Source organism: Pipistrellus kuhlii, unplaced genomic scaffold, assembly GCF_014108245.1.
Source record: "Pipistrellus kuhlii isolate mPipKuh1 unplaced genomic scaffold, mPipKuh1.p scaffold_m20_p_6, whole genome shotgun sequence".
NCBI lineage: Eukaryota > Metazoa > Chordata > Mammalia > Chiroptera > Vespertilionidae > Pipistrellus > Pipistrellus kuhlii.
The window spans coordinates 21,431,179-21,573,788 of NW_023425562.1; the positions used below are offsets into that span (position 1 = coordinate 21,431,179).

General features: G+C 47.6%; 4 protein-coding genes across 9 annotated transcripts in view; 3 read left to right on the plus strand and 1 right to left on the minus strand.

The window, feature by feature from the left end:
* Positions 1-15,426: 15,426 nt before the first annotated feature.
* On the plus strand, positions 15,427-21,128 carry KCNK15 (potassium two pore domain channel subfamily K member 15). The gene is made up of 2 exons (XM_036418959.2): positions 15,427-15,860; positions 18,635-21,128. Exons 1-2 carry the CDS (start codon positions 15,578-15,580, stop codon positions 19,351-19,353), a joined length of 1,002 nt encoding a protein of 333 aa, XP_036274852.1. The 5' UTR covers positions 15,427-15,577; the 3' UTR covers positions 19,354-21,128.
* Positions 21,129-23,401: 2,273 nt separating this feature from the next.
* Positions 23,402-69,822, minus strand: RIMS4 (regulating synaptic membrane exocytosis 4). The gene is made up of 6 exons (XM_036418960.2): positions 69,549-69,822; positions 37,056-37,194; positions 27,233-27,345; positions 26,906-27,007; positions 26,110-26,249; positions 23,402-24,628 (listed from the first exon to the last, which is right to left on the minus strand). The coding sequence occupies exons 1-6, from the start codon at positions 69,643-69,645 to the stop codon at positions 24,410-24,412; spliced, it is 810 nt and encodes a 269-aa protein (XP_036274853.1). The 5' UTR covers positions 69,646-69,822; the 3' UTR covers positions 23,402-24,409.
* A 36,721-nt stretch (positions 69,823-106,543) lies between these two features.
* On the plus strand, positions 106,544-130,007 carry YWHAB (tyrosine 3-monooxygenase/tryptophan 5-monooxygenase activation protein beta). 3 transcript variants are annotated; one of them, XM_036418035.2, is made up of 6 exons: positions 106,544-106,685; positions 123,285-123,587; positions 125,446-125,569; positions 126,865-127,028; positions 127,711-127,907; positions 128,101-130,007. In XM_036418035.2, the coding sequence occupies exons 2-5, from the start codon at positions 123,288-123,290 to the stop codon at positions 127,867-127,869; spliced, it is 747 nt and encodes a 248-aa protein (XP_036273928.1). In that variant the 5' UTR covers positions 106,544-106,685; positions 123,285-123,287; the 3' UTR covers positions 127,870-127,907; positions 128,101-130,007. The 3 variants fall into 3 exon arrangements, with proteins under 3 accessions (XP_036273928.1, XP_036273929.1, XP_045430855.1); XM_036418036.2 differs by having other exon boundaries at positions 127,711-127,806; XM_045574899.1 differs by lacking the exons at positions 106,544-106,685; positions 127,711-127,907 and adding an exon at positions 113,304-113,455.
* A 1,346-nt stretch (positions 130,008-131,353) lies between these two features.
* Positions 131,354-142,610, plus strand: part of PABPC1L (poly(A) binding protein cytoplasmic 1 like) — a 19,747-nt gene continuing 8,490 nt past the window's right edge. The window contains exons 1-8 of one of the 4 annotated variants that reach the window (XR_004984457.2): positions 131,354-131,604; positions 133,568-133,761; positions 134,259-134,374; positions 136,183-136,322; positions 136,486-136,580; positions 139,029-139,175; positions 139,414-139,509; positions 142,136-142,595. Coding sequence is in view for 2 of the 4 variants with exons in the window: in XM_036419005.2 (XP_036274898.2) it covers positions 131,412-131,604; positions 133,568-133,761; positions 134,259-134,374; positions 136,183-136,322; positions 136,486-136,580; positions 139,029-139,175; positions 139,414-139,509; positions 142,136-142,405 (1,251 nt within the window). In the remaining 2 variants the exon portion in view is untranslated. Of the gene's footprint in view, positions 131,605-133,567; positions 133,762-134,258; positions 134,375-136,182; positions 136,323-136,485; positions 136,581-139,028; positions 139,176-139,413; positions 139,510-142,135; positions 142,596-142,610 lie in introns of those variants that run through there. The other 3 variants (XM_036419005.2, XM_036419007.2, XR_004984458.2) reach the window with 3 other exon arrangements.

Below are 142,610 nucleotides of genomic sequence, written 5' to 3' on the forward strand. Positions count from 1 at the left end.
CTTTTTAAAAGAGGACCTAATGGTGCATTAAAAAGTAAACATGTCGTTGACAAATGGGAGTGGCTGCCCACTTCACAGCGATCTCTCAGTGTCATGTCGGCGTGGGTCAGCGCTAACCCGGCCCCAATCATCAACCTCGGTGTTTCTGAGTGGGGTACCCAGGCCAGAAGTAGCAGCATCACCTGGCACCTGGTGAGAAATGCAAACATCTTGTGGCCCGTTCCAGGCTCACAGACTGCGGGGGTGGGGTTCATAAATGGGTGTTTTAATAAACCCTCCACCTCGTTAAAATCTAGGTCACCTTACACTGTGACTCCAGACAAGAATCCGAAGAAAACGGTGCTGTGCTGCTGCCCCCTGGTGGCATTCTGGTGCACGAACTTCGGAGAAGCGGCCAGCCTGGAGGAGCCTCACAGACTGGGTCCAGCTGCCTCCTGTTTCCCAGGTGGAGAAACTGAGTCTTGGTAAAGAGAGGCACGGTGCCCCAGGTCTCCGAGGGGGGCGGTGATAGATCTATTAGGTCTAGTAATAATTAATGTTAATGTCGTTTTCTAATACTTTTTTAAATCGAATTTATTTAAACAATACAACAAAATTTAATCAACAATATAGTTGCCGTTGTTTTCTACTACTTGTGCCCAACGCTCAGGAAGCATTTTAATCCCTCTGTTGTAAAATTCTTGTGATTTTGATGCAAAAAATTCGGTCAATGCAATTTTGAGGCATTCTTCATTATTAAATTTTTTTCCAAAAAGAAAGTTTTGCAAAGAACGAAACAAATGGTAATCGGAAGGGGCAATATCAGGAGAATATGCAGGTTGAGGGAGAACTTCCCATTCCAACTGGCGCAGTTTTTCAGCAGTGATTCTTGCAGTATGCGGTCGTGCTTTATCGTGGTGAAGAATTACGCCCTTCCGATTAATCAGCGCGGGTTCTTTTTCTCTTAAAGCTTGGGCTAACCTTTCCAATTGGGCACTATACACTGCACTTGTAATGGTTTGGTTAGATGGTAAAAGTTCATAATGAAGAATTCCTTTAAAATTCCACCAAACACACAACATCACTTTTTTCACATGCAAGTCAGGTTTTGGCGTGGGCTGCGGAGCCTCATTTTTGTCCAACCATTGAGGCTGCCTTTTCAAATTAACATACAGCACCCATTCTTCATCTCCGGTAACAATTTGCTCTAAAAACGGCAAACGGTTTTGACGAGAGAGGAGCAAACTGCATCTTGACCAAGAGCACTACAGATGTTTTTTGCAGCCTCACTTGCTTTTCTTCCTAATTGGAACTCGTAAAGCATGCAGTGCCGAATATGCTCTTCATCCGCCATCTTCTTAGCCCTAGTTTTGCAACAAAAACCAAACCAAACACAAACTTTTTCAAGCAAAACTTGTTAATTGCACTTCACACGTTCTGTAGATACCACGTGTTTGAAGGTTATGTCAATACAAGTCAACGCCAAGCAAGATTTTAAACGAATGTTGGAAAACGACATTAATTATTACTAGACCCGATAGGTGTAGGATTCTTTCCTATTTGTGACCAATGCAGAAGTTTCCTTTTCTCAAAATATTTAAACAGACGCCGGAAGGGCCCCTGCAGGGCCCTGACCCAGGGCGCCTCCATCTGTCCCCTGGCTGACTCCCTGGTCCCTCTGCCCACAGTCCAGCTCTCTCCTCCCATCGGCCCTGCCGCCCAGCCAGAAAGATCTTTCTAGAGCACAATTATGGTTATGTCACTCTGCCTGAACCCCGCTGAGGCGCGGCACTGCCCTCTGGGCTCCGTCCAGACTCCTTCCGTGACTCACCGCCTGCTGGGTCTCCCAGACTCTTCTGTGCGCCAGCCACCCCGGGCAGCTCAGAGGCCGCCCTCCGCCCAGGCCTTTCCCAGGCGGCACCCTCCTCCTGGGGCACTCTTTCCCCACCACCCACAGGACCCCTGATTATTCCTCATTGGCCACAGTTCCCACATTGACCGAGGCCCAGTGCCCTGCCCGCTGGAGAGCTGTGTGAGGGCCAGATGAGCCCGCCTGTGAACGCACTTGGCACATGCGAAGTTCCGCCTGCATTCTAATTATGTTTTCAGGAATGTACATTGTGTGCTCATTTTCCTGGGTCCCCCAACAGCCTCTGGGTCCTGGGGGCACAGAGCAGGCGGCCTGCTGAAACCGCAGGAAGACACGAGAAGAGCAGCTTTTACTCCCCCAGCACCGCCTCCACGGACACCAGCCTCGTAGCTGCAGACAAAGGAGCGAGACGGGCCCTGGTGCCCAGCACCTGCCACCCACACCCTCCTGCCAGAACTCAGGGAGCCAAGAGGTCCAGTGTCTCCTTAAATGTGAGTCATTGCAAGGGGGATGCTAATGGGGCAGGGGCTGGCTGACGGCTCTCTAAACCGTCTCCCTTTTCCTTCTGGGCACCTGGGGAGAGACATCATCTCGCAGCCAGGTGACTGAGGTCTGGCCAGGGCATGTGACTCTGACAGGGCAGGGCGGGGCGAGGATAAAACTCCTGACTCCACTGTGGGGCAGGGCGGAGTTGTCCTCCATTAACTGGACCCTAGCCCAATCAGGGTCAGCCATAGCAGTGACATCACCACCGGAGTAAAACCCCAGGACTGGGAAAAATTCGCTCTCCTCCGCCATGCTGCCGGCGTGGGTGGGAGGAGCCCGTGCTGGCATGGAAGAGGCTCTTTTGTTTATCGCATCGGACTGGCTCCCTGGTGGTCCTTGGGGATCACGAAGTCTGGGCGTAACAACCCTCAACCCCCCTCACACCCTCTCGGCTCACTCTCAGCCCTTATCCGCTGGTGCCATGGGGGATTCCAAGGTTCAACATGGCTCTTAACTTTTCTTTTAAAAATATTTATAGATTTTAGAGAGAGAGGAAGGAAGGGGAGGGGGAGATGAGAGAGAGAGAGAGAGAGAGAAAGAGAAATATTGATGAGAGAATCATTGATCAGCTGCCTCCTGCATGCCCCTCACTGGGGATGGAGCCCGCAGCCTGGGCATGTGCCCGGACTGGGAATCGAACCAGTGACCTCTCAAGCACTGAGCCACTCTGGCTTGTGCTAGACTTTTTTTTTTTTTTTTTTTTTTTTTTTAGCCCAGAACTCCTCGGGCAGTTGATAAAGTCTATAATCTCCTTCTCAGTCTGGTAGTATTAAAAATAATAATTTAATTTAAAAAAAATAAAAATAAAACAAAAACACAATAAAATGTTTTTAAAATTTTTTTAAAAAATTAAAAAATAAATATAATGCATGGTATTACAAAGGAAGCAAATTACTGGAATATGGTAACCATAACGGTCATTATCTGTGCTTCTTTATTTGGGAGTGTACCCCCACGTCTCACGTGGTTCAGGGTTCAGGCTCTGGAGGAGGCCGCACGCAAACGAAAGAGACGAGACAAGAAAATACTAACTTGGGAATTGGGGACCGGGAGGAAGCCCAAGAGAGGACTTTGCCATCCTTTTATTCAGGTCTGGGATACACCCATAGCCCTCAGGCAGGAAATTCCAGTAACAGGCAAACTACCTTATCAGTAAGGATCTACAAGAGACTAAAAGGTGGAAGTCGCTTCAGCTACCATTGTCTCAACTAGACAGTGGGTGTGTGGCTCTGACCTTTGCCAGAGCTCAAGGTCTCCAGCCTTCCGGGTTCCTTGTCCACACCTCTCTGCTGGTTAAAATATTAAACAGGTCTAGTCTAATTACCACAGTTTTAATGTGGTGATACTATAACTGCCACGTGATATGGAAATACCCGTGATTCCTTTTGGCAGCAATAGGTTTGTGAACACTACTCTGTTGTCTATATTCATACCTGAAGTGTCAGCTGGAGGTCAGTGTAAAGGTACTTATTTTTCCTTCCAAATTCAGGAATCCCTGAGATCCACCCACAGATCCGCTCTGGGACAAGGACTGCTGTTTTAGGGCCTGACAAAGCCACAAAAAGGAGGCACAGAACAGAGGCCCCGCCAAACCGGATGAAAAGATTAAATAGGTGCTCACCTAACGTCGTAATAGGTTCTTAACTGTGACTTTAAGGGAGACGACAAAACCACAAGCTGATTCAGAGAAACATGCTTGAGTTCCCGCCCGCGGCTTATTTCTGGTCACAAAAGCATCACCAAACTTCCAAACAAAGACCCCAGCGCTTCTAATATTAAACACGGAAATAGGTGTGCGCCACACACCCCGTTAAGAAAGATGAGTGAAAACAAGAAACGCCAGGATGCCCCAGCCTGCTTGTTCCAGTTGAGGGTCACAGTGGCGGGAGCCTGTCCCTGCAGCTCAGGGTGCAAGGTGGGAACTCCCCCCCCTCCCCCCTGCACAGGACGCCTCCCACTGCAGGGCCCACACGCACCCCGTGCCCTCTGAGTGGGACGATGGAGACACACTAACTAACGCACCTCTTTGGAGGGAGGGAGAACGTCTTTGGGGGGTGGGAGGACACTGGCGGACCTGGAGGAAACCCACACAGGCACCGGGAGAGCCTGCAAACTCCACGCAGACAGTGGCCCCAGCAGGGTGTCTTTTTTTTTCTTTTCTTTTTTTCCTTCTTAATCATCAACGTTAAAATGAACCCACGCGGAACAAAACCATGTTGTTCGAGGACTGCTGTATTGTTTTCTAGGAACATCCAGACTCTGGGGCCGGCCTGACTTACTGTTCCAGGTGGGCGACCCTGAGTGGGTCATCCAATCTCTAAACCTCAGCATCCTCATATAGAAAATGTAGACACCGATTCTGTCTCTTGGGGCAGCCCTGAGGGTTAAAGGGGATCACAGCTCTGAATGTTTGCAAACGCTACGGTCATTTCCAGCTGCGGCCTTCAGGCCCCTGCCAGGGAGCCGGCGCTAAGGAATAAGGGCAACTCATCAAGGCAAATGTGTTCCATCTGCAGAGCTGGCCTTCGAGGGGAACTCCGCACCTTCCCCATGTGAGGGGCGATGCAACTCATTCTTTCCTGAAAAGGGGGTGATTACAAATAGTGCTTGTGGGTTTCCCCCGTTGGCCATCTTATTTGAATTCGCAAGTATTTTATGGGACATGGTGGTTTTACAACATGTATAAGAATCGCTGTTTTATACCGCCACAAAAATAGTGGGATGGAATCAGTCAGTGTCTTATGACCACTCCAAACGAATACAGCTTAGAGAGGATTTGATTCCTGACCTGGCATGAGTTGGAAAAATAATAATAATACTTAACATTCATTGTTTCGCTGTGTCCCAAACGGATCTGAACACTTCATGAATGTGTAACTGGTTTACTGAATAATCTGAATTTGGTGAAGGAGACTTCAAACATGTCCGCTGAGCACAATCAAATCTCTCCTTTGCCCCTTGCCTCTCAGCCCAGTTTGAACATCCACTCATAATCTGTTGGACACTTCCTCTAAATCCAACTCGACCCTTCACCTCGAGAATGCATTATTTAATTTAATAAGCTGTTAAATAGCCTAACTAGGTGAACCTTACACTGCTGTACATCTTACAGATACGAAGGCCCAGAGAGGTGAGGTAACTTGTCCAAGGTCACACAGCAAGTAAGGTTTCAAACCCAGGCTGTCTGGGTCCAGAAACTTGCCTGTAATCTCTGCATTGCAGTCCTCAGTAGGGCTGAGAGCAGTGTGAGGGTCCTTCTAAGTTCTAGTTTTTCCAGAAGGAGCAGCAGAGGTCAGGGGACAAAAATCTAGCTGGTGGTTTTTGTTTTTTTTCAAGTCCTCTTAGGAAGATGGACTCCTTCTGGGCCGCCAGTGCCCAAAGGCTGGCACTCCCGGACACATGAGTAGCTTGTGGAGGGCTCCCTGTATTGGTCTCCTGACTGTTGAAGGAGGTTTGGGATCCCCTGACCTTTCTTGGGTCCTATCCCCAGAAGTATGCTTCACAGCCTCTTTCTGCCAGGGTCCTCTTTCCTGGAAAGAAAAATGGTCATCCCTTTTGGGCAGGGGACTGGCCAGACAGCCTGGCACCCACTGGGCTCAGGAAAAGCTCACCCATTGTTATGCAGCCAAATTGGGGTGGGTTGGGGGGGGGGGGGCTGCCTGCTGGTGGCATTGCCCTGCCTTATCTCTCTAAGCATTTCCCCACACACAGGCACTGAGGTGTCTGAGCTGAGAATCTGCTAGCACTCACCACCTGGGGGCAGGAACCCCAACTCTCTACTAGTGGAACCTGTCAGAACAGGGGAGTTCCCTTTTCCTTCCCCCAAGACAGCAGAAAAGGTATATCACTTCTCCCTGATCTAGAAGATCATTCCAAATTCTAGTCTTCTGGTTGCGGAGGCTGAGTGGGTGGTGTAGGGTCCCCAAAGGAGGTGTGATGTCCCTAAGGAGGGGTGTCTGTGGCTTTCCCAAATATTGGGGTACTCAGTACCTCATGTCCTTGCTTTGGGGCTTTAACTGAAAATATGAAACAAAGAATAAGTCCCATTTATGAATATGCTAATGCGTGCCATCTTAACTTAATCCTCACAACAGCCCTATTAGCTGTGGTTATTAATTAGGCCAATGGGAGATGCTATAACAAGCCCCCAAATTCAGTTTCTTGACACAGTAGAAATGTATTTCTTACTCACATACTATTCCAAGGCGGGCGTTGCTGGTTGGAGGGTGGCATTCCTTCATGCAGTGAGCCAGGTGATGACATGTCACAGCTCCACCATCCTCTGGGCCTCAGAGCAATTGTCTAGATTGCAGAGGGTAAAACTCCCCTGCTTTCTAAAGGCTCCACCTGGAAGAGACAGTGACCACGCCCACTCACTTTTCATTGGTGGAGACGAGTCCTACTAGGACGCAAAGGGGGCTGGGAAATGTAGTCTCTGATTGGACAGGCATCTTCCAGATATAACTCCACATTACAGTCTTTGAGAGTGTGACAGAAAAGCTTTCTTTACCAATGAGTTTCATTAATTCACCAGGGTAACCAGTGCTCCTCATTCTGTCTGAATCCACCACTTCTGCCCCAGCCATAGGAATGCTCACCCCCTAGTGCCACTCGGTTCCTGCCCTCGTTGGTCATCCTCCCACTGAAGGGTGTCGTGGACTGAAAGCTGGAAGTCTGTACCCCTTCTATATGGATATGTTAAAACTCGAACCCCAAGGTGATGGTACAGGGGGTGGGGCTTTGGGGAGGTGGTTCGGACATGAGGGTGGAGCCCTTATGAGTGAGATTAGTGCCTTTATAGGATGAGATATGACAGAGCTTGCTTCCTCTTGTTCTCCACCACGTGAGGTGCAAAGGAGAAGCCGGCTGTCTGTAACCCAGGACGAGGGCTTTCACCAAGAACCCGACCATGCTGGCACCTCGATCTCCGACCTCCAGCCTCCAGGACTGTGAGAAATGGATGTTGTCATTGAAGCCACCAGAGTGGTGTTTTGTTACAGCAGCCCAAGCTAAGACAAATTTGCTAAGAATCTATTGGGTTTCTTCGCAAACTAGATTGTACCAGCCACACCTGTTATTATACTAAGGTAATTTTATTAGATATCCTATAAGCTGATGGAAAAAAGGAAGAGATTTGTTTTTGTGGAAACTCAATAAAGATGAATTGCTAAAAATAATAATAATAATAATAATAAGAAGAAGAAGAAGAAGAAGAAGAAGAAGAAGAAGAAGAAGAAAATACCATCCAGTTAGCCATGGAAGAAACAACTCCAGAAGACCTGGAAAAAATTACCTTGAGAATCAGGGGTCCTCAAACTTTTTAAAGTGGGGGCCAGATCACGGTCCCTCAGAGAGCTGGAGGGCCGGACTATATGAACTACTAATTCCTACTGTAATACCTCGGCTGCGCTCACTGCCCAAAAAACCTGGCGGGCCGGATCAGACTCCTCTGCGGGCCTCATATGGCCCGCAGGCCGTAGTTTGAAGACGCCTGATAGGGGTACTCTGCTCTCAAGTTGCTACACAATCCTTATTCCACTTAAAATAAACCCAAACTGGAAGTCAGGAGATGGATTCTGGGTGTAGTTTATGTTGGGAGAAGGTGAAAAGCCAATCAACCTTTCACTCAAAGAACAGAGGGGCAGCCCTAACCCATTTGGCTCAGTGGATAGAGCATCAGCTTGTGGACTGGAAGGTCCCAGGTTTGATTCCATCAAAGGCATGTACCTGGGTTGTGGGCACATCCCAATGGGGGGTGTATGGGAGGCAGCTGACCGATGTTTCTAACTCTCTATCCCTTTCCCTTCCTTTCTGTAAAAAATCAATAAAGTATATATATATATATATATATATATATATATATATATATTAAACTCAAAAAACAGAGGGGCAAACGTTTGAGGTGTGTCATTCACAATGACCTCCTGCTTCTTTTGTTAACTGATTAATCCCTGGTCCATTACAATAGACAGGTGCCCTTCTGTGGGATCATCACCTTATTTTATAGGCGAATAAACTGAGGTCCCGGATAGCAGCAGGGAAGAGGTGGAACCACAATTCAAAACCAGCCAAAGTGCACTCTTTTTAAAACATATATTTTTATTGATTTCAGAGAGGAAGAGAAACATCAATGATGAGGGAGAATCATCAATCCGCTGCCTCCAGCACACCCTCTACATACCCCCTACTGGGGATAGAGCCCACAACCCTGACTGGGAATGTGCCCTGACTGGGAATCAAACCGTGACCTTTTTGGTGTAAGAGATGATGCTCCAACCAACTGAGCCATCCGGCTAGGGTACAAAGTCTCCTCTTGATGCCAGAAATGTCCAGTTGATCTTTCCATGATGATGGAGCTGTCCTATAGCTGCCCCTAACACATGAGCACTTGAAATGTGTCTCGTGTGACTGGATACCTGCATTTTAAAACTTAATTTAACTCAAATTAATTTAAATATAAATGGCCATGAATGGCTAGTAGCTACCATATCAGCCAGCCCAGCTCTGTGCTACACTGACATTAGCACAGACCTTTCTCGGGGTCCCAGGCGCTTCCTGACTTGACCCCCTGACTTGACCCTTTGCAGCCGTGTTGTCTCCAGAAATGCAAACCGTACCCCTGCATCAAGATATTCAGACATCTCTAGAGTCCAAGGCAGAATTTGCCTGGAGAATGGGACAGGCTCTGCCAGCAGTGGCTGAGCATGGATTGCCATGTGCCGGCCACTGCTGAGCTCCGGGGGGGAGAGGGGGGCAGGGCGTGTGGCTTTAGGACCAAGAACTTGGCCGCAGGACAGGACAGCTCCCTCCCTCTGAGTGGCTTCCAGACAACCTCCACACCCCGCCGAGCCTTGGCTTCCTCCTCTGTGATATGAATTAAAAGTGCCTTGGCCCGAGAGGGTCACATCCAGTGATGCCTGCTGAGCACCTAGCTCCCTGCTCGGATCACAGGAGCTGCCCAGTGAATGTCCTTCAAGTTCACTCCAACCTCGGAGTCTCCCTCCCACTCAGACCAAAGGAGCAGCAGGGGGGAAAAAAATGGGGGTGCAATGCTAAGCCATACATAAAAGTAAAGAGAATGGTTTACTAACCACCCCCATGCTCGTATCGCTTCGGTTTTTAAATTATTAACCAGAGAAAAGGCTTCCCTGTCTCCATTAACCGTGGGAGGCAGAAGAACAAACTCCCAGGGTTCCAACTAACTCACACCAGGAATTTCCTGAGCATCCTGGCTCCGCCCAGCAGCCAGAGGCAGGGTCGTCCTCAGACAGTTGTCATTTGTCCCCCAAATACTATCCTCATCGTCCTGGAAACACTGGTGCCCTTCACACTGAGCATGGCTACGGTGCTTCCCTGAAATCAGGGTTCCATCTCGGGGCGCCCCAAACCATATGGTTTGCCTCCCAGTGCCTGGGAGATTCTGGGAGACCCCCTGTCCTACCAATAACATTAGTTAAGTTAGCACAAGGTATCTGTTAATTTCTTGCAAGCCACGCCCCTACATGATACTCAGGCTGCCGAAAGGCCACCGCTGCCATCTCAGAGGAGCTGGTACCTCTTGTCCCCCAAGGTCAAAATAACCCACTCATGCCCAGCTCGCATGGTTCAATGGTTGAGCATTGACCTATGAACCAGGAAGACACTGATTTCCAGTCAGCGCACATGCCTAGGCTGTGGGCTTGACCCCCAGTGAGGGGCATGCGGACGGCAGTTGATCAATGATTCTCATCATTGATTTTTCTCTCCTCCCTTCCTCTCTGAAATCAATAACAAAATTTGTTTTAAAAAACATTATTTTAGGAGAGAAACAAGAGAGAGATCTTATCATCGGGGAAAGCTATAATTTTCCCTCTAGCCTTTGGGAAAATGACTGAACTATGTTCAAACTTTAAAAACCATTGCTTTAAGATTCCATGAGCTCTGGCTCGTGTGGCTCAGTTGGTTGCAGCAGCATCCTGTGCAACAAAAGGTGGCAGGTTCCATCCTCGGGGTGGGTGCATGTGGGAAGCAGCTGATGGATGTTTCTTTACTCTCTCCTCCTTCTCCTCCTCTTTTTCCTCCTCCTCCTCCTCCTCCTCCTCCTCCTCCTCCTCCTCCTCCTCTTCCTTCTCCTTCTCCTTCTCCTCCTCCTCTTCCTTCTCCTTCTCCCTCTTTTCTTTCTCTTCCTCTTCCTCCTCCTCCTTCTTCCCTTGCTCCCTTCCTCTCTCTACAATCAGTTTTAAAATAGGAAAAGATTCCAATAAGCCTGGGGAATTAGTGGAAAAGGAAAAGAAGGCATACATTGGGCGGGGGCAGTGTCCTAACATTTACCGACACCCACTCGGCGCTGAGCGCTCCTTCTCACCTTCATTCAGTCCCCGCAGGAACACCACTGCGCAGGTATTTTTACCCCGTGTCACAGATGAGGAACCCGGGACTCAGAAAGTGAGACAGAACTGAGGTCTGACTCACCGGACACTCCCGTCCTCTCCGCCACTGCCCTACGTGTGCCGTCCTAGATCCTAGATGGCAGAGCTGTCTCTGAGCCCACTCCTCTCCCTGGCTGGCTGGCCATGCTTGCGGGGCTCACATGGCTCTCAGAAGGATCCAGACTCTCAGGGGATGTAAAGGGCTTTCAGTGCCAGGGCCCGATGGGGACTGGGGGCACCTGCCTCCTTGTCCTCCAAGCAGACAACCTTGAGCCACGGAAGACGATCCCGGGCCTCGTGGGGAGGCGGCGGGTGTGCCTCCGGCAGGAACAACTGCGGAAAATCACTGGGCCTCCTTCTCAGGTTCCCAAAGGAGGGAGGCGGGGGCAGGGGAGGGAGCTGCAGGGGCGCCTTCGGGTGTTGCTGTTTTTGGTGCCTGCACAGCTGATGGTTTTCCAAGCTGAGTAACACATACACACAAACTCCAGCCTCCTCTGGCTTAAAATAGAGCCGCCACACGGAAAATGCCAAGCACAGGGCAGAGTCACCTGCCTGGCGGGCCCAGACAGCTCCCCCGCGACCCCAATAGCACCCATCCCCAGCAGCACATCTGACAAAGCACCTCTCAGCTGCGTGTCACGAGGTCCTCACAATTGTGGGGGGACAACCAGCCAGCACTCATCAGTCCCATCTTAGAGACGAGGAAAGTGAGGCCCAGAGAGGCGACAGGAAGGGGATAAAGCCAGTGGCATCTGGCCTGATGGGGCTGGGCATGGGAAGGATCAGGACTGTGGTGGCCAGACAGCCTTCCCTGAGTTCAAGTCCTGGCTGGGCCACCACCTGGCTCTGAGGTCTTGCAGGCGGGGCCTCTTCTCTGTGCCTCTGCTTCCTGCTCTGGGAAGTGAGGGCTCCATCAGCATGTCTGTAAGTGTGCCGAGCAAGGACAAGTGTTCACCAGTTTTAGCTAGGCCCCTGCTGTGGAAATGAATTCCTCCTCCTCCTCCTCCACCACCATCACCACCACCACTACTACTACTATACTACTTCTTCTTCTTCTTCTTCTTCTTCTTCTTCTTCTTCTTCTTCTTCTTCCTCTTCCTCTTCCTCTTCCTCTTCCTCTTCCTCATCTTTTTTAAGAGAGAGTAGAAGGGAAGGTGAGAGACACACAGAGAGAAACATTGATGTGAGAGAGCCACATTGATTGGTTACTTCCTGCATGCAACCCGGGCCAGGGATCATGTCTGCAACCTTGACTGGAATCTAACCCGGGATCCTTCAATCTACCGGCTGATGCTCTATCCACTGGGCCAAAACAGCCAGGGATGGAAATGAATTCTTGACATCTGTAGTCAGACCGTTGTAATTGAGGGTGGGGAAAAGTGGCTACCCGCTACCAGGCACAGGGAATGTGACAAACTATATTTTATATTAGCTTCGACAAGGTCCTATGAAGCAGGCATCATTATCACCCCATTTCTCAGATGGGAAAACCAAGGCACAGAAAATCACAAGTGTTCTATCCACAGACACCTTCCTAGAAAGTGAAAGAGCTGGAATTGAACCCAGGTCTCGTTGCCTCCAGCGGTGTGTTCATGACCCCGACCTCAATAACTATCCTTGGTGTAAGCCTGATCCTAAGAACAAGCCTTCCCCACCCCCACCTGTCCCAGCAAGCTCTGCTCAGGCCCTTCTTGTGCAGTAGGTCCTCGGTGTCCTAACCACCCCAGTCTGGGACCGTAGCCCGGGTTTCTGCTCCTCTGAAATCTGGAAAAGAATCAGAAAATCAAATTTGCTGATGCCATTGCTAAAAATAAGGCCGAGGTAGCAGTGCCAGCACCCCGCTTCTAGGCCACTGGGCTGCAGTCCAGCTTCCAGGGGGTAACGGGGTGCAAGGCTCCCCCCTGCAGGCACCGGGCCTGATTCTGCTGGAGAACATCGCAGGGGCGGCTGGGTGCCGTGTCCTATGGGTCCAGGCCAGTGCTCAGCTGTGATAACGGTGATGGTGGCTAACCCTTCTAGACAGGTCTTCAGGCCGGACACAGCTCTCAGAGCACCACATCTGCTGGCCCATTCCATCCTCACAGCCACCGCAGTTGTTCCCTGTTGCTACCATGACAAATTATCACAAACTTAGCAGCTTCAACAACACACGCATGTATTGTCTTCCACTTCTGTGGTGTGGAGGGCTACACAGGGGGGTTGGGCTACAATCAACTAGGACTGCAGGCCGTTCTGGAGGCTCTAGGGAGGGGTCCGTTTTCTTGCCTTTTCCAGATTCTAGAAGTTGCCTATTCTCCTTGGCCTGTGGCCCCTCCATCAATCTTCAAAGCCAGCATCGTGAGGCAGAGTCCTTCTCATCTCGCCTCTCTCTGGTTCTCCCACTTCTGCTTCCATCTTCCAGTTACAAGGACCCTTGCGATTGATTACATTGCGTCCACACAGATAATTTAGGGCAGTGGTTGGCAAACTGCGGCTCGCGAGCCACCTGCGACTCTTTGGCCCCTTGAGTGTGGCCCTTCCACAAAATACCACGTGCGGGCGCGCACATACAGTGTGATTGAAACTTCGTGGCCATGCGCAGAAGTCAGTTTTTGGCTCTCAAAAGAAATTTCAGTCGCTGTACTGTTGATATTTGGCTCTGTTGACTAATGAGTTTGCTGACCCCTGACCTAGGGTCATCTCCCAGCTCAAGATCAGCTGTTTAGCAACCTTAATTCCATCTGCAACCCTAATTCCCTTTGCGATGTAACCTAGTATATTCACAGTACCAAGGATAGGACATGAGCATCTCTGGGAGGCCAATATTCTGCTGGCTATAGCACCTAAAGAGATAGGAACTTTTAAACCCCATTTTACTGGTGGGAAAACTGAGGCATTGATTTCAAACAGCTGGTAAACAACAGAAGTGGGATACGAACCCAGGCAGTTGAGGTGTACCGTCCACGCTCTTAGCCCCTACATGCTGTGCTGCTCCTTTTCCCACAGGTCACTGGTGTGTTTTCTGTGCCAGATCCGGGTGCTGGGGACACAGCGGTGAACAAGATACCTGTCTTCAGAAGGAACGCAGTATGGGATGCAGGAATCACAATGCAATGTGAGGGACACAAGATGGCAGGAGGCAGAGGCTGCTGGGGAGGAGTTAGGAAGAGAGATGATCAAGTAAACTGAGAGCGGGAGGATGGATAGGGCGTGAGCCGGCTGCACCTACAGCACAACCAGACCGAGATAATTAAGGGCATTAATCCTTGTAAAGTGCTTCCATCTGTGTCTGGCCCCTGGCAGGCATTCAATAAAGGCTGGCTGTTGAGTGGATGGGGAGAGGACAATTCCAAGCAGAGCAAGACTGTGCCAGGAGCTGAACATTTAGTGCAGGGGGGCTTGGGAGAGAGAGGCTGGAGCAGGGTGGGGAGCAGGTGGCACACGCCAAGGCCGGGACCAGGGGACGAAGGAGCTTCGGACAGCCGCAGGAGAGACTGCCGGGTGCTCTGCCCAGAATCTCCAAAGACCCACCCCTGCTCTGAAATGAGTGTCGTCTTGGTGCTGGGGGCCCGGAGTGGATTTCTTGGAAAGTGAGTGACGTCCATGGGAAGCTTCTCAAGCACCCTGCTGTTCAGGTCTAAGACCCAGGGGCCATCTGTGAGTGCCCCTTTGCCCTCCACACCAAGCTATCAGCAGGTCCCGCCGCTCCGTGCACGAGGGCAACACTGGCTGTGGTACCAGACTGACCCCATAACGCTGGGCCTTAATACAACAGAAGTTCAAAACAGGTGCTCCCGATGGGAGAGGGCTTTGCAACCTGTCATTCCAGCACCCAGGCTCCTTCCACCCTGTGGCTCTGTCCTCTGAAGACTGCATTCAGCCTGCGGGTGGGAAAGAGAAGTGAAGCCTGGCGTGGGAAAGGCTTGTATGGGCCTTTATGGCCCAGGTCACATTCCATTGGCTACAGCTTCGAAGTGAAGTGAGTGAGGCTGGGAAATGTGGCCAGCCCTGTGTGCCCAGTTCCACCTCCCTAACCTGTCTCAGGCCCATCAGCTTCTCCCCATCTCCAGTGCTGCTCCCCTGGTCCAGGCCACCCTCAGCACACATTGGGACTGCAGGTCTCCACTCTTAGCCATCTCCCCTTTTCCTCATGGCAGTGAGGAAAACCCTTTTTAAAAATGTCCATCAGATCATTGCTGTATTTGTTTTCCTGTTTATAGCGTTTCCGATTGTCCTGGAGAATAAATCCATATAAGGGCCTGTGTGAAGTTGCCTTTCTGTTGTCCTTCGGCTCCCCCCTCCTCCAACCCTTCCCTCTCTCCCCCCTCAGCCCCCCCTCCCTACCTCCCCACACAGCGCCCTCATTCTCCAGGCTCCAGCTTCAGTTCCTAAAGGTCCTGCACTTGCTGCCTGGATGCTCCGCAGTCACCCTCCTGGAAGGCCACCCTCCCCCCCACCCCGCCCCCTCCTTTCGCAGACCCAGGCTTTGGGCGCTTGGCTCCAGATGCCACTGTTTGCAGACACATTAGTCCCAGGGCGCCAGCGGGTAAATAAAGGCAGATGTGTGGCAGGGGCTGGGCGGCCGTAGTTGGGGCGGCCCTGCCCCCCCCCCCCCCCCCCGCTCCAACACACGCGCCCCGAGGCCCCGCCTCTGGGTGCCCCACTCCAGCCACGCGCAGCCGGAGCTCCAGCAGCGCGGGTCCGGGCGCCGGCCAGGGCGGAGCGGGCACCGGCGGCCGTCGGGGCGCATGGCCCCGGGCCGGACGCGGCTGGCTCGGCGCGGAGCGGGGCTGCCATGGAGCAGCAGAGCGTGCGCACCGCCGCGCTGGTCCTGTGCATCCTGTCCTACCTGCTGGTGGGCGCCGCCGTCTTCGACGCGCTGGAGTCGGAGGCGGAGAGCGGCCGCCAGCGGCTGCTGGCCCAGAAGCGCAGCGAGCTCCGGAGGAAGTACGGCTTCTCGGCCGAGGACTACCGCGAGCTGGAGCGCTTGGCGCTGCAGGCCGAGCCGCACCGCGCCGGCCGCCAGTGGAAGTTCGCGGGCTCCTTCTACTTCGCCATCACGGTCATCACCACCATCGGTGAGCGCTCCGGAGCCCCCATCCCAAGCCGCCTGCGGTCCCTGGGTTTGCACCTCGCCTCTGCCCCTGCCCAGGGGGTGGCTTTGGACGAGGAGTCATTTCGGCGGCTCCCCGGAGCCGCACTTGCTTCCCGGTGCCGGGAGGGCTGTCATTCCAGCAGGCTGGGCTGGGAGGAGTCAGTGGGGCCAATTTGCCAAGAGGCTGGCGCGCAGGAATGCCCAGAAAATGCTCCGGGGACTGGGAGGCAGACCAAGTGGGACCTAGGAGCCCAAGCGGCTGAAGTTGCCTCCTCGGCTGCACCGCGCTCGCTGTGAGGCCTGAGACAAGTTGGGTGCTCTCTCTGAGCCTCACTTTTCTCCTCTTTGGAGTAGGGGTGCTAGTCAGCACTCTTTCAAGCCATGGTGAAAGCATTATCACCCGGGAAAGAATATGTGCAGAAAGTTTCAGCAGGGGGCCTGGCACACAGAAAGCACTAAAAATAGAGATGGATTTCTGTGTTATAGCTGTTGTTCTGTTGCTTCCTAAGACTGGGGATCCTTGTCTGTTTCAGTCACTGCAGCAGGGCCAGAGTCTGGCACATAGTAGACACTCAATAAACACAGGTTAGAGGGATGACTGATGAACACAGCTTTGGACCTCACCCTCGGAGATCCAGAGCACTTTCTGCTTAGCATCTGGGCCGCCAGCCGTTGCCATGACCACCGCGTGGCTGGTACCTGTGGAGCCTAAGCCTGGGGAAGCAGGAAAGGAGAGAAGCAGGCTCTGCAGGGCTCCTCGCTGGGTGCCAGCCGCTCCTGGGCCCAGGCTGTGGATGTGCAGGTGCCCCCCTGGAAGCCCAGGCCGTGGAGGAAAAGTCTCTGTGACGCTCTTGCAAGTGGATGTGAGCTTGTGGGTGTGGCAGCGGCGTTAAAACCCGAGATCTGCAATGACATAGTTTCACATCTATCGCCGTCCTGCTTCTCTGAGCCCTGGTTTCCTCAACTCCAAAATGCAATTGCTCCTAGCTCACTGGGGGGGTTGCCAGGCTTAAATGAGGTCAAGCAGGTAAAATGCTTGGCACAGTGCCCGAGGCTAAGTGGGCACTGTTAATTAGTAATAATGACAATTCATTGTTTGCCAACTGTGGGCCCAACTCCCATTCAGCCCTTATGACCCCTCCTGTCAACATGGGCATCCCTGCTTCTCTACCTTGGCTCAGCCTAAGGACACCGCCTCGTGCTCCTCCCCACCCAGCCCTGCCATCACTGTGCTGGGTAGTGTGGGACCCCATCCACCTCTTCCGCTTTCCCACGCTTTCTTTGGGGGCCTCCCAGCTGTGTTTGGCCTCCTCTCCTGGTTGTTCTCCTCCCTCCCTGCCCCTCTATCCCTCCTGCCCCCCATGTATCTGAGAGCCTGGGGAAGGGACTACAAGGGGAAGCAGGAGTTTTGCCTTTTTGCCCGTTTTGGGGGCGCTGAGTGGTGCGGGCTGCATAAGGCCGCCTTGCAGACAGCTGGGACCCAGGAGCATGAGCACTGCGAGGACAGGAGAGAAGCAATGAGGACAGGGGTGAAGAGCTCAGGCTTGTGGTCTCTGGGCAGCTCCATCCCTCTCATCCTATTTCCTTCTCTGTGCGATGGGGACCGAGTCATCTCATACAGCCCAGAAAGGGTTAAATGATAACCCATGTAAAGTACCCGCATGGTCAGCTCTCTTTATTCATGTCCTTCTCTGCCAAAACCCGGGCATAGCCCCAAACAGCTGGAAACAGCCTTCCTGGCCTCTGATTCCCAGAGAGGCCCCTCTGTCTCAGACCACCTTCAGTTTGGTTTGATCGTTATTGTTAATGATTACATTTTCGTTGACCCCTTAGCTTATCTCCAGGTGCCCTACACCAGTTGAGGGGACTGAGTGGAGGATCACTCCACCAGACGAAGGAGGTGTTTAGGGAGAAGGGGCTTGGAGCAGAACTGGGAAGGAGAGTGGACTGGGGCAGGGCAGGTAGGGCATCGGTGGTGGAGGTGGTGGTGGAGGTGGTGGTGGTGGTGGTGGTGATGGAGGTGGTAGTGGTGGTGGTGGGAGCGGAGAGAGGAGAAGAGGCATGTGGTGGGGGACATGCTGGCTGGGGAAGCAACAGGGGAGTCTGCAGAGGTGAGGGGGATTGAGATCACAAAGGAGCTCAGACACCATGTGAGAACTAGTTCTTTACCCGGTTGAATATTGGGAGCCACGGAAGAGTTTGCCTTTAAAAACAAAACAAAACAATTTACATACAGTAAAACCCACCATTTCAGTGACAAATGAAGTCCAGCCAGCCGCATTCCGGACAGAACATTTCCATCCCCCTCCAAAGTCCTGCACGCCCTCCGCAGTGCACCCCTCCTCCTCCGTCTCAGTGACTGGCCACCACAGATCGGCTCTCCGTCTCAGCCGTTTTCTGCCAGCGAAACATTTAACTGGAATTACACAGTTTGTGCCTTTGGAGCTTGGCTTCCGCTTAATACATGTGAGGTTCGTCCTTTGTTGCTGCAGATAACCGCAGCCCGTTCCTTTCCATTGTATGGATGCACTTCGGGTTATGTATCCGTTTTTCCAATCAAGGGACATTTGGGTTGTTTACAGTCTGGGATGATAACGGTAAACGTGCAAGGTTTGGAAGGCAGAGAATGGCCTAGACAGGTAGAACTAGCATTTCAAGTTGCTCAGCCCGCTCTGGGGGATGGGAGGCCGAGGGTTACATACGGCCTTGTCAGATGGCACTGGGTACTCACCACCTCCCCCTCCACTCTCCCTCCAGGGTACGGCCACGCCGCCCCCGGCACAGACTCGGGCAAGGTCTTCTGCATGTTCTACGCGCTCCTGGGCATCCCCCTGACGCTGGTCACCTTCCAGAGCCTGGGCGAGCGGCTGAACGCGCTGGTGCGGCGCCTCCTGCTGGCGGCCAAGCGCTGCCTGGGCCTGCAGCGGCCGCGCGTGTCCACGGAGAACATGGTGGTGGCCGGGCTGCTGGTGTGCGCCGCCACGCTGGCGCTCGGGGCGGCCGCCTTCGCGCACTTCGAGGGCTGGAGCTTCTTCCACGCCTACTACTACTGCTTCATCACGCTCACCACCATCGGCTTCGGCGACTTCGTGGCGCTGCAGAGCGACGAGGCGCTGCAGAGGAAGCCGCCCTACGTGGCCTTCAGCTTCCTCTACATCCTCCTGGGGCTCACGGTCATCGGCGCCTTCCTCAACCTCGTGGTCCTGCGCTTCCTGGCGGCCAGCACCAGCACCGACCCGCCCGAGCGCGCTGATTGCCGCGCCAGCCCTCCCCGCCTGGGGGCGCCCGAGAGCCGCGGTGCCGCCCTGACCCGCCGCCCCGAGCGCCCCGGGGGCTCCTCCTCCGTCTCCTACCGCATCCACCAGCTGGAGATGTGGGCCCGCGACAACCTGGGCTTCTCACCCCCCGGGAGCCCTGGGGCTCTGGGTGGCCGCGGCGGGGCGGGCAGGCTCCCTGCCCGGCGGAAGTCCATCTGACAGCCCTACCCCGTTGGGGTCGAGGGTTTGGGTTAACCTGCCAGTGCCCCACTCTCCCCGGAGCCTGGGGAGGGGAGAGGGACCTCTGGGGAGGGGAGAGGGGCCTCGGCTGCAATGCCATCTTCTGCCACAACCAGGTTCGCGTTCCCTTCTGTGGCCAGCCCCTCTCTCATCTCCAAAAATATATTAAAGTCATGTCATAATAAGCACAATTACGATTCTAACGTCACCCAGGAGGTGCAAGCCCCTACAGTCCAAACTGTCTTAGGGAGGCGTGGCCACACTGCCCGGCCTCTGGAGTGGACACAGGTGGCTGTTCTGCTGCGGGAGAGGCAGGGTTTCGTGTTGCAGGGAAAATGCACGGCTTTGGAGACTGGAGTCCCGCCTGTGAGGCCAGCTGCTCACACCATGAGACGACAGGAAGGACACGGACTGATGGGAACGGACCCGTCTGCTGCCCAGCGTGGACCAGCGGGCAAATAGCTGCCGTCTAACCGATCTTGCTCTCTCGCTCAGCATGTAGAGAGGAACTGGCCCAGGTGGGACTGAAGCGCGTTCTCCCCACCCCAGCGGATGTTGTCTGTCCTGGGCCAGTCCCACTTCGGGATAAGGGGACCTTGCTGGCATTCACCACGTCACTGAGGCAGTCTGGACGCGACAAACTGCCGTGAGAGCAACTCTTTGGGAGTTGAGAGATCTGGGTTCTGCTAGCCCCCACAATGTGACTTTGGTAAATCCCATCCCCTATCGGATAGTATCCGGTCCTCTGTTAGATCTCATCTGTAAAATGACGGGGTTCACCTAGAATCCTGCTCCCTCCTATGTATCCCTGGTTCAGGATCAAGGGGGGCATCACAAAAGGCCATGGTGGGACATGAGGACATCCTGCAGCACCCAGCCCCTGCCCTTAGCTTCCCAGGCAGAACGGCCTCCACACAAAGCAGAGCAAGACCAGTTAGAAAAGCCAAAAACTTTAATCGTCAACATGAGCTACATGGTCATGAACACAATGCAACGTGACCCACTCCAACCCAGGGGCCGGAAACCCTCCCTCCCCAGAGGCCCGGGCGGCCCCTGCTCCAGGAGAGGGGATGACGGGGAGGGTGGCGGGTGGAGAGGCCTCAGCCCGAGGAGCCCGGGGCCTGCCCTCCTGCCACCTCCTCGGGAGGCAGCTGAAGAGCGAAAGGGCTCCAGAGCTGCTGTCTGAGGCCCTGGGTTCAGTTCTCCATGTTGCTCTCACAGAAGCCATGATTGAAATGGACACGATCAGCCTCCCTGCGGGGTTTGTGAGTCAGATGAGCTCATGGACATGAAAGCTTCTCATCACGGAGGTGCTGCCACACAGACACGGGGCCCTCCCTGAGGGCTGTGGGGGTCCTCACAGGGAGACGGGGGGGCGGCCCGGTCCCCAGGGCCTGGCACAACGCTGCTGCTCAATAAATAAACACAGGTGGCCTTGCCTGACGCAACAGCTGTGCTCCAAGGGGAAGGGGCTACGTGCTGTTCTGAACCGGCAGTGTGCCCTGGAGCTCCTGGTTTAAGGACCTGCCTGGCTCATCAGCTTGCAGAGTGCACAGCCACCCCCGAAACTGCTGTGCTTACCGGCGCAGGGAAAGCTCGAGCGGCTGGGAGGACCGAGTTCTGGTGTGTGCTCAGCCACTAGCTCACAGGGGGACCCTAGCAGGACGTTCCCCTTCCAGGGCCTCAGCTTCCCCCTTTAAAATGACCCCCACCTACTGCCCAGGGGATCCTCTGAGGGTAAAAGCACTTTGAAAGCAAAAACAACAGGAAGATCAGATATTACATCTGAAGGTTGTGTGAGGATCTCACCCCCGCAGCCCCCGCCAGGAAGTGAGCATCTTACCTCCCTCGAGCTAGTCCTACAGTTATGGCCCCTCAGCGGGAGCCCCTGCCCAGTCACCAAGATCTGGACCAAACCCTCAGCCAGCTGGGCCAGACCTCCAGGAAAGCTAGATATCTAAGGCAAACCCAGGCCCAGAGAGATGGAACCGAGCAGGAGTGGATGACCCAGGGCTTACAGGCCACAGCTACCTACCTGGAGCAAGGGTCTCCTGTCCCGTGAAGGAAGGAAGCACAACGGAAGGAACCCTGTTCTGATTTACTGAGGAGTCTTGGGCAAGCCACTTCCTGATCCTGGGCCTGGTTCCTCGCCTCTCAGGTGTGCTACCATTGGCCCTCACACCTTTTCAAGGCCACTGGGAGGCTCCATTGAGAAGGAAGGAGGAAAGGTGATGAGAAATGCTAGTCCCCCTCATCCTGCCCTGGCTCCACCCAGTGCAGCCTCAGGTAGGAGGCCCACTGAGCTCACAGGTGCATTGATGCACAGGCCTCGCTCTCCCGTCTGTAAAATGGAAATGGCTTTACTAATGGTCCCAGAGCCCCTTTCCCTTTCGTATGAAAACCAGGTTCTGGAGGAGACTAACTCCCACGCCACCACTGCATGTGACCTTTGGACCAAAGATTAAAAATAAACTCGGTTCCCCCAGAGACCCAGCTCCTCCCCACCCGACTCCCCCCAACGCCGCCCTCTCTGATCCTGTCCGAATGGGGGAGTTGGAGCGGCGAAGGCTCCGACAGCAGTGGGGACAGGATGCGCTTGAAGGTTCCCAAAGCTAATAATGAGCACAGTCACCCCCTCCCCAAACCCCTATCCCCAGGTGAGGACGCGGTGGTTCCCACGCTAAGTGGAGGGTCAGAGACCCTTGGAAGGGGGAATGTGCTCACAACGATGATACAAAGAAAAAGGGCTCCAGCCCCCACCCAACCCACCCCTCCAGGAGGTGAGCTGAGATTTCACAGAACAAACAAGAAAATCAGTGAGGGGGCCCTTGGGGGCAGCCCCAGGATGTTGTTATTGCTTTGGAGCTCTCTCCCTCTTCATGCATGCTGCGCAGACACCAGAGGGTGGGCTCAGGCTGGGGAGCACCAAGCCTCTCTCCCTCTGGCTGGGACAGCAGGCTCCGCCCCGTCTTTGAAAACTACCCCTGTACAACCGGGGCGTGACAGCCGCGGAGAGAGAAGGTGCTCTCCTGGCTCAAAAAATTCCAAATGGCGAGTAATAAACAGAGAAATCACACTGGTTAAAACACACACACAGTGAGGGGCTGCTTCTGGGCCTCAAGATGCGAGTCCATCCAGAGCCCAGCTGCCTCCTGACCAAGTCTTGGGGTTCCACCCCCACAAACTCCGGGAGCTCTGGAGGCCTCCTGAGTGAAGGGGCCTTTTCATCACCCCTTCCCAATGCAGTGTGAGGGCTCCATGAGGCAACTGCGCCCAACCAGACTTTAAAGGATGCCCAGGGCTCAAGCAGGCCGGGGAGGAGAGGAGGGACGAGAAGTGGGGGTGGAGGTGGGCTAAGGAATTCCAGGTGGAAGGATCACCTGGTCAATAGCCTACAGTGGAACCAGGGACAAGGTGGGACTTGGACACAGCCGGGCGTCCTCAGAGGAAAACCACCCCTCCTAATAGCGTCCAGGCCCCCTCCACCAAGGCCCACATCCTCAGCAATGCTTCATAAAGAAAACCAGTACCAAAGGATAATAAATCAGAACGTCTGAGTATAGTGGGCAGCTCCAGCTACAATCCTACAGGGGGAGGGAGGGGGAGGCAGGGGGAGGAGGGCTGGCTTCCTGAGCCCAAGGCCCAGGCCAGCAAGGAGACCGTGGCCTCCTGGAATGTACGTGTGTCTCCCCTCCACCCCGCTCCGGGACTCTGGGAGAACTACGTGCGAGCTAAGGACAGGCCCCAGGGCTTAGAACGCTAACTACCCAGCTACCCTGGACTACGCCCTACACAGCAGGGGCTGGGTCATGAGGGGCGGTGGACTGCTGGGTGCCTCCCAGGGGAGGTGGCAGAAATGTGCTTCTAGAAAGAGGGGCCGGCCCCAGTCCTCCCCAGCATGCAGAAGGGCTTCCGTGGGCCCCGGGGAGGGCTGGGCCGGGCCCTGCTCGAGAAGGAATCTCACAGTTCTTTTGACTCCTACCTCCTCTCTGTCTCTCCTTGAGCCAAGGAAACTGAGGCCAGGGCAGTGGGTTCTGCCCTTGTACACACGGTTTATTTAAAAAGACTAAAATGGGGGGATCTGTGGCCTCTCCAGGCCCCGAGCCTGGAGGCAAAGGGATAGGCAAGGTGACTTTTGACCTCGTCCAACAGGAAGGGGTGCTCCTGTGTGGGAGACCCCTCGCCTTGGCACCACCAATTCCAACCCCAGCTTCCCCTAGATTCCCTCTCCAATCCAACACCCCACGACGCAGAGACAGCGAGCCCTCAGGGCTCGGGGTGCTCAGAAGTGAAGGTCCCACAGCTCCTCCACTAAAACCCAGATGACAACGTTCCTTCTCGACCCACAGTTTCCACGGCGACCTGTTTCCATCGCACAGAGCCCGGCACCCAGGGGCCTGGGCACCTCCTTTCCTGTGGTCCCTGCTGGACCCCAATTCCGCTGGAAGAGAGGCAGGCAGGAGGGGACAGACAGATGGACTAGGACAGGCTGCGGCGAAGCTTCTTCCGCGGGCAGGCGGAGGGAGGCCGGAGCCCCTCGGAGCTGGCTCCGGATCCTTGCAAAGCTGCCCCGTCAGCTCTGGGGCAGGTGTAGCTGCCTGAACCCGGTGCCGCAGGAAAGACACTTGCTGGTAGTTGGCACCACGGAGATGGCTGCTGGGTTCTGGACTTGGCTCCGGGGAGCGAGCTTCCGAGGACGCAGAGAGGGGAGCCGTCAGACAGTGTCTGGGGCAGGAAGAGTGGTCTGCTCTGCCGCCTCAGTCTTTCCCTTCTTCAGATCGCAGCCACATCCACCAGGTCAAGAACCGGCCAAGTCAAAAGTGCAGCCAATCCCACTGGGAGAGGAGAGGTCTCAGGGGATAGGAGGCAAAGAGGGGTGAGGAGGGTCCCAAGGGGGGTAGGTCTCCCGATTCTGCTTCCCCACCGTGGGGAGAACCCCGTCCTCCTCTGTCCAAGATGCCCCTGGGCCTGGGGTCCCAGGGGGGGGCGGGGTGGTCTCCAGGCCATCTCAGGGAGCCCTTCCCCGTGCCTGGCACTAAGACTGCTCGCTGCAGGGCCCCACGGTGCTCTCGAGGGACAGCTGGGATGCCTGCCGGAGCAGGGGCCCCGTGGCCGGGTCCACCATGGAGGAGGTGGGGAAGAGCTTGTACCAGCCCACGGCCAGGGTGGTCAAGTCCAGCTCCTCCAGCAGCACGCGGGCCACACCCATGAACTGCTTCCGCTCCATCCGTCCGTAGTTCCCCCACACGATCACCTGTGGGGCAAGAGACACAGGGCTCCCATCATCCAGTCCACACACAGGTCCACCAACAGACCCTGGGGGAACCCTTATGCCCAATTCTCCTCCGAGTCCTGTGGATTCAACCACCTTACAACTGCTCAACCTTAAAATCACTCAAGTTCGACCCTATCGTCCTGACTCCATACTTCAATCGCTGTTCGCCCAGATGGCTTTCTGCCTCCAGTCTCGCCCTCTCTGTCCCATTCCATGCTCCACAGGCCCCATCTTGGGGTCCAAGTTGAGGGCTGACCCTACATCCTGACTTCCCTCCCTGCGCCCTCTGTTTCCAAAGCCCCAGAATCCTCTTTGTGAAACCAAGTTTTAAAAAGTGGCAGGCACGTGCATAGTATCTGCATGATTTTCTGCTTGTTTTAAATTGTATTTGAAGGGTTTTTGCAGACTTTGTGCCGGGTCCCAACCCAGGCTGGGAATCAAACCTGCAACCCAGGTTTGTGCCCCTGACCTGCCCTTGACCAGAAACCCAACCTGCGACCCTTCAGTGCTAGGGCTGATGCTCTAACACTGAGCTTCACCAACCAAGGCTTGGCAAACATTTTTGACAGGGATCATCCTTAGCCATCCACACATGGGCTTCACAGCTGAAAGGAGTGTCCCACGAAAGACTTACCTTGCTATAAGTGAGAAATGTTTTCTCTCCTATCCATTCCATTGAAAAACACAACACAAAACTGCTGAGACCAGCTAAATTGAGTTCACAATTCACTGATGGACCTCAACCCACAGGTTGAAAACAACTGTCACAGACAGGATCTGGGCTTCTCAGTTTAGCAAGAGTCCCACTGTCTTGGCAACTGTAACACCTTGGCCCCAGCCACATTGTCTTTGCCTGCCCAGGTGAGGATCAAGAAATTAGGTCCAAGCCACATATACCCAAAAGACAGCACCAAGAGGACAGGCTCCTGCAGGCCTCTCACCTGGGCCCTATCCAGAATGGGCAGCTATTTCTTGCTCCAGGTCTCAGTCACCACTAGTATTCTCCTGGTGGCCAGAGGGCCAAACACATATCAAGATACTCAAAAGGCTCCCGGTTTATTATCATTGTGCTTTAGGCCAAACTCTGGCTTCCAGAGGCTGATGATGATGATATATAATGATTATGATGATGGGAACCATTTGTAGAGAACTTACGATAGACCAAACTTGCAAATACTTTTCTTACACAAAGCACACATCTTACTGTTACTGTCACTATTATTAGTAGGTATTACTAATGTCCCCATTTTACAGATGAAGAACCTGAGGCTCAAAGAAACTTGTTCAAAGTTGCACAGCAAGTTGTGGAGCTCTGATCAACCACAGCACTCTACCTCCTCCAGGGGAGGCCCTCCCCAGGAGCACCTTCCTCTCCCTCTAGTACTGTGTATACACACACACACACACACACACACACACACACACACACACACGCACACGCACACACGCACTCCCCTCACCTGCAGGACTTTGCCCTGGGGACTCTCAGGGAACAGCAGCACCTGGTTATACAGCGGGTCCAATGACTTGCGAGCGACTTTGGTCTTCTTCTTGGCAATGCAGACGCCATTCTCCAGCAGGTAGGCCTTGATATAGGCCGCTGGGAACAGGGGGCAGCAGGGTGAGTTGCAGTGTGGGCCTCCAATGGTGGGCAAAGGCACAGCCCGGGGAGGCTGCCTACCACCAACGGGGATCAGGGTGCCCCCTTGGGGCCGTGGGAGGAGACAACAGGACAGAGCCAGGTGGTAGGTGTGGGTGGTAGGGTGCAGCCAGGGCTGGTGGGGCCTGTTCCACCCCCGCGGGTGGTCCCCCACCTTCCCTTGCTCACTCTGGACTCACCTGTTTTCTTTCTCTGTCACTGACTCACCCTCTCCTTCCCTGGCTTCTACATTTATCGCCACCTATTCACTGAACAAATGTTTTCGGATCTCCCACTGTGTGCCAAGCACCCTACTAGGCACCGGGGTATAATCATAAGCAGGGGAGACCTGGCTCCCGAGGCTGGTGTGAGCTCATCCTGACCAATCCTTACCTTGGTCAGTAAGGGGTGCTGACAAGGTCAGCCGAGGTCAGCTGACAATCTCAACTGAGTTCCCAGAACAAACCCTGAGTCACCAGTTCTTTGTGAATCACTAGAGTTGAGACAAAGGAGTCCTGCACAGTGGGGCTCAATATTCTCTCCTCTAGACTCATATATCCCTCTAGACATGCTCCCCAACCTCCACCCCACCTTGCAACGGGGAGGGCACACCACACCTGGCAGTGTCTTGGAGCCTGGCTTGGCCGTCAGTCCCCGCGCCTGGATGATGTCCACTTCCAGCTGACCGTTCCGCTCCTGCAATCCAATCTCCACGTCCCCTGCAAGAGGCCTCAACAGATGAGACTGGGAAATGGCTTCAATCGAGGACTCAGACCTGCCTATCTGCTTAGGGTTAAATCCCTTCCTCTGGTCCCAGCCCCAAATAACTCCCACCCCACATGCCCAGGCTCCAGCAAATGCAGTCAACACAGAGGGGAAGAAGGGGTGACGCAAGCCTTCCAATGGGGACCCTCCCACTTAGGAACAGATCTTGGGGCACTTACCCATCGGTGTGGTGGCCAGGGTCTGGCGGCCCACAAACTGCGCTGGCCCCATGCTGCCCAGGAAGTCACTGAACTGTGCATCCGATGCCAGGCAGACGCCCCCGTAGTTAAGGCTGTAAGAAGACAGGATGAGATAAAAACAGTTGTTCCCAGGGGCCAACCAAGGACTCAGATGACTCAGGTAGTCAACTCTGGAATGTCCCTCATGCCACGATGATTCTGTCCACATCCATCACCCTGTCTCAGGCAGGCACATGCCCTGCTCTCCCTCCCTTCTATCTCCGCGGCCCTAAGTTCTCCTGTACCATCTCCTTATCTCTCCTCGCCCAGCCTTAGGTTCCACCTCTATGAGATGGGTAAGGTGATACCTGCCTCTTGAGGGGGTTGCAGGCATGTCGGGAGATGGTGCTTGTGGGTGCCTGGCTCCTATGGTTTAAGGCCATAATACTCGGTGTGGTCCAGGGACCAGCATCACCTGAGAGCTCATTAGAAACTGAACTGGGCCCCTCTCCACACTGAATCAGACCCTGCCTTTTAACAGGATCCCAGAAGAGTCATTCACACCCGACAGTTTGAGATCCACGGGCTGGACCTTGGAGGTCTGCATTCATTGCTGCTGCCCAAAGTTTATCCTGTTCCTTTGGGAACAAGATCTCAAATCCCCTTTGGGGAGCCCCCTCCCCATGGTATTGATTCCCCCGGAGTGGAGCAGACCTGGCTCCAGAGGCTGGTGTGAGCTCATCCTGACCGATCCTTCCCTTGGTCAGTGACTGGCTCAGAGGCAGCTGTGTGGCCAATTCGGCCACAGGAATCTGGTTGGGAAGCTTCTTTGAACTGTAGGGAGTGAGAAGCTCTTTTCCCATCCTGAATGGGACTGGAGCCTCGGGCAGCTCTCTTGCTGCCACCTAGAGTCATCAAACTGGTGGCACTGCGTGAGCTCCTGGATCAAGTTCTGCCTGCCTGAAGCAAAAACTACTTTTTTTTTTTTTAGTTACACAAATCAATAACAACAACAACAATTTTAATAATGTCCTTTGCTTAAGCCTATTTTCGTTAATTTTCTCTGAAAGGGGAGTAATAAAATTCCCATCTCCTAGGTCTGAGCCGGGTGAATGGCCTATTCTCGCAAAGGGCCTCAAACTACTAGCAACCTAGTCCTAGCTGCTCAGCTCTTCCTCAACCATGTGAGCCACCCCAGCATCATTCTAATAAATCCGGTTTTTACTTAAGTTATCGGCAGAGTTGCTGTAGGATAATAATTTCACATTTTATCCTGTGTGCTTCTCGTTTTCATATATTTACATATGTATATATGCTTTACTGATTTTTAGAGAGAGGAAGGAAAATGGAGAGATGGAAACATCGATAGACTGCCTCCTGCAAGCCCCCTACTGTAGATCAAGCCCACAACCCAGGCATGTGCCCTGACTGGGAATTGAACCAGTGACCTCTTAGTTTCTTGGTCAATGCTTAACCACTGAGTCAAAATGACTGGGCATAATTATCATGATTTCCTACCACCCCCTGACACCCTTTCCCCATCCAGGCTGTAGCCAGGAAACAAGACAGTCAGATTCCGGGCTTGTGAGCTACAAATCCAAAAAGAAACAGACTTAGAAGGATAGGTGCAAAGCTAGGCTGCCCTGCATCCAAATAAAGAAGCAAACAAAAAACCCAGCCTGGGAGTGCAGAGGTCAGGGTGGGAGGGGAGGGCCAGGGAAGCAGGAGGGTCTTTGAGGAAGGCCTGGGTCCCCGAGCTGGGCTGGCGATCTGCAAATCTGAAAGCAGAGAGGACTGGGACAGTCCTTACTGGGTGGGGCTGAGCAAAGGGCGCAATGCTTTGCAGCAATGCCTGCTAGGTATCCTGTGACGTGAAGCTGTGAGATCCTCCGTGCCCCAGAGCGGAGCACCTGTTCCCGCTGCATCAGGAGAAGGCCAAACCGAGACAGAGGCCGAGTGGCATTTAAATCCACACAGCTGGACTCCTGAATCTCTTAGCTCAACCATTATGCAACAGCATCAGAGAGAAAGTACGGGGAAAATAACGTAAATACCTGGGGACAGAAATGAGTACCTGTTATTCTTGCAAACCCAAAGACCCTCATTAACAGCACCACAGCTGAGACCCAGGCTCTCTCACTCCACACCCGTCTCTCTCTTTCCACCCCAACCTCCTGGCCATCTGAGGAAAGGGCTGGGGGCTCCAAAGACCTGAAAAAAGTCAGTGCCGCTTAAATTCCAAGTCACCGAAGGGGCCCAGCCTCCCAAGCAGAGCCTGAAATTGAAAGTTTCCTCCAACATCGTCATTGTGGGCTCCTGGGTTCCTGGTGAGATTGTGAGCAGACAATGGGGAACTGGCAGGCCTGGTAATTAGCAGTAATTGTTTATAATATCTGGGCGGCTGCCTGATTTCCCATCCCAGGGTGCCTCGCCGGCTGCCAAGGAACCAAGCAGATGCCCCAGAAACCCTGGACGGGTTTGAACAGGATAGCACGTGCTCCATGGGGCTGGAGGAAGGAAGAATATGGTGGTGGCAGGTCCCTGCTGGCCGGAGGGCCAGCTGCACTGGAGACCCCACTCCACCTCGGGGTCTTCCAGGAGTGGGACGGGAGGCAGTGCATGCAAAGTCAGACCTGCTCCTGCTCCTCCCAGCCAACTGCTGGCAAGCTGGTGGTGTGTCTGCACTTGAATCCTCTTATCTGCAAACAAGACCACACCTACCTCATGGGCAGTGCGCAGCCATTCCATGGGTGGGTGCCGAAAATCTCTGCTCATTGGATCCATTTGCAAAGAGCGTGTTGAATTATTGCCACATACATGCTACTACATAGACTATGCCTGGTGTGCAGTAGCAATCCAATAAATTTTTCCCTGCCACACCCTTCAGCTGGTCCCAAACTGGGAAAATATAGTGGTTGAGACTGGACTTTGGCATACTATAGACCCTGAATTCCAGTGCTGTGCACCCTCTCTGAGCGGTATGAAATGGGAATAAATCGCAATTGCCTTGCTGAGTTGTTGGGGAGAGGCAGTGAGATAATGCAGGCAAGGCTTTATCTAGGACCTGGCAAATGGAATAAAGGATTGAGATACTGTGGCCTGCTACCCAGATTGGAAGAGCCTCATCTCCCTCTTTGGCATTTTCCTGGCATTTCTGATCCCAGACCTCTTAGGAAGTGCAACATCTGGATGCCTGGGCCCAAGCCCGGGCCTGGGGCGGGGGGGCGTGGGGGCTGCAGCAGGTGGGTCCTCCCGGAGGGACATGGCACACAGAGGCCTGAAACAGGACTGCGACCCATTCTCTGCCGGCGTTTTATCTTGAGTTAATGGTGAAATGAGATTGTCTGCATTTCAAATCCTGTTAGTTTTATTTGAGGAGCTGAAACCCATTTGTCTTTTATTATTAATCTTCGACCTCTGTTTGGCCCTGGATTTTCCATGCTCTCCATGGTCAGAGAGGTAATCGAGTTATTGGGGCTTTGACTCTTCCAGATAGATCATCTGTCCCAATTGCATCTGAAGTTAAAAGGCTGCACAGCCTTCCTGGTTCGGAAAGGCTTGGGCGGTTTATGAGCTCTGTCCGTCCATTCACCACCTGTCCCACACTTCCACCGTCTGTCCACCTCCCCATAGGCTTGCTGAGCCTATCATGCAGTCAGTTCCACCATAACATGAAATATATTTTTCTAAAAATGACTCTGTCTGCACAATCCTACAATAAAAATCAGAGCGCTTATGGGGGAAATGGGGTTGTGGCACAACACCCAAATACTATGTCAGTATCACAGCCAAAAAAAAAAAAAGAAAGACAGGAACATAGTAAAAATGGTCGCACAGGCTTGCACATGTTGAATGGTTAAGAAATGCAGAAATACTACGGTAAATATGGTGCTTTACTCTGAAGATGCCCTGAAGTTTGCTTGTGGAAATGAGTGTCATAAGGACTGCAGCCCGGGAGTTGGTGTGAAGGGGAAGGAGGACTATTGAAATGGACAGAAACACTGGGTGTGGATGGAAGCAGGTTATGTCTAAGGTGTTTGTGTGTGTGTGTGTGTGTGTGTGTGTGTGTGTGTTGTGTTTTCCTGCATGGAAGCAAACTTTCTGTGTTCACCTACTGTTTCTTGTGCATGAAGTTGTACCTGAGCAAAGGCAAAATGTGAGCTATGCTAAATCATTCCCTAATATTTCAATTGTGTTGGAACAAATTCACATTTTCAAAACAAGCGTTGTAGCAGAATTCATTACAGGCCAGGATACACAGCTTCACACAGTCCTGACTGCGGCTTCTCCAGCATTCAAGACAATTCCAAACCTGCCCGTCCCCCCTTCTCCCCACACCCTGCCTGCTATGAGAGTATGGCTCATGGGCACGAAGCCAGGGATTTTATTTATTTTAATTTATTAAAACTTTGTCCTGAGCCAAGCTCAGATAGTACAAGGTTAGCGACATTAATGTGTTTCACTCTCATTTAACAACTCAGTGGAAGTTAGGTACACATTACCAACATCCCTTGTACAGACGGGAAAAATCAAGTAACCCAACCAAGGGCTATGGCTAGTAAGTGGGAGACCCAAGGAGTCTGATCTAGAGTTCATCTTTTTGTTGTTGATGTTGTTATTAATCCTCACCCGAGGGTATTTTTCCATTGATTTTTAGAGAGACTGGAAGGTTTGGGGAGAGATATAGAGAGAATAAGACACCAACTGGCTGCTTCCTGCACATGCCCGATCAAGGTCGAGACTGCATCTGAGGGTATGTGCCCTTGACTGGGATTGAACTCAGGACCATTCAGTCCGAAGGTTGATGCTCTACTCACTGAGCAAAACCAGCCAGGGCTAGAGTTCATCTTCTTAACCAGTTTGCTATACTGTCACTATGTGCCCTGAGGGGACCAGAGCTTTGCCCAGAGCAGAGTACAGGTATTTGCAGTCCAAACTTTGGGGTCAGGCAGGCCTGGATTTGAATCTTGACTCCCCACTCACTAGTTAAAACACACCTCTCAGAGCCTGGGCTTCCTTTTTGGTGAAGTAGAAATAAATACTATCTCTAGAGGTTCAGGGTAATGACAGGCTGCCCCCTCAGTACTGTTGTAGATATTATTATTTTTTAAATATATTTTGTTGATTTTTTACAGAGAGGAAGGGAGAGAGATAGAGAGCCAGAAACATTGATGAGAGAGAAACATCGATCAGTTGCCTCCTGTACACCCCCCACTGGGGATGTGCCCGCAACCAAGGTATGCACACTTGACCGGAATCGAACCCGGGACCCTTCAGTCCGAAGGCTGACGCTCTATCCACTGAGCCAACCCGGTTTCGGCCGTGTTGTAGATATTAATAAGAGAAACACCTCAGGCATAGTCAAAGGCTCCTCAAACACTAGTGTTTACTAAGCCCTGCCTCCTAGCTCACAGCCACATCCAGACCCGGTTTGTCCTCGGACTCCATGACTGTGCTAACTGCAGGTGGGGAAGGGGGTTCTGGGTCTTTGGCGATTAGCAAACAGCCTTGGCAGGAATGAGCCTCTGAGCCCGGGGCCCAGGTGGCCCTGCCATCCGCTCACACTCTGCTTTCTAGAGCTGTGGGCACCGTGACCCAGACACCCAGGGAGCTGGATGCTGATGACCCAGACACCTCAGGACAACCAGAAGCAGAGGGAAGGAACAGGGGGGGTGCTGGCAGCCAGTTCGGAGAGATTGTTACAGAGAGGATGCTGAGGCCCCGATTCTGTGTGATGAAGGAGACTGGGAAGGAGTGGGGAAAGTAAAATGTGTACATGCTTCACTCATGGTACCTACCCATCATTAAACAAAATCTGCAGTATACCATCTGTGGGCCAGGCCCCCTGGTGGGTAGGCACTGAACTCAGTGTCAAGGGGGACAGACAGACACACATGTGACAATTACCACAGAGTGGTAGGTGCTGCGATGGAGGAAGAATGAACTAGAAGCTGCTGATACAGTCAGAGGAAGGGCAGACCATGCTGTTCCATTTCCCCTGCCCACGCCCAGGGCAGACATTGCTAATCAACCTCAGCACACCTGCCAAGCCTGACTGGGCTCCAGAATCCTTCTCAACACAGCACTCCAGGGAGCCACTATCAATTAACTGGAGCTGGCACATGAGATGAAACTTATGTGCCAGTTCTTAGCTGAGGTCTGAAGGAGGGTGAGTCAGAGGATACAGCGGGAATAGGGACAGGAAAGGGGATGCGAGGAGGAGGGAGCAACGAATGAAAGACCTGGAGGTGAGACAGGGAAGGGTAAGAGGTTCAGGGTGCTGGAGTGGCGGCTCAAGGCTGGGGGCTGGGAGAGGCAGGCAGAGGCCGGAGGAAGTAAGGGTTGAGAGGCAGGTGGACTTGCAGGTGTCCAGGCAGAGGTGATAGGCTCCTCCCCAGGGGAAGGGATGGGGAGAAACGGATGGAATCGAGAGATAATTAGGAGTGAAAGAATAGAGCCCAATGATGGGTTGGATCTGGAGTGTGAGAGAAGGGGAGCCCTCTAGGAGAACCGCAGGTTTCTGGCTTGGCCAGCAGGACATGGTGCTGTGCTCTCAGGTAGGGGAGCAGACCACCGACCCCCCAATGCTTCCTGGCCCTCACCACGTCACACTGACTTCTAACTGCAGCACATGCGCTGGTCTGGCCCTGAGGGCTGTCTCTGGCCTCCAGAGGCCCCAGTGTTCAGGAAGGGCACAGGGAGAACCAGAGTAGTCGTCAACTAGTAACTGATGAGTCTGAGTATGACTACTTCACGCCCGCGGCTCCTGCGGGTGCCTCTCAGGCTCATGCTCCTCACTGGCTCCGAGTCCGCCCGAGGACTGCACTTGGGTTGCCCACATGGCAGCTGGTGTCTCAAGGTGCAGTTATTACCGTCCCGTCTCTCTCATGCGATCCTCCGCCACGGTTATCTGGAATCCCCTCCGATGACCTACCGGCACTCGAACCCATGTCTCGGGTCACGAGGAACCCAGTCACCAGGGAGTATCTCAGGATTCAGGGGGGTCCAGGGAGATACTGTTCTGTGGCCCTTTTTCAGAAGGCGTGAACCCTGTCATTTGCGGGAGATGGGCCAGCTGGTGGCGGAGCTTGGCTGGTTGCTAAACCCACAGCCATTCCCTTCTCCCTTTGACATTCACAACCTCATTTTTCAATGGGGCAGAAAGAGGCTCAGAGAAAGAAAGCCCTTCCTAGCTTCAGGGATGAACCAGGATCAGTCCAACCTACTGAGGCGTACGGAAGGAATGGATGGAGGGACTCGGGGCCCTTGGTGGCATAGTTTAGCCATCAAACCACCCTGGAATCACCTATCTCTGGGAACAGATGCATCCATTACTTAAGGGAAAGAGTCCAGTGTAATGGTTAAAGGGCAGACTCCAAATACCTAGATTTGAACCCCAGCATCTGAAGCCACTTTCTGGCTGTGTGACCTTGGGCAAGTTAATTAACCTCTCTTGGCTTCCATTTTCTTGTCTGTAAAATGGGGAGAGCAACAGTTCCAGCGTCACCAGGTTGCTCTGAGAACTGGAGGAGTCGTTTTGTGTAAAGGCTCTTAGCACAGTGTCTGCCCACAGCCAGTGCTCAGTACGTGTTCTAGAGCATCACTGTTGAGCCAGTGCTGCTCCATCTTAATGTGCCCACGAACCCCCTGGGGGCCGTGTTAAATGCAGACTGACTCAGAGGGTCTGGGAGGGAGCCTGACAGGCCACATTTCCACTCGGCTTCCAGGGGACGCCAATGCTGAGGGGCCGTGTCCGGAACCGCGAGGGCCGAAGCCACTGTAACCCAGTACAGAATAATCTGGAGCCCAAGGATCTTCACTAACAGGCGGCCCAACCCACATGCACCCCTTTCCCAGCCCCAAGGCCTGGGTAGGATGCAACATTTCCCAGTTCACAGTGCCTGTCCTCTGCAAGTTCTCACCACTGCCAGTTGCTTCATCAGAAGAAGGCAATTGTCTTGTACATTGTAAGTCCCCAATCCCATTTGCTGAAATGAAAATCCACATGGGAGCACCCCTGTGCCCACCTGCAGAAATACACACGCCCGGTGACCCAGTGGCTGGGGCACACAGACCCAGAAGCGCCCAGGGCCGCAGGCTGGCAGGGCTGCTCAAGCGCCCTGGCTTCCTATAAGCCTCGGCTGGGCGGCAGGAGCTCAGGAGGAGGATGGTACACCCCCTCCTGTTTCAGAGTCTGGAATCTGGGTCCTGCCAGTGCCCAAAATACCTCCCAAAAAAGGAGGAGGCTAACCACAGCTCAAGGTCCCTACCTGTCCCTTCACCTTCCTTTCCTCGCCCAGGAGTTGAGCAGGCTGGCAGCACCTGGCAGAGCTCAGCCCCTCTCAGGCGGGCAAGACTCTGCCCTCTGCTGGACCCCACATCCTCCAACCCACCCAATCCTACGTCAACTGGGCTCAAGACATGCACCCCAAACCCCCTTTTAAAAAATACATATATTTTTATTGATTTCAGAGAGGAAGGGAGAGCAAGAGAGAAATAGAAATATTAATGATGAGAATCATTGATCGGCTGCCTCCTGCACGCCCTACACTGGGGGATCAAGCCTGCAACCCAGGCATGTGCCCTGACCGGGAATCTGAACGTGACCCCTGGTTCATAGGTCGATGCTCAACTACTGAGCCACGCCGTCTGGGAATCTAAAATCTTTTCATAATTATAAAGCCAACATTTATCCTGTGCTAAGCACTTCATAGATATGATTTGTTCAGGGTGTATCCATTAAGATGCACCTGACCTTGAGGAACAAAAGATCCAAATAACAGCAGCTACGTCGGCAACAATCATGACAACGAATGATAACCGCACTTGCTATGTGTCAGTCATTGTTCTAAGTGCTTTCACACACATTAACTCACGTAGTCCTCACAACAATTTATTACCCTCCCACGCTGCTCCGCTTGGAGACAGGTGTGTGGCACCTCCGAGCCTCCATCTCCTGTTCTATGAAATGGGCGTAGGGGTTTGGCTTCCTGCTCACGGCACCGCACTACCTTCCCGCGGCCTGGTCCTCTGACGAGGTGTTTGCTGGCCTCCTGGTGTTTCGGCAGGCCCAGGGGACATGTCCACAGCCACTTGGGTAAGTGGCAGAGCCAGGACTAGGACTCAAACCTCCTGACCCCCTGAAGCTCAGCAGGGACCCACTACTACCCAGCTGCCCAGAGTATCTTCCTCCAAGTTGTGCCGCCTTGCCAAGCTTCTCAGGTTAAAGAAAACATTTGTTCCCTTCTCCTCCTCCTCCTCTCCCTTCCGCCGGTCCTCCTCCTCTTCTCGCCCTCCGGAAAGTGTTTCTAGCGGGTGGGTGGAGCGGCAGCATCTGCCAAGGTGAGGCCATTCACAGAGGCCAGAGAGGCCCCGTTTAGGAGGGGCTGGAGGTGGAATGCTTTCAGCCAGCAGGAACCCCCAGCGGTAAGGCAGGGCCTGAAATTTCGGGGAGCCAAGGTGGAGGCTGAGCACTGTCATATTCTCTTTATAAAAACATACCCATTTAGTCTTCCTAAGGTCCCTTTAATGTCAGTATTTATCCTCATTTTTCAGATGAGGAAACTGAGGCACAGAGAGATGGCCTGACCAAGGTCACACAGCCAGTAATGGTAGAGCCAGGATTCAAATCTAGGCAGTCAGGCACCGGAGTCTGGCTGTCCTCGGTCTTCCGCAGAGCTTCCTTGCTTCGATGCCTCCCTTCTGAAGACAGGACAGCGTGGGAACCCTTGGCCAATGCCCCTCCAAGTCTGAGACCCTCCCGCCCCATGCCAGGGAAGACCGAGAGCCGAGAGGCCTGGGGGCAAGCCGGGCGCACACTCACTTGCCCTCCGAGCCGTAGCTGTTCATGCTGTCCTCGATGGACTCATGGCTGGTCTGGCGCAGCGTCCGGCTGGGCATCTCCACCGCCAGGCCTGTCTCCGTGCTCCTCTGAATGGCCCCCTTCAGTCTCCGGCTGTCCCCTTGTTGGCAGAGAGGCAGGGTGGGAGAGGACAGAGAGGCGAGACATCTGGTTAGCATTTCAGTGGCTGGTGGTGGCCAGCTTTGGACCCACCCCCAACCCATCAACCTCCTCTTACCACTGGCCTCACCTGCACCCAGCCTCCAGGGGGCAGTCTCATTCATACTCACCCCATAATCAGTGTCACATGCGTTCTTTCTCTCTTTTTTTTTAAATATATTTCTATTGATGTTTAGAGAGAAAGGGGGAGGAATGGAAACATCAATGATGAGAGAGAATCATTGATTGGCTGCCTCCACACCCCCTACTGGGGATTGAGCTCGCAACCCAGGCATGTGTCCTTGGCCGGAATCGAAACTGGGATCCTTCAGTCCGCAGGCAGACACTCTACTCACTGAGCTAAACCGGCTAGGGCACGTGTGTTCTCTTACCTAATAAATTAATTTACATGGACTGTCTCTCCCCTTTGAATTGGAAGTCATGTCTCCCCTGCAACCTTCTCCAAATCCTTTCTCCTCCTCTTCTTCTATGTATTGAGCACCTACTACGTGCCATCCTCTTGTCAATCCCAGCACAACTGGCAGTTTGGATGGGATGCTGCTTTGTCGTCGGGGATGTCCTGTGAAGTGTAAAGGTCTAACGGTAACCCTGGCCTCTACCCAGTGAATGCCAGGGGCACCTTGCAGTCCAGCGGGACAATCAGAAACGCCTCCAGACATTGCAAAGCATTCCCTGGGGGCAACAGTCACCCTCACTACAGGACCACTGATTTAGGCCACTGGCTCTGAAACCCGACTGCCCAGGTTCAAATCCTGGATCTTTCCCTCATCGGCTGTGAGGCTTTGGGCAAATTACTCAGCCTCTCTGTGCCACCATCTCCCCACCTGTAAAATGGGAGAACGACAAGGTTTTAATGAAGACAAGCCATCTCCTGCCCTGGCTATTCCCTCTCCTTGGGCGACCTCTGTCCCACAGCAGCTCAGTCCATGGCCTCCTCTACTCTGTGGTGGCATCTCACCCTAGCCGGGACCCTCCCTGACCACCCCCTGGCTTTCTCTGCCCTGTGGCAGTGCGGTGGCTTTCTTCCCTACTTTCTTCCAACATAAGGCGCATTCTTGATTGACTGGCCGGCTTTCCCCACAAAAAAGGTAAACTCCGGCCGAAACCGGTTTGGCTCAGTGGTAGAGTGTCGGTCTGTGGACTGAAAGGTCTGGCGCAGCGTCCGGCTGGGCATCTCCACCCGGGTTCGATTCTGGTCAAGGGCATGTACCTTGGTTGCGGGCACATCCCCAGTAGGGGGTGTGCAAGAGGCAGCTGATGGATGACTCTCTATCATTGATGTTTCTAGCTCTCTATCTCTCTCCCTTCCTCTCTGTAAAAAATCAATAAAATATATATTTTTTTAAAAAAGGTAAACTCCGTAAGGGCACGGAACTTTGTTTTGTCCGCTGCCGAAGCCCCCGGGCTGAGACAGGCCCGGCCTGCAGGTGCACAGTTAAAGGTGAAGGAGGGTCCGCCTGAGAGTGGTCTCTACCCACCCACCCAGCGCTCTGGCTCCCCCTGCTTCAACACCGAGGACACGCGCTCAGAGGTAAAGCCACATGCTCACATCTGTAGAGCCAGAAAGGGGGGAGCCAGGGTTTCACCGGGGAGGGTCTGTTCGCTCCGTGCTCCACAGCCTGGTGGTCCCGGGGAGCTTTCCGTCAGCCACCACCCAGCGGGACTGTGGCTTTGTCTTCCCTGGGATCTGCCCCACAGTCTGGGGTGAGCTGGCACACCTCAGGGGCTTCCCCATTGCTTGCTGACCCTCTGGGGGAAGCAGCACGCCCCAAACCCCACCATCCTGCGTGGAGAGGACAGGAGCGCTGGATCTGTGTACCCGGAGACTGGGCGGGACCAGGATGCCTGCCGCTGGCCTTCTCCAGCCTCCCTCCTCCCAGCTCAACCATGGTGCCCCTCTAACACTCTAACTCAGATACAGGAGCTCTGTGGGTGTTCTCAGAGTGTGCCCACATGTCTGTCTCCCACATGTATCTGTGTTATTCAGATATAGTGCACATATACTCAGAAAAACACAGTAACACACACGCATACGCAGGAATATACGTGCAAAGACACGGTGTGTCTGAGTGCCCCTATTTGTGTTTCCGTGGGCTTCACAGACCTATCATGCTGTTTCTGAGGCCCCCCACACACAGGTGCATACCCATATACGAGGTAGAGGCCATCCACTCAGAAAAGCACGCAGGGAAACTGCCACTGCATTTCTGCGTGTCACCCTCCGTGTTTCTGAACACTTCGGGAACCAACTCCCCTGGGTGCCAGTGCTGGGGACAGAGCGAGAGCGGTGTGGTCCCTGCCTCCGTGGAGCTCAGGGTGCGGAGAGAGGCAGACATCAAACAGATGATCACATGGATTAATCACAAGCGTGTAAGGGCTCTGAAGACAAGTACAAGATGTAACGATAACACCCATTGTGGGGGGGCCGGAAGGATAGGGGGTTACACTGATTACTTCATCCCTTGAGTAGTCACTTCAGATCCCTCCTTCTTGGGCCTCTGTGATCATGAGTTCTAGCAGGCTTCCTCCTGTCTCTGACCACTGTGACCCTCCTGTATTTAGGGCCTCACCATTCTGTCTTTGGATTCTTTCTCTCCTCTCGATCCTCCCCCGGTTGATTTCATTCCCTTCCAGAAAAACGAGGACCGTCCTAGGTGAATCCTATGCCTCAGCTAGGTGAATCTATAGTCCTCAACTCTGTCAAGAGCAACACTTCCAGCTGCACTATGGACATTCACCACCTGGATGGTGAGCAGGCTCCTTGGATGCAAGCTGGCCAAAGCCACACCCATCCCAGCTCCCACTTTCTCCATCAACTCCTTCCAATGTATGTTCCCAACCTGCCCAGTCATCTGGACTCAGGACCCCCAGGACCTCTCTGACCTTTCCCCTCTCCCATCAATACCAGGCCGAACAAAGTCTTTGCCCTTAATCTCTCTTACGTCTCTCCCATCTATCCCTTTTCACAACCAACCAGCTTCAGTACCTCAAGTCTAAACTATTTTAACAGCCTCCTAACTGATCTCCCTGCTTCCACCCACCAAACACGCCATTAACAGATTAACTAACTTAAGTTACCAACAAGCTATCCCACCCCAACTAATTCACTCTACACAAATAGTCACAAAAGTACACAAAGATGTGCACGAAGAAGTCCCCCACGGTATCATTTACACCGATGAAAATGCTGGAATTAACTGCCCACCGTCAGGGGGCCAGTTTACAAAAGGAAACACCCCACAGGAGAACACTGTGCAGCTGTTAAAAAACAAGCATGCAGATCCACGTTTACAGTAACAAAAAGACTGTCTCGACACGCTAAGCAAAAAACAAAATACGATGTGAAATGGTATGTCAGACCTAAGGCTGCTTTTGGAAAGCTACGGAATATACGTATCTTTGTGTATAGACACAGAACACCAGACTCTTGACGGGGAATAGCTGTAGGGAGAAAGGTTTTTAGAGGGGAGGTGTGGAAGGTCATTTTGAAACATTTTCATTTAAGTATAAGATGACTGAGAAAAGTGCAGAAACCTTCAGTGTGTAGCTTGATGGATGTTCACAAACTAAACGTCCTCATGTAACCAGCACCGCAGTGGAGAATCAGAGCTTTACTAGGACCCGCAAAGCCCACTGGTGTGTCTTCCAGTCTCTGTGTTGCCCCACACGGGTAGCCACTGTCCTGATCTCCAACACCAGACACTAGTTTTGCCTGGGTTTGAACTCTATATACAAAGCATGGCCTTTTTGAGGGGGAGAGGAGCGTCTTCTGCTCAATCTTTGTGGATTATGAGATCCGTCCATATTGTTGGACGTAGTTGTAGGCTTATCACCAATGCTACGCAATATTCCATGGTATGAATATGCCACAATCTAAATATGTATCTATTGTGCTGTTGATAGGCATTTGATTTTTCCCCCCCAGTTTGGGTCTATCAAGAATAATGTTGCTAGCCCTAGCTGGTTTGACTCACTGGATAGAGCATCAGACTTTCGACTGAAGGGTCCTAGGTCAGTTCCAGTCAAGGGCATATACCTCAGTTGCAGGCTCAATCCTCAGCCGTCGGGAGGCAAAGAATCAATGTATCTCTCTCACATTGATGCTTCTCTCTGACTTCTCCCCTCCATCCCACCCCCCTTCCAGTCTCTCTAAAAATCAATGGAAAAATATCCTCAGGTGAGGATTAACAAAAACAACAAAAAGAGTAATGCTGTCACCAAAACCAATTTGACTCAGTGGATAGGGTCCCAGGTTCGATTCCGATCAGGGGCATGTACCTTGGTTGCAGGCACATCCCCAGTAGGGGGTGTACAGGAGGCAGCTGATCGAAGTTTCTCTCTCATCAATGTTTCTGGCTCTCTATCCCTCTCTCTTCCTCTCTGTAAAGAATCAATAAAATATATTTTTTTTAAAAAGAGTAATGCTGTTATAATTACTTTACTGCATGATCTGGTAAACACTTGAATCCAGGTCTCTTAGAACTATATGTAGGCCCTGGACAGTTTGGCTCAGTGGATTGAGTATCGGCCTGCAGACTGAAGGGTCCCAGATTCATTTCTGGCCAAGGGCATATGACCAGATGGCAGGCTCAATCCTCAGTCGGGGGGGCATGCAGGAGGCAGCTGATCAATGATTTTCCCTCATCATTGATGTTTCTATCTCTCTCCTCCTCTCCCTTCCTCTCTGAAATCAATAGAAATATATTTTTAAAATAACTAGTATATTTAGGAGTGGAATTGCTCCTACAAAGGGCAGGCATTCATTCAGCTTTAGCAGACATTGCCAAATCATTTTCCAAAGTAATTGTACCAACCACACCCCGGGGGGACTTCCTCTTTTGTATGCTTCTATGTCTCTTGAAGTTTTAGAGGTAATGGATTAATTCTATAATGAAAATGAAGGTAAAATACAAATCCTATATAATAAAAGCCCAGTAACCGAACAATGGAAGGACCAGAATGATGGGCTGACCAGTCACTATGACGCACACTGACCACCAGGGGACAGATGCAGGAGCTGCCCCCTGGTGGTCAGTGTGCTACCTCAGTGGGAGCATCACTCCGCTGATCTGGATGAGTGGCTGCTCCTGCTGCGAACCCTGGGCTGATGGGCCCCAGGCGCCTCTTCCTCCGCACTCCTTGCTGCCTCCTCTTCCAGACCACGGCACTGCTGCAGGCTCGCAGAGCTGACCCTGGAGGCTGGGAGGCGGGTTCGTAGTAGCCACAGAACTGAGGCTTACTCTGCTGCCTCTCAATGCTATTGTCCCTGGGCCCAGCCCTGGCCAGGTCCTCTGGAGAGGCAAGCACTCTGGCTGCATGGAGGATGCCGGATCAGAGAGCAGCCACTCAGAGGGTGGGTCCACACCCGCTTGGCTGACCAGGATCAGCTGTGCTCCCACAGCGGGCCAATCCCCACAGGCTACGACCCCACCAGTGCCCAAGTCCTGTGCACCGGGCCTCTAGTTTATAAATAAGTCACACCTTCAATCAAGCTATAATCCACTTAAAGCCTTGGAATGGCTTCCCACTGCCTGTCAAATTAGGTTCAACTTTTGCATCAAAGCTTCAAGACTCTCCGTTACCTGATTCCCTCCCCATTTGCTCCTGGTCTCCCTCAGCCTCCACACCCCAGCCCAGCTAGGCACCTCATCACTCACATCAGTAACTTTCTTATCCTGGTTTTCTCTCCTTTACTTTCCTAAGTCCCTCATCTTCCCTATCAAAATTCTAACCATCCTCCAGAGCTAAGCTTTAAATAACACTTATAATTATCCGGCACTCACCAAACTCTTGGGGCTTTTGTAAGGATTAAGTATAACAATCAGATAATGTAATAATATAATTCCAGTTAATCCTCAGGACGTCCAAGGCGGGGGGTGGTGCTCAGTAAGCACTCAACAAAGGCGGCTATTATGAAATTATTAATATTTTGCCAGATGCTATGCTAAGTGTTTGACATAGGCATCATCTCATTTGGTATGTAAGACATATACTCACAGTAACTCATAAGATAACTATTACCTGATTTTGAAGGATAATAAATGAGGATCAAGAAGGTTAAGTAACTTTCCCAAGGACATACTCAGCTACAAATGGCAGAGGAATTCAAACCCAGGTATTTCTGGTTCCAATAACCATATTTTTTACTGAATCAATTCACTTGGTTCCTCCACAGACTTCAAGTTCCATCTCTTCCACGAAGACTTCCATGACCAAACTCCTTGAGCCCTAGTGGCCCTTTATCTTCACCTCTACAGGGGTCTCTATTCCCCCTTTACTTTAATTCAGCATGCGTGTGTTTTGGTGACTATTTGTGCACATTTCTTCTGGGTACATACCTATGAGTGAACTGTTAGGTCATAGGCTGTGCATTTGAAATGCTTTTTAAGCCCAAACCGGTTTGGCTCAGTGGATAGAGTGTCAGTCTGCGGACTGAAAGGTCCCAGGTTCAATTCCGGTCAAGAGCATGTACATTGGTTGCAGGCACATCCCCAATAGGGGGTGTGCAGGAGGCACCTGGTCGATGTTTCTCTCTCATCAACATTTCTAGCTCTCTATCCCTCTCCTTTCCTCTCTGTGGAAAATCAATAAAATATTTTTTTAAAAAAAGAATGTTAAAAAAAAGAAAAGAAATGCTTTTTAAATGGGTTAAGCATGATGTGGACTAAAGAGGTTAACACATTATATTATCTTTCAGCAGGAAGCAATATTCTGCAGAAATGAGGCTCAGGCCTGGAATATTTGGGGAAGAAAGATGGTGGAAAATCAGTTAACTGTCTACCTGATTCATATTTATCTTCTTCAAATGTAATATTTGTTAAATGTACAAAGGGCAGAGAGCACCCAGGACAGGAGAGAAGGAGTGAAAAAGGCCTGGCTCTGGATGGTGTGGTTTGGTTGGTTGGGCATCATCCTGTACACCAAAAAGGTTACAGGTTCAATCTCCAGTCAGAGCACGTGCAGGAGGCAACCGATCGCTGTTTCTCACATCAATGTTTCTCTCCCTCTCTTTTCCTTCCTCTCTCTAAAATTAATTTTAAAAAGGGCCTGGAACACAGTGGCATTCAATAAATGCTGACTGTTATCATTAAACTGTTCAAAGATCAATGGTCAACTGCTCACTGGTATTATCTTTCATAATTTGTCATCATTTCATTGATTCTAATACATACGTTTTTCAATATCTCTAAAATTAAGATATGAATGACAGCTAATGGCAAGTCAGAGGTAAATTCTGACATGTTTTATTTCTCTTGGTGCTACATAGAATAAAGCTATCGCTTGCGATTGAATGTGGATTAGATACTATTACATGCAATAGCCACAGAGCCAGCCAGGCACAGGGGGAACTGTCCATGGTGCTGACCATGAGCAGGAGACCAAGGCTTGCCTGGGGCAAGGGTGCAGCTCACAGGGAGGGGAGATCCCCCCCAAAAAATAAGCAACCTCATCCCGTGCTTGTTATTAAACCACAATTCCTTTCCATTGGCTTGCTGACGCCTCAAAGTTCACCATTCCATATGGACAGGCATTTCCACTTACTAAGCTCAACCAGAGCCTATGATAGGTACTCAACTGACATTACTTCATTTAATCCTCACAACCACTCCTGTCTCCATTTTCAGAAGAGAACGCTGACTCAGGGAGATCAATGAGCCTGCCCGGTAAGTAAGAGCATGATCTTGGTTCAGAGCAGATCAGAATACCATTTGCCCTTTCAGCTGCTTTACATGAGGAAGGGTGGGGACGGTGAATTCCACAGGCCTTCTTCCAAGAGGATTTGAAGGGTGAAAAGGGAGAGATCACAAAGAGGCAAAAATTAAATAGATGGGAGCAAGGGAGGCAAAGAGCCCTGGATAATGACTTAAGAACAAAAGATGGGGAGAATCTGAAGATTTTGAGAGGATCAACTGAGTAATGTATACAAATGTACTTTGTAACTCTGCCCCTGGAAAACAATGTACTCTTACAGGTCCAATAAAATAAACATCTTCTGATCTCATTCCTTATGCCACGCTTTTCTTGACATTGGGGATTTTATTAAGACACAGCCGTTTTCTTTCAGAAGCTTATTACAGGTAGGGAGGGGGGTGGGGGCGGGGAAGAATGAAACAGATAAGTAATTACCGTTCATTCAACAAACTCTAAGTGCCTATTACAGGCCTGTGCTGGGGACTTATAACAGATGGGTTAAACCCATATCTTACTGAAACCCCTGTGCGCCCTCCCTGCCCCCGTTTGTCAGGAGACAGACAAAGGGACAATTATGACAAGAGGTGTCATAATTACAACACAGGATGGTTCAAGAGCAGAGATATACACAGTATGGTAAGAGCAATAAGAAGAAATGAGCAAAAAAGCACTTCAAGTAGAGGGAGGGTGTGGATTACAAGTAGAATTATCTCAATAATGTATTAAAGTTTATTGCAAATATAATCATAATAAGATTTATTGTATAATAGATGCAGGTATTACTTCTGGAAACTTACAACCGAGAACTATAGTGATAAGTGCAAAACATCAAGAGAGAAGGCAAAAATGTGGAACCAAAATATACGCTGAGCACAAAGAGTTCTGAATGCACAGTAAATGCATTCTGGGCAGCGGGAGGTCCTACGTTCAGCAGAGATGGTCAGGGGAAAGCCGTCTGCTCTATTCCATCTAGCATGGGAAGACTTTCTGAAGAAGGGGCGACTCAGCAATGATTGGAAGGAAGACAATTTACATCCCCACAATGGCAGCCTTCCAAAAGAAAGCATTCCCACCTGCACTTGGGAAAAGCTGAGCAAGCTATGGGAGAAGTTGAGTTGTGGGCCAAAACAGAGTCTGTAAGCACAGTACTAGTAGTCAAGGCTTTCATGATCTGCCCCAAACCTATACGACAGGTCTGATGCCATGCACAAACCAAGTGTTCCATCCACACTGCGTCACTCATCACTCACCACTCACCAACCACAGCCTACATACTTCTAGCATTCACCAGAGGAAACGCACCGAAGCCGTTTTCAGCACCAAGGCTGCTGGTAAAGTTGGCCTCCAGCAGTACACACCCTTTCTGCTCCCACTCAGCTCACCCCAATCCTACGACTCCTAAAACCCACAGTCCCTTCCTGCACTGCTCTGCGGGAGGGCAGCTAAGGGTACCCATGAAGGCTTTCCAGGCAGATCCTCCCTACACAACTGCCTCACACTCCTAGGACAGAAGTTCAACCTTTATTTGCAAACAGTTGAAACAAAGACCTCCGTTGAGTTGGCCTTCGCAGAGCTGCAGAGCAGCTGAGCGCCCTTGGCTAAGGATGCTTACTTCCCACTCCCTCAGATGCAGGCAGGGAAGGAACTTGCAAAGGTGCCTGGCACTCAGCAGGTACTCCATACCCGCCCAGGAAACCAAAGCCTGCTATGCTTCCAAATCCCAGATCTGCAGCTTCTCAACCTTTAACGTGCAAATGAGGCACCCAGGGGGCTTGTTAAAATACAGATTCAGATTCAGCAGGTGCGGGTGGGCTTGAGAGTCTGAATTTCTAACAACTCCTAGGACCGAGAAGCAGCCCATGCTGCCGGTCTGGGGCCCACTTTGAGTGGCAAGACTTCGGCCCATTTCACTCCCTCTTTTTTCCCCTGATTTCTTTACCTTCCTTGGTTATGCAATGAGCCTCTTGAGACGCTGATGAAAGCTATTTTCTCTTTCCTTAGAAAACTACCTGTCAGCACATACACACCATATGTTGCATAAAATTTCGAGGCTTGCAGTCCATGAGTCAAAAGCCTTTCTTCTGGACAGTCCTCCTGAAAAAGATCATGCAGGAGAGAATGGGGGTGCGGGGTGCCTCATCAGAGAGTTGAGGCTCCCGCAAATGGTCCCAGCTTCACTATGGGCTTCCTGTGTGACATCAGACAAATTCCTGCCCCTCTCTGAGCTTTTATTTCCCCACCGTAAGGGGACAGGATGAGATGATGATGACAAATACATTTCCTTATTCTTGCCAACTCTGGTAGCTGTTACCTAAAATACTCCATGTTAGGAATTCTTAGACTGTCTAGACTTGGCAGAAGAGGGTGCAGTGATTGATTGGTGATTCCTGTCATGGTCCCAGGAAAGGGGGGCGGGGCCTAATTAATTGGTGATGTCTGCCAAGGTCCCAGGCCTGGAGGGCCCTTTGAGCAGTGACATTCCACAGCTCATTTAGAGCCATCTCTGACTGGGAGGAAGAGAAGTCGGTGCTTCTCCTCAAGGGGGCGGGACGGGATAATTCTTTAAGCTGCTGGCTTCTCAAACCTGCCACCCTGCAGCCCCCTTCGAGACCAGGTAGCAGAATCCCTGCTTCGTGGCAGAGGACAGCATGTCCTTGTGATCCCGTCCTTGGCTATTTTTAGCTCCAAGGACAGAGGCTCAGACAGAAGCTGCAATATAAGAGGGCTGCCGCATCCCCCAGCCTCCTGAGGAAGGAGAGCCACCCACCGTCCCTTTGTTCACAAGTTGCTCCATTGTTGGCCAAGTGGGAGTCAAGGCAAGCTACCAAGGGACAGGAGAAGGGAAGTGAGAATTCACCTCACTTCCCGTGGGAATTCTTCCAGGGGTCTGTCCCCAATGTCCCCAGGCTGGCAAGTGTCCCTCCTTAGTACAACCCCAGACCCTCTGCCAGCTCCTACCTCCCCTCTACTCCTGTACCTGTTCCTTCGTGCACCCAGTTCACATACACATGCCGGACTTCGTACTGGTGCTGAGGACACAGCACCCAGCAAGACTGATGAGGGTCTTTGTCCACTGAGCCCTTTTAGGCTGGGACAGAGGAAAGACGGCACAATTCTTTAGTGATTGTGAGGTCCTCACCTTCCTATCTCCAACACTGAAGACCTGACCTGGCACAGAGGAGGGTTCCAGCATATATTTGTTGATTAAAAATCACATAAGACAAATTCTGGAGTTTCAGGACACTACAGGAACCTATCTCATTCCTTCATTCCTTCCTTCATTCCTTCATTCCTTCATTCCCTCTCTCCCTCACCAAGTCTTTTTTTGATCACTTCTACAGGTTAAGTACTCTGCTAGGCACTGGAGCTAGAGCAGAAAACAAAGGAAGGGAAACAAAGTGCCCTCCTGCAGCTCCAATCTAGAAGACATCCAAACCTTACACCACACAAACAGAAAGATACAGAAGGTGCTGGAAAGTGAGTGGAAGGATGGGTGTTTCATTTTTAAACAGAGGTTAGGTAGGCCTCACTGTGATATGTGAGTAAAGACCTGAAGGAGGTAAAGGAACGAGCCAGGTAGACATGGGGGGGATGGGGGGAGAGTGCTCCCAACGTAGAGAGTGCACACTGACAGAGCCTGCGGCGGCTTTATGTCTGTATGTTTGACAAACAACAAGCCAGGGCGGCTGGAGCAGAAGAACCAAGGGGAATGGTCTGAGGGGAACTCTAAAGTGGTGTGGCAGGCAAGAAAGTACAGGCTTTGGAAGGCAGACACACCTTGCATCAAGCCGTACATATAGCAGATGAAACAAAGGTGATGAGGAGGAAGATGATGATGCAAGCAGCTAGCATTCCCTGGATATGACCACACTCCAGGTGCTTTACTACCCAACGATCGTGGATTCATTCGTGCAGTCCTCATAACAACCATGAAGTAAGTCCTGCGTAATCCCCCCTTTACAGAAAAGGAGGTGGCAGGGCTGGGACAGAAATGCTAGCAAGTCTGGACCAGCCCACTGTCTTCATTACCAGCCCTATTGCACATGCACCATGGGTACCAGTTTCTTTCCCTCCCAGAGTTGTTAAACCATTTGGATTCTTTTTTTTTTTTTTTGGGGGGGTGGGGATTGTTTTAAAGCTGTTTTTCTTCATTTAAAAAATTCTGGTTTTCTTCAGAATAAAAAACTGATGCATAATGATACAACTTGTACATAATTTCAAGAGTTTCAAGGTTATGAATTCAGGCCCTGAAAGTAATTGCTTTGTAAAGATTTGTAGCAAAAGCAAGAATTGTCACAATTGCCTGAAGTGGCAGAAGGGGAGCATGGGCTCCTATAACACCAACTAAAACTACCTCTACAGTTTGTCGAGAGCCTCCAGAGCAGTGGTCGCCAACCTTTCGGACCTCCAGCTGGTGACTGCTGCGCGAGAGAGGCATCTGTAGATTCGTTGTACCTCATTTAAACCCCCCTTTAACCTAGCAAGATGATTATTATTATTTTTTATATATATTTTATTGATTTTTTACAGAGAGGAAGGGAGATAGAGAGCTAGAAACATCGATGAGAGAGAAACATCCACCAGCTGCCTCTTGCACACCCCCTACCGGGGATGTGCCCGCAACCAAGGTACATGCCCCTGACTGGAATCGAACGCTCTACCGCTAGGCCAAACCGGTTTCGGCCAACAAGGTGATTATTATTGTGCCCTTTTACAAATGAGGAAACTGAAGCACAGAGAGGTTGTGCTGATTTGCCTATGATCACACAGCTGGTACTTGGCAGAGCTGGACTCCGCCTCAGATTTAGCTGACCTCAGACAGCAGTCTCTATTCCAGACTTCCTTCTGGATTCTCTAATTGTACCCTTTTATTTCCCCAGGGAGGGTTAGAAACTTACTCAAGATCTCATAGCTCTCAGCACATACAGAGATGGGTTCAGGACTGTGTTGCCCAACACATTAGCCACTAACCACAGGTGACCACTTAAATTAATATTTTTTTAAAATAAAGAATTCGGTTCCTCAGTTGCACAAACCACATTTCAAGAGCTGAATAATGCCCTATGGCCATCACCACAGCAGTTCTTATGGAACGGTCCTGATCTAGAACTTGTCTCGACTCTGAACTCAGGGTTCTTCCAATGTCAGAGACTCCTAGAAATCATATCTACATGAATAATGAGGTGGATGAAAGGAGAGACCGGAATAGGGCAGCTGAGAAGGGCACAAGAAAGCCAGCAAACTCAGAGAAAGGCTCATAGGAGGAAAGCCTATGTCAAAATCTTGCACAGGATAAAAGGCACGAGAGCCACGGGCTTGGGACCTACTTTGCCAGCAACGAACACGCCTGTCGGTCTGATTACAGGGACCCTCTGCTAAGACAGTTCTCGTTCTTCGTTGACGTTTGCCGTTTCTTTACTTGGGGACAGGACCTTTCAACCAGTAGAGGGAGACCAAGTTAAATGGCAGTTAGTCCCCTGGAAGAAGATAGAACTCCTGCTCTCACCTCTGGAATAGCCAGAAGACCAAGAGCAGGGGGCATTCTATAGCCAACAAATCGGTGGGGCCTGGACTCCAGGAAGCCACACCGTGGGCACTGGGCAATGACTCGGGGTGCAATGGGCTGCACCTGCAGATCTGAAGACCCAGACTATTCAGGCTGCAAACCCCACCAGAGAGAGCCGGCTGAGCAGCCGGCCCCAGGGTGCTCCTGGGAACTCCTAAATGCCTGCAGGATGTTCAAAGACATCCGCGCTGGATCTCTGCTGGACTGGTGTGGAGGGAGAGAAGAAAGGACCACAGGGCTGCCCCAAAACTGCCTGGCAGAGAAGAGACGGCTGGGGGGAGACCCTGAACCCTGTGAGTAACAGTCCCTCCCGCCCTCCCTACCTGCCTTTCTTCCTTTATATGTGAACGATCGCAAAAGGCAGTCAGAAAATGGGAGAAGAGAATTAGGTGAAGACAGATGAAATCCATTCCCATCTCTTACCAGCCGAGTGAGCTTCAGAAACCCCCTAACCCTCTGAGCTTCATCTTCCCATCAGGAAAAGGTGGGTGGTTTTACTACCTACTCCAGCAGCTCTGTACGGCTCCAATAATACTAATGCCACTGGTAACGACAACAGCCATTTAGTAAGAACTTTTTCACGATGCTCCTCATCACCCACTGTAGGGCTGGGCATTCATTCAGCACTCAATAAAAAAAACCTCTCCAATGTTGAATTTACCGTGCAAGTGCTTTATGTAACAGGAGTAATAATACTCATAAACTATTATGAAGTGAGTGTCTTACTACTGTCCTGAGCCCATATCACACACGTTACTCTGTCCACCCAGTGGCCTGAGAGGTAGGTATTATTACAATCCCCATTCAGGAGAGGAGGACTGAGAGAGACACAGGTAGGCTGTCCTTGGTTTCAGGTCATAGCTAATCGGGTGGGGCAGGAAAGGAGAAGTGGTTTAGATTCCCGTCTGTCTGATTTTAACCCATGTAGTGTCTGCCTTCTTTTTTTTTTTTTTTTTAATCTGTTTTTAAAAATATATATTTTATTGATTTTGTACAGAGAGGAAGGGAGAGAGATAGAGAGTTAGAAAAATCGATGAGAGAGAGTCATCGATCAGCTGCCTCTTGCACACTCCCTACTGGGGATCTGCCCACAACCAAGGTACATGCCCTTGACCAGAATCGAACCCGGGACCCTTCAGTCTCCAAGCCAACTCTCTATCCATTGAGCCAAATCGGTTCCGGCCTGCCTTCTAATTAAATAAGCATTTGGTAGTTAACAAAGGACTGTACAGTATCATTTGATTTGCAGTATCATCGCTGCTTTAGGATTAATGGTGAAGGTGACTTTGAGCATAAGGGGAGAAGGACTTTCTACATCAAGCTGTCTGTCAGTAGAAGGAAGAGACTGGTCTGGGGGTGAAGGCGCAGTCTCCAGATGGGAGACGGGATGAGCTCCGTGAATCCCAATTGTGTGTGAGCATCCGAATCACTGGGGGGCAGTGGTCGGCAAACTCATTAGTCAGCAGAGCCAAATATCAACAGTACAACGATAGAAATTTCTTTGGAGAGCCAAATTTTTAAAACTTAAACTTCTTCTAACAGCACTTCTTCAAAATAGACTCGCCCAGGCCATGGTATTTTGTGGAAGAGCCACACTCAAGGGGCCAAAGAGCCAGCTGCATGTGGCTCGAGAGCCGCGGTTTGCTGACCATGGACCTGGCGAACTTGTGAAGCAACAATTGTTTCCAGGTCCATCTGAGATTTTTAATTGAGTGTCTAGGTTGGAGCTCAGGATTCTGGTTCCGGATGAGAAGGGACGTGCAGAGCAGGTTGAGACTCACTGGGTGAGTGAAATGCAGAGCACCCTGCTTATCAATATCGTTGGGTTCTAGATGCCATGGGAGCCACCGAAGGACCCAGGACATGCCCACAAAAAAAGCATGTGATCACTCAGTCATTACGAAACCGTGCTCCGTGCCAAGCATCACACGCCTGTCTCCACAGACTTCTTCTGCCACACCACTTCCTCCCTGGGTTCCCTGTGCCCTTGCTCCCTGCTTCTGCTCCAGCACCCCCTCCCGCTCCCCCCAGGATCCTTTCCTGACTCCCAGACCCCTCTCCGGCTTTGCAATGACAAGCTTTTCACCTCCGGACGTCCTTGTCCACGCCTACCCCCACCACCCAGGTTGGGACGGAGCTGGCGGCTCCCTCAGGCCCAGGGTAGGTGCTCACTGAACACTTAGAGGGGTGTGCTCTGCCCCAGGAAGGATGGCAGGGGAGGCGGCGGGGAAAGCAGCCGCTGCGGAGAGGAAGTAATCCAGGTCACCAGGTTGGGAGGAAACAGAACCTACAAATTCGCCCTGCCACCGCTCAGAAGCAGCCCGGGCTATTTATAGCTCACAGGCCTTCTGCTTCTTGCATTTAAACGCGGGGCCAGGCGTGGAATAAAATCCTGGGTAAGTCTGTCAGTTTAAAAGAAATTTTTTTTTTTTACAAGAACAGGAGCAGAAAGCAGGGAGGAAAATGAAGTGTGGCTGTCAGGCCGAGCTGCCCTGTGCAGTCCCTGGCCTGCCCTGGCACGTCTGTGGCCTACAGATGGATCGTATGCCACTCCAGACCTGATCCTAGAAACCAGTGTCCCTGTGGAGACCAGCCTGTGAAGGTCCTTCTAAGGTGATTTTTAAATAGTGGCTTCAGTTTACAAAGCAGTATCACAGCATGACCCTGCCTTGGTTTAAGCTTGCATTCCTACACACACACACACACACACACACACACACATACACTCACATACACAACTGAAAAAAAAAATGGCCCCAATGGTTAAATATTCTGCTTTTGGACTACATAACTAGGGTCACTTTTAATCTGCATTTTCCCAAAAATTTCCACGTTGGATACACACAGCATAGACTGAGCAAGGACACTGGTCCTGCCAGCAGCTGGTGTTTGACCTTGGCGGATTTCCTTAATTTCCCCGTCTATAAAACAGGAACAGCAAGAGGACCATACAAGGTCACGTGCATGACATCAGCACAGCATCTGGAACACGGACATGCACAGGAAATGCCCGCTAGTGCAACCCTACAAGTGTTAGCAACTTGTGAAAGCACAATATTGTTCTAAACATTAAAACCATAGTGACTCTCCCACTCCTGTGTAGACCGAGGCCTGGGAGAGCTCAGAGCCCTGAGTTCCATATCTGACCTGGCTGAAAATGTACCAAATGACCTTCCTTCTCTCCATCTTGCTTCTCTGACTTTGGGGGGAAAATGGTGCTGGATGGTAACACAGCTCTGGTCTTCAAGAAGGGCTGAGTCCTTGGCATGGCACAAGGGCCTTTCCTAACCCAACCTCTTTCCTGGCCGCACGTCCTCCCCGTGCCCATTGGCTAATGCACCTGCCTTGTCCCCATGAGGCATAAATAAGCCGCAAGAAGCTCCTCCTTGACCACACATATCGCCCAGAAGACTAAAGCACCTTCCCCTGGTCCAGCCTGATAAGCAGCTTTTCCTCTTCAGGACTGTGCTCAGCACCCCCTGCTCAACGGGGTCACCTAGTTATTTGCTCTGCTTGTCTTTCCTCCCCGCCATCCTCTCTCACACCATACCTTCAGGACCCAGCATAGCAGAACGGCGGTCAGTAAATGTTTATTGCATAAGGAATAGTTTTAAAAATTATACAAGGCAATGGCCAGGGTAATAGACTCAATACCAGCAGGCCTCTGTTTGACCTTACTACGGAATGGCCTTGAGCCAAAGATGAACCTGTCCTCTCTGCGCCTCAGTTTCCTTGTCTGTACAATGGGTATGACGATTGTACTCTCCTCATTTTACGATGTTTCAATAGAATAATCCAGAATAAGCGCACATAGTACTTAGCATGCATAAACCCCAAAATCAACATTAGCTATCATGATGAAGTTGATTATTAAAAGTGCAGGATGTGATAGACAAATGGATAAAGAAGGTGTGATGCATATATATCATGGGACATTAGCCATAAAAAAGAATGAAATCTTGCCACTTGCAACAATATGGATGGACAAAGAGGGCATTATGCCGAGTGAAATGAGTTAGAGAAAGATAGACAAACACCATACGACTCCACTTACATGGAAAATCTAGAAAACAAAACAAAAGGAACAAAACAATTATGTCCAGATCCCAGAGTGCCCGTGTTTTCCCTCCTGGTCTTGCCTGTGGCTCCTCTCTGGTTCAGGTCGATGGGGCCTGTGAGCTATTGAATAGGCTGCTTGCTACCTGCACCAAGGTGCCCGATGGATGGTGGTCACAGGGCTGAAATCCAGCCTTTTTTCCCTTGCCACACCATGCATACCCCCATTGGCACTAGAGAAGAGGATCCTTTTTCTAATCCATCCTTCTACCATTTTTAATGTAACCACCAGGGATGGAGGTAAAGGGGAAGAAGTGTCTCCCTCTAATTCACACAAAGGGGCCATACAAACCATGTGTCTGCACAGGGCCCAGGACATGGGGCCAGGAGGGGAAGGGGCTTCCCTGCCTTGTCCTCACACTCAGTTCAAAGGATGATGCGGGGCCCAAGGCAATTGAGGCCCTCATGCTTATTCTAAATATTTAAACGTTCTAAATCAGGCTGTTAAATGAAATATGCCCTGCCCTTCCACTTTGACAAATATGCCTTCCTTATGACCTTGAAGGCCAGGACAGGTTCAAATTTAGAATCCTCAGAGTTCCACAGCTGAATAAGAAGCGAGGAGGGAGCTGGCCCCCAGCTGCAGCCTGCCCCTTCCCTCCATTATCCTCTCCCCACTCCTACACCCTTAGACCCACTGCATATCAAAGGGCCCACTCTATACATCTATGATCTATTCTCGCTTCCACAAACTGCCACTTCAGGACCACCTACCAGGACATCAGCCATGAACAACGTCCATCCTGGATGGACCTAGGGAAGTGGTCCGTGGAACAGCCCACAGAAGCTGACTCTAAGCCCTTTGGACAGGGAATTCCGGGGTCCCACGTTCCCAGAACACAGTCTGAAAAGAGGGTACAGGGTAGGCATAACCCCATTTGCCCCAGCGAGGAAAGCTGGAGAGCAACCCCGCAGTGACCCCAAATCAGGGCCTTGCTTCCCAGGCTAAAGGCAGCAATGACGCACGCAGCCCACGGTTCTACCAGCTGCCCCTCCCCGCACAGGTTGTGAGAAAACTCACAAGAGACTGACATGAGTCAATTCTTTTGGGGGTGGTGGCCCGATTTTTACCAAACCCTTTCACCAATCAACAGATGTGCCAACCACGTCGGGGTGAGGTGGGCACGAGGCCTCTCTCTCCTTTCTTCCCCAGCAAGGCCCAGAGGGAGGGGTTTACATGTCCGGGGCAGCACCAAACACCTGGAGTCCAGACCCACTCTGAGCCCCTCCTGGGGCTGGAGACACACAGACCCGACTCCCAGTCCCTGGCCAGGATTAGGGTCACAGACAACCTTGTAAACCCAACCTTTAACTAAAGAGTGGTTTTCCTTTATTTTTTTAATTTAATTTTTTTTTTTAAGACGTAGATGTTCCCCTCTGGAGAGAAATTACAGGTTTCAAAGAGTTCTTGAAAAAGAGCTCCATTCCAGACATGCAAAGCCGGCATTTTAAATTTGGTTCCTATTCACCGCCGGAGAGCATTAGAACGAAGATTACAAATTTAATAATGTAACGCGGCAGGCCCTGGCCCGGCCTCGTCTCTCCGGGAGAGTAATTTGTTCCTGCCTTCACACTGGCACTTCCCAGCCTCCCGGCACCACCAGACCAGCCTGGTGACACACTCCTGACTCTTCCGTGCCTCGTGCTCTGGCCCATGCAGCCAGTCCAGACACCAGTTCATACCATCACCGCGGTGTGTGGGTTCGGTGCTGGAATGGTCAGTCCTTTGGGAACAGTCACTATAGCCAAAGGGAGCCATCCTGGGGCCTCTTGGCTCCCTGCTTCCTGCCTGCAGCCAAGGAGGTCCAGGCAAACCCCAAATCTGAATCTGTCACTTCGCTGCTGAAAACCCAGAAGGGGCCCCACTGTCCTCAAGCTCAAGCCAAAGAACCTTGACTTGAAAGGCCTACTGTGATCCAGTCCTGTTATTTCCCCGGCCACGTCCTCTTTTCTTTGCTAGGGCTTTCCACACCCTTGTGCCCACTGCAGGCTGGCCTCTGCACCACTGGCCTTAAGAAGAACTAAATTAATAGATCACTACTATGTGCCCAGCACTGTTCTCACCCCTACCCTGTGAGGTAGGCAGGTTAGCCCAGTGGTCAGGCTCAGGCTCTGTAGTCAGACAAAAGGGTATGAGTCCTGCCTCTGACACACACTGGCTGTGTAATCTTGAGCACCCGACACAACCTCTCTGTCCTGTTTCCTCGTCTATACACAGGGAGAGTGATGGTACCTACCTCACGGAGCAGCTGTGAGGCTTGAACGAGTTAATGGAGGTGAAGCGTCAGACCGTGATGGATGCCCTATGTTAGTCATCATTATCCCCATTTTATAGCGGGAGAAACAGAATCACCGCATGATTCAACAACAATGAATCAATGGTTACGGTCACACAACAATCAGTGAGAATGTGGTCTCTAGACTCAGAAGCCCTCAACTTTAACCATAACATATCCATTGTAAAAAATTTTGAAAAATATTTTATTTTTTTAAATATATTTTATTGATTTTTTACAGAGAGGAAGGGAGAGAGATAGAGAGCTTGAAATGTCGATGAGAGAGAAACATTGACCAGCTGCTTCTTGCACATCCCCCACCGGGGATGTGCCCGCAACCAAGGTACATGCCCTTGACCGGAATTGAACCTGCAGACCGACGCTCTACCACTGAGCCAAACCGGTTTTGGCTGAAAAATATTTTAAAAAGCACAAACCAGAAAGCAAAAACTACCCATAATTCCTCCATGCAGAAGCAATTATGGTTAATACTTCATTTGTGTGAATGAGAGAGAGAGGGAAGGGAAGGGAAGGGAAGGGAAGGGAAGGGAAGGGAAGGGAAGGGAAGGGAAGAACAGGGAAACAGCCACACAGACTCAGAGAATCCGGGATTCAAACCCCACCACTCATAATTGACTCCCAAATCCATGCTCTCAACATTATGACATCTGCTCCCACTCCCTGGCCTTCACTTGGCCAACTCCACTCTCCCCTTAGCTTAGCTGTCCCTTTCCATGCTCGTTCCCCCATCCCAGACAGGTCAGTTCTCCCAGCTCCCCCCCCCCACTTTCCCCCCCCCTCCACCCCACCCCCACCCCCAAATGGCCAGACTGCGGGCAAAGACTGGGCTCACTTTAGGTCACCAGCTCCCAGAACAGGGCCAGGCCATTGGCAACTACTGGAGGATGAAAGGGGGGAATGGAGGGGGAGGAGAGTGGGAAGGAGAGGGAGATTTGGGATTCAGCTCTGCCTTTTAGCTCCAAACTGTTCCCGGTGTGAAATGCACACAGTCCCTGACCTGGAGTGGCTCACAGTGTGGCAGTGGAAAAGGGACAGGGGCCAGATTGTGCAAGCGCTGGAGAGAAAACAGCACAAAGAGCATGTGGGTGCCCAGGAGAAATGCTCACCTCCACCTGAGAGAAGAGAGGTGTACTTCCTGGAGGAGGTGGCACTGGAGTCCTGAAGGGGTGGGGGGCGGGGGAGGTAATCCCAGAGGAGGAAATCGCCCCAGCAGAGGCATGGGGGTAGAAAATGCAAGCAAGACCACCAAGAATGGAGGAGTCAATTTTGCCTGGAAATAACAAATATGAAGTTCAATAGTCTGGCCATACCCAAAATGCATTTTCCTGTTCATCCTGCCACCTTCTCTCCAGTACACTCTCCAAACAAGCCGCATGCCTGAGCTGGGGTGAGCCATGCTGTTAGTCCCCTGCCCCATGTCCCTCATCTTTACCATTTCAGTGACTGCTGGCCCTCCCTCCTGTGGCCACCACCTTAATCCTTGGCCTGAGGGCTACAGCCTGTGACAGGTTGGAAATGGTGGCATCAAATAACTCTCCAGCCCAGGCCGAGGCACCTGGTCCATTCTTGGTGTTGGGCCCGGGCAGATGAAAGATGCTTCTCCAGACATTTGCTGAGGAACTAATTAATTTCCATCACAGGCCCCAATTAGTGACCCATCCTCCCACCCACTCCCAGAGTGACTCCCGGTGGCATTTCCCAGACACTGGAAACGCAGGGTGTGGACTTGAAACCTCAGGGTCCAGCGAGAGAAAAAGGTCCAGCAGGCAGTCTAGAAGCGTGGATTCTATTCCTGGCTTGGCCAGAGACCTGCCGTGAGGCTTTGGACAAACGGTGCAATCCTTCTTTGGGCTTTGAGTGAAGAGGAGTAGGTGACCTCAGAGAAACTTTGCTGTGAAGGCACTACGATAGTAATAGCTAACACTTCTGATACACTTTGACTGTGTGTGGGCTATCTATAAAGCTCTTCACAATTATTTACTCACTAGAGGCCCAGTGCATGAAATTCGTGCACTGCAGGGGGAGAAGGGGAGGGGGAGTCTCAGCCCTGCCTGCACTCTCTCACAATCCAGGAGCCCTCGGGGGATGTCTGACTGTCTGACATCCTTAGTGATGCGGTGGAGGCAGGAGAGGCTCCAGCTACCACTGCTGTGCTCACCAGCCATGAGTCCAGCTTCTGGCTGAGCGGTGTCCCCCCATCCCTCCACTGTGGGAGCGCACTGACCACCAGGGGGCAGCTCCTGTATTGAGCGTCTTCCCCTGTTGGTCAACGCACATCATAGCGACCGGTTGTTTTGCTGTTTGGTTGATTTGCATATTAGCCTTTTATTATATAGATGTAATCCTCATGACACCCTCACACAGGGAGGGGCTATTATTAGCTCATTTTACAACTGAGGAAACTGAGGCTCAGAGAGGTTAAGTCACTTGCTCAAGACCACACAACCAACAAGCGGCAAAGCCAGGATTCAAACACAGGCCATCTTGCCGTGGAGTTCATAATGTAACCACCACCAGACCAAACTGCCTAATATAACCTGACTACTCTCAAATCCTCAGTGCCTGGCATAGGGCTGGCAACCACCACAAGTACTTAATGAGAATCTGATAACTGGAATCTAAAGAAAAAACCTGGAGCATAAAAGACCAGTGACGGTTGTGGCAGCGGGACTGGTGGCAGGTGGGAGGGAGGCTGGTGTTTTCTTGGATGTCCTTCCGCACTCTTTGGCTTTTTAACCAGGTAACATAATAGTGTTAGTAGCCACCACATACGGGTTATGAGAGCAATGTCTGTCCCAAGGAGGGGGCAGGAGAGTCAGAGGATGGAGGTGTCTGGGACACTTTTCCCAGGGTATCTTTCATGCTTTTAAAATGTTTTACCATCTGCACATACTACCTAATCCAAATCGTACTTATTCTTTTAAAATCTATTCAATGACCAATCAGCCAAGGATCAGCTAGCTAGAGAGAAACTGTGGCAGTAGGGGACGCTCTGGGGATGAAAGTGACGGTGGAGGGGTTCTAGCAGAGTGGGGGAAGACCCCCACAGGAGAAGCCAGGGGGTCTGGACAAGTGTCCTTTGGTTTCTGGAACCCCCGGGTTGTATCTAAACCAAGCCCACAGATCCTAGTTCTGCAGATAGAGATTCTGAGGCCTAAAAGACAAAGGGCAGCGGCCGGAGGAGACGCTGAGGTTCAGCAGTTGTGCAGAGACCTCTTCTCCTGGCCCCTGCTGCAGCCAGGCACACAGTAACACCAAATAGCCAGCCCAGAGTCAGGCGTCCAACCCAGGCAGTGCACTCCCGTTACCCACCCCCACCCCCACCCCCACCCCCCTGCACTGGGAAGCCCACAGAGCAGGCAAGGCAGCAGCTTCCACTCCCGGCCGCCTATCTATTCTCATTCACTCCAGAACAGTTACCTACCACAGGCAGGAGACACAGCCAGTACTGGGCAGACTCAGGCCCAGGTTTGGGGCTGCCCAAGTCCGTGCTCTTGCTACCCGAGTCATCCCTCTCAGAGAATTATTTCCCATTAATTCAGGACAAGTCTCACCTGGAAACTACTTGTCAATGTCTCTGTCTTCACACTCTGAGTTTTATGGGACTGGATAGGAATCTTATCACATCATAAGGTTTGTCCCTGCTGCCTCCAATCCGAGCCAAATCTCAACCTTCCCTAGAAAATTATCAGCGACCCCTTTCCGAAAAACATCTACATAACTGCCTCAGGAAACTCCCTGGTAGCTTTTCCCCGCATTCTGCCCCTTTTCATGAGTAATTCCTTGGTTCCTCAGATCTACTTCTTCCCAGCAGAGGCTTGTCCTCAAATGAACCTCGTGGTTTTCACACACAGCCCTGCCTTCCCCCAACGCAAAACGGGGGCCGTGTCCTGTTCCCCCCCGTAAAAAGGTGCCAGATCCGAACCCTCCCGAATCCCCAGAGCTGTCTGAGTCCTCTGTCCTGCCAAAGGATGTTATGGCCTGATGTGTAATTCATGTCTACCAATTTGTCATTCCTACCGACGAAGCCTTCCAAGAGGATTTATGAGGTCCTACACCTTCAACTCGGTGCGAAGTAAGGCAGCAGTTGAGGCTGATCTGAACTGAGACCCATGTAATAAAAACAGGACATTAAAACAATGTCCTAGCATCTAAGACACAGGTAGCCAGGAGACATACATCGAAACTTGAGAAAAACCCTTCATTTCTCTCCAGCTCTTTTCTCTAACCCAGGGGTTCTCAACACAAGGTCCCTGGGCCAGCAGCGTCAGTATCAGAATCACCGAGGAACTTGTTAGAAATGAGATTTCTAGGTCCCACTCCAAATGGATGAGACACTCTGCGGTGGGGCCCAACAATCTGTGTTTTAATGAGCCCCCTAAATTATTCTGTCCCATGAACACTGACAGCAATAACTACCATAACTGCAGCAGCTACCACTAACTGAGCATCGACTATTGAGAAAACCTTTATTATATATATATAGGTACATTTTGTGCACTGTGTCATTTATTCCTCACGGTAATCCTTTGAAGAACTTCGTATTGTCATGCTCCCATTTTACAGATGAGAAAATTGAGTCCCAGAGAGGTGAAGCCATATTTGCTCAAGGTCACATGCCTGAAAAATGGCGGAGGCAAGAAGAAAATTCAGGTCTGTTGGGTTCCAGAGCCATGTTCTTTCTGTCCCGCCACGGAAGCTCCCCGGGGCCTTTCACAGCAGCATCAGCCTCGGAAGCTATAAGCTGGGTCATGTGAGGTTCGACGAGGGGAGCAGGACAAGCAGGATGGGCCCTGCCCAGAAGTCCACAGGAGCATTTCAGCTACCATGGGAAAGGAAGCCACGTGGTGCATGTAAAGGAACAGCCCCCTCTAAGAAACAAAAAAAGACAGGGCTCAGGAGGCTTGTTCTCAGCCTCTCTCTCTGATGTTACCCAGCTTTGGGTGGAGGGGAGCTTTTCTCTTCTCACTCTGGATCTCAGTTTCCCCACCTTATATATTATCATTGTCCACAAGGCCGAATGGTCTGCCCCCAGTTTACGTCTTTGACCTTGTCTCCCCTCACCTACTGTGTCGAACGAACCATGTTGGCCTGCTTTCTGTGCCCTAACCACCCCAAATCACACTGACCTCGGGGCCTTTGCATCAACTGGTTCCCTCTGCCTGGATCATTCTATCCCCTCGTATTTCCACTGCTGTCTTTCTGGCACGTAGACCTCAACTCAAATGTCACCTCCTCAGTGAGCCTTCTCCAACTACCTTACTTAACCTTACCTCCTATCCCATCAACCTGTTTTATTTTCATTCCACTTAGCACAATCTAAAATTATTTATTTTTTAATTGCTTAACTGAGTAGAGTCTGTCTCCCCGACCCCAGAGCATAACTCTGTGAGAGCAGAAACTGTGCCTGCCTCGTTCCCCGATATATATTCCCAGAAACTGTTCAGCACTGAGCAGCTAATTAAATGCTAGTTGAACGAATAAATACCAAAAGAGAAAACCCAGACTCAGAGGCCAGAGTCCTGGCTCTTTAACATGTGACCCTGGCAAAGCCAGTTTGCCTCTCTGAGCCTCAGTTTCCCTCCTTGCCTAACAAGGGGAATGAACTGGATGCTCTCTAAGCATCTTCCAAGACTGCCAGGCTTGGAAAGCCAGGCCTGGAACCTGCCCAGTTGGTCCGGCCAGAAGAGGCAGCTGGCCAGGGTCCCTGCAGCAGCCACCCCTCCCTACCCGACCCTGTCCCTGCCCAGCCACGCCGTCCTCTCAACCCTCCTTCTGTTGAGGAACTGTTAATGAAGTGTGCACTGCTAAATGCGGTTACAATTACGGGGGCTAAGAATAAGAATAAGGCGCTGACATCAGCCTCTCGGTTTCTGAGTGAATCAGAAGGGGAGGGGGAAGGAAGGAGCGGGGAGGAAGAAGAGGAGAGGGGGCATGGTGCTCAGGGAGCTGTCAAGTGGAAATAGCACAGCGTTAAATATAATCCAGCACTGGCCTACATCAGTCTGGAGAGGCAGGTGATGGCGGCCCCCGGGGCCAGGGCAGACAACCGGATCCTTCAAGGAGGCCAGGCAGCCCCGTGATGGGGACCATCCAGGAAGGCTCTCCGGCGGGCTGAGGCATGTTGTAGCGGGATAGCGGACCCTAAAGGGGTGCCTCTGAGTGTGAACAGGCCCCCACATTACAGCCTTTGTCACTTGCTGCTTTGATAGCACAAGCACAGTCCCAGGGCTTACACAGCCCTTTCCCACCTGGAATCTCGTTTCACGTAAAGAGGTGGAGGGTGGCCTATCGAGTCAAACACTCTGGGTTTGGATCACCACTGTGCAACCCCAGGGAGCCGTTAAACGACGCCAAGCGGCCCGGCTTTTCCTCATCTGCCAAATGGGTACATCTGCAGCAATAGCTGCCTTCTGGATGCTATGTGATTCCGTGAGATCTTGGAAAGTATCAAGCATAGCCAAGCAGCCTTCCAATTATCTTATTTTTACAACCATAAGAGATGCCCAGACAAAGAGAATTAACCTTTTTTTTTTTTTTGAATAGGGAAACGGAGGCCCAGAGCCAAAGAGAAGCCAAATCCAAACCCCAGGGATTAAACTGGGCTGGGGAGAAAGAGAACTCCAGTGCGGTTGGTTGGTCACTCCGGGTAACTAGAGGGTGGCAACCAGAGCTCTGAGACAGACAGCAGGACTAACTGTAGCTCTGCGGGGGGGGGGGGGGGGGGGGGGGGGGGGGGGGCAGAGAATAGATTACAGTGGGGGAGATGTTTGCACCCCCCTTGAGCACATTCTCCAAAACTGGCACCTCTCTAACAATTCTTAAAAGGCATGCTGAAGCGATGGTGGTTAAGGTCGTAATGAAAAGAGGAGGCAAACTGAAAGGAAGGCCCTGGGACAGGGGAGAAGGCCAGATGACACAGAAGCTCTTCTGCCCTCACTCTCCTCCACTCTCTGCCCGCCCTCACTCAGCATTCAGCTAGAGCTGGCTCTGCCTCTGGGATGGAGGGTGGGGAGTGAGGCAGCAGCATGTCCCAAGGAAGGCGAGGTGGATGGGTCCCTCCTTCCCCCTTCCCACCAAACAGGACCAGGCGGGCCTCTGGCAGCAGCAGAGGCGTGGAGGCTGGAGTCAGGAGTCTGGCAGCTTGGGGACAGGGAAGAGGGGATTCATGAGGGAGAGAGAATTTAAGAACAGAGCTCCGCCCTGGCCGGGTGGCTCAGGTGGCTGGAGCATCGTCCCACACAGCAAAAGGTCAGGGCACCTGGCCAGGCCACCTACCTAGGTTGTGAGTTCCATCCCTGTTTGGGCGTATACAGGAAGCAACTGATCGTTGTTTCTCAGATTGATGTTTCTCTCTCTGCGTCTCCTTTCCTTGCTCTCCAAAAATCAATAAAAATAAAAGAGCTCAGCCCTAGCTAGTTTGGCTCATTGGATAGAGTGTTGGCCTGCGAACTGAGGGGTCCCAGGTTAAATTCCAGTCAAGGACATGTACCCTGGTTGAAGGCACATCCCCAGTAGGGGGTATGCAGGAGGCAGCTGAATTGATGTTTTCTCCCATCGATGTTTCTGACTCTGTATACCTCTCCCTTCCTCTCTGTATAAAAATATATTTTTAAAAACATATATATATATATATATATATATATATATATATATATATATCTGCTAGAGCTGGCTGCTCTAGCTTATATGTATATGAGCTCTAAGCATCAGAGCAGATGCTTATGCCAGTGATCATGGAATGGGGCAAGGGATGAATCCCAGGCACCTGATGTATCTGAGGGACTTCTTTCAGGGTAATTAGAGTGAGATGCTTTGGGTCCGTAGTCTCACAGCTTGAACCATGGGAATAACTGGCTCAATTCTTTACCGTGCCTCAGTTATCCAACTCTAGACGAATTCTGCCCAACGCCCAACACGTGGAGGAGACCACGGCACTAGGTGGTAAACTGGGGGAGGGGGCAGGGGGCAGGAGTTGCCCACCCTAGAAATGAAGGTGGGAATGGAGGCTTCACAACTTCAACTTCATGCCCTCAAGTGGCCTTGACCCCAAAGGATATTTTAAGACCTCCTCTTCACCCGTCCAGGACCCTTCTAGGGCTGAAGCACTCTGTCCCCAGCAGGACATTTTGTTTCCCAGAAAAAGCTCAGGTCAAATTTCAAGGACAAAAGTTAGCACTTGGTCTGGGAAAGAGAACTCTGCCAAGTGGAGTAAATGGGGGCGGGGGCGGGGGGGTGTTGGAGCTCGGAGTCCCCCTGCCAAGATCTGTCTGGCACAATATGGGTATCTCCACCCCACAATCCAGGAGAAGTAACTCAGACAACCTCCTTCCATTTCCGGTCTGTCCTAAAGAGAAGGGGAGTGGGCTTTGGTATTTGTTTGTGGGACCCACCCACCATGCCACCTCGAGTAAAAAGAGGGAGGTGCCATAAAGGGCTTTCCAGCCCAGAGATGCTGCCCGAATGGCTAGGAGAGGGACCGGTAGCCAGCCGGTGTTGCCATGGCAACTTCCTCCCTGCGCTGGATCCTTTGGGCAAATCAGAGCTGGCTGCTCTAGCTTCTCCGCCCTTCTCCTGGGCGGGAGGGGGGAGAACTGGACGCCAAAACCACTTGGTCAGGCTCAGGGACCTCATCCTCCAGTCCAGACCCTGAGGTAACAACCCCTTTGGTATCTGCTGAAAACTGGAGACACCCCTGCTCCCCAGCTGTGCTCCGAGGCAGAGCGGCAGGGCTAGGACTAAACGTGATGAAAATTAACTGTTCAGGAAGAACAGGGACACAGGGAGCTGCACTGCTCCCCACCCTCCTGTTCCACATGCCAGTCCCCCAAATTCCCGTCTTTAAACCAGTTCCAAGAAAGGAAGGCCCAACTCTGCCTTAATTGCTGTAACAATGCAATGAAATTAGCTTATTAAAAATTTACAAAAGCTAACGTTTTTGAGAATCAGGTTTTCTCCTTCTCCAAGCCCACAGATTCTTTTTCACTATAAACAAGTCTTGGTAATGGGACAGATAACAGCGAACAGGTATTGTCAGCCTACCTGGTGCCAGGAACTGACTGCATTAAACCCTCTGCCTAGCACAAACAGCATAAGCATTAGAAGCACAGATGCTTGAGTCAGATTGTTCAAGTTCAAATCCTAACTCCCTCACTTCCTGCTTGAGTGACCTTGAACGAATACTCGCTCTGTGCCTTGATTTTTCTCATCTAAAAAATGAGGGTGTTGAATGTTCGTTTTATAAGGCTGCTCTGAGGAAAGAATTAAAATCACATATTTAAAGTGCCTAGGAGGATGCCTAGTCAAAGGCAGTCATTTTTTAAATGTTGACCTTATGTGGCCCATGCTCCTATTTTCTTCCTCATACAGATGAGAAAGCCAAGGTCCGTGCCTAACTCCCCAATTACAAACCCTGTGCCAGGAAGGCTGAGCACTGGAGACACAGACACAAAAATGCCCCCAAGTAGACGCCTCCCTAAAACCCAGCATCTTTGTGAAAAGGGCCAAAAGCAGCATAAGAAAGGAGCTCTAAGCGTGTAAGGGGAGATGCTTCTTGAGAGGAATTCTAGGAATTTGCAAGGGCCAGCATCCCAAGCCCCAGGGTGGCTAGAAAGGGGTGGTGGGAGGAAGGGGCAGCTTCTTTTGCCCACAAAATGTCCAAATCTCCCAAGCCTAAGGCAGGAGAGTGCTCTGGCCCAGTTACGGCTAATGAAATAGTCTCCTCCTCACACGGTTTCTCAGGAAACTGGCTAAGGGTGGCACGTAAGCCCTGAGGATGGCTGTGGCTCGATCTGGTTGATGGAAAAGGTGCCTTCGACAGGCGTCAGAACCAGCAAAAAGGGGAGGCACCCAGAAGAGCCAGACGGGGACTTGGGAGGGAATGGAGAAGAGGACATAGAGTGAACCGGGTTCAGACAGTCCTCCTGAAGCAATCTCTGTCCGGTATCTGAGAGATTATTCAAGCTGCTTTTAGAAATTAGTTCAGCGCGATGCTGTTCTAAAAGAATAAATCCAAAAGGCTTTTTTAAGGAAAAAATTAATGACTTTGAGGAGAACAAGAGAAATTAAACACCAAGACAACGGTCCCTACTTCCGATCTTCACCAGATGCTGGCGAGTCTTCCGGAAATGAAGCTTGACTTTCTTTCCCTCCCAAACCCGAAGCATCCCTTACGATGAGCAGACAGTGAGCACGAGATGCCCAAACCAAGCTCGTGGCTGTCAGCCGCTCCCTGGGGCCTCCTCACCTGGGAACCATTTTCCACACAGTGAGATCTGGCTTTTTAAAATCTTCTTTCAGAGAGAGGGCTAGTGGTTTACTGGAAAGAGAATCTGATTTTACTCTGAGTTCTCTGTGCCTGCCTCACTGGGTGACCTTGGGTTACACACTCAAACACACACACACACACACACACACACACACACAACTGGGGCTTCAGTCTCTCTCACACATATATATATTCTCTCTCTCATGCATTTGGGGGGGAGTGGTTTTGAACAAGATGATTTCTAGATCTTTTCCAAGTGAAAACCTTAAGAAATTCGCTTGAAAAAACATCAGGTGGACCTTTAAAAAAAATCGCTAGCATTACACAAAGTTACCTGACTTAAGTGAAACCAGAGCAGGTCACCTGCAACCAACATCAACCACCAAGTCACCTGACCCATGACATGGAATGACTTTGGAGAAAACCCTAACTGTCCCTGCCATGGATGCTGCTACAAACCTGATCTGTTGCCCAGCCTGGCTCCCGAGACCCAAGTGGCCTGTTGAACGTCAATCAAGTCAGGGGTGGAGGAGCCAACGCACCTAGGTTGGTGGGGCTCCCTCCCCCAGCGCCCATGCTCACCTGATTTCTTCTGATTTTGTTCCAATGGAGGCCACTGTGTTAGGGAGCCCCTCAATTCCTCCTCACCTTGCTTTGTCCAGAATAGTACATCTTCCCTCAGCTACCTGGGGGGGGGGGGGAGGGTTAAGCCCCTGAGCCTCAGTTATTTTTTTCTGTAAAATGGCGATTCTACAAAATGGCTCTGCAGTAACCATCTTTACCCCACCCCTATCTCCAGGTCAACAGCAAGACAGGTCTGCCAAGGGTCTGCCTCGCTGCTGCCCCCCCACCCCCCCATTCATTCATTCACTTAGCCAACAAAGTCTTCTTCCTTTCCCCACCTGCCTCCTACTCCAACAAGATGTGACCCTCATCACCCTCAGCTCCATTCCATGGTTATCAGATACAGTTTGACCAGACAAGGACCCTGCAGGCAGGGAGTCTTAAGCAGGGCCCAAGGACTTCCTAAAACTAAGGACAAAATTCTGTGGGTGTGCACGTGTGTATCAGAGACAGTCCACTGTTTTCATCGGGTTCTCAGGAGTGTCCATGAAGCCATGTTGCTCTTCACCACCACATACACCCCTCTTCCCTTCTGACCCCGGATTGACTATCTCAGATTTTCCGTTTACAAAAACGCTTTTCACTTCGCCCTTGTGTCTGAGGCACTGCCATCCCATTTTTCAGATGAGGACGTTGAGGCTCCGGGGTGGCATGACTTGACCAAGGTCACAGGAAATCGTAGAGAAGCAAGGCTGGGACCTGATTCTTACTCCCAAGGTGGCACTCTTTGGGGAGCGCTCACCCAAGCCCTCCAGCTACCCCACCTGTTGGTGAATTCGCTTCCGCAGAGCAGAACCTGACTCAGAGCCCTCACGTGAGGTTCCCTCTGCCCGGCCCCCAAGTCCCAAAGAGCAGGTTTCCCCTACATCCCCCCACCCCATCCCTCGGGCTCTGGCTAAGGTTGTGCACAGGCCAGGGTGTCAGAGGTTCGGCGCTGGATGGTGCCCAGGTTCAAGAGCACCCGGGGGGCAGGGCACACTCAGAGGGCGCGCAGGTGCAGAGTTGGCGCCCCCTACCTCCCCCCGCCCCCCGCACCCGAGCCAGCAGGCTGGAAAGGAGAGGATAGGCCGTCATCCGGCCAGTTCCCCCCACTCCACCCTGGGGGTCCGCTCCAGGCTGATAAAACCGGGAGTCCCGAGACCCCGCCTCTAGGAGAAGGCGAGGAGAGATACATGGGCGCTAAGGCCTGGGCCGCAGGGCAGGGGGTCCAGGGCAGGGAGCCTTCGAGGCAGCCGGGAAGAAGATGGAGAGTGGAGGTCTGTGCGCCAGCTCCAATGGTGGGGGCTGGGGGGCGCACTGGAGCCCCAGGGGTGAGGCAGCCAGAGCCCCTGGGTTTAAGGAGCGGGTGCACCCAGAGGTTCAGGAAGGGTTGCAGGTCCGATCCAGGGACCAGCCAGGAGGCACCCAGCAGGCGCAGGGGGGTGAGGAGCGCGGGCGCGGGCGCCCTCCAGGGCCCACCTGCGGGAAAGGGGAGAACGCAGAGGACCTGCGGGTCCCCGGGGGGCGGCGGAGGCTGCGAGACACCGCCTTCTGGAGACCCCGCGATCCCGCGGGTGAGGAAGGGGACCGGGGCGCATCCCCCAGTGGGGCCGGGGGTGGGGGGAAGACGAGAGAAGCCGCCGCTAAAGACGCACCGGGTCCGGGAGGGGGCCTCCGGCTCCGGCTCCGGCTCCGGAGACAGCCCCAGGGGTCAGGGTTGGGGGGATCCGGGAAGCGGGGGACGGCGCGCTTACCCGCGTCCTCATCGTCGAAGGAGTTCATACACGGGAAGTAGATGGCGAGCGCCTCGAAGGAGGCGGACAGGCTGAGGCGGCTCTGCGAGCGCTCCATGCCGGCCCCGGCGCCCGGCGCCTCGGCCGCGGCGGCGGCGGCGGGCGGCTTGGGCAGCTTGGCCGCCCCATTCTTGACGCGGAGTACGGCGCGCGGCGTGGTGGCGGCGGCCCGGGGCCGGCGGGCTCGGCGGCGGGCGGCGGGCGGCGGGCTGGCGGCGGCCGGGCCGGGGTGAGCGGAGCCCGGGCGCGCTGAGCTCCGGCGGCGGTGCTGGCGGCGGCGGCGGCGGCGGCGGCGGCGGCGCTGCGCTCTGGCCCGCGGCGCCCCCCGCCGGCTGTGGGGGGCGGGCTGGAGCCGCGCGCAGCCAATGGGCGCCGCCCGCGAGAGGGGCGCCGCGCGCCGGGGCGTGGGAGCCGGGAGGGCGCGCAGGGGGGGAGGCTTCTCGCCCGCCGCCCCGAGCCCCGCAGTGTGCCAAGCCAAGGGAGACGTGTGCCAGGCTGTGTGTGACCCGGTCCCGAGGCCGTGCCCAACCCCTCAGGCTGGCCCTATGCGGGCGGGAGTCCGTCACCCATGAGACAGGCCTCACGCAGGGACACTGACCCGCTCAGAAGGGACGCACTGTGTGTGAGGAGTGGCACATTGGAGGTGGCGCACAGACCTCATCTCTTCAACTCTCCGTCTTCTTCCTGGCTGCCTCCAAAGGCTCCCTGCCCTAGACCCCCTGCCCCGCGGCATGCAAGACCCTCAGGTTCATGCGTGAACCCACGGAGAAGCTCAAACGGGCACCTACTCTATTGCATTCACTTTGCAGAATCCATCCCAGCCACCATGAGACTCAGATGCACACCTGAGAGATTCACCCAGATGTCCCCACTTAGAGAAACACAACCACAGACAAACTCCAGATACCAGGAGACCCACACAGTTAGATTCACCCACAGACACTCTAGACTAGGGGTGTCGAACTCAATCAGAGAAGGGGCCAAAATCTAAAATCCAGCCTAAATCGCGGGCCGAATGGTTTACTGACCAGTCATAAACTGTCATTGTGATGGAAACGCAGCGGAGTGCAGTGATGACAGCGCCGAGCGGGCCACATTGCAAGGCCTGGCAGGACGGATTTGGCCCCCGGGCCTTGTGTTTGACACATGTGCTCTAGACCCACACAGTAGACACACGTGAGTACAGACTCACATCCAGAGACTTGCCGACACACACACAGCAACAAGCATAGACACCATTGGCCTCAGATCTCACACAAATCCAGAGAAGTTCAACCAGGCACACACACTCACATGTACCCACCCTACTCCCAGACACCCTAGAATTCACACACATGCGCTCTCATAGACTCAGACCTGCACAGACATACTCAGCGCCTCCCCCAGAGATGGCTCGCTCACCACTGATTCACACGTACACACAAACATTGGCAAACACTGTCAGACTCATACAGTCACCCTTAGACACAGACCCTCAGAGGGAGACACACTCAGACACCCTGCAGTGGGCACACACATGCTCACATTGAGACACAGCCGTATTGCTTTTTGGCCTTTTGGCTAAAATCACGTGGAGACATCGCTACACACAGACTTAGTCACTCCTATTGACAGATATAGTCTGATGCACAGACACGCTCAGACTCACACACAATGAAACACACTCCCCCAAGCTCACACAGACATTCCCACATACATACCTTCAGCCACTCAGAGCCCCTGAGAGGAACACAATCACAATCAGAAACTGGAACTCCATTCCCTGGCCTTAACCAGGAGCTGAGGTCCCCATCCAGCCTAACCTCTGCCAGTGGTTCTGACACCCTCTCCATGAAGCAGCCTGGTGAGCTGGTAAGATTCCAGAGTTTCCATCCCAACTGTGGCACCGCACCTACCAGTTCCCTCATTTGTACAATGGGGATGGGAACCTCTATTTTGGATGGTTGTGAGGATTAAGTAAAATAAGTTTCTACTGCAGCATAACAAACTACAAGGCTTAAAAATAACACCCGTGCCTTAGCTTACAACTCCATCTGTCAGACGTCTGAGCAGGCTCACCTGGATTCTTTGCTTGGAGCTCACGAGATATCAGCCAGACTGGGCTCTTAGCTGGAGGCTCTGGAGAAGAATCCGTTTCCAAGCTCACTCGGGTTGTTGGAGGATATTCGGCTCATTGTGGCTGTAGGACTGAGGTCCCTGTTTCCCTGCTGCCCCTTGACTGGAGTCTCGCTCAGTTCCTAGAAGTGTCTCTCTGATCTTTGCACGTGGATTTTCAAGGTCATCATCAGGATTTCAAACACTTCTCATCCTTTGACTCTCCCTAATTTCTGCTTACTAACATGAGAAAGTTTTACTTTTCAAGTGCTCTTGTGATTAAATGAAGTCTACCAGGATAATCTCCCTTTGTCATACAATGTGACATAATCACGGTAGTGACCGCTAATTATATCCAGAGGTTTTACCCATACTCAAACAGAAGGGGCTTGTACCAGGGCCAGAATCTTTGGAGTCATTCTTACAATTCTGCCTACCCAACATGTGAAGCATGCAGGACAGTGTCTGGCACAGGTAAATGCTCTTGATCCCTCTCCTCTTCCCAGGAACCAGACCTAGCTTGAAAGCAGCTTGGTTTGATGATTATGAGTCAACAGCCCTTCCCCCTCACCCCCCATCATCCCCATCTTGATCATTGGCAGCTCCATTTTCTTGCCACTGTTCAGGCCATAAATCTTGGAGTCATCTCTGATTCCTTTTTTTTCTCTCACCTGCCACATTCAATCCATCAGCAATTCCTATCAATTCTACACACAAAATGTATCCAGAATCTGACAACTTCTCTCCATCCCTCTCCCCCACACACACATTCCCCCACCCCCCATCATAAGCTCCTGTCATTTCTCCCCAGGAGTCTTGCAACAACCTCCTCTCTGGTCTTCATGCTTCTGCCCTTGGCCCCTACAGCGCATCTGCGCCCAGCGGCCAGAGGGACCCTGTGCAAACTGAAACCAGAAGCTGGCTCTCCTCTACCAAAACCCTCCTGGGAGACACACGAGGAATGTCTGAGAGACCAGCAATGAGCCAGCCTTCGGAGCTGAACCCCTGTGGTGGTTTTAAAACACGTGTGCACATTTTTTGTCCTCCCATCGAAACGTGAAGTCTGTCTCTGTCCCTTAAACTGGGTCACCCTTAGTGACTGGCTTATAACCAGTAGAATGCAAAAGAAGCGATATGCCAACTTCTGAAGCTGGGTCAGAGAGTGTCCTGCAGCTTCCTTGTGGCTCATTTGGGTTACCCACTCTGTGGAAAGCCAGCTTCCGTAGAAGAAGTCCAAATGCTCTGAGAGGGTTGTGCTGGCGAGGCTACAGGAAGCCCTGCTGACCCACAGGCTGACAGCCAGCATTGGCAGGAGGCATGTGAGGAGTGATTTTGGATGTCCCACTTTGAGGCAGCCCCAGTTCAGTTCTGATGGCAGCGCATGAGAGACATTCAAACAAGAACTGCTCGGCGGAGCCCTCCCCCAAATGCCTGACCCACAGAATAAGTGGCTGTGGTTTTGCACCACTAAGTTCTGGATACATATTATATGCCACCAGGGACCGGTAATCTTGAACAAGTGAATTAGTCTCTGGGCCTCAGTTTCTTCCATTATAAAATGGGGACAGTGCCTCACAGTTTGTTATCATCGACCGAGGAATAAATGTGAAGTTCTTAGAACACAACCCAGACAAAATAAGTGCTCTGCAAGAGTGAGCCCCTACCTCTAAGGACAGGACAGCTCCCTCTGTAAGAAATAGACATCCGGTACTAAAAGGATCTGAAAGTTCATCCAGCTCCCTCTTCTGGGAGAGAGGGAAACTGAGGCCAGAGGGTGCAAGGGACTGCCTAAAGCTGCATAGCACCTTGGTCAAATCTGTTACCGGAACCGAAGCCTCCTGATGTGAGCCAATGCTTTCCAGGTTGCCTACTCACCTAGCAAGAGTGGCAGGCGGTCCCGGAAGCTGACAGTGTGGACAAGGGAAGGCAGCTGACAAAGTGGCTGGGCCTCTGGCCCACAATACAGGCAGTGGACTCCTGTGTGATTTCTTCCTACTTGGTAGCTCATGCCTACAGTTCTACCACTAAGGTTTGCACCCATAAGCTTACATCTCTGATTCCTTGTAAATGTATGATTTCCCCACGGGAAATCTACGTTGTCCACTATTTGCTCCTGAGTCTGAATAATGTGCTCTAAGAACAAGCCTGATGGTAGGGGATGCTTGAGACGGTGGGTGGGGAAAGTGGTGAGTGCCGTACAGGGAAGGGTGAGGAATCAGAGGGATGGAGATGTCAGAGGCTGCACGGCTGAGTGGATTGGAGCTGAAGAAGTAGTGCTGCCTTGTGTCTGGCCTTAGTTTGGCTTTGTGATCTTGGGGAAGTCCCCTCAGGATTCTTATTGAAAAACGAATGTAATTACTATGTGATTTCACTTTTGTGTAGAATCTAAAGAACAAAATAAATGAGCAAACAAAATAGAAACAGACTCATAGATGCAGAGAACAGACTGATGGTTGCCTGATTAGAGTGGGGGTGGGGAGGGGGGGTGAGTGGAAAAGGTGAATGGAATAATATGTACAAATAGGTTGATACAAAATAGTCACAGGGTTGTAAACAAGTACAGCATAGGGAATATAGTCAATAATATTGTGGTAGCTATGTATGGGGCTAAATGGGTACTTGAATTATAAGGGGGATCACTTTGATATGTTGTATAATTGTCTAACCATTATGCTGTATACCTGAAACTAATATAAAGTGATATTGAATATTAACTATAATAGGAAATTTTAAAACAATGTTAAATGAGTTAATAGGATCATGACAGGGAAGACTGTAAATGGAATAATACAATGATGATGTAATGACTGATTCCATCCATTGATCTAAATATTATTCAACTTTAGGCAAACACAAAGCCTTGGGACAACCCAATGAGGCTTAGGAATGCATTGTCTCCAACAATTGAGTTCTCTCTTCTACCTGGGACACTGCCCCCAGTTTGTCATCTAGCCTGTCCTGGGCCATTTGGAAGGTCCAGCAGAGCTGGAACAAAGCCAGGACCTGGGACTTATTTCACCCTCTCCTGCCACTTCTGGTCTCTGTTCTCCCGCTGGGAAAGCACCTACTATGCTCTAGTGGTGGGGAGCAAGCATGAGGAGGATCATGAAGCAAATGGGGCAGGAACATGTCTTCTTCTCCATGAAAAATACCTTTACTTATTATTTGAGGGGCTTCTGATAAATAAAAAAAAAGAATTGTATAGGGGGTGTGATTTATGCCCCCAATAAACCACCACTTTGGACAAGAGACAGAGAAAGAAGGAAACAAAGGCTAAAAATCGACAGAGCTTAGCAAAGAAACAGGAACACAGTCACAGAAAGACACAAGAGACAGTAAATGAGGCAGAAAGAAGGGACAGGGAGGGAGGTAACTGGAGATAGGAAGGCAGAGGGAATTACAGTGAGTCGGGCGTTATTGCAGACCTCGGTTGGGCTGCCTCAAGCCAGGCTTCACCTGTAGCAACCGCTGCATCAAGGGCTGCCATTCTTCTTGGGTCATTCTCAACCAATACACACACACACACACACACACACACACACACACACTGGACTGTGATGTAAGCAAGAAATAACATTTTATTGTCCAAAGACACTGAGAGTTCAGATTTGCTTGTTGCAGCAATTAGCTTACGTTGGCTAGTACATCCTCTGTGGGGTATGGGTACTTGAGCTGGGACGAGAAATCAAGGTGGGCTAAAGGAGCCTTGTCTGGGTCATGGGCCATGTAGGGCAAAGAAAGCCAGACTGCGCAGAGAAGCAGGAGCGAGTGGGAAAGAACTCTGTAGAGATGAACAGAGAAAATCAACCTTGCTGCCTGATATTTCTGTTCCCAGTTCCATTTCCTCTTCTTTTTCCTCCATTTCTTCTTCAAGTCATCTGAAACATACTTACGTGGTGGGTTGCCTACCCAAATCCATCTTCCTACCTCTTTCTCTGTTTTTATTGGGGTAATTCACACTATATAGCCATTTATTTTTTACTTTTTTGGCCAGGGTTTGGTGTATACATATGACTCAGTTATAACCAATGGGATAGGAGCGAAATCTAGACTTCCCTCACTCTTAAAAAATAGACACACTAGCCCTAGCCTGGTAGCTCAGTTGATTGGAGTGTGGTCCTAATACACCAAGGTTGCAGGTTCAATCTTGTCAGGGGCATATAAGAAGCAACCAATCGCCGAAACCGGTTTGGCTCAATGGATAGAGCGTCGGCTTGGGGACTGAAGGGTCCCGGGTTCGATTCCGGTCAAGGGCATGTACCTTGGTTGTGGGCATATCCCCAGTAGGGGGTGTGCAAGAGGCAGCTGATGGATAACTCATTCTCATCGATGTTTCTAACTCTCTATCTCTCCCTTCCTCTCTGTAAAAAATCAATAAAATATATTTTTTTTAAAAAGCAACCAATCACTGCACAAATAAATGGAATAATTGTCATGCCCCATGTCGCTCAGTTGGTTGAGCATGGTCCCTTGCACCAAAAGGTCACCAGTTCAATTCCTGGTCAGAACACATACTTGTTTCTGGTTTGATCCCTAGTTGGGTGCATAAGGGAGACAGCCAAATAGTGTTTCTCTCTGTTTCTCCCCCTCTCCCTTCCTCCCTTTCTAAAATCAATTTTAAAAAACATATTGAAAAAAAATAAGTGGAACAACATATTGATGTTTCTCTCTCATCAATAAATGTTTTTTTTTAAAATAAAAGAAAAATAGATAGGTACTGAGAAACATTACCTTTTCCATTGCTGGACATATACTCATTGCAACCAGGAGGGAAGCTAAATTAGGACAAAGCTGAAACACTGTGGCAGAGCAGGTAAAAGAAAGAACCCAGATCCTTAATGATGTCACTGAGCCACCGAGTTAACCAAGCTTGGAGCTGCCCTACTTAGTATCTTAGTGTAATTGTTAACATTATTGTTTAATACACATTACTTTGGGCCCTTTTTTTTTTTTTTTTTATCACCAAAAGCATCCCAAAGGATATATTCACTTGATGGTATTTCCTGCCAATGACCTGTTTGACATTTCCTGCCTGCCTTCAATAAAACCCCCTCCTTGTTTTGTTTCTTTTTATTTTTTTGTATTTCTTTATTGATTAAGGTGTTACATGTGTGTCCTTATTCCCTCATTACCCCCCTAGGGGGTAATGCATACTCACTCCCTCACCCCCCTGTTGTCTGTGTCCATTGGTTAGGCCCATATGCATGCTTACGAGTCCTTTGGTTGATCTCTCCCCCTTACCCCTAACCTCCCCTACCTTCCCTACAAGGTTTGATGGTCTGATCAATGTTTCTCTGTCTCTGGATCGTTTTGTTTCTTGAAACCAAGCAAAGCTAGACTCAGCCAGACCCACTCCAAGGCACCACTCAACGTAGATTTTAATGGCATTTGTCTTCGTGTCTGATTCGAGGAAGAAAGGGGGCAGAAGGGAGGTGGATGCAGGCCTCGTGTTAATGCTATCATGCTATGTTCTATTCTATTGCCTCTTTTTATTCAATCAATACTGTTTTTAATTTATGCAACTCTAATTGATTCACTTGAACTACTGTTTAATTTTTATCTTCATTTTTAAATTTTATTTTCAGACGAATGTAACTGGTTGCCATCACTTTGCTTTATAAACAATTCTGTGATGGATATCTTCATGGCTATCTATCTTAGCTAGTTTCTATGCAGAAATGGGATTGCTAGATGGCAGGATTACCAGTGTCTTTCAAACTTATTTGACTATGCATCACAATAAGAAATATATTTTATTTTATTTATTTTTTTTAAATAAGTTTTTATTGTTCATATTATTACAAATGTTCCTTTCCCCCCCCCCCACATTGCTCTCCTCCACCAGGTTCCCACCCCGCCCTCTGCCCTTTCCCCTCTCCCCATTGTCCTCATCCATAGGTGCACAGTTTATGTTCAGTCTCTTCCCACGCCCCCCTCTCCCCTTTACCCCAAGAATCGTCAGTTCACTCCCCTTCCATACCTCTGATTCTATTATATTCAACAGTTAATATTGTTCATCAGATTTTTTTAATTTCCTTGGTTTTTAGATTCACTTGTTGATAGTTATGTATTTGTTGTTCATAATTTTTATCTTTGTTTACTTTCTCTTCTGAAAGAACCCCCTTCAGCAATTCATATAATTCTGGTTTGGTGGTGATGAACTCCTTTAGCTTTTTTTTATTAGTGAAGCTCTTTATCTGGCCTTCGATTCTGAGTGATAGCTTTGCTGGGTAGATTATTTTTGGCTGTAGGTTCTTGCTATTCATCACCTTGAATATTTCTTGCCATTCCCTTCTGGCCTGCATGGTTTCTGTTGAGAAGTCAGCTGACAATCGTATAGGTGCTCCTTTGTAGGTTACTACCTTCTTTGCTCTTGCTTCTTTTAATATTCTCTCTTTGTCTTTTGCTCTTGGAATTTTAATAATGATGTGTCTCGGTGTGGTCCTCTTTGGATTCCTTTTGTTTGGAGTTCTGTGCGCTTCCTGGACTTGTAAGTCTAATTCTTTCACCAGGTAGGGGAAGTTTTCTGTCACTATTTCTTTCAGTATGTTTTTGATATCTTGCTCTCTCTCATCTTCTGGGACCCCCATAATTCTGATATTGGTTCGCTTGAAGTTGTCCCAGAGGTTTCTTACATTATCTTCAATTTTCTGGATTCTCTTGCCTTCTAGCTTCTGTGGAGGAGTGTCATCTGGCTCTTTATGTTCCAAATCTTTGACTTGATTCTTGCGATCTTCCCTTCTGTTTTTAGGACTCAGTAAAATATTTTTTATTTCAGACAATGTATTCTTTATTTCTTGTTGATCCCTTATCATTTCTTGTTGACTCCTTATTAATTCTCGTTGATCTCTTTTCATATCCTCATAGGCCTTATCCATCTTTTCTAGGAAATTCTTGAAAAACCTTATAAGCGTAGATTTGAACTCTATATCCAGACGCTTTTTGTCCTCCATTTCTTTCCTTTGTGATCTATTTTGTTGTCGCATTTCGCAGTTACAGATGGGACGGGGTTTCAGGGTGGAGCCTGCAGCTTTGGCTTCCGTCAGCCCCGCCCTATGCGGGTCCTTCAGTGCTCGCTGCCTGCGCCTCTGAGAGAAAGGTGCCCTCGATTTTCGCCTGCTGCCAAACAGTCTATGCTCTCCCACAATGAGCCCGGTATTGGGGTTCAGTTCAGTTGGAAGTGGAGTTGGAGGTGGCGTTCAGAGCAGTCTGGAGCCCCAGTCTCCTTCCCGTCAGGGCAATCCCGCGGCACAGCCGATCGTCCCTTCTCTGCGTGCAGTGTGCGCACCGCTGGGACCTCCTTTCGCCACTTCCCCGGGGTTCCACCTTACAGCCCGGCTCCCTATGGCTGAGCCTGAGTCCCCGGGGTCTGGCCCAGAACCGGGTTCAGAGCAGTCGGGGGCCCAGCACAGTCGGAGTTTTATCTCCTTTCCGTTCGGGAACGCCCGCCAGGCACTCGGCCTCCCTCCTCTCTGGCTCCGTCCTCTCCGCGCGCCACGCGCCGCGTCTCCGTACCTTGGGCTTTTCCAGCTCCTCCGCGCTTCCTTCTGGTTTTCTCCTTGCTTCTCGCTGTAGAATTTCCAGTCAGTCAACCTTCCTGTAGTTCTGGGCAATGTCCGTTTTATATTTTAGTTGTATTTTATTGAAATTGTTGTGTGCGGCTGCGGCTAGGTGTTCACCTGGGCGCAGCCATCTTGGATCCCTCAAGAAATATATTTTACATCATAATCTGATAAGGCCCCCTCCACACACATAAGTAAAACAAAAGTTTTGTTAAATAACACTTACCCTCATTATAAGAAAAGCATTCTGATGTGTTTTATTTTATTTAATTCAACTTCCTTTTTAAAATGTTTATCACAGTCCTGGCCAGTGTAGCCCGGTAGATTGGAGCATCTCCTGTACACTGAAAGGTTGAGAGTGATTCTGGTCAGGACACATACCTAGGTTGGGGTGGAGTGCAGGTGGGGTGTGGGTGAGGTGAAGGAAGCAACCGATAGATGTACTTGGGTGAGGATTAAAATGCTGCTCACAGCATGCTAAACTGATTTTATAACATATTAATGAGCCAATGACCCATTTAAAAATAATGGGTTAAAATATATTCTGTTTGACTAAATATTTTGAAATTTCTCTTCAGAGTGGCTGGTTACACTAATTTACAAGGCAATAAGGCCTCATTTCACAACATCCTGGCCAGCACTTGATATTGTCTGATGAATGCAAAGCAGTATGTCATTGTTGTTTTTATTGTTCTTTCTCTGGTTTTGAATAAGTTGAGTTTCTCTTCATACATTTATTCACTGCTTGAGTTTGCCCATTTTTTGGTTAGGTTGCCAGTTTCTTTTCTTGCTGATTTACTGCCAAGTTTCTTGTGTAATTTAAATTTTAATCCTTTACTGATTGTGGTGGCAAATACATTTCCCCAATCTGTCAATTATTCATTAATTTTGTATGGGATGTCATTTATTGAACAGAAATCATTCAATCATTTCTTCTATTAAAGATTTGGACGTTTTATATTTATTTAAGAAATGAATATCATAAAAAAAAAGATATCTCTAATGCAATATCATAAAGATCTGCCTTTTAATATTTTACAGCTTCTTAAACCATCTGAAGTTTGTCCTTTTGTGGTGTGGATAGGATATAATTTAATTTTTTTTTGTCCAGTGCAGCTACTTTCCCCCACACCATTCAAACAACCCATCCTTTCCCCACTTATTTACGTTGCCACATCACATACCAAAGTTCCATATCCATAGGTCTGTTTCTGGATTCTTCTCCTCTGTTCCGTTGGTCTGTAGTTCATGCATTAATATCACACTTTGCCAAGTTAGAGTTAATAGTATGTCTCAAAGCCTGGTTTGGCGAGATCCCACCTTTCTATGATTTTTGAGAATACTCGTTTTAGCAACTTGTGGGAACTTGCTTATCCTTGCAAACTTTAAAATTGGTTTATCCAATTTATCTCCTACAAATATTTAGTTAGAAATATATGAATTGGCATAATTACAATGCCAATTATGCCTTACCTTCCAACAAACATAGAGTATCTCTCCATTGATCCAGATCCTCTATTTATCCAGGAAATTTTTAAAAATCTCCTTGGTCAGGGCACATGCCTGGGTTGCAGGCTCAATCCCCGGGGCCAATCAATGATTGTCTCTCATCATTGATGTTTCCATCCCTTTCTCTCTCCCTCTCCTTTCCTCTCCAAAATCAATAAAAAAATATTTTTTAAAAGTTTTTAAAATCTCCTTTAGTAGTTAAGATAATTTCAAGATAATTCATTTTCTTTTCTCCATTCTCTCTCTTCCTTTAAAAAAATATTTTCCAGTTTAATAGCTGGGAATGGTGTCTTTTTTCAGGACAACCAGGTTTCCTGTACGTTTCCTTCTTGGCCTTTCCTCCTGGATCACCTCTATGGTAAGGAATGACACCAAAGACCTCAGAAATCCAGGCAAAACCAGTAAGGCAGCAATCAGAGGGGCAGTTACCAAGAGTGCAATCTATAGAAGGTGCCGAAACAACTTAAGAGATAAATGAGGTGGAGAGGATTATATTGACCTGAACTCCTCTCAAGAACGTCACTACGCCTGTTTAAAAATGATACTTTAAAAAACTGTTTGGGGTATTAGGGGAGTGGGGGGAGACTATTTAGCCTGCAAGATGACCTTCCAAGGAAGATGGTTTGTCTAAGTGCAGGTCTCTAGTTTCATTAAGCCAGTTATGCAAGTTTGGGGCCAGAGCTGAATTGCTTGTTGCCACACGGAGTCTTCCATTTCAACTCCACCTTTATGCATTGCCCAGTCTCTCTTCTAAACAAATGCTGAACAAACATGCTCAGCATTTTTTTAGAAGAAAATAAAAGGGGGGAAAGAGACACAAAATTATTAGTTGCTCTGGAACCTACACATCTCAGGCTAGCAAGATGTGGTGAAAAGCGATAGTCAGATAGCAAGGCATCCTGAAAAATAGGAACCATGAAATCAGGTAGACCACCAGGGTGAGAACTTGGGAATGGGGACCAAGGCCAAGACGTGCAATAACACATCTATGGCTGAGTTATAAGAATGCCGCCCATGCAGGATAGACCAGGACTTCTTAAATTGGGTAGTGGTCTGATTTTTGAAACACCAGCAAATGTTCCAACAGGAAAAAATAGCAAAACACCTGACCAGGCCAATTTCCAAATGAAGGAAGAAAACAATGGCCAATAGAAAAAAAAGAAAAAATGTCCAACCTCACTAGAAAGCAAACCAACATTAAGGGATTTCTCTTCTCCCCTGTCCCCCCACCCCCTATTTGATCGACAAGGTTTCTTTTTTCTTTGTGTTCTTTCTCCCTCTCATTCTTTTGTGATGATACTCATTGTTGATAGAATGGTGAAAGGGCACCATTCACAGCTAACATTTTTCTCGTCTTTTTCCTCACACACAGCTGGTAGTTCTGTGAGTTGGCACAGCTTCTCTGGAGGGCATTTTGGCAAACAGTGATAAGTAAAAAAAAAAAAGAAAGAAAAGAAAAAAAAACCACCCTGAAGACAAGCATTCTTTTTGATCCAGCTATTCTACGTCTAGGAATTTTTTCTAAGAAAATAATTAGAAGTGAACATGAAGATGAATAATAGCAGCTTAACATTTACTGGGTGTTCACTCATGCCAGGCAATATGCTAAGTACTTTACACTCCACCCATTTACCCCTTCCAGCAACACATGATGAGATGAGTATTACCATGTCCATATTCAGGTGGGGAAACTGAGGCTCAAAGAAATGTTGTAAGTTGGGAAAGTTCAAGTAATTGGTAAGGGACAGGCTGGGGCTCGAACCCTGATCTCTTTAATTCCAAACCCATGCTCTGAACCACCTTGCTATCCTATCCTCTAGAAAACTGTGTGAAAGGTATACTACTGTTTAAAATAACAAAAATTCACTGCAAAAATTGAGGCATTAGTAAATAAATCATATAGAATCATATGAAAAAATACATAGCCATGAAAAATAACTGTTGAAAGAAGAATGGCATAAGGAAATACTCATAATATATTCACTGGGGGAAAAATGCCATAAAACAGTTATGTCTCCTTTTAATTTTAATAATGCATCTATGCCATTTTCATGAAGTTCAAAACTACACCACACTAGTTTATGGTGATCGAGATTTAGTGGGGAGTCGTTAACTGGGAAGCCTACTGGGAACGTTCTAGGTCTGGGTCTGGGCTGTGGTCACATCAGAGTTTTCACACATAAAAATCCATCCAGGTGTATAGTTAAAATTTGTGTGCTTTATATAAGTTTATAGACGTAAATCTCACTTTAAAAAACATAAATGCACAGAAAAGGTCCTGGAGGAAAACATCAGGAAAATGTTAGCAGTGATTGTTGCTAAGTATAATTTTTTCAATGAGCCTACGTTATCTTTATAATTACGAAAAATAATATCAAGTTCATTATTGGAGAGGGTGAGAGAAGAGGACATGCACATGAGAGCCAGTGGGAGTCCAGACCTGGAATTCTGGGGGTGAGGGCAGGCAGAGCCGTTCAAAGGTGTGCAGTCCTGGCGCCCACTTGAGTCTGGTCTTGTAGGTAAGACTCCATGGTTCCAAGAATAAGAAGGCATGGAGGAGAGAAACTCGTGCCCAGCCCTGCTTGGAAGGAAAAATTGAGAGACCCTGAGGTGGTCTAGGACAGACGGAAAGCAGTACCCTTAAGACAAATTCCTCTGACTTTAGAATCCTGCTGAGCAGGTGCTGCACAAAGCCATCCCAGACAACTAGTCCTTCTGCTGCCAGTCAGCTGCCAGGCCTCCAGGGAGCACATTCGCTGTCAATCTGGCAGCAGTGAGCTACCTCTGCCTTCTCTCTCTTTTAAAGGGGCAGCTTCTGCCTGGGAGAGGGAAGCAGGTTGGACCACCTTGACTCTCCTCCAATTCAGAGTCTGACTCCAAAGCAGTGGAGACATTAGGGATGTGCAGGCAGGTTTCAATGGGTGCTTCCTGGGATACCAGTCTCAGTTCACCACAACAATGAAATCCTGCCAACTAAGAAGTGGATCAAAAGAAATTATTCAAGTATAAATAAGCTTTGGTATATAAGATTACCTGTAAATATTAAATATCCTATCTAATAAAAGCAATATGCAAATCGACCATACTTCTGCTATACCCACAAGCCACTCCCACCAGCCAATCAGGAGCAAGTATGTAAATTAACGCAACCAAGATGGCTGCAGCCACGGAGAGAGCAGGAGGTTTGGGTTGCCCCCAGCAATGGTGGGCTCAGGCCTCCACTCAAGGCTACATAGTTCCAATTATAGGAAATAAATAAATACTAGGCCTCCACTTGGATCGCTGGGGGGTGTGGCCAGCCTGCAAACCACCACAGGCCCCTCGCCCAAGCCACCCCACACCCAAGGGGTGTGGACACAAGATGGCTGCCACAAGATGGCCAGCAGGGGAGGGCAGTTAGGAGGGACCAGGCCTGCAAGGGAGGGCAGTTGTGGGCAAACAGACCAGCAGGGGAGGGCAGTTAGAGGTGACCAGACCGACAGAGGAGGGAAGCTGGAGGCAACCCAGCCTGCAGGGAAGGACAGTTGCGGGGGGGACCAGGCCTGCCGGGGAGGGCAGTTAGGGGCAAACAGGCTGTCAGGGGAGTGGTTAGGGGTGATCAGGCTGGCAGGCAGAAGCAGATAGGGACAATCAGGATGGCAGGAAGGCAAGCAGTTGGGAGCCAGCAGTCCTGGATTGTGAGAGGGATGTCTGACTGCCCAGTTAGGCCAGAGCCTACCAGGATAGGGGCTAAACGGGCAGTCAGACATCCCTCGAGAGGTCCTATATTGACACCTCCCCATGCACAAATTTGGGACCCTCTCCAATCTGGGACCCCATAAGGGATGTCCGACTGCCCATTTAGGCCCAATCCTAACTGCCCTCCCTTGCATGCCTGGTCCCTCCCCATTGCCCTCCCCTGCTGGCCATCTTGTGGTAGCCATCTTGTGTGTTGGAGTGATGGTCAATTTGTATATTATCCTTTTATTAGATAGAATTAGATAGGATAGAGGCCTGGTGCACGGGTGGGGGCCAACTGGTTTGCTCTGAAGGGTGTCCTAGATCAGGGTGGGAGTTCCTTTGGGGCATGGGGCAGCCTGGGTGAGGGGCCTGTGGTGGTTTGCAGGCTGGCCATGCCCCCTGGTGACTCAAGCATAGGCCAGGGCCAGTTGGAAGCAGGTTTCTGGGATTAATTATCTTCTACAATTGAAACTTTGTAGCCTTGAGTGGAGGCCAGGGCCAGCCAGGAAGCTTGGCTTCCTCCATTGCCAGAGGCAACCCAAGCCTCCTGCTCACTCCAGCTCTGTGATGGCAGCTATTTTAGGTTAATTTGCATACTTACTCTGATTGGCTGGTGGGTGTAGCAGAGTGATGGTCAATTTGCATGTTTCTCTTTTATTAGTGTAGATTAAAGTTATTTCTGATTATCTGTATACATGCATTGAAAGATGTTTGGTACAATGTTAATTTCATTTCAATTATATGAATTTCAAGTGTTTTTGTTTTTGTTTTTTTAACTTTTAATACTGAAATGGTTGTAGATTTATAGAAAAATTGATCATACACAAAGTACTATTCCATTTGGCCTTTAATAGTAACATTCCTCAAATGTCACATAAACATGGAGCAGTTATCAACATTAAGAAATTAACTTGGGCCAAAACCGGTTTGTCTCAATGGATAGAGCGTCGGCTTGGGGACTAAAGGGTCCCGGGTTCGATTCCGGTCAAGGGCATGTACCTTGGTTGTGGGCATATCCCCAGTAGGAGGTGTGCAAGAGGCAGCTGATTGATGACTCTCTCTCATCGATGTTTCTAACTCTCTATCTCTCTCCCTTCCTCTCTGTACAAAATCAATAAAATATATTTTTTTTAAAGAAATTAACTTGGTAATTGGTATGATAATATTGCATAATCACACTCCCAACTTTATTTGTATTTTTCAATTTTTCCACTGATGTCCTTTTTCTGTCCCAATTTCCAAACCAGAATATTATGTTGCATTTAGATGTCATGTCTCTTAGTCTCCTCTAGCCTATAACAGTTTCTCAGTCTTTCCTAGTCTTTCATAGATTTGACCCTTTCAAAGAGTAGTGAAATTTTGATATTTTGTACCATATCCCTCAGTTTTTACTTGTTTGATATTTTCTCCTGATTAGACTGAGGTTATTGGTTTTAGGGACTAAGACCACTAAAATGATGTGCTCTTCTCATCACCTCATATCAGGGGCAAATGATCTCAACATGACGCCATTGGTGATGTTGACCTTGATCACTTAACTTTTTTTACTTTCTTATTTGTACTTTTCCACTGTGCTTTAATTTTTACAACGAGTACATGAAAACAGGGAATCTGAAAGTGATCCTTAAACTCCACAAATGTGAGGGTTAATTTTTTTTTTTATTTGAAGGATAGAACTAATGTCCAAGGCTTGGCTGGAAGAGGGAGAAGATAAGTATAGCTACAACATCAATGTTTAATTGTCTGGAGGCTAGCCAGGGTGGCAAGGAAAGATAGAGATGACTTTGGGATTTATGTAACTGCTAGCAAGGAATTAGGGCCTCATCCAGCTATTTTTAATATAATTGATTTTCCTTTGCCCTATAGCCTGGGGTAAGAGGGGAGGCCACTCGTCAAGTTGGAGATGACGTAACAGAGGAGAGCTGATTCTGCTGGAAAAGTGAGCGGCTAAGGAAAGTAACATTGACTAAGCACCAGTTACGTCCCAGATGCTTCACCTCACTCATTTAATCTTCATGACTCTGCTAGCTAAGTGTGATGGTCATCTCCATTTTAAAAATGAGAAATTGAGGCTCAGAGAAGTAACGTGATTTGCCCAAAGCCACACCGTCAGTTAATCATCAAATATCTCTCAGGCAATCAATGCGTTAGGTAGGCACAGGAGAGCCACTGTTTGAATCTAGATCTCTGTGACATCAAACCTATGCTATGTCTCTTCCACTTCACACCACCTTCTGCCCAGGAGGAACCAGGATCAAGTCTAGGAATTCCAGTCATGAGGAAAGAAGATGTGCTTTGGCGACTACCCCCTATTCATAAGATTTTTCATAATCTCTCTGTCTCCTCATTGATCAGAGAGTCACCTGGCCTGAATCCCGGGGTTCAGGATTGCACTGCCCTCGGGATGCCTTGGACAACTACCTTCTGCAATCACCATATATATATATATATATATATATATATATATATATATATATATATATATATATATATATACATATATAGTATAATAAAATAAAAAAGATTGGCGACTACTGTCCTACATCATTGACTAAAGCAGCAGTCACATATCTTAGGTTGGATTCTCTTGAAGTAAAAGGGATTTTTTTCTAGTTGTTAATTATTTAAATGCATTTTATTGTTGAGAATATTACAGATGTCTCTCATTTTCCCTCTTTGCCCCCCTCCACCCATCTCCCACCCCATCCCAGGCCTTCACCTATCTATTGTCTGTGTCCATGGGCTATGACTAATTTGTACTTCTTACTTGCTTCGCCTTTTTCACCCTTCCCACTAACCCCCTCCCATCTGAAAAAGGATTTTTGTAGAAATGATTTATTGAGGGACTTTTCAAGGTGAAACCTGTTAAGAAATGAGGGGAGCAGACTAGAACAGGAGACAAAGATAGGCAAAAAAATATGGGTTCTGCTGAGGTCTAGCCTCAGCCTGATCCCTTAGAGAGCTCTGGAGCATGGATACTCCCACAGCGTTAAGGCAAGGGGTCAGGGGATTTGTACATCTCAGGGAGTCAGTCATTGAGTGCAGGATGGCTTCAGAGGGGAACATCTAGGCATTTCCTAGCAAGGAAGTTCTGTTGGCCGAGGGGAATTCTCAGGAGAACAGAATAGCTGTGACCTGTGAGCAACCAACTCTTACAGGTGATGAGACCAGCCTGACGAAGGCACCGGGATGGGGCCCCTAATCATTTACTATGTAGCGCTAACAATACTGATGATAATTTCAAGGTGAAGATGATAGAGATGGAGATGATAGAAGTGGTAACGGTGGTGGAAGTGATGGTGATGATGGTGATGGTAGTGGTGGTTTCACTGCTGTTGGCAACATTGGGCTTGGCTGGGTTGGTGGTGGCATTGATGGTTGTTGGTGACATGGTGATGATGGGGATAATAACGGTGGTGTGACAGTAGTGTGATAAATTGTGGTGGTGTTGGGGTGCTTCTGAGGGTGATGATGATTATCACCAAAGATATTGATTAATGAAATCCCTGTTTCTTCAAGGTTTTCCGCTTTGTTTTATGCTTTATATTTCTATAATGGGGAACTAAACAACTGAGAATTTCATCTTGTTAAGACTAGTGGCTGAAGACATGAATGACATAGTTGAAATACATTCACTTCACCAACAATGTCCTCCTGGATGTATTTTAAAAAATTAAAAAAAACAATACACACATTCCCCGGGGCTGCAATTTATTCTAAGCGTCACTATATGTCACATTTCACTGTGAATTGCAGGGACGTGGTCACTTCAGACTTCTTAGCCCATCAAACCGATGAGCAGAGTTTAACACCCAGCATTATGTCAGAAGCCCTGGAGAAGATTGCTGGAGTGGATCCATCCTGCACTTAACATAGGCTAGTTGTTTTCAGCTGAAGATCCTGCTTGGGAGATGAGGGCTGAGTGACTGTGATGTCAGTAAGCAGTCCAGCATGCTGGTGGGGAGTGTACCAAGGAAGAGTCTGACTCAGTACCTGCCTAGATCTCACCCTCTCTTACCTTCTCCGTCCCCAGAGTGCAGGGGTGAGGCAGGAGAGGGAGTTTGTTTTCCACCCCAAGCACCTGTCACATTATCTTTTCAACAAAATAGCTCCCTACCTAAGAGGTATGCAAGGATACATGTAAAGTTCATTCACTCATTCAGTAAACATGCACTGCGCATTCACTATGAGCCGCGCCCCAGAATAAGTTCAGGGGGTCTAACAGTGGGAAAGGCAAAGATCCCTTTTCTCAGGAGCTTACATTCGCGTGGTTTTAAACCTGTCTCATTCTCGTTACTCACAGAGGAGGAAATCAACTTGACAAGGACAGATAGTGAAGGGCAGTGCTAAGATTTTTAACTAAAGCCAGCCAGTCTCCCACACCCAGACCCTTGACCGATTTTATCCGATCTGTAGTGGGCATTTTGTTGCTGTTTTGTTTTTACCACCCCACATCCTCTTGCCATTCTTCAAACTTTTGGGTTGCTTCAGGAAAGCCACTCTTCCCAACACCATCCAGAAAGACCATCAGTCCAGGCACCCTGCCCTCTAACTGTATAGTGGACTCATGACCTATCTATGTCATCTCAACGGTGCTTCTTGCTGCCCAGGCCTCCTGACTCTATGGTTCCAATTTGTGTTTCAGCCTTGCCTGCAATTCTGTGAGCCATCTCATATTCTTCAAGAATATTTTTTTTCTTCAGGTATAGAGTCCACTTCTGCTGCATGCAACCAAATAACAGGACTGACCCATGTTCAGTCCACCTTCAGGACTTGAGCAAGTTTTGTTATCTTGTAACAAAGTAGGAGGGATAATATCTACGCTGCAGGAAGCAGGAGGAAGCATCTCATTTCCTTGAACCAGGCCTTGCCTATATCCCTAGTTTCTAGCACCTTCTTCGTACTCTGCACTCAACTTCCTTCTCCCGGGAGAACCTTCCCCATTCTTTACTGGGGCTGCCAGACATACAGATGCTGCACACTCAGCAAAAGCCGTGCAGGCACCTGAGCTATATTTGGGCCTCCCTGAGAACACAGACGCAGCCTCCTGTGCTCTGACTGGCCGAGGGGAGTGTAATTAATGGTACTCTTCTTCAGAGCCCGGACAGAACAGGTGATGGCTCAGCAAGTTCAGAATCACAGCCACAGCCAATCCCTCCTGCCCAGGTCTATTTTTGGATCACCACAGGTGCTTATTAAGGTCATGTGTCAGGGCTACAGGGAGAGAAGAGACTTTTCATGGAGAACTTGTCAGTTAGAATTGCGTAGAGCTGCATGTAACCAAATAAAGCCTTATTTCTCGCATGTAACTAGAAGTCTGGGGATAAGCAGGTAAGGCTGGTTCAGAGGCTCAAAGAACTCATTAAGGACTGAAGCTATTTCTATCTTTCCGTTCTATTATTCTTAGCAGGTGGCTCTATCCTCATAGTCACAGGATGGCTGCTCCACTTCCAGAAATCTCACCTGCATCCCAGGTAAGAATGAAAGCAAAGGCAATGAGAAAGGGCAAGAGCCTGATGAATTTCCCCACCCCTTTGTATGAGGGAGACAATAGACAAAATTCTCCAATTTCCACTTATATCTCATTGGTCAGAAGACCCCCCCTAGGAGGGTGGTGCAATCAGGGGTGGGGCGGCCAGGGGGAGGTAGGCCGGCCAGCCCTGTCTCCTATTGGGGTGGAGGCATATGATCAGGGACAGACGGGGGGAGTGGGACAGGGTAGAGGAGGGGAAGTGTCATGAGGTTGGCCAGAGGCCCCCCCTCGATCCTGCTGCTGGCTGCCCCAGTGGGCATCATAGCGACCGGTTGTTAAGGTTGATATGGCTTTTTATATACAAAGATAAGTTAGTGTGCATATGTATATTTATTTGTACACTCATGTGCTCACCAAACGGGTGGTGGAGTTGGAGGTGATTTTTTTGCTGTCCTTTTTGTACTTCTCTAACTTGTTTATGATGTGCATGTACCATTTTTACAAAAGAATGCTGAACTTTCTGGTCAAGTGGGCTAATAAAGAACATCTGTTTATCTCTCTTCCCTTCAAACATCTCATTGAAATAACAAAAGGTGCATTTCAAAGTACTAATGGAAGCTATCAAAAGAATAATAAGACCTATGCGGGGGAATTATGAGGTTGGAAATCTGGCACAGAGCACTAGATGATTATTCTTTGCATTCCGAATCCACTTGTAACTCTGGAGAGAACATTAATACAGAGGCTCTTAACCCTTCTTGGTCCAGGGACCCCTTCGCAGTCTGATGAAGTCTGTGGACCTCTTCTCAGCATAATGCAGGGTGAGGTTTACAGTTGTGAGGACGAGAAACAGTTTATTCTCATATTATTTTTATTAATCATTGTATAACTAATAATAAATGTGCAGTTTATATTATTTGGAGGGCCATGAACTTTGTAAATCATTGTATTATTTATTTGTATTATAACTGTTAACCTACTTTTGCCCATGCCTGTATTTTTAAACGAATAAACTCCCATACAGAGGATTTCAAAAGAAATCGTTTGTATTGAAATGCAGTTATCAAAATATTTTAAAACAAATCTGTCACATAGTAACATATGGGCTTCTATATTAGAAGATTTAGCAGAGTGTCTAATAACTCCTATAATTTCCAAGTCGTGATGAGCATAAGTGATATTTTGAGATAACTTCAACCATGGCATTGTGACAGGAAAGTATGTGGTTTCTATTGGTGAAGAAACCACAGGAATTGCTAATACGACTATGGTTTGTTGCTAATGTTCATAAACGAAGGAAATGCTGAATTTAAATTGAACTTGGTGAAAATGAGATCATTTTTCTCACCCAGCTTTATGGCCCTCCAAATTTCACAAAATATGTGTTCTCATAGATCTTTGCTTAAATCCGTTTACCTGTTTGGCCTCTTTTCCGTCTCCATCTTTCCTCAAATGTGTGGTAATCCTGGGCTGTCACACAGAGCGAAGGGTGGGACCGGACTGAAGTTCATTGGGAGCGTGTGGATGTGAGGAGCCCTATTACCCATGAGCTTTGGTGGGACTCTCCATTAGGGAGACTCTAAGTCTTTCCTCCTGAGCTGGTCAAGTGCTACAGGGAGGACTCTTCAGAGTATAACCCTCCCTGCCAGCATCCTGGAGTCTAGGTGAGGCTAAAAGCCCGAGAGGAGGAGGCAGGCCAGGGCATCTGTCTCATAGGTACCTTCTCACTTTATCTCTCTGCTTTCGGGGCAAGGCTTCATCTTCCACAGGTGGGGTGTCTCCCAGTCTAGATACCCTCCTGTTAATCTCTACAGTGGTGCCATCCAATACTGCAGCCTCTGCTGCATGCAGCTATTTAAAGGTAAATTAATTAAATGGAAATAAAAGTTATTTAATTAATGAAACTCTCAGGTCCTTAGCCACATGCACTAGTCATATTTCAGGTATTGGATAGCCATATGGAACTAGTGGCCGGTTACTGTATTGGACAACTCATGACATTTCTGGCATACATCTCTGTACAGGGCCAGATCTTAAATATATTTGGCTTTGCATGCCATATGGTCACCATTGTGTCTACTCAACTATGTCATTGCAGTGTGAAAGCAGCCATCGGCAACACATGGTACACGCATTAGAACACATGGCCGTGTTCCAAGAAATCTTTATTTGAAGCAGAAATCTGAATTTTGTATCATTATCATGTGTCACAAATATTATTTTTCTTTTAATTCCCCCTCCCCCAACCATGTGGGAAAGTAAAACTATTCTTAGCTTATAGACTGTACATAAATAGGCAGCAAGCCAGATTTGGCCTTGGATCATAGTGTGCCTTTATTTATTTTTTTAAATATACTTTTCAGAGAGGAAGGGAGAGGGAGAGAGATAGAAACATCAAAGAAAGAGGCTGCCTCCTGCACACCCCCTACTGGGGATCGAGCTTGACACCTGGGCATGTGCCCTTGACTGTAATCAAACCCAGGACCCTTCAGTCCGCAGGCCAATGCTCTATCCACCGAGCCAAACCAGCTAGGGCATGTTTCGCCTTTTAAACAACATCTCTGAGTTATTTTTTAGAAGGTTCAGAGAGGAAGCAGAGGCTAAGATGATCAGTCCTTTTTTTTTCTTTCTTTACCGCGGAGTCTCGTTATCTCATTATCTGTTCAGGGCCTGTCTTCTCCCTGCACCTTAGGATTCACAAGCCCATCTCTCTCATTCACCATTCTCCACCAAGCGCCCAGCACAATGCTTGACATGCAATAGAGCTGAATGATTAAATACTCACCAAGCCACCTTCATTGAATAATTTGACTTTTCACTCAGATCTGCCTTCAGGAAAGAATGTGCTGGCCATGCTGATGAGAATATGCCAGCCTGCTTAACAATTACATTCATTGTTATCAGTGAATACATGACATAATGGTCTTCCACATCAGTCCCACAAGCTTGGTAAGTGTATTCCATCGCTGAGAGATTCTACACAAGCCCCTAAGCTTGTGTAGAATCAAACAGGTCTTGGTTGCAGAAGTGTGAGTCTCAACTGAAGTTTGGAAGAAGACTTCATTAAAATTAAAAACTGCTCTGCAATGGACAATGTGAAGAGAATGAGAAGACAAGCTACAGACTGGCAGAAAATACTTACAAGTGACACATCTGATAAAGGACTGCTATCCAAAATATACAAAGAACTCTTACATCTCAACAATAAGAAATTTTTTAAAAAATGTGTCAAAGACCTTAACAAACACCTCTCCAAAGAAAATATATAAGTGGCAAATAAGCATGTGAAAATATGTTCCCCATCGTATGTCATCAGGGAAACGCAGATCCATTGCCATGAGCTACCCGTAGAATAGCCAAACTCCAAAGCACCGACATTAAAAACTAGTGAGAATGTGGAACCACAGGAGTTCTCATTGTCAAATACTGAAGAAAAATGTCCCTCTCCTACCTGGTGGCTTTCCACCCCCTAGTCTGTTCCAGTCAGATCTTATCGCCATAGTTCCTCTGTTTGATTGATTATATCAACTGTTTTTATGCTATAAGTCTACCAGCAGTAAGATAAGTATGTGAAAGCGATTTAAGGTACCATGAGCTAAACACTGTGTAACAAACATGTTCTTAGTCCAACTGCGATCGGGTATAAGTGGCTGGGTCTTAGCCACAGTGCAAGGACTTCAGCCCAGGGCCCTGCTGGCCGCCCGCCCCTCAGGGTCCTAACTGCACTTGGCTCTGGACATAGAGAAGAGGGAGCACCATTTGGGAAGGACTGAGAAATTTCCTCCTGTGCAAATTCTTTCTTTCTGTGCTGGCAGTCCAAGGTGTTTTGACAAAGGTCAAAAGTATTTCCTTTAATCGTCTAAGGATCAGAGTGAGACACAAAGGAGGGAGAACCAGAGAGGTTAAAGGAGACAGAAAGAGGCTCCTTGCCTACACTGGTAGCCGAAGGGGCTTCTTTTTATCACAGGCAATGGTTGTTTTGGGGCACAGAAACAACCTCTGGTTTACTTTTAAGAAATAACAGAACCGAAGAACTTGTATACATGCATATAAGTACAACCAATGGACACAAAACTCTGGGGAGGGTGGGTATGTATGGAAGTGGGGGGCAATGGTAAAATATGCACACAGATAATAATTTAATAAAAATAATAATAATTAAAAAAATAGAATTGAAGGGGAAAAAAGAAAAAAGAAAAGAAATAACAGAAATACAAAGAAGTATTATTAAAATGTCGTTGAACAGATAGGTGATGTGATCTAAGCTACTGTCTACCTGGCCCTGCCCACCTCTCCAGAGTCCCCAGCCCTCCCCAGCCCTGTCTGACACCTGAGCTTTTCCAGTCTGCTGGGTTCCTGCCCACTGAACTCCCTGCACTGTTCTCTGGGACTGGACTGCCCAACCTCAGTTTCTTGACTTGAGGAGTCCTCCTCTAGGATTCAGATCAGGTGTCATCTCCTCCTCAAAGACTCCCCTCACCCCCATCTCTGCTTCTGGGCACCCATCACTTCCCGTCTTCCCATCTTCACACTTATCAAACTGTGCTGAAATCTCCCACGTGCCCATCTGTCTCTCCCATTGGACTGGGGATCAACCACTGGACCCTCGGGCTCAGGTCTGGCATTCAGACAGACTCTCTGCTGTATTTGGGCCTGCACTTGCTTGGGCCCACATGGTGTTTTTAAATTTTTTTTGCATTCATTGCCAAAAATTAAAAATCAAGAGATTTCACGTAAAATCCAGATTTCTGGCTTCTCTTGACAAATTGGAAATCCAGCAACATGAATGTACTTCTCCGCCCTCAGGGCAGTGCCACCGTTGGAGAGAGAGCCTGGTCTCTCCATTTCTCTATAGTCCACACCATGCCCTATTGTCTTGGCCTTAAAACCTCCTGTCAGAGCCACTTGCCATACTTCTGGCAATGTTTGTTTTTTTGTTTTTTTTCTTACAGTGGATTAAAGGAAAATATAAAATAATTATTTTACCCCTGTTTTTTCCTCAGACTGGCTCACTTCCCTCATTTATATCACCAGACTAGACCCTGTGGGTACCTGGGCTTGCCACCCTTGCACCAGGCTGGGTGCCCCTTGAAAACATTCATCTCTGGGGCTTCAACAGCCAGCACAGTGCCTGGCTCAGAGGAAGTCCCCCATAAGTGCTTGTTGGAATTAGGAATGAGACTCTTGCTTTCAGGAAAAAAAAAACAAAAAACCTTTTTCTAAATTCTTCCATTCCTTTAGTCATCCATTTAACAAATACTTATTCAGTCATCCATGTGCCCATTTCTCTGAATTGATGTTCTCTATATTTCTGAGTACTGGATCCTCTTGTAACTCCCAAGTAATCAAACTTTTCTAATCAGTTCAGGAACCTCTTATAAAACCTTGCTCTTAGTAACTCCATAAGAGGAGCTTACAAACAACCATTGGTTGGTGGTTGCTATTATCAGTGACAAGAAGTTATCATTTAATGAGAGCTTCCCCTGTACCAGAAGCCCTACATACATTCTCTCACTCAAGCTTTTAGAGCAACCCTGTGAGGTGTGTCACTGGTCTTCACATCAGTCAGAACTGTCAGTTACAAGTAGAAAAACAAAACAACTAATTCTCAAAATGGCTTAAGCCAAAAACTTCATATAACATACATCTGGCTTAAGAAAACATGTTAACAACTGATGAGTATATTTGCAGACTTTTCTTCAGGTCATTATAATCACACACACACACACACACACACACACACACACACACACACATCTATATAGAAATCCTATTCTTAACTCCTGAAATATGCGTTTTAAGGGACAATGCATCACTAATGGTGGCATTTTGAACATCAAAGATTGCTTGTTGCGAGAGAGAGGAATTTCCCCCATGAAGGGGTCTTTCTTGGCACCCCAAAAATTGCACCACTGAGATGACCTTTAGGTAAGCTCATTCCTCATAGTCCTGGAGTGGGTGTGGGCACTCTCATCTCCACCCTAGAAATAGACCTTGGCTAGCCCTAGCCGGTTTGGCTCAGTGGATAGAGTGTAGGCCCCAGGGATTGAAGAGTCCCAGTTCTATTCCGGTCAAGGGCAAATACCTTGGTTGCTGGTTGAATCCCCAGCCCTTGTCAGGGTGTGTGCAAACAGCAATCAATCGATGTGTCTCTCTCTCAAATCAATGTTTCTCTCTCTGTCTCTCCCCCCCTTCCACTGTCTCTAAAAATCAATGGGAAAATATCCTCAGGTGAGGATTAACAACAATAACAAAAAGAAATAGACCCTGGCAAGGCCCTGGGCCTGCTGACTTGCCTGCAAAGCTGAAGGACCTGCAAAGTCACTTCTGTCTGGACTCCTGAATCCAGGCCAGCTCACCTCACCTCCCCCACAGCCCTTCAGCACTTCCTTAATGGATTTTTTTCCTCTTTCTTCTACTCGGTAATTGTAACCAATCCAGGAACCAATTGCTCTGCCCTCAGATCAATAGCCCTTGGGTAGGACTGCGAATGGTCCCTAGAGAAGCACCTTGGCTTTTTCCTGACTCAGTTTTAGTCAAATTAAGCTTCTTCCGCTTTATTAAAGCAGCTTCCTTCAAAAACAAGAGTTGGCAAGAACTAATGGCTAAAACTTATCTTTTCATGTCATAATCCAGCTTTCCAACAGGTGCTTGAGATTTTTATTCATTTATTTTCTTTTTGTTTGTTTCTTAGTCATCATCAAAGCTAGCCTTAGAGAATGTGCTCAGTCAGCATTTGTTGAGGGCTGGATCAAAGAATAACTGATAGAATAGTCAGCACTTGGTAAATGGTTTGAAGGGGGAATCAAATGAGATAATGTACATGAAACTGATGGGTAATCTGTTATAAAAATTGTAACTGAGCTGGATAGGGCTACAGCTTTATCCGCTGGCGCCATCTCCTGGAAATAAGGTAGCACACAGGTCTGCTTTAAGTATGAGGACACCGGTTTCTGGAAATGCCTGCAAGGAGCTGAGGGGTGGGGGGGAAAAAGGTGCTCAGTGCTTTGCATGCGTTATTTCTCCTCATTCTCACTAGACGAGACAAATACTATTATCAGTGAATCTCTAGACATTAAAACTCTGAGGCTTATAAAGACTAGTAGCTGATTTATAATGTGTAAGGCCACATAGCTAGAGCATGTTTGGAATAACACTCAAACCCAGTTCTGTTTGACTTTGGAGGCTGATATGGGTTGGGTGCCCCATGAATCAGACTCCAACATGAAGGTGTGCATGCAGGAAGTTTACTATGGAGTGCTCGCAGGATCACAGGTGGAGGAAAAACTCAACTGCAATGCAGCCAGGCATTTTTCTCAGCATCTGTGGCAGGGGCCTGTAAATGTCCCGTAATAAATGTCCCTCTAAAAAGCAGAAGAAACTTCAAATTATCAGGAACTATAAAATCTGTGCTGTCCCATACAATGTGACACTAATGTCTATTAGATATGGCCATAAGGAACCTGGACAAGGAAGAGGTTCCCTGAGGGAAGAGCCAGGCGTCATAGGTGTTAGAGGACAAGGGCACTCCTCCCCGAAAGCAGAGCCCACTCGCCTGCCACATAAGGATGCCCGTCCAATTCTGGACTTTGAATAGTGTATACAGGTCATCCCCCTTCTGCCTAGGCAGATGGTCCCCCAAATCAATACTAATTTTCACAACCTCTCTTATAGCCAAGTATGGCCATGTAACTGAGTTCTGTCCAACAGAATGTCAATCAGATAATCACGCAGCAGATTCTAGAACATTTTGTTAAAAGACAGCTGGGTTGCAACCAATTCCTCCTCCTCACCTCCCCGCCCCCCTCCCTCACACACACGCCTCTTCCTCCTTCTTTCTGGCCTGGATGCAGAAGTAAGGGAGAAGTTGGAGCAGCCATTTTGGACCATGAGGTGAGCTTGGAAATAGCAGCTATGTAGAAAGAAGGAACAAGATTTAAGGAGCATAAGTTCCAGACAAGCCCTGACCTGTTTGGTTCAGTGGATAGAGTGTCGGTCTGCAGACTGAGGGGTCCTGGGTTCGATTCTGGCCAAGGGCATGTACCTTGGTTGCAGGCACATCCCAAAGTAGGGGGTGTGCAGGAAGCAGCTGATCAATGTTTCTAACTCTTTATCCCTCTCCCTTCCTTTCTGTAAAAAATCAATAAAATACATTTTTTTAAAAAGTTCCAGACAACTTTACAGCACAAACTACCAAATCATTCTCAATATGCCTATCTACAGCTTTAACAGGAGAGGGGAAATAAAATAACTTTTAATTTGTTAAAGTCACTGGTATTTGGCATCTTTGTCCTAACTCTAACTGATACAGCATCCAACTATTGATAATTAGTCCCTACATTTATAAAGGATAGAGATCTTTTTTTATTTTGTCGTTTCTGTTAGTAAAAACAATAACACTCTGAAAATTTATGTCTGGAAGTGGTTCAGTGTGCTAGAAAAAAGACTCGACTGGAGTCAGAAGACCCAAGTTCTAGACACAGTACTGTTGCAGAAGAACTGTGTGGCCCTTGCCATATTTCCCTCACTAGTAAAACAGGGGTGGAAGGGTGGAAGAGGAAGCAGAATCATCAATAAACATAGAAAAAGAGGCTTACCTTCATCTTCACTAGTAATAAGAGAAATGCAAATTAAAACAAGTAGTAGATAAAATTCCATACCGATCAGACTGACAAAATCAAAAAGCCAGGCATTGATGTGGATATGGGGGAAACAAGTTTTCCTACAATGCTGGTGGAAATGTAACTTGGCACAACCGAAGTAAATGAACTAATCGGTGTAAAGCTAAAAAAAAAAAAAAAAGTGCATGTCTTGTGATCCAGCAGTTCAACTTCTAAATATATACCTAGTGTGTCCCATGAGATGCTCCAGGATGTTGATTGCAGCAGAGAGAAAACAACCTGTAACCTCAGTGTGTATTATAGAAATAAATTAAGTTCATTGTGGTATATTTAGGCAATGGAGTGAAAATATCAGAACAGTGAAAATAAACCACATTTATGAGTATGAACATGTTTAGGTCTTGAGAACCTAATGCTGAGTGATAAAAGCAAAATACATAATAATACAAGCACAAGGTGACATTCATATAAAAATCTGTAACCCACAAAGCAATTCTATGTGCTATTTATGGATATATACATCTATGGTTAAAATATTAAATTATGGTAGGAAAAAATATACAGTATAACCAAATTCATGTTGGTGGTTCTCCCTGGGAGAACGAATTAGGGGAGGATATAAAAGTGATTTCAACTTTATTTACAATTCTCTCTCTCTCTCTCTCTCTCTTTCTCTACTATTTAAAATTACAAGCAAAAATGAAAGATTTGTTTCCTTACTCTCTTATATTTTTGTATGTCTAAACTTTTGAATATATAAATAAAAATGGCAATTAAAATAGAATAATATCTAAGGTCTCATTCAGCCCTAAATGTATATGTACAAAAAAATATATGAAGCCTGGTATGAGAAAAAGAATGGGGTTCAAACCCAAGGTCATTTGGAGTCCTTCCAGTTATGAGTGACCAAACACACACACACACACACACACACACACACACACTACTACTACTACTACTACTACTACCACCACTACCACCACCACCATCACCAGCACCTCCGAAATCATCTGAAGCAAAAGGGAATTCATTGGCTCCTATTACTGAACAGTCATTAGTAGCTTCAGGTAAGGCTTGATCAAAAGAACCAAGATCCATTTCTTGGTTCTTCCTCTCTACTGCCCCCCAACATGACTACATAATGGCTGAAGCAGTGTCTGGCTTTACATCTTCTCACCCTGTGTCCCTGCATTATCAGCAGAAGTCCTTGCTAATAATTAGGATAATTCAAAGTTAAAATGCACTTAAGTACTATTTTTCTCTTGTGATATTAGCAAACCATTAAGTCATTTCCTGGCCTGTGGGTGGGAAAGTGGTGCTCCTCCAGATTGGCTCTCTCCTCTCCACCTCCTCTGTGTCCCAGGAGGCAGGCCTGCATGGGCCACATCAACAGACTCTTTGGCCCTCTGTCATCGGGTTGAGGTCAGCCCAGTAGGAGACGGGAGAGAAAGAGTGATTTGAGACATTTATTCCCTTAGGTCCTTCCAATGGGACCATGTTGGGCTGGCTTCACGCATCCCTTTCCACACGACTCTCCTCTGTGCTTACTAACTGCTCTCTCCCCTTGCTCCGTTAGACCCAGGGGCAGTGACAGCTCCCATGTTACCAGGCCTGGATGCTGCATTGTACTTTGTAAACAGTCCTGTTACTAAGTTCTCTGAAAGTCCCCTAATGAGTGGGCCACATCAGGATACAGACAGAAAGCTGGCACAGTTCCTTTGGAGAGCTATTCATCAGCAATTCCACTTCTCTGTTCCCACCCTAGAGAAACACTTGCTCATATTCACAAGGGGCAAGTAAAGGGTATTTGTTACACCCTTGTTTACAATGATCAAAAATTAGAAGCAATTTAAATATCTTCAAATAGGGAAACTGTTACACTGTAGTCCACCCACCCACGCAGTGGCATACCATGCAGCCATTTAGAAAGGCAATGGATCTAAATGTAAAACAACATAGAACGACTTCTAAGACATATTTTTCATGAAGAAAGGTTCAGGACCATAATAAATTATATATATATATATATATAAATCATATCGATTTCTATAGCAGTATACACTCTTTAAACTTTGGGGAAATGTTCACTGCCCCTCTCTACAGATGAACTTTACACCTCCACCCCACTGGAGTCAGGCTTGGCCATGTGATTTTTTTTTTTTTTAGAGTATTTATTGATTTTTTTTTACAGAGAGGAAGAGAGAGGAATAGAGAGTTAGAAACATGGATGAGAGGGAAACATCAACCAGCTGCCTCCTACACACCCCCTACTGGGGATGTGCCTGCAACCAAGATACATGCCCTTGACCAGAGTCAAACATGGGACCCTATCCACTGAGCCAAACTAGTTAGGGCTTGGCCATGAGATTTGCTTTGAGGAAATGTATGTGAAAGTGACATGAGACTTCCAAAGGGAAGGTTTAAGAGGTTCCACCGGTCTTTTCCCTGTACAATGAGATTAGCATATCCCAGCTGCTTCTTTGGCCTGCTTCCGGAGATACACCCAAACATGGGAGGATCAAGAAATAAACCTTTGTTGTTGTAAGGAACTGAGATTTTGAGGATGTTTGTTATTACAGCATAACCTAACCTAGTGTGATTAATGCATGCTGCCATATCATTGATACTTGGTTACTTTCTGGGGAGGAGAAATGGCATGAGGAGGGTGGTAATCACAGGAGACTCTAGCTTTTATCATTAATATTTTCATTTTCTTACAATAAAAATGTATTCATGCATCACCATGCAATAAAAATACATTAGTTCATAGGAATACAGCAGGTGTTTTCTTACTTAAAATTAAATGCTAAAAAAAACTATCATTCTTAAAATACACAGACACTTAATAAACTGATGGTTCTTTTTGTCCAGATGGCACTCTGGAGAGATCGGAGGCGGGTAGCTCTGGAGCGTGACAATGCCCTGTCACTTTCTCTGCAGGTAGGAATCTGCAAAGCCTCGACACTCTGAAACTGACTTCTGACTCAGCTCTTGTGAAATAGAAATGCAGGTTCATAATCCTTTTTTTTTTTTTTTTTACATTAATGATGTCTACCTTCCCAGTGACCTCAGTTATCTGGAAGCAAAGGAGATTATATTACCAAAATTCAATTCAGTGAGTTTGGAGAATTCTAGTCTCTTTACCACAGCTCACTTTTGTCTGGAAAAGTTAGTGGGAGCTATGGAAGCTCTGTTTCTGGTTATACCTATAGACTTCTCTGAGTCAGGATTTCAGCCTTTGTTCCATTAAAACGAAAAGCCAAACTTGGTTGGATATCAAAGACCTCATGGGCATTGACATGGCATAAGCCTCCCTGCAATTTCAACTTCTTATTCAAGCCCAACAGCAGTCCTGTTGTCTTTGAACTTTACTTTTCAGCCAAATGTCAGCGTCCAGACCCCAATCCAGTGCCCGGTCCCCAGCTTCATGCGACCAGGAAGTTACGGTGGCAGCAGCAGGAGTAACAGTAGCAAACTTAACCTCTTAGCCGTAGCTTTGGTGACTTTAAAACAAACCCCTCCCCCCCTCACCCAGACTTAAAATAGTAAACTAAAACTAGGTGATGGGTACATGTTTACTGTACTCTTTTCTCTACTTTTGTATTTGTTTAAAAATTGTCATAAGTGAAAGAGAGGAAGAAAGAAGGGAGGGAAGAAGAAATGGAAGAAAAGGGAAAGCAAAGAAAGGGAGGGAGGAAGAAAGGAAGGTAGAAAGAAAAAAAAGGAAATCAGGAAGGAAGGGGACCTACTACATCAAGGCCATTAATCACAAAATTTCAGAATATTAGGAACAAGAGGAAGTTCTGGGAGAGACGAATCAGGTTCTTACGTTACATATATCTTTATAAGAATGGCTGAAATGAAAAACAAGACAAAACAAACCAATGCCCGGCAATACCAAATGCTGGCATAAATGTGGAGCACCAGGAACTCCCTTTCACTGCTTGTGGAAATGCAAAATGGTGCAGCCACTTGGGAAGACAATTTGGCAGTTTCTTACAAAACAAAACATAGTTTTAACACGCAATCTAGTAGTTATGCTCCTAGGTATTTAACCAAGAGATGGACACTTATGTCCACTCATAAACCTGTACATAGAGGTTTATAAGCAGCTTTATTCATCAAAAGCTGACTCAAGATGTCCCTCAGGAGGGGGATCAGTTTCCTATGGCCGCTGTAACAATGTGCCACACACCAGATGGGTTAAAACAACCCAATGTATTCTCTCACACTTCTGGAGGCTAGAAGTCTGAAATCAAAGTTTTAGCAGGTCCATGCCCCTCTGAGATGCTGATAGAATCTTTCCTGCATCTTCCTAGTTTCTGATGGTGGCCATGGGTCCTTGGCATTCCTTGGCTTGTAGCTGCATCACTTCAATCACTGCCTCTGTCATCTCCCCTGTGTGCCTCCCTATGCCATTTTCTTTTTTTTTCTTTTTTTTTTTTTTAATAAGGACATAAATCATATAGGATTAGAACCTACCCTACAGACCTCATCTTGATTACATCGACAAAGGCTCTTTTCCAAATAAGGTTACAACTCCCCCCCCCCCTCTCTCTCTAAGTAAATAATATAGGATTCATACACTGTTTAATGTGCTCTTAACTCTAATTAAGGAATTCCTGGATGTTAGTTCCCTTTTCTACACTAACAACTGACTTGGAGAATCTGTTTCACCTGTTCTAAAGGAGTTCTCATCTATTTATTGTCATTTTCTCTGAATTATTCATGTTTTCATGTAGTACCATAGATTCGGATTTCAACTTTTTTTTTTTTTTTTTTTTGGAGGACATAAATCAATCCCAAGTAGTCGGTAAATGGAGAAACTGGAATATTCATATACTGGAATAACTATTCATATACTGGAATATCCAGTGATAAAGAGCAATGAGCTCTTAAGCCATGAAAATATATGAAAGAATCACATTGCTCAATGAAGGAAAAGTCAGTAAAGGCTATATACTCTATGACATCTGGAAAAGACTAAAGTAAGGAATATAAGAGAAGTTATTGCCAAGGGTTGGGGTGAAGGAAGGAGTGGGATTTGAATAGTTGAAGCACAGGGATTTTTACGACAGTGAGTCTGTTCTGTATGATTCTGTAATGGCAATTATGCATGTATCAAAATCCATAGACCTATACAACAAAAGAATAAACCTTAATATAAACTGTGGACTTTAATAATAATTATCAGCATTGGTTTATAACTAATGTACCACATAATGTAAGATTTTAATAATAGGGGAAACTGGGTAGGAGAGATTGGGTATATAGGAACTCTATATTCTCTGGTTACTTTTTCTGAAAACCTAAAGCTGCCCTAAAATGATACAATCTATGAATTTTTTAAAAAATTCAATATGAACTCTAAAGTTCAAGTATCACCTCTTTCAGGAAGACTTTCCTATTCTCCCACCACATTGATGGGTTAGGTGCCCTTATCCCAGGCTCCCATAATACCCGGTGCACATACCTTATTTTTCTGTGTATAAGACACCCCCATGTATAAGACACCCCCAACTTTTCCAACCCAAAATTAAGAAATTAATGTTTTAAGTATTTTGCTGGTTCTCCTCTTAAGGCCTTCTTCTTTTTTGGCATCTTAAGGAGTTGTTCTTCCTGTTTTCCACTGTCTGATCACACAGTCAGCGGGAGGAGGTCCACACTGTCTCTCTGCAGCTCTGTGTCCATGCTCTTTTGTATAACTGATTATATTCAATTTGAATTTTGCAGAGTAAGAGAATTGCTTACTGGTATTTAGTATCTTTTTATTTTTCAACATCTTTACGGGCTCAGAACACTCTGGTTTCTGTGGCATCTGTGCACTCTCCACCTCCACCTCCAATTATGGCATCAGCTGATGTAGGCAACAATAAGGCTCATGATTGGAGGAAGCCTATTGGACAAGGTAAGGGCAGCAGCTATGCACCTGTGTACTTCTGTCCTTGGCTTCCGTGTATAAGATGCCCCTTGATTTTCAGTCTAATGATTTTAGAAAGAAAAAAAAATAGCATCTTATACAAGGGAAAATATGGTATATTTCGAAGGCTATATCCACCACATTGTATGTTCGTATCCCTTTGTGTCTCTGTCAGTTAACAGCTGTGGTTTGCTGACCCCTGGCCTAGAATGCAGAGATGGTGAAAGCAGTGTACCCATGCAACACATTAGCAGGCACCCAGGGATGCCTGGCAAAGGGCACTTCTGTCCCCTCCGTACACGGATGATGTCACTTGTGGTGTAATCACAACAAGCCCTGTGACCCACTAGGTTATTTTCTGGATCAGGGGATAAGGCACAGTCACATCACATTAAAGCTATTTCAACCTGAGCAGTCTCTGGATGTTCCCCCGGGGAACTTTTTACACTGAGAAACTTTCCCAGGGTTCAAATCCTGCGGTTTTGATGTCAAATCCATGCTGTTTTCATTACAACCTTGCTCAAGTTAAAAGGTGGGATGAGGGGTGACAGATAACATGAGTGAGGAAAGCAGACTCCATCAGGAGGGGTCCCTGGCACTTGGAAAAGTCTATGCCTGATCTAGAGTGGGCAGCCACTCCTTGGCTTGAGCCGAATGTTGCCACACAGAAATGTGGACACAGTGTTACCAGACAAGGCAGAGATGCAGATTTCTGTTCACAGAAATATCTCCCTCTGTAAAAACCCTTGGCAACTAACACAAACGGTTTAGAAATACTGGAGCAAGCACATGGGGGGGAGGGAGGGGGGAGGAATCACCCAGAGGAATTGGGGTTTTATGTTGGGGGACAAAGAGCTGAGAAACGCTAAAGGGTAAGGGCAGCTTCTGGAGAACCTGTCACACGCAGGGTGCTTATCAATGATCTTCCAGGTCTGAGTAATCACCAAAGGATTCAAGCAAGGAAGGGACGTGATTAGAATAGCATGTCTCAGAGATCACTCTGGTCGAGTTGATGGGGGCAGGGCTGAGAGTAAAGTGATGAGTTAGAAATCTATTGTTAAGCTGATTCAGGGTAAAGGAGATGACAAAGACCTATTCACCTTGTTCTCTCTCCACCCAGACCTGCACTCCAAGATCAGGCCCCCTTCTGCCCTGTTCTTGCTGTGTCTGCTCAACTATCATTTGTCGAAAGACTGGATGAAAGGAAGGGGAGGTGAGAGGCATTTTGAAGAACTGTTTGTCAACCTCTTTCACCTGAAACCTATATAATTGACTAGCCAATATTATCCCAATGCATTCCATTAAAAAAAAAAAAATCAACTGCCTTGGGGAGGAAGAGAATGTTGAAAATGGAGAGATCAGTTTCGGGACTCGGGGACCTATTTCCTTTCCTTACGCTTCCTAAGAGCTTGGGAAGCGGCGTATTCAATGAAGAGATCATAAACACTTTAAAAAAAAAAAAAAACAACCTTCACCGGTTCAATTTCTGGCGCCTCTTCAGTCCACAAAGGAGGAAATGGCAAGGACCTTGAAGGACTGAACAGAGGAATTAAACGAAAATGTAGGCATGAGGGGACAGGTCTCTTGCCTCCGAGGCGGTCCGTGGCAATGACTTTTCGGGTGGGGTGGGGACCGATGACCCCGGACTCTTTCGGCCTGGCCCCTCGCGAGTTTTAGCCTAAGTAGAGGCGGCCTCGGGCCCGCCCAACCCCAAACCTCGCCCAGTTCTCCGGGCTCCTACACCGCCCAGTCCTTGACCCTCCCCCACACACACCGCCCCTTCCCCTCCCTCCTCCTCTTTCCGCTCCCCCGCCCTTATTTCCGCCCCCTCCGCCCGCCTCCCCCTCGCCCCGGGCCCACGCCCTCCGCCCTCCCGCGCCCGCCGCCTCCGGCGCTGCGCTCCGCTTCCTCCTCTCTCCGTCAGCGCCCCTCTAGGGCGGCCGGGGCAACCCCGTGCCCCGCTCGCCCAATAAGGAGACGGCGCAGGGGACGGGGCGGGGCTCGGGCCGGAGCGGAAGTGGTGACCGGAGCGGAAGTGGAGCTGCCGCCACCGCCGCCGCCGATTCCGGAGCCGGGGTAGCTGCCGTGCCGCCGTTGCAGCCGCCGCCGCCGCTGCTTGAGGAGTGGGCCTGGGAAGGAAGCGGTCACCGCGCTCGGAGCTCCGCTCGCCATCGTCTTTGTCCCTGCCGACCTCCCACGGTGAGTGCGGCGCGGGGCCCGCCCGGGGCCCCCGGGGGCCCCATCCCGAAGCTCCCCGCTCGCGGCGGAGGCGGCGGCCACCAGGGTGACCCGCAGGTGGGCTCCAGGAGGAGTGGCGCGCGCCTTCCCCTGCCCCGCGCGGTCGCCTGCGGCGCGGGCCCGGCCTCGCCGCGGCCCCTCCCTGTTTCCGGGGCCGGGCCCCCGGCCCCGGAGAGGCCCGGCGCCCTCGCCGCCAGCGGGCTGCCCGGCGGGCTGGGTGCGGCTCCGGAGCGGACCGGAAGGGATAGCGAGCACCCCGGACCCTCCCTCACTGCCCAGTTTCGATCCCCGCGCGACTACACCTTGAGATCCAACGTTTTCAGCCCTGTCACCCCTGCTCCTTGCTTTCCGGTTTCCAGAAATTAAAATTGAACCAAATGCGGGCGAGTTCTCGAGCCCCCAGGCCCCTGCTTGACTCCCCCATAACGGGTAAGGGGTTTAACCTTGGGAGAGAACAGAGAGATGACTCCCCCCCTCCCCCCCACTTTACAGCAAAGCCATTCTTCATCCTGGTTCTCTGGCTTTGGAGCCCGGGGGGACCCGAGGTTCCCTGGTTCCCTGGGAAGCACAGGGTGGAGGTTTGCATTTGTTGGAATCTGTTACTGAATCAGATCGGATCCTCAGGAAGGAAAAAAAAATGTCAGAGACTGAGAATCGAATATTTTCCCACGGTATTTGCCGTCATTAATGCCAGAGTCTTTTGTGTACTCGCCCACAATTCCCCCATACTGTGTGTTCGCATGTTTTTAGGATTGAAATTTGCCTGATGGCTTCCCTGGTGATAGGGAAGGGTGGAAATGATTTGGGGCCCTTGTCTTCATACCATGAGTACATCTTTGTCTATTGCAAATGGAGAATTCTGCGTATAATGAGGTTTTCAAAGGTGGCAGTATTGGTAAGACAATTTGCCAACCTTTTCTGTAAGAATTCGTGTCTCGTGTCCTTGCCTTCACTGCTCTTCTCTTTGGTAGGTAGCATCAGGCTCTGATTTTACTTGCCCTGTGTGGGAGATAAGGTAGAATTTGGCAAGATGGTGCTATGAACATATAAAATTCAGGAGGCCACAGGAGCCCAAACAGAAATATGAAGCACTTGTAAGAATACAAAAATTGCATTTCTCACTCTGTCTCAATTGTTCAAATGAAACCACACACATGTGCAGTCTATAGAATATGTGGCTACTCAGGTTTTTGCATTTTCATGTTAGAAACTTAAATGTATAAATATTACTTGGTTTTTAGTGAGTTTCTTCTTAAACATTTCCAATATACCCCATTCCTAATTTTGGAGTATGTATCTTTGTTACCTGAGCCCTCAATTTTCTATGTCCTTAGCAGCACACAGGATGATAAGGATAAAACCTGTCCGTTTTCTGGACCCAAATTAGAATTTTAACCTGTAGTCTTCAAAATAGAAGGCTAATAATTCAGTAGCAACTGCTGAATTATTTTCCTAGCCCCTCCTTTCAAAGAGATAAGAAACCATTCACCCATCTTACAGATGGAGTCTTTATGACAGGCGAGTTAGCCTAGACCACACACCTGGTTTTCAAATTTAATATCTTCCTTCATCAGTAGTAAATATTTATGGACTGTCAGCCTCTGAGGTATGGCTCCTACCCTATAATCTTCTGTACATTTCCCATCATGCAGTGCTTGAAGCCATTTTGGAATTGGAGCTCTATAGATCCGGGAGACAGTCTCATAAAACCAGACTGATCACATTCCCATGATGCCGGCTCCCAAGACAGAGTCTCCAGATTTTGGGGCCACTGCAATAAATGCATTTTGCTCATTTGACTATGGACATGGAAGCAGGATGAGCACTACACTTGGCATCAGACCAATTTGATTCAGGTCTTGCCTGTAGCTCTAGCTGTGATTTTCAGCCTGCTGCTTATTCTCTGGGTTTCTCTAGCTCCAGAGTTGTGAGGCTTTTTACAAACTATACATTGTTAAATATAAGCATTTGGTTTTGTTTTCTAATCATTAAGTTCACTGTTAATGGCTTTTTTTCCTCCAGTTGCATTCTGATGAGATCCAACCTTTTCGTATATGCTGCTTTCAAAAATTGACAGTATTAACAGAACCTAATTTTGTGTCTAGCATCTCCAATCTTTTTAGCACATTTTCTCATCTCTGTATTGCAAATGGTAATAGTCTTTAATGTGTTATTGTGACAAATTCAATAATTAGAATAAGGATCTGGGATATAGTAGGTATTTATAAATGTTACTTGAACATACAAATGAAGATGAGCATATATAGATCAGACCTATGCTATATAGCATAGACACATATAGTGTTTATCCGTTTGTCATTCACCAACTGATGAGGTAGCATCAAACAATTAATGTGTAATAATAATATCCACCACTTAATTTCTTACTATGTGCCAAGCTTTGTTCTGAGCACTTTACACATTCAGTAACACTTTATAACTGCCAGTGATAGGTAACCACTGTTAGCCTCATTTTACAGATGAAGAAACTGAAGCACAAAGAATTTAAATCATTTTCCTAGGGAAATACAGCACAAGGTAAGTGTTGGAGCCAGGAATTAAACCCAGGCTTTGATGATAGGTTTCTACTAGTAATAGAACACACATATATCTTTCAGTGTGTAACTGTAATTGTATTTAAATAGGAATTTTAGCTATTTTTGAAAATAGGTACAATGTAATTTGTTGAGGGAGAGTATATATATATATATTCTGGCTTGGAGGAATGATACTGCTTGTGAAAGACCATTTTTTCTAGTATTGGCTTCATAATAGAGAGAAAACTAGTTATTTTGTGGATTTATCCAATCCTACGTTCTTCATCTAGTTGAGTTTAGTTAAGACTAAACCTTCATTGTTGAGGGCCACCTTTATTTATTTAAACCTTCATTGTTGAGGGCCACCTTTATTGGTTTTTCTTAATCATACTACCTTTTTGTAGAGTTTTAGATTTTTCATATTTTGTTAGGGAGGAGGAGATGAGTAGAGAGAAAATTCTAAATTAAACATCCTGTTATGCTGCCTGCTTTTTCAGTGGCATCAAACTAAGCTGTTTTCCTTTAAATGGAGATGGATACCTAAGGCATAGAGAATGAACTAAAATTTCCTTGTAAAGCAACTTAAAAAAAAAAAATCTTTATTGATTTTAGAGAGTTGGGAGGGGGGGTAGAAATATCAATGATGAGAATCATTGATCAGCTGCTTCCTGCATGCCCCACCCTGGGGATCCTGCCCACAACCCAAACCAGGCATGTGCCCTGACCAGTAGGTAATCAAACAGTGACCTCCTGGTTCATAATTAGCCACTGAGCCACTGTGGCTGGGCAGTTAAGCAACTTTAAATTTCTGGGTTCCTACATTTTTCTAGGGGAGGTGACAATTCACTAGCCAGAAGCAAGAAATTAATTGCATAATTAATTTTAAGATTTGGAACCATCTTGATCTCAATACAAATATGATCTTATTTTGTGATGTGCCTGCTGAAATCCAATCACCTTAATTCCTTTCTCTGCTAAAAGATCTAATATAGGCATTGTTATGTTTGTAATTCTTAAAATGTGGTGAAATTGATTGACAACCTCTAGAGAACAAGTCATTCCCAGCAGAGTTGGAGTGAGATTACTTTTTTAAAAATTTGGCCATTCCTCTATTATGTAAGTTTATTTCATTGTTTTCCCTAAGAGAGCCAACAATAAAAGTTATTTCTGAATGGCCTTGACCTGGACAGAAATTGGAGGCGACAATAAAGTACACGTGGCCTCTGGCCGTTGTTATTGTTTGTTCATAAATCTTACCTGAAAGCTTGTTTAACAGTCTGATGAATTTCTGGCATATGCTGTTTCTAACTGCTTCATTTGATTTTGGCTTTTAAAGCTAGATGAATTATGGCCAATTCTCAAATCTCACTTTAATACCTTTTGAAGAATCTTCAAAAAAATTATTCATTCTATCTTTTTATTAAATAAGCATTGAAAATCATAGTTGATCTTTAGGAGTAGTGCCATAGAGGAAAGAGCCAGGTACTGGATTTACTGTGTGACCCTGGGCAGGTAAGTTTTGGCATCTAGAAAAGGGACAGTGACATTCTCAGGATTAAATGAGTTGATATAAATCCCTTAGTGCTTTGCACACTTAGGTAAACCATAATTAATGGATTTTGTTTGTTTGGTTTTTTTTCCTAGACCAATTGTATAGCTGATTAGACTTTTGAGAGATGGACACAAAGTATTTCAAGGGTTTGTGGAAGCTCAGTTTCCATCTGTAAATAGATAAGAAATAGCTAATTGGGGCCTGCGGGTGGGGGCAGCTTCTGCATTGAGTGCCCCCTGGTGGTCAGTGTGCATCATAGTGAACGGTTGTTTTGCTGTTCAGTTGATTTGCATATTAACCTTTTATTATATAGGATGGGTGTTCTATCTGGTTTGGTACATCTGTAAATGTTTTTCAGAATTTATTGTCAATTCCTTACCCCATGCAAACTTTTGAGCTTAGATTTTTAACATGTTCCTTGCAGTTTCCTCTCTAGATTGATAACTGTTCTCATTTCTGTATCTGCCTTGGCATTTGATTTCTCATTCATGTAGAAAAGCAGAATGCACTTTATTCATGCATCTATATTTTTGGTCCCTGTGAGGAGTTCCCTTTTTTTTTTAATAATGTTTTTTTCTTTATTGAATAAGGTATTACATATGTGTCCTTATTACCCTCCCTCCCTTCCACTCATGCCCTCAACCCCCTGTTGTCTGTGTCCATTGATTAGGTTTATATGAATGCATACAAGTCCTTTGGTTGATCTCCCCCCTTTACCCTGACCCTCCCCTACCTTCCCTTGAGCAGTTCCCTTTTTCTCTTCTGAATAAAACCCCATCTCAACCCATAAAGCCAGTCAGGACCATTCATGTTTAAACAACCTGTTCCCTCTCATTCTAGCCTGGTTCCTTCTCCAAGAAGCAGCTTTGATATGTACTGTCTTCTCATTTCATGTATACCATCTTGCTTGTTAGTTACAAATGTCTCTTTAACATTTTAGGAAACAGAGATTCAGAAAATTTATTTAAAAAGTCACCTAATTTCTTTTAGAAGCTCAGATTTGTTGTATGTAGGGCTTTCCATTGTGCTATGCCCAAGGTCACACAATGTGAGTCAGATTCCACTCAGATTTGTTCTGTATTAGAGCTTCAATAATCCTGACACATAATAAATAGATATAGAATCCTTGCTTTAAACTTATAACAATTATTAAATTCAATTAACTTGAGGATTTTTTTCCCTTGAAAACAACACATAGATGAAAGTTAGTACTTCCGCCGAAACCGGTTTGGCTCAATGGATAGAGCGTCGGCTTGGGGACTGAAGGGACCCGGGTTTGATTCCCGTCAAGGGCATGTACCTTGGTTGCGGGCACATCCCGGTGGGGGGTGTGCCGGAGGCAGCTGATCGATGACTCTCTCTCATCGATGTTTCTAGCTCTCTATCTCTCACTCTTCTTCTCTGTACAAAATCAATAAAATATATATTAAAAAAAAAAAAAGAAAGTTAGTACTTCCAAAAGCCACAGCTATCATTTTCAACTCTTGCTTTTTGCAGTGCTTTTTTTTAAAAAAAGAAAACATCGATTAACAATGGCTGTAGAGCCCTTTATTTTTTTTTTCTTATTCTTGAATGTTTCCTTCTAGCCACTGGTATTTCATGGCTATCTGTAGAATTATTCTTCATAATGTTTTTTAGGAGATATTTTACCAAGATGAAATGTAGTGATGCAGATTTACCCTCCCCTTCTTTATCTCTCTTTAACAGATATTTCTATGACATTAAATCCCTTCTCTCTTTTTCTTTGTTTTTTTTTTAAAAAATACATTTTTACTGCTTTTAGGGAGAGGGAGACAGAAACATCAATGATGAAAGAATCATTCATTGGCTGCCTGCTGCACACCTCACACTAGGGATCGAGCCTGCAACCCCGGCAAAGGCCTTTGACTGGAATTGAACCCAGGACCCTTAAGTCCACAGACTGACACTCAACCCTCTGAGCCAAACTGGCTAGGGCTCTTTTTTTATAATTCTCACCCAAGGATATTTTTTTCCATTGATTTTTTAAAAATATGTTTTATTGATTTTTTCAGAGAGAGGAAGGGAGAGAGATAGAGAGCTAGAAACGTTGATGAGAGAGAAACATCGACCAGCTGCCTCCTGCACACCCCTCACCGGGGATGTGCCCACAACCAATGTACATGCCCCTGACCGGAATCGAACCTGGGACCTTTCAGTCTGCATATTCTTTACCACTGAGCCAAACTGGTTTCGGCGTGTGTTTTTTTTGTTTTGTTTTGTTTTAAAGAAAGAATGGAAGGGAGGGAGAGAAACATCAATGTGAGAGATACATCCATTGGTTGCCTCCCACATGCACCCCCAACTAGGGCCAGGAACTAAGCCTGCAACTGAGGTACATATCCTTGACCAAACCCTACAGTCCAAGGGTCTAAACACAGGAAAACTGGCTAGCGTTAAATCCCTTCTTTTGATGGCCATGTAATCTTGTAACATTTATCTCCCTTAACCACTCCCCTGTTGGATATTTAGATTGCCCTCTGAAGTGCTACATCTAGTGGCTTTGAACAGCCCGGCAGCCATCATCATTAAATGGCTGTGCTTGAGCAATCCCATTCTGGAGCATGTCGGTGACTTCTTGATCTATGCCAGCACAAGGAAATAAATCTTTGGCCTATTGCGGGGTTAGACCTCTTTCAGTCTCTCAATACATTTTTCTGCTTTGCTATTGTGACTTGCTGTTAGTGGTAGGCCTGATGATGGACTGCAGTCTTTAAAGGCCTTTTAAAAGGCAAGATAGCCAAAGCCAGTTTGGCTCAGTGAATGGAGCATAGGCCTACTGACTGAAAGGTCCCAGGTTCAATACTGGTAAAGGGCATGTACCTTGGTTGCGGGCACATCCCCGGTGTGGTGTGTGCAGGAGGCAGCTGATCAATGTTTCTCATTGATGTTTCTAGCTCTCTATCCCTCTCCCTTCCTCTTTTTGTAAAAATAAATAAAATATATATGTTTTTTTAAAAAGCAAGATAAAGGCTCTCTTGCTAATGTTTATCGTGGTCTGGAACCTTCCTTCAAAGCCTCAGAAGAAAAGTAAGTCCTAATTATAAATCATCACTACTTAACATCTAGAAAATTCAATTAGAAACTACTGAATAAAACTGTTAAAGTTAACATTTGTGTCCATTTTGAGGACATTGAGGGGTGAAGTCTTAAATATAATGTTAGCATTATAATATTCACTTCCTGTGCAAGATTAATCTGGACTTTTCCTTCTCATGGTTTGTGTGTGTATGTATATATTTTTTTATTTTTATTTATTTATTTATTTATTTATTTATTTATTTATTTATTTTAATTGGAGCTCTGACTGGTTTGGCTCGGTGGATAGAGCATCGTCCTGCAGACTGAAGGGTCCCAGGTTCAATTCCAGTCAAGAGCATGTACCGTATTTTTCGGACCATAAGACGCACCAGTTTTTCGAGAAGGGAAATGAAGGAAAAAAGATTCTGAAACAAATAGTGTCCTAAAATATTTTATGTGCGTTAAAACCCAACATCACAGTCATAAACACATGTAATCAACCCTGTAAAGTAAACAGCAGCATTTAGAACCATTTTAGAGCCGGGCAAGCACACAGAGACCACACAGAGCCGGGCAAGTAAAAAAAACTTTTTTTTAAAGTATATGTGTAGGCTATATTTGGACCATAAGACGCAGGGACTTTTTCCCCCCACTTCTGGCGGGGAAAAAGTGCGTCTTATGGTCCGAAAAATACGGTACCTTGGTTGCGGGCACATACCCAGTAGGGAGTGTGCAGGAGGCAGCTGAGCGATATTTCTCTCTCACTGATGTTTCTATCTGTCTCCCTTCCGCTCGGTAAAAAAATCAATAAAATATATATTTTTTAAATCCAGCTCTAGCCAGTTTGGCTCAGTGGATAGGACTTCAGACTGCAAACTAAAAGGTGCCAGGTTTGATTTCGGTCACCAGGTTCGATTCCGGTCAAGGGCACATGCCTTGGTTGTGGGCTCCATCCCGTGTGGAGGACTTGCAGGAGGCAGCCAGTCCATGATTCTCTCTCATCATAAATGTTTTTATCTCTCTTCCCCTCTTCCTTTCTCTCTGAAATCAATAAAAATATATTTAAAAATAAAAATAAATCCAAGCTTATATTTTGTGATGTATAGGCACTGTGAGAGGTGTGATATGCACTATGCATAAAAAAAAAATTGTACTCCCGAAACCTGTTTGGCTCAGTGGTGGAGCATTGGTCTGCGGACTGAGGGGTCCCGGGTTCAATTCTGATCAAGGGCATATGCATTGGTTGCGAGCACATCCCCAGTGGGGGGTGTGCAGGAGGCGGCTGGTCGATGTTTCTCTCTCATCGACGTTTCTGGCTCTCTATCTCTCTCCCTTCCTCTCTATGAAAAATCAATAAAATATTTTTTTAAAAATTGTACTTACTATTCTTTTTAAGAAAATTATCTTGATTGTTGAAAGTATTACAGCTGTCCTCTCTTCCTTTGAACACCCCCTCCATGTATGTATTTAATTCTCTGCTCCTCTTCTTCACAGTATTACCTTTTCTGAGGTATAAGCTATTGTTTCCAATTTATAGATTGGAAGACTGAGATTGAATAAGCTCATGTGGCTGTGTAGTGGTAGATCCTGCTCTTACATATTGTCCTGTTGTCTTTCCTCCATACCACATATATGTTAGCCTGTGTTCTTTCTGCTCTCCCAGTAATGATTTATTTAAAAAAATTCACAGATACTTATTTGAACATCAATTTTGTGATTGGCTTATTTTAGGCGTTAAATGAGAAACAAATGTAAAGCTTTTCTTTTGAGGACATGCACACAGCATGTGCATTCTATGTCATCTTTAGCATAGAAGACAAAGAATGTAGATATAGAGAAGCTAGACTGTGTAATAGGCTACAGGTGTATTTGGTTCATAGCCAGGGTAGATAAGCTGGGGATGGGGTAATCAGGGAAGGCCTTCTGGTCCTAGATGGAAGGATAGAGTTTGTATAGACAGAAAGTAAATAGTACATTCTAGATGAAATGAACTACAGTAGTTCCCCCCTTATCCTTGGAGGTTATGTTCTAAGACCGCAGGTAGTACCAAACTCCATATATACCATGTTTTCCCCTTTACATAACATAGCTATGATAAAATTTAATTTATACATTAGGCACAGTAAGAAATTAACAACAGTAGCTAGGCTCCTATGGATTCTGAGAAACCAAGATGGTGGCATAGGTGAACACCTAAACTGTTACCTGGCATAACAATTTCAAAACTACAGCTAAAAGACAGAACGGACATCATCCAGAATCACAGGAAATCTGGCTGAGTGGAAATTCTACAACTACCGTGTTTCCCCAAAAATAAGACATCCTCCGAAAATAAGACCTACTTACAGGTTTCCTTCTGAGTGAAATATAAGGCATCCCCCCAAAAATAAGGCCCTCCCTAGGCTCTGTCTCAGAATGCTATTGCTAAACATGAGAGATTTGGTCCACTGATTCTGAAAGAAATGGAGTCATAAGAAATTCACCAGGAAATTCAGGAATTGGATTGTTATGATGATGTTCCAGAAGTTGATGACATGATTGTCATTGAATAAATGAGTAAATTCTTGCTACTGTAGGATTCACAGTTTGTCTGGTTTGTGTGACAACTACTATACTACCATACCATATACAGGTAATAAATTTCCTTTATTTTCATTTAACAATAAATGTGTACCGTATTCTTCTTCATGGAAAAATAAGACATCCCCTGAAAATAAGATCTAGCGCATCTTTGGGAGCAAAAATTAATACCCTGTTTCCCCAAAAATAAGACAGTGTCTTATATTAAATTTTTCTCCCGAAGTTGCGCTAGGTCTTATTTTCAGGGGATGTCTTATTTTTGGGGAAACGCGGTATAAGACACTGTCTTATTTTCGGGAAAACAGGGTAGAAGGAAAGAGAGGGACACACGGAGACTCAGAGGAGCTGGAAATGACTGAGGTACGTAGACACGCATGCGGAGAGGTCGGGCAGTGGCTGAGTGCCAGGCTGGCTTTCTCTAGCAGGAAGGAGACGGAAGCCCCAGGCTGCACTGAACCCCAGTTCCAGGCGAGACCCTATGAATGAGGACAGTGGGGAGGGGGAGAACCCAGACTCATATGGGGTGAGTCTGGACTGTCAGGAGCGCATGGAAACTCAGGGGAGGCACATGCGCAAGTGCGCGCAGAGAGGACTGCAACTATTGCCGAGGGCACTGAGACCCAGGGGCCTCATAGGGCAGGGCTGACAGGAAGCCAACACTGTCTGCTCAGCCCTGAGACTCCGCCCCATCCAAGCTGAGTACAGAAGCTTTTGCAATTTTGCAAGTCTTGTCTCATAAGGCAGTCTCCAGCACAAAAGTTCTCCCAGTGTAGACACAGCTGATCCTCACAGCCAATTGGCCTGGAGGTCAATTTCTCCCAGTAATACCAACAACAATCAAGACTTAACAACAACAAGGCTGTACACATAGTCCACAAAGGGGTGCACCAGAGTGTCCACCTCAGGTAATGGGAGGCTGAACCACAGGGCCATATAGGACACCTAGCACACAAAACTACTCTACCAACTCAGAAAAGCGCAGAAATGTGGAGACAAACATCACAAACAAAAGAAGTGGAGGAAAACAAACAACTGGATATAGAGTTCAAAACTACGGTTATAAGGTTTTTCAAGAATTTCCTAGAAAAGTTGGATAAATTTAGCGAGACCCTCAATATAAAAAAGGAGCAACTAGAAATTAAACATACACTGACTGAAATAAAAAATATTATACAGAGACCTAACAGCAGACTAGAGGACCGCAAGAATCAAGTCAAAGATTTGAAATACAGAGAAGCAAAAAATAATCAGAAAAGAAAAAAGAATCCAAAAATTTGTAGATAGTGTAAGGAGCCTCTGGGACAACTTCAAGGGTACCAACATCAGAATTAGGGGGGTGCCAGAAGAAGAGAGAGTGCAAGATACTGAAAACCTATTTGAAGAAATAATGTCAGAAAACTTCCCCCACCTGGTGAAAGAATAGACTTACAAGTCCAGGAAGTGCACAAAACCCCAAACAAAAGGAATCCAAAGAGGACCACACCAAGACACATAATTAAAATGCCAAGAGCAAAAAACAAAGAGAATATTAAAAGCAGCAAGAGAAAAACAGTTACCTACAAGGGAGCACCCATACGATTGTCAGCTGATTTCTCAACAGAAACTATGCAGGCTAGATGGGAGTGGCAAGAAATATTCAAAGTGATGAATAGCAAGAACCTACAACCAAGATTACCCAGCAAAGCTATCATTCAGAAATGAAGGTCAGATAAAGAGCTTCACAGATAAAAAGCTAAAGGAGTTCATGGACACCAAACCAATATTATATGAAATGCTGAAAGGTATTCTTTAAGAAGAAGAAGAAAAAGGTAAAGATAAAAATTATGAACAAATATATATCTATCAACAAGTGAATCTAAAAATCAAGTGAATTAAAAATCTGATGAACAGAATAAACTGGTGAATATAATAGAATCAAAGGCATTGAAAGGGAGAGGACTGACAATTCTCGGGGGAAGGGGTGTGAGGGTGCGGGAAGAGACTGAACAAAAATTATACGCCTATGGATGAGGACAGTGGTGGGGAGGTAAGGGCAGAGGGTGGGGTGAGAACCAGATGAAGGGGAGCTACGGTGGGGGAGGGAGGAACAATTGTAATAATCTGAACAATAAAGACTTATTTTAAAAAAACACAGTAGCTAGTAATAAAATAGAACAATTATAACAATCTACTATAATAAAAGTTATGTGAATTTTGGTCTTTTTCTCTCTATAACTGATCTGATAATGGAAACTGCTAAGTGACTAATGGGCAGGTAGCGTCTTTGGCTAGAGTTTCTTGACAAAGGAATGATTCATGTCCTGGTAGTACCGAGCCAGATGTCAAGAGATTTTATCACACTACTCATAGTGTCTTACAATTTAAAACTTACAAAATTGTTTATTTCTGGAATTTTCTTTTTAATATTTTCAGACTGCATTTGACTGTGGGTAACTGAAACCGTGGAAAGAGAAACCAGAGATAAGGGAAGACTATACGGTACAGAAGCAATTTTAGGCATGTTTGATAGTGGCATTTAGAGTATTCTGTGATGTCCAGCCTGGGGAAAAGGTGCATGTTGGAGAATACTGGAAGAGAAAGTCTTAACAGGTCTTGAAAAGCCAAGTTATGAAGGACTTTGAAAGCCAGGTAGAGTTTAGATTTGTTGGAGTAGCCAGAAGAGAGTCATTGAAAGTTATGGAGTAAGGGTGGAGGCATGACTAATTTTTAAGTAGGTGCCAGAAATATAAAAGATGAGGTACAAATATAAGAAGGATTTAATGTGCTCATGAAGAATAGGTGCTTTGAATTATTTAAGAAGAGAGAGTTCTATCAAGGTTGCAGTTTGACTATTTTTTCATTTTGGGATCTGTTCATTTATTTAGCAGATATTTTTTTTAATATATTTTATTGTTTTTTTACAGAGAGGAAGAGAGGGATTGAGAGTTAGAAACATGGATGAGAGAGAATCATCAATCAGTTGCCTCTTGCACACCCCCTACTGAGGATGTGCCGGCAACCAAGGTACATGCCCTTGACTGGAATCGAACCTGGGACCTTTAGTCCCTAGGCTGACGCTCTGTCCACTTAGCCAAACCGGTTTTGGCTATTTAGCAGATATTTTTATTTATACTGATTATGTGCAAGGTGCTGTGGGGGATATGCCCTCAAGGAGTTTTGGTGTTGTAAGGGATTTAAGGAATATAGACTAATAATTTTGGTACTAAAGAAATGTGATAAAACCTTAAGAGAGGTATACAGAAAATGCTTTGTGAGAATATTTTAGAGTAATGCTGTCCAATAGAAATACAATGTGAGCTACATATAGTTTAAAATTATCTTGTAACATTTTAAAAAGTAAAAAACAACAAGTGAAATTAATTTAAATACTTTATAAAAATGTAACTCCATATTTTAAATATTACAGTCTAAACATTTGACATTAGCCACGTGTGGCTAGTGGCTATCATATTAAATGGCTCGGGTGTAGTAGCTTATGAAAAGGCTTCATGGAGGAGTTGACGTTTGAGCCATGCTTGGGAAGAATTTCGTTTGCAGAGTAGATGGAAAAGGGCCTTCCAGGAAGAGGAGTGGCTTGGTGAACAAAGAAAGAAAAGAATACTTTGTAAGAAAACCATTTTGCCTGAGAAGTACATATTGCATGGAAGGCATGTTTTGGGAAAACTCTGGGAAAGATGGTTGGAAATCCTTATTGGTGGGAAAAATTGGATTGGTATTGGCAAGAAGGGGCTTTAAAGGAATTTGAGCAGGAAGTGACTTTGCATTAGAGTGTCAAGAATGAAGAATGGATCTGGTAGCACAGACCTGAAGTGGGCAAAAGAGAACGAGAGACTGAAAGTAGTGAGACTAGGGGAAGGCTCATGGGAGGTTTATCATAGATGTAGAAGTAGGAACAATTTAATTTCTCTGTTGTCTGCTGCCTTCCTGCAAACTGCTGGGTGTTGTGTAATCCATTTCCTGTTGAAATTGGTCTTGCTGCTTCGGAATCCATGTTATATAAGTCAAAAGTTACATAAGCAGCAGGCATCAGGACATTTAGCTATGGCTTTTGCTTGTTGTAAGTTGTTTTTGTATGTGTAATTCAAATTTTTAAAATAGATTCATACTTTAAGGGATGTGGTCAATCTTTCCATATCATGATGGGTTCTCAATCTCCAAGGGCTCTTGCAGTGATCCCAAAGAAGCTTTGAAATATATGTCCCCAAGCCAGAAAGATCCCATTTTATTTTGAGAAATAGAATGTGTACATTTGGGAGGTCCCAAGGAGAGTCAGGATTCTTTAAAGAGGTATGATTTAACTTTTAATGTTTGGGAAGGAGAGGAAGAGGTGTGTTTCTTACTTGGGGGTCTAGTAGAGCCAGAGAGTTTCCAGGTCTCCTTTAGCAGTGTTGATCCTTCCTATTTCTCTATTACTCTTCTATAATACTGCATGGGATGGCTTAGCTCTGAATTGGCCTGTGGCCAGTACTTTATTAACTGGAATCTTTCCTATGTAGAGTTGCATAGGCACTGTTTTATGAATTTGGAGTGGACCACTAAGACTAAGTGACTGCTGACTTTGAATTAGTCTACAGACTGGGAAATTTTTAAAAGTTCATGGAAAGTTGGCTTCTTTCTGTTTCTCTTTTTTAGGAACAATGAAGTAGGGTTATTTAATGATGGAAATAGTGTCCTGATCTCAAAGACTTTATGGTCAAGAAAGTTAGACATATTGAGAGAGTATATAATTTTAAGATTGTTGACAAATTTATAGTTATCGTAATACTGTCCTCCATTCCCGCCCCTCCAATAGTATGTTTTTTTGATGTGCTTATATTATTATATTAGAGTAGACTAGGTTGTATTGTGGTAACAAACAGCCCCACCATGTCAGTGACTTAACCCAACAAAAGTTTCTTTCTTTTTCCCATTGCATGTCCAGTGCAGATCTGCAGGGGTTCCTTCACCTTACAGACTCGGGTTACAGAAACTCCACTGTTTTGTGACAGCAGCTGCTGTAAGAAGAGAGTCTGATGAACCATAGTTTCTTTTAGCAGTTTCAACCTGGAAGTAGCTTTTAGCAGTTTTAACCTGGAAGTAGCATCATTTCTAGTTATCTTTCATTGGACAGAACTAGTCGTGTGACCCCTCCTACATGCAGGGGGTTGCCAGGAAATGTAGGAGAGCAAATCAAATATTTTGAGAGGATTATTAACTCTCATAGTCTCATTCTAGTGATGTGGGTGAAGATGTCAAATGGATCAAGGTGAGACCTTTTCACTGAGTGTAAGCTTAGAGTTAGTGAGCCTTATGTAAAACACAGCTCTGCATATGATTTAGGTAATAAGCAGGGGGAAGAAATGCCATAGTTCTGAACTAAAATACCAACTATTTGAATTGTCTAGGTGTGGGGTCTATCTTATCACTGTGTTCCGTCTCATAAAATACTTTTATGTGGTACAGGCATCTGTAGAATTTCTCACTTGAAAATACAAAAATGACTTTTAAGGCAAAACCAGTTTGTGAATAGGGCTTATACTTCCTTTTCTATTTTAAAATTATTAACCATTTTCAGAGTCTTAAATTTTTATACCATATGTGTGTGTGTATATACGTGTTGTGTGTGTGTGTGTGTGTGTGTGTGTGTGTAGAGAATTTGTTTTAAAAATACTGATATTCCCATTACTATTTAAAGTAGTATTTTATCTTTTTATACTTTGGAATGTTAGTGGATTTTTACACTGGCACAGATGGATATATTGAAATTTAAATCAATAGTACATAAAACTAATGTGTATTTGGCTAATTTTTAGCTACATGTTATCCAAAACTTAACTGTATTCTCTATAAATGGTGATTATTATAGTGGTGAATTGACTAAGGTGAGGTGAGTAATTTAAAAGGCATTCACTTATTGGTATATAAAGAGTTTGATAAAGTGATAAACTGAAGCCACTAAGATTTTTGTCTATTTCAGAGAAACTTTTAGAGGAACTCAATTATAATTTGAAGTTCTGTTGCTGTGCATGTTGTAGAATACACTCATATCTCTTGCAGCCTATACCATGTATTGAATTAGTGCCTGATTATTGTATATAATTCTGAGGAGGGTTGGTAGTTTTTTTTTATTTTCCACTGAGGAAACAAAGCTCAGAGGCTAAGTGATTTGACCAAGGTCATACCACTTGTAAGTAGCAGGACTGGTGGTAGAGCCAAATTTGCCTGCCCGTGATTTATGCTACCGTGTATTCTTGTAACAAATTTAGCAAATCACAGAAGATACGATAAAAATGTCACATATTTTTTAGGTACCTGCTGCTTGATGGGCACTGCCAAATATAACATAAAATCTTATGTTTTGCCTGAAGATTAAAACAATCATCGCAGTTAAGATATTTTTCCCTACATTACTTGGTCAAAACAGGACAATTCTTGAAAAAAGTAAAGAACATATGTAGCATAAGTTTCTAAAGAAATCATTAAGCAGTCTCTGTGTGTTGAGGAATGTAGAAGAAAACAAAAACTGTAGAGAAAGACACTTGCATTTGAGTTCTAGCTTTCTATCATCTCTAAGCTGCGTTGCCTTCGTTGAACCTCTATTTCTTCACCTCAAAGAAGGGGGACGGATTATTATGACCATATCTACCCCGTAGTATTGTTGGGGAAATTAATTGACCAAAGTAAGAAAAAAAATCTTAGCAAAATACCTAAGTTGATAGGTGTGTCTGGCCAGTATTGTTGAGGGCACCTGGAAATAGATGTTACACATACAGGTATGTTTCTTTTCACATGGGTGGGAGAAGAGTCACGCGTGCATTTTCTGGGCCCTGACGCCTGACATTTGCTTCTCTTTTTCTCTTGTTCTTGTTTTAGGGAATGACCATGGATAAAAGTGAGCTGGTGCAGAAAGCCAAACTCGCCGAGCAGGCTGAGCGCTATGATGACATGGCTGCCGCCATGAAGGCAGTCACGGAGCAGGGGCACGAACTCTCCAATGAAGAGAGAAATCTGCTCTCTGTCGCCTACAAGAATGTGGTAGGCGCCCGCCGTTCTTCCTGGCGTGTCATCTCCAGCATTGAACAGAAAACAGAGAGGAACGAGAAGAAGCAGCAGATGGGCAAAGAGTATCGGGAGAAGATAGAGGCAGAACTGCAGGACATCTGCAACGATGTTCTGGTAAGGCCAGTGGTTCTGTTTCAAACAGTGATTTGTAAGTTGTATTAACTTAATGTTCAAATGCAAACTCTCAAACAGCTTATGAGACAAAGGTGTCTGAATATACTGGAAAGCTGAAAACCATTTGCAAGTAATTTTTAAACATATGAAGTGATTTTTCTTACCTCTTACTTGATCAGAGGTTGCTTGTCATTTATGGGGAATTTTCCCCTCTCCCTTCAAAATGACCTGTGAAAAATAGGAACATTGAGTCAGCATTCCTCCATCTTTTCTTTAGAAATCGAATCCCAGATAGGCAGGATTATAATAGATAGAAGCAGTACAGATAGGCTATTCTGTATATTAGGAGCAAAAAACTAGCCTGCCTTTCAGCCTCTGCCCCATGTAAAGTCCTGCTTTTGTCCAAAAGTTAGCCATGTAGGTCTGTTTGGGGATTTTCCTCTTCTATGTTTTATAGAAACCTTGGTCAGATGATTGGTTCCTAACTGCTTTCACTCTGACCACCATCTAGGGTTGGGTGGGAGGGGTGCATATCCTACTTTCCCTCACATCCTGAGCCCACTGGGAACTTTCTTTTTCTTCCAGGTGAAATCAGGTAAAATGAATGGTGAGGGCTGCTTTGAAGGGAAAAGGAATTCACACTTGTGGATCTCTCTCATCCCCTGCTGGCTGCCTCTCCGAATTACTGCCCATGACACCTTTCTTTTGAAAACCTGTACAGAGCTTGTCAGTTATCAGGCAGTTCTCCTCATCCCTAACCCATAAGGAGTTGCACCCTGTCTGTCTGCAAAGAATTAAAATTAATATTGCTCTTTGCATCTTTTCACTTTGATTGATCACATCCCCTTATAACTAAGCTTTTGCATTGAGCTGCTCTTTTTGTTAGACTCATAGTGTAAGAATGTCATGACTAAATTTGTTGCCTGTTGGTAATTGGGGGTTTGTTAATGGTGCACTAATTCCTGAATGTTAGGTGCATCTGATATTCAGATGAAGTATGGCATGTATTCCAAAGGCAAGAAAGTTCCATAATTCCTGAAAATGTAGACCAGCTTTTAAGAGCATCTGAAAGAATGTGAAGAACGCATGGTACTTACTGCCTCTTAACCAGTTTTTCAGGATGCCACATTCTAAAACAACTCTTCGAAAATATTGCTCTGTTTACGAAGCTTGGACTCCTTCAGAACTGCTTTTGTTGTAAGCATAAATGTTTAAAGGAATTTATTATTAATAATAGTAGTAGCTACCTTTTGAGTGCTTACTATGTGCCAGGCAACATGTTAAGCACTTTATGTATTTAGCTCTTTCTCATAACTACTCTAGAAGATGGCTATTGTGCTTCCTATTGGAGAGCAGAGGAAACTGAGGCTAAGGATAGTTAGGTCATTTGTCCAAGGTCATACAGACAGTTCCTATCACCTAGAGAATCATGATTAACATTGAAAAAATATCATTCCAGGCTTTTTCTGTACACATTTTTGTGCGTGTAGACACATTTTTTAATATTAAAATAGGATTCATGCGATATTTGTAATCTGCCATTTTTATTTCACTCAGACTTCTTTTGAGAACCTTTTCATATTAACAGTGTAGTTCCGCATCATCATTTTTAAGGCCTACATAGCATTCCATTGTATGGCTCTACTTTAATCAACCCCTTATGGATGGTGAAGTGATTTTTAACAGAAGAAAACAGACATCTGCTAAAAACTTTTAAACGCTTTGGATGAAAAATGTTTTTTTAAATCTTCAAAAAAATATTTAGAAGTGGTAGTGTGTATCTTGAATTTCAGACATAGTTTTAACATCTTGTAAATAATATTTCCAGTTTCTTAACAAAATGTGAATCATTTTTTAGGAGCTGTTGGACAAATACCTTATTCCCAATGCTACACAACCAGAAAGTAAGGTGTTCTACTTGAAAATGAAAGGAGATTATTTTAGATATCTTTCTGAGGTGGCTTCTGGAGACAATAAGCAAAGTAAGTAACACTCAAAAAAAGAAAAGGAATTTGAGCACTAGTGGAGTCTGTCTTCCTTTATAATAATTTTAATAGTTTTTGCCTTGTCTATTCTCTGTAGACACTACCATCACAGTACTCAGAAAGACCACAGCATTGTGCTGACCTGTGTGATAAACGGGGTCATGGGGCTTGACAGATCAAAATGTATCTAAGGGGAAGATAGGGAGGGGATTAAAAATCTAGTGCAGCCAAAACCGGTTTGGCTCAGTGGTAGAGCGTCGGTCTGCGGACTGAAAGGTCCCGGGTTCGATTCCGGTCAAGGGCATGTACCTTGGTTGCGGGCACATCCCCAGTAGCGGGTGTGCAGGAGGCAACTGGTCGATGTTTCTCTCTCATCGACGTTTCTAGCTCTCTATCCCTCTCCCTTCCTCTCTGTAAAAAATCAATAAAATATATTTAAAAAAAAAAAAAAAAAAGTCTAGTGCAGTCCTAACCAGTTTAGCTTAGTGGATAAAGTGTCAGCCCATTGACTGAAGGGTCACAGGTTCAGTTCTGGTCAAGAACACGTACTTCAGGTACAGACTTCATCCCCGGTCCTGATTGGGGAGCAAGCAGGAGTCAAATCAATTGATATGTCTCTCTCACATCATTGTTTCTCCCTCCTTTCCCGAAAAAATACCCTGCAGTGAGAACAAAAATTAAAAATAAAAGTCTGGTGTAGTAATACTTCCAAAGAGAATTTTAACTTGAGGATTATTTGATAGCTCTCCTTAGAGGTGAAACTTGAGCATGAAAGCACCATATAAAGAGTGATACATCTCTTTTATCTCTTACTTGTATTACTGTGATGGTGATAATTATAGCTGTGTTTTATTAAGTGCCTATTATGTGCCGAATATTGTAGTCTTATTTATTCCTTACACAACCCTGGGAGTTTGGGTGGAAGTCTGTTCATTCTTCTGATAAGGAAATCAAGGCTGCAGAGGTTTTCACTTCAAGCCACACACCTAGTGAATAAGAGCTGGTAATTCAAGTTTGGGCTCACAGTCCATGACCTTTCCACTAGACTAGAGCATATTTTTTATGTTCTGTCTAGTTAAAGGTTATTTCTGTATTTCTTACTGCCTTCGTAGGCTTTGTCATATTGTTTTTCCCCTAAGCATTTAATGTAGTACTTAACTTAGAACAAACATTTAGCAAATGATTGTTAATCAATTTAATTCAGCCCAGTTTGGTAAAATAATTTGATAGTGGTCCAGTGTGTGATGCAGCCTCTGAAAGAATCCAATCTTTAATATTTTTTTACCTTTTAGCCACTGTGTCGAACTCTCAGCAGGCTTACCAGGAAGCATTTGAAATTAGTAAGAAAGAAATGCAGCCTACACACCCCATTCGACTTGGCCTGGCACTGAATTTCTCAGTGTTTTACTACGAGATCCTGAACTCTCCTGAAAAGGCTTGCAGCCTGGCGAAAACGGTGAGAAAGGCCCTCTGGTTTCTTATCGTAGTAAAACAGAGCTGTTCTTAGTAACTTACTTCCTGAATATAACTCACTGTTTTGGACTATTTTCATGAAATATATATTTGAGTATATATTTTATGAAATAAATTCATACCTACTTTCTGATTTCTTCTCAACACCTGCTATTTTGTGTTTTATTTTTGTTGTTTGACTAGTATTTTGGTGGGGAGAGGGGTTGTGAAAAATTCAGAGTGAAGGCAGTTTGTTGTTTCTTGTCAAGCTTTGGGTTATAGAATTTGGAAAAAGTATGTAAAGTGAAGTTCTGTTCTCCCTTGATTCTTTGTATCCAGATGTTTTGAGTTGTAGTTTTTTGTTTTGTTTTTGTTGTTGTTTTCTTCTTAAAGGATTACTAGAAATGTCTTTGGTAATTAAAAAATTACATGAATTTGCCTAGAATGAATGCTCTATTAACTGATACCTGCTGACTTATCTAAAAATTTTTGTCATTGTTGGTGCTTTATAAACTTTCATTACGGTATATGTTTGCTGCAACAGCTGGCAAACAAGGTAATAATGGCCTAGGTTCTCCCAAGGTGCTGGACAGGATAAATTATTTTCATTTGTTAGCAGGAAAAAATTGGATTAAATGTGCTTCAGAAAACCTGTGATTTCTTTGCTAAAGGGCTCTTTGTTGTAGGCATTTGATGAAGCAATTGCTGAATTGGATACACTGAATGAAGAGTCGTACAAAGACAGCACGCTGATCATGCAGTTGCTTAGGGACAATCTCACTGTAAGTACTGCTGGTTTCAGTGACTGCTTTTGGAGGGTTCACAGTCTACTCACCACCTCATAATTCACTATTGCTCAAGACCCAAGAGAGGTTTGTGCCTTGTAAGTGTTAAATAGGTTCGATTTAAGTGTTGAATGAGTACTAAAGTTTTGACCTTTTTAGTCACCACTGTTGGCACTCATACAGGAATAATCTTATAAACAGTTGAGGGAGATAAGGCGCTACAGATGGGAAACCGCCGAGAGTACATTTTAGTGGCCCTGCTTTGATCATAACTCTGTTTTTCTCTTGCAGCTGTGGACGTCGGAAAACCAGGGAGATGAAGGAGATGCTGGGGAGGGAGAGAACTAATGTCTATTGTGCTCCGTGATCTGTTCAGTGTCACTCTGTACCCTCCACATATATCCCTTTGTGCGATAAAAAAAAAAAAAAGAAAGAATCGTACATTGACTTTTCAATTTTTCACAGCCTCAGCCTAGCAAAAATGGTTCATGGGATAAACAGCTGGTATTTGTATCTTAAACTCAGATTGGTCACGTAAATGCCACGGCATTCTGAAGTTTTGATTTTTAACATTGACAGGATTACTGTGTGTTTAATTTTTTTTTAAAAAAACTAAACACTGTGATTATGGGGTTTTGTAACTAAGCAGAACTCTTACTGGTAGAAAAATAGACCTGAATTATCTGTAACTTTGGGGAAAGTTTAAACAATCACTGAAATACTGCTCCATTGTAAAGTTGTACAGAAAGTTGTAGTGATTATATTGTGATGCTGGGACTTGGTGTGAGATACTTGTCATTTCACATTCGAGTTTAATGGCAATTCACAGTAATTATGCCTGTTCGGGGCTTATAGACACTTGACCAGTTGGGGCTCTTGCCGCTCAAAAGTTCATGACCGCAGATGTCCAGTGTCTTCCTCTGAGGAAACTCGGAGCCGAACATTGAAATTCTTTGTGGCAGTTAACTGGGTTATGACATCATGGGAAGATTCAGTGCTCATACAACACACGTGACTAAAACCCCTGTCCTACAACAATGTCATTGGTTTGCAACTTGTGCTTCAGTCGTGGAATATTTTCCGTATAATCATGAGCTAAAAAAGAAAGCAAGCCGTGTATCTTATGAATGGCCTTATCTGTCTCCTGGGTGGTCACTTTATGAATAATGTTCTGCAGAGACTGCCTTTCACATGAGGAGTACTCAGTCTTTGGGTTCTTCCTAGCTCCGGGCTTTTAAATTCTGAAATCTAAACATTCTTTCCCACTGTCTTTTTGACTGTTGACTTTGTTTTTTCTCTTTCTAAGTTTCTGTCCTGCTGCTTTACCTTTTTCTTTCTTTTTGAAATTTATCTTTATTTTTCCTTTGTTCACAGTTTAATACTATATGGACAGGGACAGGAGGCCTGGAGGGGGTGAGGGAAATGGGTGAGCACTTGGTGAGCAGGCCTTGTTTCAGTCAAGAGGAGCTTCCAGCACCGCAGCTTTGTCTTCCTCCAGTTCTCAGCACAGTTGTTCTTCCGTCACCAAGATCTGAATCAAAAAGTATTTTTAAAAATCCATGACTCCTCTCTGTATTAACAGCCAGCCCTGATAATGCTTGTTGGTACCTGATCTCCCAACTGTACTCATCCAGCCAAGTTCACAGACGTGTTTAAACAAGACCCTCTGATGCAGGGAAGTTGCATGATCACTGCATTGGGGAGAATCCAGAATACCCAGGCCTACCAGTTTCACAGTATTCCCCCTCTCCTGAACATTCCACATAGCTGTAGTATCCATCTGTTTGTCCATCTGCTGAAATGAGAAAAGAAAAACCTTCATGCACTGATGAAAACAAACCAAAAAAAAGAAAAAAAAATATCCCTCCTTTCTAGCTGAACAAAAAATGTGCAGTTAAATACTTGGCGCTTGAAAATGCAGTAGTGAACGTGGAACGAGCCTGTCTGTATATCTGGTAGCTCTTTCTTGCTTTGTTTTTTCTTACCAGTATTCTGCCTCACGTTTGCTTCTGTGATGGTTATATTGCCTAGCAAGCACACCCGTGGTTGTGAAAATAGTATAGCAAAAAAAGAAAATCCCCGGTTATTGATGTACTAGATTTGTGTATGTCTTTTAAACAGTTCTAGTTTCCACCTTACAAGAAATAATCAGGAAACGTGTAAAAATTCAAAAGTGAAATAAAAAATTTTATCAGTTAGTTGCCTGTGAATTGATGTTAATGTGTGGTACCATTTCTATCACTACCAGAATTAGCTAACTTTTTTTTTTATCACTCATTTTAGGCGCTACTCTTTCTTTAAAAGTAGGCAACAGCTTTATGTCATTCTTTAGAACTTGAAGTCAAAGTGTTGTCAAAGGCAAGAAATTACCATTAATACAAAGCCTACCCACCTTATATAAACCACTTTAGGTCTTTGGGAGCTTCTAAAATTTGGTGATGCCAGTGGATTTTGCATCCCATTCAAGTATCTTTCTCCCCCCCCCCCCCCCCCCCCCGCCCCAACCCCCTGTTTTTTGAAACCCTGAGAAACCCTGAGATGTAACCAAGACAGATGGTTACATAAGGCCTGGTCACCTCCAAATAATAGTCTGGCATCTGTCTCAACACTATGGTAGCCAGCAGCTCTTGTGTTTCCTCATGTGATTTTCTCACAAGGAGAGGGAGGGGAAATGATTAAGAGAGTAATTTTTAGTCCAAGATTAGAATTTATTGGTGCCTACTTGCTACTGTAGGCTGGGCAGGCAGAGCGGCTCCTGCCCCTGGTTCTGGAGCTGTTCCACCTTTCAGAGACACAACCAGCCAAAGGTCAGGGGACCCGCTTTGCTGCAGTGGGGAAATCAGGAGGGTGCGCCCCTCCTAGAGGTCAGATGAAGTACTGTCCCACAATGGATTGGAATTCTTCAGAAATGACTCCACAGCACAGATCGGATCTGCAAACTCAAGATTGATAGAAGGGTCTTGCTGTTCCGCTCAGGACCACCGCCCTAACCTCATTGGGGCCTCACTGTTCCTTAGAGTACCTCGGTGAGCTTCCCTGGTGTGCAGATGGAATGGATCCTTAAATGAGAAAGGTGGGCAGGGGGTATCCCAGCAAACTACATAGGCAGTGCCAAAGAAGGCCTTAGAGGTCTCCAATTCCCGCTCGGGGCCTTCAGTCCCAAGTCACTAGGCTGCTTCCAGAAGCGGGGCTGGATTGGGCTGCCTTGAGAAAGACACCTTTTAGCTGGCTGGGTAGGTACACATCTTTGAAACTAGCCAGGCATCCGGCTCCAGATGCTCCTGTTTGTAATGTGCCGTTTCCTTTAATGCTTACCAAGAAGGACCGGCCCCCTAAAGGCTATATAGCCTTGGGGATTACAACCCAGGTTTCAGGCCCCAGCTCAGGCCAGGTGAGGGCTCTCCCGCCTCCGGAGGCCTCTAAGCCGCTGAGGGGTCCCAGGTGGGGAGCTGAGGGGAGGGGCCGGGGCGGAGGCGATTGGCACGCGGGCGCGAGGGGCGGTAAAAGAAGGGGCGGGCGCGCGGGCAGGGAGAGTCTTGCCGCCGAGGGACCGCCCGGGGACGCACGCGGGGCGCGGGGCTGGCACCTCGTCCCCACCCACCATGAGCGCCAGCGGCCCGGGCCTCCCACTTGCCTCGCTCTACGTGGGCGACCTGCACCCCGACGTGACCGAGGCCATGCTGTACGAGAAGTTCTCGCTGGCCGGACCCATCCTGTCCATCCGCGTGTGCCGCGACGTGGCCACCCGCCGCTCGCTGGGCTATGCCTACATCAACTTCCAGCAGCCGGCCGACGGTGAGCCCGGGGCTGGGACAGGCGGGCTGACGCGGATGAACCCATCTCCCCATCCCCGCCGGCCGCTCTTCCATCTCTGCTCCTGCATCTTCCGTTTTGCAGCCAGGGAGCCCCCTGAGGCCCTGAGGCTGGAACTAGCAATTAGTGTGCGCCTACTGTGTTTTCCTGGTGCTCCAGCTTGGAAAGGGGAGGTACTAAGGCTGAGTGGAAACATCCAAGGGCTTTAGGGCCAGGCCAACCCTAGGATTAGAAAGCCAGCAGCTGTGTGACTTTAAGCAAATTACTCAACCATCCTGAGCTTCCCTTGCCTGTCTGAAAAATGGGGAGCGGGCCTGCTTGATAGAGTGGTTGGGAGAAGAAAATTCAAAGCACCTGGTGAGGGCGATGTGGGAGGCGACATAGGTAACCAGTGGGGAAGCCTGGAGAGCTGGGGCTGGGGCTCGGCCTCTGCCGGCTGCTGACACGAGGTCTGCACCAGGCGCTGTTCCCTTGACAAGCCCAGAAAAGCCGCTTCCACTTTAGGCTCCACAACCCGTTTCTCAGAGCTGATGGGATTGATTAGCGCCTGCGGGATGGGTGTGCCCACACCTCTGGTGAGAGAGGAGTTTAAGAGCCCGGGTTTTGTTCAAGTTCTGCCACTAGGGTGTGAGCTTGAGCAAAAGTTCACACTTGACACAGCACCTGTGAAATGAGAACTGAGGCTTGGAAGAACTGTCTATGAAGTCTCCAGAATATTGTATGGACTCAATAAGTGTAACCTAAGGGAAAAAAATAGTAACCAGCATTCAGGTGGAAGACTCCAGAAACAACCCAAAAAGGCCTGCCCTTACTGAGCCTTCAACCCAATCAGGCCCAGAGAGGGCGCCCTTACTCTGCATCTCCTGGGTGAATGGGGAGGTCTCTCCCAACTGGGGGGTGGGAGTGTGGAGGGGTGTTGGGGGGGTTCAGCCTGTTTCCCAGGGGATGGCTGAGCTGGATTCCAGGGGGACTTCTCCTTCGCTCTGCTTTCCCCACACACTGCCATTTCCAGCTTTCTCCAAGTTCTCTGCACACCTGACCTTTGGGCAGACTTCATAGATGGGGAAGCTGAGCTCCAGAGAGAAGGGGTTTAGCCCCTGGGTGTTCATTGGTAGAACTAGATGGAAAAACCAGACTCCACTGAGTTCTGCACAGTTCCTGTCCATCCTCTGGAAGTAGAGAATCCTTTAAGCAGGGGACAGCATGTTACCCGGGAGAGGTAAAGGCCATAGCAGTCGCAAGAGGACAGGCGCAGGCTGCTGTTTTCAGACACACTGCCATTTGCCAACCATCTGTTTGTGCCAGGTGCTAAGGACAAGGCACCTTGCATACCTTACTTAATTTTCAGCCTATCTGACTACCTAGAGGTAGAGGGTATTATTTCCCTTTGTTAGGTGTGGGAGGGTGGTTAATATCACTACCATCATCATCATCATCACTACTTGAGAGGAAGAAACCAGCTCAGAGAGGTGATGTTTGCCTCCCCCAAAATCTTTCTACTTCGGATCAAATTTCAACTCTGCTGCTCAGCACCTCTGAGCTTGAATTTCCTCTAACTGCTGCCACTGTTTGTCATAGAAGCCCTCCTTTACATTTTTATCTACTTGATGTGCTTTAGAGACCACTAAAGACCTGGCTCTGCCACTTATCTTTCCCCTTTCTGAGCCTCAGTCTTCCCTTCTGTAAAATGGGGGTAGGAATCCATGCTCACATGGCTATAGTGAGGAGTTGAAAGAGATCCTAAAAAGTGGGAGGAGTGCCATACACTTTAATTCTTACCCCTCCTGAGCTTCAGGCTCTTATCTCCAATGAGACCCTGACATTGGCTTTTTTTTTTTATTCTTTTTATTTTATTTTATTTTATTTTTTTGAAGGAGGCTCCCAATTAAGCACCTGAGGGTTCAAGGGGTCCCCTTAACTTGCTCCTTTCTCTCCTCCTGTCCAGCGGAGCTGGCACTGGATACAATGAACTTTGATATTATCAAAGGCCAACCCATTCGCATCATGTGGTCCCAGCGAGACCCAGGACTTCGAAAGTCGGGTGTGGGCAACATCTTCATCAAGAACCTGGAGGAATCCATTGACAACAAGGCCTTATATGACACCTTCTCCATCTTTGGAAACATCCTGTCTTGCAAGGTTGGTGTGCCCTGTTGAGGGGGTCTGGGTCAAGCACCTGTGTGGCAGAGGTATTCCAGAAGCACCTCACTTCACAGTATATGAGGTCTTTTCAGTTAACCTCTAGGTTCAGCAAGGACCAGAATGGAAGTAATTCTTTCAGTTCCATCTTCATATACCTATCAGAGGCCGCCTGTGTTTCAGTCTGCTCTTGCTGTGTAACCACCCTGAAGCTTAGGCACTGCCAACAGCTGTTACTTAGCTTATGATCCTGCAGTTGGTGATTTGGGCTGAGTTCAGCTGAACAGGTCTGGTCTTGGCTGGACTCCTTCATGTGCCCACAGGGAGCCAGGTGGCTCTAGGCAGTGGTGGGCTGTTAGCTGGACTATCTCATCTCTCCTCCCTGTCTGTCCCAGTCACAGAGTTAGCACTCAGATATTAGCTCTATCATCTTGCCGTTCTGTTCTACCCGAACCCCCTGTTGGCTGCTCTTCTTGCTCATTGTCTCTGTGGCCCAGGTGGTGTGTGATGACCACGGCTCCCGAGGCTTTGGCTTTGTCCATTTTGAGACCCGTGAGGCTGCGCAGCAGGCCATCAGCACCATGAACGGGATGCTGCTGAATAACCGCAAAGTGTGAGTGGCAGGCTTGGGGTGGACCGAAGCTGAAGGGACAGAATCATAGCATCACCAGCTGGGGTCCCATGCTACCCACCACCATCTAAGGGCCCCAGGCACTGAGCAGCAGCCGGTATTCTCCCTGGCACTGTGACCTCGGAAGAGTGGCTTACGCTCTCAAGGACTCCCTTTCCTCAAGTACAAATGGGCTTGCTGGCATATACTTAGAGGATTTTTCTGAGGAGTAAACGAAGTGATGATTCTGAAGGAATGGCCAGATCATCAATGGGCTCAGCCTTCTCAGCATGCCTGTGGATTTTTTTTGTCTTAAGCCTTTTGTGTTATTTCATGGGGTTTTTGGATGGGTGGCAAAGTAGGCATATGCGTGGCCGGCCATCATCATATGTATCAGTTTGGCATCATCCCCACTTCACAGAGGGGAAAATTGAGATGCAGACGCTGGAGAGAATCTCTTCGGGCAGTGCCCTCCCCCAGTTTTGCTTCTGCACATCTGAGGGCTCCGCCCCATGCTCAGCCCTGTGGAGCGATGGGGGCTTTGAGCGGGGAGGTGCCCGGAGAGTCATCCTGTCCAGGGTTTCCCAGGGGAAGCTTCTGTCAGCAAAACTGAACAATGGTGGGCTTTTCCCAGAAAGAGGTTATCTCATTAGCTATCATGTGTCCACGTTTACCTTTGCCACTCAGTTTTCTCCAAATTTTAGTGCCAGAGACAACTTGTTTGTGCTAAATGTGCTATAGATACTATCAAATTTTCTTATGTTTGGTTTTGTTTTGTATTTTCCTTCTATTAAAGAATATGTTTTATTGATTTTAGAAAAAGAGGAAGGGGGAGAGAGAGAGAAACATTAATTGGCTGCCTCCTGCATGCCCCCTACTGGAGCCTGCAACCCGGGCATGTGCCCTGACCCGGAATTGAACGGGTGACCTCGTGGTGCATGGGACAACGCTCAACCAACTGAGCCAACTGGCCACAGCAGTTTTTGTTTTTTTCTTTTTGCTTGATTTTTTACATAGAGAAAGGGAGAGAGAGAGAGACCTAGGAACATCGATGAGAGAGAAACATCGACCAGCTGCCTCCTGCACACCCCCTACTGGGGATGTGCCCGCCACCAAGGTACATGCCCTGGACCGGAATCAAACCTAGGACCTTTCAGTCCCCAGGCTGATGCTCTATCCACTGAGCCAAACCGGTTTTGGCTGTTTTTGTTTGTTTTTCTTAAGCGACGATACTTTCCTAGATGTGTTGACTTGAACTTGGAGATGACAATTTTTAAAGTGAATATTGTATTTAAGTTATTTCAGTCTCCCCACAGCAGCACTAGCATGGATCGTGTCTGGTTCTCCCACTACTGTTGCCCAGTGTACGTGGCAAATGAACGAGCAAATCCTTGTGGTGTGAGTTTGATCCCATTTTATAGGAATGAACACTGAGACTCAGTGAGATTAAGGAGCTTGCCCGGGGTCCCACAGCTAGGCAGGTGAGAGCGAGGATTCCAGTGTGACTCACAAGTTCATGCTCTTATCTCCTGTGCACTCAGCTGCCTGGTGTCTGGAGGACCTCCCCGTGTATTTGCCACAAGAATTAATTCTTCTTAACTTTATGCTGGCACATAGAATCTCGGCTGCAGAAGCCTTGGGTATATTCTAAGCAGTATTGTCCTGCCCAGTCTTCTGATGAGGGAATCGGAGGCCAGAGGCCGGTAGCAATTGGCTCCCATGACCCAGGGTTGTGGGCTGGGCTGGGATTGAGGTGGGGGTGGCTGGTGGCCGGCAGCTGCCTACCCTGTCGGTGTGTGGTGTGTCCACAGCTTCGTTAGCCAGTTCAAGTCCCGGCAGGAGCGGGAGGCTGAGCTGGGGGTGCGGGCCAAGGAGTTCACCAACGTCTACGTGAAGAACCTGAAAACGGACATAGACGAGCAGGGCCTGGAGGAGCTCTTCTCCCAGTTTGGTGAGTGTGTTTCCGGAGCGAGTTTGGGCTCACTTTCTCTTCTGCTCCCCAGCCAGGCTGGGAGGACAGGCCCTCCTGGGGCTTTCTGCAGACTTGGCGGGAGGAAAGGGGAACACCTTGGGGCGTTCCAAGCTCCCCTTTGAGCCAGGTTGGTCCTTCCCAGGGAAGACGCTGAGTGTGAAGGTGATGAGGGATGACAGCGGCCAGTCCCGAGGCTTTGGCTTTGTCAACTTTGAGAAGCACGAGGAAGCCCAGAAGGTAGGAGCCTCCTCCCGTCGCCCTGCTTCACGGAGAAGTGCTGAGCCAGGACTAGGAAGAAGGGAGGTCGGGAGCAGAGGGCTCCAGCTGCCTGCGGAAGGAAAGGTCACGAGCCAGGGCCCTTCCTGCCTGTGCTGAAGGCCGAAGGCTCAGCCTCCTTCCGGGCCTTCGGAGCCGTGAGGCTGCTTATTTTATAGGCTCGTGCTGCACAAGAGGTAGAAGGGGCCTTCGAGACAGCCACTGCCCTCTGCTTGAATTGTGGGACTGAGGCAGGGAGGGAAGTGTTATGCTATTTCTTATTTCCAAATGCTGTTTTCTCACATCACTTCCTTTTTCCTGCAGTTTAGACCAATGCTGTCCAATAAAAATGTAACGTGAGCCACATATGCAATTTAAAATTCTCCAGTAGATTAAAAAAAAACAATTTTCAATAGCCACATTAAAAAGGGTAAAAAAAAAACACAACTGTGAAATTAATTGTAATGTATTTTATTCAACATCAACATTTTCAAATGATCACCACGTCAACGAGTATTTAATGGAAAAGTCGAGATTTTTTTTACATCCCCTTTTTTATACTTAGTTCCTTGAAATCTGGTACCTCCAGCGCAATTCAGACCGGCCGTATTTCAAGTGCTTAGTAGCTGCTTGTGGCTACGAACCACCTTATTGGACAGCGTGGCTTTAGGCGACCTAGTGCCTGTCCTTTGGGTCTCCTACTTTCCCTCCTTCACGGAGCTGCCTCTTCCTGTTATCACTTAACTTGTGAAACCTTCTGTCTGTCTCCATGAGTAGCACATGAACAGAACCAAGAGTAGAGCCCTAGCTGGTTTGGCTCAGTGGATAGAGCATCAGCCTGCAGACCGCAGGGTCCCAGATTTGATTCCAGTCAAGGGCACATGCCCGGGTTGTGAGCTCCCCCCAGTAGGGAGCATGCCGATCAATGATTCTGTCTCATCATTGATGTTTCTATCTCTCTCTCCTTCTCCCTTCCTCTCTGAAATCAATAAAAAAAATATTATATATATATATATATAAAAAAAAGAACAGAGTAGAGGCTGGGTCTCGTTTCACCATTAAATCTCTAGTATTACACTTGTCAGTAGCTACCAGATATATATTTGCTGAGTGAGTGAATAGTACAAGGTCATACAATGACAAAGCTGGAATAGCAATGTTATATTTGGCCTCCCATAAGCTCTTTATGGCCAACCATAAAGCTCTTCCCATGGTTGCTGCCCCGTTAAGATCACCCGCCATGGAAGAGCTCAGCTCAGAAGAACTGGATCCGGTGCCATCTCCATAACAGCCTCCTCTCACTGAGCACTCAGCATGGGCCAGGCTCTGTGCTGGGGGTTTTGCATACATTCTCATTTCTCCCCCCACTGATATGGGCTCTGCTGCTGTTATTAGGTTTCATGGTTTGTATTAGGTTCCACTGGGATTAGAATAAACTCTTTCTGACTCTGAAGTATTGTTCTTAAGTAAATGGCTCTTTTGAAAGGTAACTTCTTGTGTGTCCTTGGACAAGTCCCACCCTCTGGGTTTTGTTTTCCCCAACTGCAAAGTGACAAGGGGGGAGTAGATGAATGAAGCTGGAGGGGTCCATCAACTCCAAGGTCTTAGAGACTTTGGTAATGATTTTTAAGACTGCTGTACAACAGGTAGTTCCTGGGTCCACAATGTATATTTACATATATTTGCATATTTAGGCAGGAAAGCAAAAGTCATCATTATGTGAAAGTATTTACTAATGAACAGACCACTGAAAAAGTAAGTTCCCTTCAACATTTCTCTTTACTAACACTATTATCTCATCCTAACTATTGAGCCGGTACTTATCTGATTTTTGCAGATAAGTCAATGCAAATTCAGTTTAGTGTAAATGGATTTCAGAGAGACATTTCATATCTCACAAAAGATATAGGATTTCATGCAATCAAGGCCACTGACAAGTTAGGGTCTGGTAGGCTTAGTCCAGTTAACTGAAGGAAAGCAAAACAAGCAGGGTTAAAACACCAGTATTTCTAAAACAAACGTTCTCATAATTAGCAAAAGGATTCTTTATGCCGTGAAATCCAACATGAAGTAGGAGATGTCGATTATGCTGTCATGCCATTTTGAAAGAATTATGCTTGCTGCTTTAAAAAAAAATCCATGTGTAGGTAGCTATAAACTTATTATCAAATATGGGAAACTGCAATTTCCCTTTTTAAAATAAGAGTCAGAAGCAAATTTTTAAAACTCTACAGTTTACTCTGAAATTTTGTCCCATGTGTTTAAAAAGTGGATGGCCTTTATCCTGGTACTAATTATTCTCTGCTAACAAGGCCAGCCTGGTTGGCAGATGGTCCCTTCTAAATCGGGAGGTGGGCCTGGAGGCCATGGCTAAGGCCAGGGCCTCATGGGGTGGTCACCACGCACTGTCACTCCATCTTCTCTGCCCAGGCTGTGATGGACATGAATGGGAAGGAGGTGAGAGGGCAGCTGCTCTACGTGGGCCGTGCCCAGAAGTGGGCGGAGCGGCAGAATGAGCTTAAGCGAAGGTTCCAGCAGATGAAGCAGTTGAAGCAGGACCGGCTGAACCATTACCAGGTGAGGGCCCCGAATGGGATTCCTTCCTCTAGCAGCCCCACGTCCGGGAACTAGGCTTCAGAGATTGTATGGGCTCCAGCCTCCAGGTGAGGGGCATGCTGTGTGATTGATGGGGGGTATGGGTATTGTGTGGGACTGGGAACAGGAAGCTGGGGGACCAGGGCTTCCACGGCCCACCACACAAGTCAGGGAGGAGCTTGGGGAGGAAGGCGTATCTAGCAGTGTCCTTTCCTTCCAGGGCGTGAACCTGTATGTGAAGAACCTGGATGACTCCATTGATAATGAGAGGCTGAGGAAAGAGTTCTCTCCCTATGGAGTGATCACCAGTGCCAAGGTGAGGGCTGTGGGTGCCTCCAGTGGACAGATAGCCTCCCCCTCCTATCCTCTCACTGCCCACACACCCCTTCTTCCTCCCATGCCCTTCAGGCAGTTGGTGCTGAGCCACACCTTTTGGATTTGGGGGCTTTGTCTGACCCCGTTGGAGCTTGTCTGCACTGGAGGGAACGAGAATGGTAATACAGTCCCAGGCACACAGCTGGTCTTATTGGGGCACACTGAAACCTTGGTTCATTCGACAAGCATTATTGAGTGCCTACGATATGCCAGATTCCAGAAATACATGTCTTAGCATTTCCATTGACTTTGTTGTCTGGTCTTGACCAGTGATATACTCCTCCTGGGCCTCAGTTTCTGCATCTGAAAAATGAGAGGGTTGGGCTATATCATTCTTCATCTATTCATTTGTTAAGCATTCTTAGTACCTGATGTGTGATGATTGACTGTTCTACTCAGTAGCTCTGTGACCTTGAGCAGATGTCTTCTGAGCCTCATCTATAAGATGAGGGAGTTGGGCTCACTGGATGCTGCTTCAACGCTGACTGCTCACTAAAATCCCCTAGAGAGCTCCTAATACAGAGCCTGAGTCAGAAATTGCATGTAGATGTCTGAATTGATTTTAGAGAGAGGAAGGGAGAGGGATAGAGATAGAAACACTGATAAGGGAGTAACATCAATCCAGCTGCCTTCTGAATGCCCCCGCTACTGGGGATCGAGCCTGACTAGGAATCGAACCGTGACCTCTTGGTTCCTGGGTTGATGCTCAACCACTGAGCCACACCAGCCAGGCTTTGAGAATAGTTTTAAATGTATAAAGGAAAATTCATAGGATTACAAAAACAATTATATTGAAATAATTATCAAAACACTAAGGTGACAGCAGTATGTGCTTCTTTATTAATGTATCAAACTATAAGTTTAATGAAGTAGCAATTAGCATAAAAGATATTTGAGATCAGCAATAATGAATATGAAAATATTTTTTCTTCCCCCAAAGTCACATTTTTTTGTTCTTACATTCAAAATAGGAGGAAATACTAATGTGAAAATACAGATGCCATTTTTTCCCCATTTGAGTTTACAGACCCCCTGATCCCATCTATTGACCTCCCTGTGGATCTGTGAACTCTCAGGTCAAGCAGGTAGCAAAGTACTGTTGGAAAATCACCGATGTAGAGCATGGGCTCTAATAGAGCAGATTAAAAAAATTATCTCAACCCCATTGCTCATGGAGGTGAGCAGGGCTGGCCTAAAAAAGATGAAGAACTCTAAATGTAATGTGGATTGGATCCTGGAAGAGGAAAAGAATATTAGCAGTAAAACTAGTAAAATCCAAATGAAATGTCTGGTTTAGTTAATAGCCTAGTAGCTAACATTGTAGTTGATAGTGCTGTGCCAATGTTACTATGGTAGTTTGGACGAATGTAGCATGCTAACACGGGGAGGCAAGCTCAGTGAAAGATATACAGCAACTCTGTTCTATTTTTGAGACTTTTCTATAAATATAAATATTCCAAAATAGAAAGGTTATTTTAGTTAAAAGGCTAAGAACCTCTTCCCCAGATTTTGAAAGACCTGGCTCAGGCCTTGTGGAGGCAGTGGGAGTTTACCGGACGGTACATTGGCTGAATGTGTGACCCACTGGCTGGGTGACCCAGGAAGAGTCACTCTTTTTTTTTAAATGGTAAAAAAGACTTTTATTTCTACCAAAAAGATAATTAACATGTTAAAGCACCAGAAATAGAAATTCAACTTATTTTCATGTTTTTACAATTCTCTTTATTGGAGTCTCTAGAAAATATAGCTGTAAAGAGCACCCTTTTGAAGAAGTTGTATGAGTAGTTGGGAAAACCCAGCCCTAGCCAGTGTGGCTCAGTGGATAGAGGATCAGCCTGCAGACTGGAAGGTCCCAGGTTCGATTCTGGTCAAGAACGCATGCCAGGGTTGCAGGCTCAGTCCCCAGTAGGGAGCATGTAGGAAGCAGCCGATCAATGATTCTCTCTCATCATTGATGTTTCTATCTCTCTCTTTCCCCCTCCTTTCCTCTCTGAAATCAATAAAAATATGTAGTGTAAAAAAAAAGAAAACTCAAGAAGTGGTTGAAATGCAGATTGTTTTCATCACTGCGACTTCAACGGAAATGTTTAAGATGGTGGCCCTGGCTGAAGAACCAGCCCTAGTCTTAGATTCTTAGCTAACCTTAGCCGATCATCTGACTTCATGATAGCCTCTCTGAGGACGGTTTATACATTTAATTAAGCCAGCTTCCCACCACAGCCTAAGAAAATCTTTCAGAAAGAAAATTGAGAGAGAGAGATATTCTGAAATGCAGCTCTTCTCCCTAATTCTGCGAATGGTCTGTGCAATATGAGTAGCTGTTAGTCAGCAAGGTCACTCTTGAGCCCCACTTTCCTCACCTATAAAGTGGGAATCATAGTGAAGTGGGGAGTGTCAAGTATCTGGCATGTGGTGGGCCTCAGTGAATGCAGGGTGACAGGACACCCCGATAGTAAGTTTCTGCTGGTCCTGCTCAGGACCAGGCTGGGCCCTGGGGGAGGAGGGGAGCCGGCCCCGGGGGTCTTCCTTCCCCTCCCCCAGCAGCCCTTGTCTTGTCTTGCTTTTAGGTGATGACAGAGGGTGGCCACAGCAAAGGGTTTGGCTTTGTGTGTTTTTCCTCTCCAGAAGAGGCAACGAAGGCCGTGACAGAGATGAACGGGTGCATCCTGGGTACCAAGCCGCTGTACGTGGCGCTGGCTCAGCGCAAAGATGAGCGGAAGGCCATCTTGACCAACCAGTTCATGCAGCAGCGCCTCTCCAACGTGTGGGCCCTGGGTGGCCCCCTCTTGGGCTCTTTCCAGCAGCCTGTCAGCTACTTCCTGCCCACCGTGCCCCAGGTGAGGGCCTGCCTGCAGCCTGACAGCCAGGCAGAGCAGGAAGAGAGCTTCCAGGCAGACATAGTTCCCAGCCTGCTTCTGCCTGAAACAGCAGGCTGTTTTAACCCCATTTCTAAAAGCTGATGAAAACTCTTCTCTAAGAGTGTCGCTGTCAAACAGCACTTCCGTATGGGAGAGAGATTTGTGAATGGTGTGCTGAAAAGAT

Bases quoted from the DNA above. Each gene is read 5' to 3' on its own strand.
- KCNK15 (XM_036418959.2), top strand. From the start codon at position 15,578: ATGGAGCAGCAGAGCGTGCGCACCGCCGCGCTGGTCCTGTGCATCCTG. The intron at 15,861-18,634 runs GTGAGCGCTCCG...CTCTCCCTCCAG, and splicing joins CACGGTCATCACCACCATCG to GGTACGGCCACGCCGCCCCC.
- RIMS4 (XM_036418960.2), bottom strand. From the start codon at position 69,645: ATGGAGCGCTCGCAGAGCCGCCTCAGCCTGTCCGCCTCCTTCGAGGCG. The intron at 27,346-37,055 runs GTGAGTGTGCGC...GTCTTCTTACAG, and splicing joins AGCTACGGCTCGGAGGGCAA to CCTTAACTACGGGGGCGTCT. The intron at 24,629-26,109 runs GTGAGGGGAGTG...CTTGCCCCACAG, and splicing joins CCCAGGGCAAAGTCCTGCAG to GTGATCGTGTGGGGGAACTA.
- YWHAB (XM_036418035.2), top strand. From the start codon at position 123,288: ATGACCATGGATAAAAGTGAGCTGGTGCAGAAAGCCAAACTCGCCGAG. The intron at 123,588-125,445 runs GTAAGGCCAGTG...ATCATTTTTTAG, and splicing joins ACATCTGCAACGATGTTCTG to GAGCTGTTGGACAAATACCT. The intron at 125,570-126,864 runs GTAAGTAACACT...TTTACCTTTTAG, and splicing joins TTCTGGAGACAATAAGCAAA to CCACTGTGTCGAACTCTCAG.